The sequence below is a fragment of the Sceloporus undulatus genome, chromosome 5 (genome assembly GCF_019175285.1).
Source record: "Sceloporus undulatus isolate JIND9_A2432 ecotype Alabama chromosome 5, SceUnd_v1.1, whole genome shotgun sequence".
Lineage (NCBI taxonomy): Eukaryota > Metazoa > Chordata > Lepidosauria > Squamata > Phrynosomatidae > Sceloporus > Sceloporus undulatus.
This window is the reverse complement of record NC_056526.1, coordinates 95,345,925-95,463,757: the sequence shown is the minus strand read 5'-3', so window position 1 is coordinate 95,463,757 and position 117,833 is coordinate 95,345,925. Positions and strand designations below refer to the sequence as shown.

General features: G+C 40.7%; 4 protein-coding genes across 6 annotated transcripts; all 4 read right to left on the bottom strand.

Annotated features, from left to right (window-relative positions):
* Positions 1-16,105: 16,105 nt before the first annotated feature.
* FGFBP1 (fibroblast growth factor binding protein 1) lies at positions 16,106-20,535 on the bottom strand. The gene is made up of 2 exons (XM_042470593.1): positions 20,456-20,535; positions 16,106-17,464 (listed from the first exon to the last, which is right to left on the bottom strand). Exon 2 carries the CDS (start codon positions 17,441-17,443, stop codon positions 16,748-16,750), a length of 696 nt encoding a protein of 231 aa, XP_042326527.1. The 5' UTR covers positions 17,444-17,464; positions 20,456-20,535; the 3' UTR covers positions 16,106-16,747.
* An 18,378-nt stretch (positions 20,536-38,913) lies between these two features.
* LOC121932155 (zinc finger CCCH domain-containing protein 11A-like) lies at positions 38,914-43,505 on the bottom strand. The gene is made up of 3 exons (XM_042470596.1): positions 43,398-43,505; positions 41,696-41,776; positions 38,914-39,193 (listed from the first exon to the last, which is right to left on the bottom strand). The coding sequence occupies exons 1-3, from the start codon at positions 43,483-43,485 to the stop codon at positions 39,075-39,077; spliced, it is 288 nt and encodes a 95-aa protein (XP_042326530.1). The 5' UTR covers positions 43,486-43,505; the 3' UTR covers positions 38,914-39,074.
* An 8,565-nt stretch (positions 43,506-52,070) lies between these two features.
* Positions 52,071-54,735, bottom strand: FGFBP2 (fibroblast growth factor binding protein 2). Its single transcript, XM_042470594.1, has 2 exons — positions 53,914-54,735; positions 52,071-52,480 (listed from the first exon to the last, which is right to left on the bottom strand). Exon 1 carries the CDS (start codon positions 54,593-54,595, stop codon positions 53,924-53,926), a length of 672 nt encoding a protein of 223 aa, XP_042326528.1. The 5' UTR covers positions 54,596-54,735; the 3' UTR covers positions 52,071-52,480; positions 53,914-53,923.
* Positions 54,736-59,780: 5,045 nt separating this feature from the next.
* PROM1 (prominin 1) lies at positions 59,781-108,971 on the bottom strand. Of its 3 annotated transcripts, XM_042470577.1 has the most exons (24): positions 108,775-108,971; positions 103,426-103,546; positions 102,050-102,113; positions 100,145-100,234; positions 97,228-97,445; positions 96,517-96,591; positions 94,945-95,008; positions 92,983-92,991; positions 89,858-90,017; positions 89,194-89,346; positions 87,547-87,670; positions 83,806-83,909; positions 81,489-81,573; positions 79,751-79,897; positions 79,127-79,198; positions 77,880-77,972; positions 75,993-76,010; positions 73,607-73,660; positions 72,291-72,371; positions 72,117-72,185; positions 70,985-71,077; positions 68,067-68,182; positions 61,392-61,431; positions 59,781-60,867 (listed from the first exon to the last, which is right to left on the bottom strand). In XM_042470577.1, the coding sequence occupies exons 1-23, from the start codon at positions 108,888-108,890 to the stop codon at positions 61,413-61,415; spliced, it is 2,145 nt and encodes a 714-aa protein (XP_042326511.1). In that variant the 5' UTR covers positions 108,891-108,971; the 3' UTR covers positions 59,781-60,867; positions 61,392-61,412. The 3 variants fall into 3 exon arrangements, with proteins under 3 accessions (XP_042326511.1, XP_042326510.1, XP_042326509.1); XM_042470576.1 differs by lacking the exons at positions 59,781-60,867; positions 61,392-61,431 and adding an exon at positions 64,917-65,412; XM_042470575.1 differs by lacking the exons at positions 59,781-60,867; positions 61,392-61,431 and adding an exon at positions 65,421-65,689.
* Between the last annotated feature and the right edge of the window lie 8,862 nt (positions 108,972-117,833).

Sequence of the window (117,833 nt, the reverse complement as noted above, 5' to 3'; positions counted from 1 at the left end):
AAAACTATTCCAAGGCACTTTGATCCTGTGGAGCTTTTAAACCACATTAAATTGAACGTAGCTACATTTATACTGCACACCTTCCCCATCAGCATGGGGGGTGAGAGAAGAGTAGAAGTAGCCATGCTGTAAAATGTGACCCCATTTTATGCTTAAGGTTTCTATGTAACCCTGACTGAGTATTTCCCAGACACTGATGCAAACTGCTAAGACACAAAGTTGTCACTAGGCAATATCAGTTGTAGTGCCACAGTCAGAAGCTGGAATATGAGGTGATTTTAATGAGCTAATTGACATGTCATTGTACTGTTTAAATTGGCTTAGATGCTTCTATGGAAACAGGAGCTTTAGATGTAGTTATAAAACACTTGTCTGTTTACATATGTGAAGGAGAAAAGAAGATTATACTAACATGAGCTGGAACTGCCTTCACAGGAAGCTTGAAGAGGGATCACACCATAGTGACGTTTCTTGACTAAACACCGCAACAAATTACAAACATACTAGGAAATCTAATGATTTGAATGGGCCCTAATCTTTCTGTAGTTCAATTCTACTAGTCATACCATAACAACAAAACCCAGGGAATGGTTGGGAAGTCCATTATTTTTTTACTAAAACATTTATAAAAGCATTTCCTTTTATAAAAGAATGAATATATTGGCACGAATTACATCAGGAAGGTCAAAGTATGGGCCATGGGCCACATGCAGATTTCCAGGACTGAAGGGTCCCCTATTGCCCCAGATAATTTTATCTTAAAATGCTCCCTCACTTCTACTTCACTTTTTGAGTTTAAAAAGGCTTCTATTGGCCCTAACATAGTCCAGGGAGAAGGATCATGGTGACATTTCCCCCCCACCCCACCAGAGGGCAGAAAATGCATTCTCAGTTTTAAACTTTTCCCAAAAATGAAATAAAGTGGGAGGGAGTTCAAAAGAGGCAGGTGTGTGACCCCCTGAAAGCCTATGGGGCGATGGGACACCCCAACCATTGGCAGTTGCCCATCTACCCTTGGCAGTTGTCCAGATAACATGGACAATAAATTGATATTCATAATAGGAATTTGGAGTGATTTGATGAGCAAAGATTAGCTATTGTGCGAGATGTCGGATGCAATTGTGGTGTAGTGGGGAACACTTTCTTTTAAAGGAGAATTGTTATTCCTGTAAATTATAGGAACACCAGTTTTTTTGGCTCAAATTTCCAATTGAGAAGGGTCTTGTAGCATCCCAGAGCCTGCAAAAATGACTAATGGTGCATGTGACCCATGGATTCTATGGGCCTGTGCAGACCGGCCATTAAGGCTGATCTGGGGGTGGAGTCGGGGCATGGCATCCGCACAATACATACCCTGGCTCCGCCCCCATGTCGGTGTGATGCCGCACACTCCACCACATCTCACACAGCATCACAGTGCTCATCTGGTGCTGCATTTAGATAACGCAGCACCAAAGGAGCACTGTAAAGCCATGACATGAAGGCTACGGTGCCTTTTCTAGAGCGCAAAAAAGAGCCACTTTTTGCAGCTCCTTTTTGTGCCCTTGAAAGGCCAGGTCGGGGCCACAGCATGCAGTTGCTGCGGCCCCGATCTGGTGAAGATGAATGATACCTACGATGTATGGATGCTGCATGTCACTTATGCCAAGGCCTATGTTGGGGTAGAGAGCAAAAACATCTTTGCAGAAAAGCAAGGCAGAATGTAAAAATGAATAACAGATATTTTCTTTTTGATTAGGTCTGATCCAAAACTAAATAGGGTCTTAAATCCTACATCATTCTTGTGGAGCATAATGCTCCACATGTCTTCTTTCCCTGCATCCAGATGTCACCGAACTACAACTCCAGAATTCCTTGTTATCGGCTGTGCTGGCTACGGCAGCTAGAACAGGGAGTCTAACAACATCTGGAGGACCACATGGTCCTACCCTCTTCTTGCTCTCTTTTTAATGGCTTTTTCATGTTACTGCAAAATTTCTCTCCTCCTCCTACTTCCCTCGTTTATTTCTATCTTTTTTCAGTTGCTGAAAATTGATTTCAAAGTGAAAAGGTAGTTTGCATTCAAATAACTCAGTGGGAGGCAGAATCTTGTCATTCCCTGTAAGGTGACGTAAAAGTAAACTGCTGAAGCCTCTTATAACTTGTTTGTTCTTCCTTACTCAAGACATTTTGCTATTTTGACCACACATTGATTTTCCTTGGCCACATGTGTCCCAGTTTTTATCTGTGAAATGTTGGGGATAAGCAGTCTGCTCAGAACTCCTCCCATGCCAGTTTGCAATTAGAGTTGGAAACTTTATGTTCCTATTGAGTTGCATGCTCTTTTAAGCACTACATAAACAAAAACAATCAGTATGAAAGACCAAGTTAAAGCAGAGACTCCTGACTTTGCTGCTATCTTTTTGCCAGCTATAAACTCAAGTAACACATTCATACCAGGGTTATATTGTAGGGGTTTGCTGGTGCTCCCAACATGGACAGCAAAGTCCTGCTGATGTGGCCAACTTCTGACGTTATGGTGGGCTCTCAAACAATTTGAAAAACTAGAACAATATCATTTGTCATAACTAGTGAGAGATAGTGTGTGATCAAAGGCTGTGCTAAGTCAAAAGCAGTGAGGTGGCATTAGCCTTATGAACTCTGTCTTGTAACTTTCATACCTTTTAATAACTTCCAAGTTTCAAACAGCGCAGGATACTAGGAAGGAGATAAACCAAGCCTTGGGATAAGATCAAAACATTTGCTATCACCAACGGAGCTTCTGCTGCATCCTATTGCTTCCAATGGGGTGGGAATGGGGGGGGGGTAGTCATGCAACAACCCAGATGTTGTTGGACTGCAAGTCCCACCAGCCTAGCCAGCATAGCCAGTTATGTGGAATGCTGGAAGCTGTAATCCCACAACGTTTCATAGTACGTCATTCTACCACTATGATTTCCCTTTAACTGCCATGGTTGCTTCCTATGGAATCCTGGGGTTTGTAGTTTATGATGAGGAAATTATATTTCTCAGGTAGAGAGCTCTAGTGCTTCAGCAAACTACAAACCCTAGGATGTAGCCATGGCATTTAACATGGAATCACAGTGCTATAACTGAGTAGGGTAGAAGGGCCCTTGGAGCCACACAGTTCCCACCTTTGCTTTATAAAAGACCATCATATAGAGATGAAAACCAGCAGAGCTGTGGCCAAGCAACATCAGAGCATGATCAAGATGGCAAAACGTATTAATGGTGGAAAACACACAAACTAGGACTGGCTGCAACAGTTTGCTTTTGCATGAACCTAATGGAAAGGGCCAGATTCCTCTGCTCTCCCCGCTGCTCAGGGGTTATTCACACTGTGAAAATCATCCAAGATAAATCCAGGTTAAATCTCCATTGTTCACACAGATCCTAAATGCACTCAATTAAGTTGGGGGGGGCTGCCAAAAAGCCCCTTAATCCGGGGTAATCAATATCGGGTTTTCCCTAAAGTTTTTTAAAAAAGATCTGCATCATCACTAGTGTGAATAACTGATGCAAATAGATCAGAATAGACTTGGGATAAAACGCTGCATACCAAAAAAAAGGGGGTTCCAAATGGATTGGCATTAATAGCTCTATCTTTATTCGAATGCTTGGACGTGTGAACAACCAAACTTGCAAAGATGCGGATCAATGCGGTTCCATAGTGTGAATAACAACCCTGGAATGCATGAGCGAGATGATTTGCATCATTGCTCTAAAAAAATGGTGTGTGTATGATGTCTCAGTTAATTGAGTGCAAACTACATTTGCCCTTAGAAATCAGTAATTGAAGTAAGCTGAGGGCAGAAGGGGTATGTGGGAGAGGGGTGGAGGAGGAAGAGAAGGAGGAAAATGGGACATTTTAGAAGCAGCTGAAAAAGTGGGACAAAAGAGGATTGATGCATCAGGCTTGTCCCTGTTAAATACAGACAGTTGGAGAATATGAGAAGGCCTGACGGTATGTGAGGAATGAGAACATTATGGAACTAAGAAACCCTACAGTGGGACATAATTATGGATTTTGATAGGACATCAAAGTATTTCTGTCTTGTTTCCCTTTTCCTGACAGTAAGAGCTGTTAATAGTGGAACTTACTCCCTCAGAGATTTGTGGAGTCTCCTTCTTTGGAGGTTTTTAAGCAGAGGCTGGATGGCCATCTATCAGGGTGCTTTGATTTCTCTTCTTTCTCATCACAAAATCATACATTATCCCACCGAAGTCAATTTCTCACAATAAACAAGTTGAATTAGCCATTTTTGCCTCATTATTAAACATTTGCTGCTAAATTTCCTTCAGTTTCTGCCACAGTCATTAGTATTTCAAAAAGATCTTTAGGGTTGTATGATCACTGAAAATTAGTTACAGCATTTCTTTCTCTTTTCTTTTTGAAAATATAATATAAATGGGAATAGTTCAAATTCTTTTCCAGAAGCAGTCATGAAGATTTTTGCTCAGATACCACATTTCCCAGGGACAAGTCACAGAAAGATTTGGGAAGTACTTGTGAAGTACAGTCAGCCCTCGGCATCCGTGGTCTTGCCATTTGTGGATTCAACCATCTGTGGATGGTAAGCCCACATTGTCCCCAATGGTGGCTCATGCACATGGTTGCACCACTATTAGGAATTAGCATACGGCTGCATCGCCACTGGGTACAATGAAGGTTGTGTACACGCTGCCATTTAAGTCCAGAACTTGAGCATCCATAGATTTTGGTATCTCTGTGTGTGTGTGTGGAGCTGGAGGGGGAGTGTCTCATGGATACCAATGGCTGACTGTAGTCTTTAAAAGCTCTTTCCAGTTCCCTAAGCTTTAGTGTTGTATATTTTAGGACTGAACAGAATATTTAAAATATTATTGGTTGCCTTTGCACCTGTGCTTTAATAAACTGATGACATTGTCCAAAGTGCCAAACTGTGACTCTCAGTGGATTAAACAATTAGGCCCAAAACACATTGCAGAAATAATCCAGTTTGAGACTGGCCCTGGGTCAGTGCTAGGAAATCCTGGGAATTGTAGTTTATTGTGGCATCAGAGCTCTCTGACAGAGAAGGCTAAATATCTCACAAAACTACTGTTCCCGGAATGGAAAGAGAGTGGAAGTGCTATGACAGCATGCAGAGAATAGAGTTGCCATATTCCAGTCCCTCATATCCAGCCATGTAATTTGCATTTATTATGCAAATTAGATACATTAATCATTGCAGTTTTTCTATCATTATGCTTCAACCTCTATACTATTATCAAGCTAAGAACTCTTTTTTCCCTTCTTGTCCTACATAACCAGTGGGAGGGAAGTTTCCAAGCAGCCCCAGACAGTAAAAGGACTCCCTTTACTCTTTCAAGGCTGTTTGGAGGCGAAGTGCCACCCTAGGCTCAAGCTGCTGACACAAGCACCACAAAACACAAGGCCATCACTTCTTGCTTCCTTTCCTTTCTCACTTTCTGGACTTGTCAGGGGAAGGGGGGAGGGAATGGAAGAATAAGGTGGCAATGCTATACCTGTGCAGTAGCAACCAGAGCATGTAGGGCAAAATGAGGCTCCTGCCAGTGCCAGTCTTCTTGCATGGTTGCCTGCTTCATTGCCATTGCCACATTTTAACCTACCTATCAGGCTGCAATGAAGGAGAAATCCAAGATTTACTACTTCAACTGGCCCAGCCACTCTTTAAACTGGGATTTTCCAGGTTTTCTGTGACAAATGGCAACCCTAGCAGACAGAAAACCACTACACTCCCACTCCATTTTGGCTTTCTTTTCTCATGCAATAAGGCCTTTAGAAGTGCCCTCTATTTATCCGGTGTCATTGACTCCCAAAGATGTGTGCATGGAATAAACTGCAGGCAGCCTTTCTTATTCCTGGGAATGTTCAACAACAATAGTGGTTTTAATATTTCTTGGTGCTTGGTCATTTAGTTCACTTCTGATTGCTAATTCCTGAGGATGAGCAACTACTTAGGAGCCCTTGTGATCCAATTTTGCCGATCATTCCACAGAGGAACCTGAGCCCCCCAGCCTGGCTTGCAGGAGCTCAGGTATTCTGTTTCCCCCCGTTCTAGGTCCCATGAATGAGAGGATAATCTGGCTATCAGCAAGAAGCAAAATATTTAGGTAAAGCCATATGTTTTGAGAAATGCAGATTCTCAGTCAATTGTTTTGCAAAGTGAAGGTATAATTTAACCAGAGATGGTTAGTGAGTGGGCAGCTTCTATATTGCAGTTGCTTAAGCAAGATGGTATGACTAAAACTTGGGAGGATTATAAAGCAGTACATTCAGCTCTTGTGGTAGGACACTATCTTCTTTTTAAAAATGTATATATGAGGTCTATTACCAAGAGGCAGTGAGCACTCCCCCTACCAACGCCTGACTATTATCACCCAAAGAGTTTCAGTGCTGTCAGTTGCGATGTGGCGTGGATTCTGCCCCTGGCCATCTTCTTTCATCACACACTCCAACTGATCTGAGTGTGTGATTAATCCCCAATCTTCTGTCATCCTACTCTTTTCAGCTGCTTTTAAAATGTGCCCATTTCTCTCTCCTTCTCCCACTTCCCCCCTTTGTCCTAAGCTTATTTCAGTTGATGCAAACTGAATTCAAGGTGCATAGGTTTCCAGTCAATTAACACAACTCAGGGAAAGAAGAGAAAGGGTGGAATCTTGCCTTTCTCAGGCCTCATTCCCACTACCTTTTAAATTGGATCGTGAATCAGTTTGAACCGGTTCACATGACCCTGGTTCCCACTTAATCTGAATCACTGAAGCAATTCCGAGAAGGGGGCCATGCTCTAGACCCATTTAACCCACATCTTTTGGATGCTGATTTTTCCTCTTCTTTTTCTATAAATTGATTTTGTGCAAGTGTGAACCACAAGCGGATCGGAATCGATTCAAATTTCCCCTTCAGCTGGGTGTAACCGAATCATTTTGAATTGATTCGTTGGTTAATGGGAACCACAAGTGGGTTATTTTGGAGGGGAAAAAAATAATCGGGGCAAATGTAGTGTGAACCATGTTCCACTGTCGAATTGATCCATCGATTCAGATTGCACACTGATTTATCTGTAAGTGGGAATGAAGCCCCAGTAGGTTCCGGCAAAACCAAACTGCTGCAACCTCTCCTTATTTATGTATTCTCACTCATTAATACCTTTTGCCATATGGACCATGCTCACATAGCCATATGTGTCTCAGTTTTCTTCTGTGAAATGTTGGAGAGCATATCTCAGTATTTCATGGAGTTCTTCCAGCAAAGGCTATGAAGCATTACTTAGATTACCCAATGCCTATGAGGGGGAAATTGAGAAAGAGTTCTTATGAGGCTTCAATCTACAGATCTAAAAGTGAACATGCAAATGTCTCTTAATCTTTTCCCAGAGATTATATTAAATACTTGGGCCCAGAAACAAAATAACCCTGCTAATTCAAAGGGGAAATAATAATTAGATAAACTTTTGAAAAGTTTTCAGCAATAGCATTGGGTATTTCCCTTGGCTGATCGGCTGTTTCCCTATCAGGTAAAAAGCAAAGCAATCCTATAGATGTCCATCCCCTACATATGGTTAGAATTGCCTCTTCCTTCAAGGCTATGTTTACATATTATATCTATTTAATTCCTGAGCTTCTTACAATAGTGAAGCCACTATATAAATTGCTAGTACCGGTTTGCAACAAGCATTTTAGTGAGCCACAAAAACTTATACCACTACTTCTGTTTTACTGTGCTCTGATCATGTCTTTGCAGTAATGCTGGCATGTGATGCTGGCTGAGGACATCTCTCTTTTTCTCTCATGTGATGCCAGATAGGAAACGGGGTTGCCAGGTTTCAGGATGCCAGGTAAGATCACAGGAAATTGCTGTACTTTGCTGGGTCCCAGGCCATATGGCAAACATGGGGCAAGCAACGCTAGAAGAGGAGAAAAAATGGGGTTTGTGGGTGAGATGGCAATACCCATCTCCACCCGTTCCTAGCTAACTCCAAGGTTCTCTGGCTCACTGTAAAAGGGAGTTGTGCTTGTGCAACACCAGTACACCAAAAAGCCAAAAGCAAGGAAAGAGACAGCATGTATATGCACTTAGGTCCAGCTTGCCATTTGAGACAAAGCAGGGAGTGGAGCATCAGCACCGTGACTCATTAACTTTCTTGTTGTCCAAACCCTGGCAGCGGCAACTACACAGGCCCTGGGAAAAACCTTTCTGGCAATGAGCCTTCCACAATCAGCAGCAACGTAAGGCTAGGAAAAAAATTATAATGTTTCTTGTGTACCATAGATAAGGCATGTGGGGAGACAAACCTGAGTGAGAATGGCAGCAGCAATGGCAGATACATGGCACTTGTCATTGCTTGAACTTCCCTGCTCCCTAAAATAATTTGTGTCTCCCCAGTCCCCTAACCAATAATTGGAAATATTTAACCAAATAACTGCATTTTAACCAAAAGCTGGGTATCCATTTACCCAGACTGCCCAGACATGAGTTTCCATGGAAAGTTGATCAAGATTCTACCAATGCTTGCCTGCCCCACTTCTGTAACATAACAAATACCCACCCTGTGATATCGCAAGGACCTGGCCTTTGGTTTTAAATCTGGCCTGGAATCTCAGGGAATGAGGTTAACGGATCTGGCAGGCCTAAACACAAGAATGACTGGTGTATGCATAGGGCTAGCTAGGACTGGGGAGAGAGGGGGCACTGGACTGGTTTGTCCTGAGACCCCACAAAGTGAGAGTTCCTGTCTGACACCTGCCATATTGTTCTCCAGAATCCTCCACATGAATTGGTCCTTATGGTAGGCAGGGACAAGGCTTCCCATACCATATCTGACCCAGGCCCCATAAACTCCCTGGGCAGTGTGTTTCCTGCAACGCAGACATTCAAGGTGCAAACTGTTAAGGACAATGTTTTGGTCTTGACTTTAGGGATGACAATAGTGGGCAAGGATAGCTGCCAATTAATGTTCAAGCTGACCACAAGCCATTAATTCTTAATAGACGTTAATAGTTTTGAAAAGTATTTCAATTCTGGACAGTGAACTGCCTTGAACATGTTGCAAAGATGGAAGTGGCTAGGATGGGAGCTCACTTACTATAGGATTTTAGCTCTATTTCTGGGGTATGTTTCTGGATTCCTGTCATTCCAATTTGATCTTTAATCTTTGCACATGTTTAAAATCCACTTGTAAATCAGAGGCTGGAACAATTAGTTTTCTGGACTATAACTCCCAGAATCTGCCAGCTAGCATGGCCATGGGGGCTTATTGTCCCAAATCCTAATTTTCCCAAGCCTTACTATAACTTCAGAATCATTTGTATTCTGGGTGAAGTGCACCAGATGCTTTAATAGTTGAAAAACAGAGAGAAAAATAGGTAATCTTCATATTCACAAGGCTGGAAATAATGTTTGCAGCATCGTATGTGAGGAAGAAATTTAGAGATTCTCACAAGTTTGAAGAGATTTTGCGCCCTTTTACTTGGCCTAATAAAGATACTATGCTGTTATGAATCCTAATTGCTTAGTTCTTTACATTATTATTTCTTTATTTGAAATGCTTGTGTATTGTCTGTGAACCAGCCAGGGATCCAGAGAAGATCAATAATAACAATCAATAATACACTGAAAACACCGAACACATAAATAAAAACTTTTAAAAATAGGTTAAAAAAGCCTTTTAAATTTTTTTAAAGACTACAGCCACAGAGGCCACCCTTGGTTTGAAGAATCAAATGTCATATGAAATAATATACTTGTAGCTGCCTGGCAAAAGCTCCAAAGCCTGACCTCCGTTGACTTCTCCAGACAGAGCACTACTACAGAGAAAACTCTGTCACGTGTACCTAGTGACCTAACTTGGTCCTGTGAAGGGACACACAACAGGGCCACCACTAATGATCTAAAATTTTGGGTCGGTTCATATGGGAAGAGGCAGTTTTTGTAAGGCCTCAAGCTGTTTAGGGCTTTTATAGATGAAAACCAGAAGCTTGAACTGAGTTCAAAAGCAAACTGAAAACCAGTGCAGTTCATCTAAGATGGTGCTATATGTTCTGTACATTCCACTAACTAGCTTTTATACAATTTTCAAAGGCAGCTCAAAACAGAAGGGTCATTAGTCATTACAACAGTCTAATTGGGAGGCATTTAAGGTATGAACCACTGTAGCCAGATCCGCCCTCTCTAGGAAAGGTCACACAGCTGGAGCATCAACCAATGCTCAGTAAAAGCACTCTTAGCCACAGCCAGCTACCTGGTCTTCCAGGGGCATTGATGGGTTCAAGAGCCCCCTCCAAGGTCTTTCAGAAGGAATGCAGTCTCATCCAGAACAGTTTGTAATTCCAACCCCATGTTAACTTTCCAACTGACCACCTCCTTTTGAGGTGGAGCACATAAAGAAACATTTACAATCCCTATCACCCAACTGGCCAGTCTTCTGCTGGAAGTTCTAATAATCTAGGATAGACATGGCTTCACAGACAAGTAGTTGACTTTACATCTTCAAGCAAGAGGTCCACAACAACATGTTGAACAAACTGAAACTCAGCCATGAAAACTAGACAGGTATGCATTTCAGTTATCTCCCCTGAGCAAAACCACAAGAGTGTGGTCTGACACATGCGAAGGGCAGGGACGTAGCCAAGGGGGGGGGATTGGGGTCCGGACCCCACCTCCATTAGAAAAATGAATGGTGTGTGCTGCTGTGCCGCTGCGCCCAAGCCCAAGCCCCATTATAATGGTGGCACTTAGTCTGGACCCCCCCTTCCTAAAATCCTGGATACGTCCCTGCGAAGGGGCCGATATTAATTGAGACAGGCTTATGTTTTTTACAAAATAATAATAATAATAATAATAATAATAATAATAATAATAGGATTTATTTATATGCCGCCCAGTCACACGGAATCCGGGAGGCTTACAACAGAGGGAAAAATAGACAGTTCCCTGCCCTCAGGTTTACAATCTAAAAATACACAACACAAAAAGAGAAGGGAATGGTGGTGGGGAAGGGGATCAGGTCCAGCAGTTCGTATCTCCCTCTGAGGCCTGGACCAAGGCAGATGGACTGGAGGGAGGGGTCTTTTTCTTAATCGAGGCCGGGCCCGATGGTGTTGGGCCTGTGTTTTCACTCCATCCCAGGCCAGAAGATGACATTTGGAAGGAGGAGGGAAGGCTCTTCCTCTTCAGGCTCGATGGTGTTGGGCCTGTCTTTTCACTCCCTCCCAGGAGTGAGCAAAAGCCATGAAATCCTGAGCTGGTCCCAATTAATGACCTGAATGAAATATATAGTGATGCACAGCAACATGTCCCTAGAGTGTGAGTGGGAAGTGTTGCAAGCCAAAGCATGTTGCATTTCCTCTTGTTTTAACAGAGTTTCTCAGCACAGAGAGTGATCTATGACCGTATAAGTAAATCAAAGGCATGCCACACTAGGAGATAGCCTGGAGAAAGCAAACAGTTCCACAAACAGTAAGAGGCCAACGGAAGAAGCAGAATATCTGGCAAGTAAGGAGCTGCACTGCTTCAGGCACTGTCAGAAGGGGTTAATGAAGGAGAGGGTGCGGAGCTTGTTATCTGAGCACATAAACTGTTAGTAGGGACGAAGAAGAATGTGTAAAATGGCTACAACAACTGATCACTAAGCTGCCACAATGGTTGGCCAGACCCAGGTGAGGCGATATCAGGAGGTTGTCAGCCATTGGCCCTCAATGCAAAGGGGAGTGAATCTGAGAAAAGAACTGTTGACTCATTCCTTGTATCCCCAGCAGGTTCTTATGCAATAGGATTATGAGATAGGTGTGTAGCTTGTACCAATGCCAGGCAGGTAAATGAATGAAGGAGACAGCGACAGGGATAGAGATGTATACAATGTTTCCATGAGAAAATGAGAAGGGGAAAGAAAACTAGGTGAGTAAGTCAGCAGTATGCAACAATGACCCGAAACTTCTCGGTTTATTTCCATAATCACCAAGCAACTTGTTTACTCATGCATTTTCCCATCTCATGTAAAAAGTAAAAGGACATGTAAGTGAAAGGAAATGAGTTCTCCCTGATGTCTTCATTAAATTTCATGGTCCCACTTTCCTCCTGGTATTGGAACCAGGGTGGGAAAAAAGCTGTAAGGGCAGCAGGTTGAAACAAATCCCTACAACTGGACATTCACCCCACCTGTTGCTTCAAATGTGAGCAAGGTGGACAAATGATTTAATGGCTATGAGTACTTCACATATTAGTTTTTGTCTTCATTGGGTGCCCTCACTGTTTGAGATGCAAAGAACCTTACGTATTCTGTGCCATGACTTACTGTTAGGGTGCTTTCTTTGGCCTGTTACAGACTGCCAAAATAAAGCTGCTTCGGGTCTCTTTGGAGGTATGCTATTTAAATGATGATGCATCCTAAGAATCCGGAAGCTGCACCAAAGCTGCCCTCCAGTGCTTAGGAATGGAGTGTGGCTTTGGCGCGACCTCCGGACTCTTAGGACCCATGCATTATTTAAATAGCATATCTCCAAAGAGACCCAAAGCAGCTTTATTTTGGCAATCTGTAACAGGCCATAAGCAGCAAAATACCAGCATGGGAATGTGTGGGCCGCATCAAAGTCCAAAAGACCCTTTTTTCATCCTTTAGATGAATTGAGCTCGATATTTTTTAAAACACTGCAATTGGTTAACAATTAAAATATCCACCATGACATCCTATTCAAGATTTATCTTACATAAGCATGCCAAGCAAATATATATTAAAAAGATCTAGATGACTGTTGAAGGAGTGGTACAGTATCTCCCAACTATATTACCAAGGTTTTTTGGTATACCCGAAAGTTCACCTTAATAGATGGGAAGGAGGTGTCACTGGAGATTATTGCACTGTTCTTAAATAGTGGAACAGAAACAAGATATTAACTGTAATGGCACCATCCTACTGCACAACCTCATGGCTGGGCAGTAGCTATCATGTAGCCAATCTGTGCTTCTTGCTGCTACTGTTAATGAACAGGAAAATCCTGTGCATAATGGTTAATTACACTGTTTACCCATTATTGAAGTACCTGTGATAGTTCATTCCCAATAATTCAGAGACTGATGATCCCACGTGGTGCGAGTGGGTGTTACTCCCTTCCGTCTTGCTCCCTGTCCCTGAATATCCAGGCATTCTACGTTCAGTGCTGAGAAGAGAAGGAAGTATTGGCTTTTTCTCAAAACAGGCTTCTCCATGCCACCACTCCAGCCTGCCACAGAAGGAACTGTTCTGTACTCATAAGGAGACAGTCATTCCTTCTTTGGCAGGAGGGAGAGAGAAGAAGCAGGGAGGGCAGGGAGATGGGATTAAGGGGGAATGAGGAAAAGAGAGCATGGGGACTTTTGATGGTGCAAAAAGGCCTGCCTTGTTATTGAAGAGAAATGCAGTATTAAAAGTTCCCAAACCGGTATGTTTTGGGGGGTTTTAAGTGCCGTATATACTCGACTTTAAGTCGACCTCATGTATAAGTCAAGGGCAGGTTTTGGGGCCAAAATTATTGATTTTGATATGACCCATGGATAAATCGAGAATAAAATCTAGGGGCATGTAACACAGGAGGTAAAGAATGAATCAAGGGAAAACAATGCCAAAGAATTTACATAATTCCAGCAGGAATAACTGCTTGTGGTCATCCTAAAGGCTGGATGGATGAGAGAATGGGGGGGGGGGGGGGTTAGTGCTTCCAGGATAGATTACACTTTTGCTTTTTAGCAGAGGATAATTCCTTTTGAATATAAGAAGTGCCCTCATTTCTTTCTCCTCCTCCCACTTTCCCCCATTGTCCCCAGTTTACTTAGTTACTACAAACTGAGTTCAAAGTACACAAGTAATTTCCACTTAATTGATCAGGGAATAAAGAAGAGAAAGGAGTGGAGTTTTATCTTTACCAGTAGGCTCATACAAAGCAAACTGCTGCAACCTTTCCTAGTTTGTGTGTTTTCTTCTTCTAAATACCTTTTGCCACCATGATCGCACACTAGTGTTGCTTGACCACACATCACAAATGGTTTTCATTTGTGAAATGTTGGAAAGTATGCCTTCCAGTGCAAGGATTAGATTACTATTTCTATATCCAAAGAGACCCATCATATATTATAAGACTGTGATTCTACTTTAACTGCCACAGCTATATAGTAGAGAATCCTCTAGGAGCTCTCTGGCTGATACTTCCAAAAGCCCCTCACTAAACTCCTAGCATTCCATAGGATAGGATTGTGGCATCCAAATCATATAATTGTGTAATATGAAAGAATACCTGTTAGAATTGAGCATTTGACAGTCAGTACTGTAGGACAATGATCTATTTCCTATGGTATCTGACTATTAGGCCATAATGGGCATATTCTAATGTGAAAATCTTGTTTCAATAGCTGATTTCTGTTTGGGCAAAATTGTATATTGTATAAAATAACCATGGTTCTTTCATATTTGCCTGATGTCTTCTCTATGAGAATAAAGACCATCCCTAAAATGCATTCAAGGCTAAATTATACCTTATATTGTACTATATAGATAAGATACAGAGAGCCAGCATGGCATAGTGGCTTGAGTGTTGGACTATGGCCCGTGGTTGATTCCCAGTTTGGCCATGAAACCCACTGGGTGACCTTGAGGAAGTCACATTTTCTCAGCCTCAGGGAGAGCCACTGATAAACCTCCTCTGAAGAAGTCTTGCCAAAAAAAAACCCTTGACAGGGCCACCTTAGAGTCTCCATATGTTGGAAATGACCTGAAGGTACTCACCACCACCAGATGAGATGCAATTCTTTGCATGATGTTATTGGTTTTGTGTGAACTGAATTAGCTATTAATAGTATGCACATTTAACAATATGCTTCATTTTGAACATTGGCCAAAATCCTGTTAGTGACATCATGCATATAAATGTAACATATGTATGTTTTGATCTGGATCAAGCACAAGATGGTATTGTGGAGCCCTTACTATAACTCCCCCCCTCCCCCCACACACAGAGGTCAACTCCTGGGAGAGGCTCTGTGCTTACAGGTGGGGAGTGTAGAAGGCAAAGAGGCAATTCAACTGATCTAACTCCAGAGGAAAATGATAGGAGAGTGGACATATCCCAGGGACTCCCATTTCCTTCTTGCTCTGAGACAAGACATTTATTAATTGTTTCTTCATCTTCATCCCTCCTTTGTCCCCTTTCTACTGCTAAGCATCCTCCTCCCCTTTGGGGGCTTGATCGTTCTGGGGACAGTGGAAGATCCTTTACACTCTGTCTCAAAAAATGTCTGGGGTGGATACAGAACTACACCAGTGGATCTGTTTCTTGTAGGGTCTCAGCCCAACCATGTTTATTTCTGGCTTAAGCACAATGGTGAATTGTAACTTTAAAAAAAGAATGCTTTTAAAGTATTCATAGTTAATGGGTTCCAAATGTGAAATAACTGCCCCCCCATGCACCATGCACTCAGCATGCATGTCAGGGACACTTATCTCTTCGCTTAAAAAAAAGAAAAGAAAAGCCTATCCATTTTATGTTGATATTATTTTAAAGTATATATTTAAAAAGAAAAAATGCAGTGTTGGATGCAGCTGACCCTTACCTTTCCTACATATCGTATATTAAAATTGAGATCTCATATACTGTTAGTCTGCACTGTAGATGAAGAGTATACACACAGGTAGACACCCCCCCCACCCCTGAGTATTCTTCAAGTGTGATAACAGTGGGAATGCACCGCAGCTCTTAAATATTAGAGATGTTCGGTGGGCAAAAGGAAATATATCTTTCCCTCTATATTCCATTCAAATGTATGATTATGTAATATTGAATATGAATTACAAACAGCCTTTCCCTGCAACACTGGTGCCTGCTGTTCCCATAGAATTTTTCCATAACCAGTGACAACTGAGCTTTTTGGTGGATTTGACTGGTTTGGCTGACCTAGGCGTAAGATTTATTAAACAGAAGAAGTTTTACTTTTGAGTAAACATACTGCAATATTCAAGTCATATTGAACCTAACAGAGAATTTGGAAATGGACTATGGTAGAATGATAGGCATTGTAACCACGATTCTCATGTAGAAATCAGTGTTTAGAACACACCTTAAAAGACGGATACTTTTATTTATTTAAAACCTCTTTAAAGTAAAAAGTATGAAAAAGGACATAGCACTGGAATAATCACTTTGGTTAGAAACATGTGAATTAGGGGGATGGGAGAGAAACGTTCCAGAAGGCAAGATATGTACATTTTTACAGAGAGTTTTGTAACATCCAACGGTAACATCCGAATAACATGCTATGTAAATGCATTTCTCTCTAGGAAAATACAGTGTGTCATATTTGCATCTTTGGTAGGCTGAGGTGATTTCATGAAAAACCAAAACTTTGAGAAGATCTTTACATGGTCATATTGGCCATGCCCTCTGCATACACAAATGATCATACAGAAGTCAGCAGCCAGCAGCCACACAGTCAAATCTACCCTCTTGGATGGTATCATTTAAATCCCTCTCCAAATATTACAAGGAGGTAAGAGGAATCAGGATGAGATTCATGGTTACAGTCATGGGATTTGTCTGAAGTCCATTTTGGGTATAAGAGGGGAATGCCCCTCCTACTCTGTCATCAGACTAACCTTTGAAGGAAACTGTTTGTTGACCAGCTGTAGTGGACAGCTATCTATAATGGATTATCTGTGTACTATCTGATATGGAGCTGTACCACTAGTAAACCAAGGAACTTTGGTCAGCATCCTTACATTTTCTATTTGCACTTTTTATCCTGTATCATTGAAATGAAAAAGTTGCAAAGAGAGAGCCACGTCTCCGAACAGTATTCTTCAGCCACCTTTCTCTGATCAATATAATCGACTTCTTCAACGCAGTCACTAGATGCCTCCCCTGGCTGGTGTCCAGCTGCAACAGGAGTTGCTGGTGCCAAAGAGGTCTCCCTTCCATGGTGAATGGGCTTCTCTTGTTTGGGTTTTTGTGATGCTTGGTTTACTAGTCGAAGGTGAGCAGATGGAGGACCTTTACTACAAATTTTAGATTTTAGGATACCCTTTGGGTCCTCACAGATGTTCTTCTTCTTCTTCAGAGACCTTGTGATTTGCTTCCAGAAATTCTTTTTGTTTTCTGCATATGATGGACAGGTGGAAGGGTTGCCAGAAAATTCACAAGAGAAGGTGCTTTCCTCTTTTTTGCAATCAATGTTTAAGGTCGCTATTTCAGCTTCATCTACTGTCCATGTGCACACAGCTTTCTCCTTGGTGGTAAACTTGCCTTTAAGAGAACCTTTCTGCCCTCGTGTTTTCTGCCCTCTTCCATTCTGGTTATCTGGTTCGCTTGTTTCACTGTTCAGCCTTTCTTTTTTCCTCCCCTTCTGTCTTTCACAGTTGGCTTGCAGCAACTGAGAGAACATAATAAGGGCACAGAGAAGGGCAAAACGTCCGAATTTCATGTTTTCTGCTTTTCTTGAGGCCTGTTTTGGAAATGTAAAAGTAAATTGTGAAAATCAATTCTATTGTGTTTAGAGATATTGAGATCAACATAATTTATCATGAGGTACAAAGAAAGATCTTAGAATTAATTATCAATTTTTCATTTAGGGAAAGGCCCAATAGTGGACTTCTGCAAGGGAAACCGAGGATTCTAGCAGAATTGTGAGGGGATGTATTTATTTATTTATTTATTTATTTATTTATTTATTTCCTATGACCCTTTTCTCCCAGAAAGGGACTCAAGGCAGCTCACACATAAAATTGTTTTAAAATTTACAATATATTTTTTTAAACAATTGAAATCATCTAGCTAAAATTGTATTAAATGACTAGACCACACATCCCATATAAAAGCCTCCCTGACATGATTATATATTGAAAACCTGCTTGAATAAAAATGTTTTTGCCTGCCATCGAAAGGAAAGTAGGGAGAGGGCCAGCCTTGCCTCCCATGGAAGGGAATTCCAGAAGGGAATGCATTGCACTAATCCATGGCTAGCAGGGCAATGTTAGAGTTATCCCATAATGATGTATTTCAAATATAGATTTTAAAAAATTCACAAGATAAATGGTTTGTTTATGAATTATGCATTTAATACCTCAGTGCCTTGAAACAATGTCAACAGCAAAAGAATGTTATGTTTTAGTCTTTGGGATTCCAGATGGAACAAAAATGTGGCAGTTTGAACAGCTCTTTAAATACTTTAATTGTCATGAAGATGACATCAGTTTCTGATCTGCTCCTGGAACTAACTCATGTCTGGATCCATATCTGATAAGGATGTAAATTAAGTATCATTTCCCTCCACTAACAAATCAACAGAAGATACCAGAGATTAGGTGGAGTGATGCTACAGATTACATATTCCCTTTGGGTGGAACATCACTTGCAGCTAAAATGGAAAGTTGTTTGAATGAAAATGCCCCTTTGTTTCACATCCAGCTTCCACCATTCTTTCTTGTTATCCACTTTCTTTCATTTCTTATGAGACGTAAGTCACTGAAGCATCAGCTAAAGAATTCCAAAAAGATGGGAAGTGAAACAGTTCCACTTTTAACTGGCTGCCTGAAAATTATTTTAAATGAAAATAAATAAATGCAGCCCTGAAGCAAACAGTTAAGTCATTCTCAATGTCGTCATCATCATCATCATCATCATCATCTACAGAGGCACCACATTTTCTCTAGGATGATAGATTGTTAGGTGCAGCTTTATGAGAACGCCCCCATTTTAATCCCTGCATGGCTATGAAACTCACTGTCTAAATTACTTAATGAACTATTTAATGGGATTGCTGTGAGATTAAAATAACACAGGAAGGGCAATCAGTCTGTACAGCAGATATGATGCTATAGCATAGAAAGAGCCCTTAAAACTCTCTTTATCCTACCATTTAAAATGGAAAAACTGTCCTGATAAAAGTTGCAGAGCTCGGGATAAGTGTCGTCTGGACTGACAAGGACAGACAGATGTGCTGGACCAGCATCTCTTTGGTTGGTACAAAGTACAGCTCCTATTCCCTCTTCAGAACTCTCTCCTTCACTAGAACTATTTGCTTGATGAGAACAGTCTGCAGGTTTCAACTATTCAAAGATTGAAGCTATTTTAGGAACTATCATGTCCAGCTGAGGTCATACACATTGGTTCTGCTTGTCAAACAATGCCTCCTTCCTAGCACTGAATCATCAAATTATACTTCAAATTCCTCTCCATTAAAATGTGAGAGCACTTCTAGTGTTTAGTTACATACAGAAATGTCCAGCTACTTGCTTGACTCTCTTCAGCATAGACCTCTGAATAACATCAAAAAGCTGCAATTCTATGGATGCAGACTCAGAGGCATGCATGTGACTAAACTACAAGTATGTTAAGCACAAAGATAAACAAGTTAACATGTCCTTTTCTTTGAAAAGTGGAGGTGCACATTTGAAATTTCCTTCCTGTCCATAATTTGTATCATAAACCTGAACCTGTTTGGTGTGCCAGGAAAGATTCAGTAATCAGATAAGGTTGCAGCATTGCTGGTTGCTGCTAAGAATGTTACACCTGGCAATTATTACATGATCTGGAAGTGAAGTTAGTGTAGAATTACGAAAGTGTGTCAAGCACTATTACTGCTATCATGCCCCCTCCATCCAACAGCTGCTTTTCAAACGAGTTAGTGAAAGCATTCTTTCTAGCGAAAAGCCAAGATCTGTTCATTTGCGAGACTCCCTCAGTCAAATCAAAAATAAAGACTGCAAGTGTCTTTCTCCTTCCCGACACTTTGTGCATAGCTGAATATGAAAACCTGACACTCCATCCTTCCGTCCACAGATTTCAAGGGAACTATTCCAGAGAGAAGGATTGAATTATCTGTACACAGTTAGACTGTGTAAACCTGCAGATTTATTTACATCTATTTGAGATTAAGTCACACTGAACTCAACAGGATTACTTCTGAGCAAATATACTGGGCTCCATATGTCCTCAGTGGTCCTTACATTTGTTGACTGCTGTGCACAGGACTGCTATCATGGCATGGTACTAACAGCTTTAATAGTTAGGGCCAAAGTTCACATTACATACATCTGCATATTTTTTCCCCATGATGATTTCTGATAAGCAGCCAAAGAGATTGGAGTCACGAGCAGAAAAAAGTAGCGGTGGATGCTTGACTTTGTTCTGCTTCCTGCCATTTGTCCATTCAAAACTATCCTATGCAAGCTGCTAGGGAAAAGCCACTGTATCTATTCAACTGTGTAAAGACAAGAGCAAGGGGAAAGAGATGAAAAGAAAAGGGCAAATTAGCCCCTGACCTATACCATTACAACGTCTGCTTTTCAGTTAAAAACGTTGGCAGAAAGAAGCACACACTTCAAGTAATGTGTGGTTTGGCCATCAGCAGGCATGCAACAAATCTCTTCTCTCAGCTCTGAAACAATACTTTGCTACTAAAGATATAAAATTGGAAGACAGTTACAACACATACCTCCTGCTGGCTTTTTGAGTCTATCCAAATATAAAATTCAAGGTGTTTTCCGTCTCTTTCAAAGTACTGAAACTTTGTGCTTATTTATACGGTCAGAGACACACCTACATGCCTTCAGAAGGGTATTACTCCACAGTAGCATGCTTCCGTGCCTTATTTGCTAACCAAGGCACACCTTCTGGGAATATGCCAGCTCTGGTTTGTGATAGTTATTTTTTAAAAACACACACACATAGTTACAGCAGTAGATGAATGTCTGAAAAAAGGAAGAGTTGTGTCAACTCCTTTCCCTTTCTTGGCAGACACCGCCTTGATAAATCGGAACAGGGAGGGGCTGGTAAATGAACACCAAAGACATGAATGAATGGGAAAGAAAAGATCATTGTAGTTGTAGTGTGTATTTGGTTGAGAAGCTAAATATTACTCATCATTTCTTTCCCATAGTAATATTTCAAAGCCCCATTTACTACTGTACTGTATTTGAAGAAGATAGTCCTTCTCTCTTAGCATTAGTAGGTTATCAACAGTGGTCAGGAACAGCAGCCTTAAAAGAGATGTAGCATACTCATGCTGTGATACAATCACTCGTCCAATAGATACAAGAAAAACAGATAGTTTCAACTAGTTCAACTGAATGAACAGTATTACCAAGATAATTAGTTTGATCTGTCTTGCTTCATGCTTTGGCTGGGAAGGAAAGATCACTGGCTTCTTGCATCTTCTCCTTCCATTCCAACACCATCCGTCATGTTTCTTCTGTCTCCTGAACATCACTTCTCTCTGTTGAAACTGAAAATGTAAGATCATTGAGGCAGGAGCCTGTCTTTTTGTTATAGCGTTCTGTGAAGTGCTATGCATGTCGACACTATACCAGTCGCTATATCAATAGGTCGTTCTATTAGTCACTGGCAAAGATGTTTCTCTTTAAGCAGGCTTTTAATGTATAAAACAAACAGCTTCCTTTCTATACCTCTTAATACTGAACTAGCAGTGTCTAAGCAGTTTACAAAGTATAAGCTAATTGCCCCCAACCATCTGGGTACTCATTTTTGCGACCTCAAAAGGTGCAGGCCTGAGTCAAGCTTGAGCCCTTTGCAACCTTATGGTTTATTGAGTGAGTGGCTGCAGTACAGGCATTTAACCACTGCTCCACCAGGGCTCCTAAAAAGGGGGAGGCTTTTTATTGGGGATGTTTTATTTACTTATAAATCTTTGGGTTGTTTTAAAAATGATTTTGGCATGCCCTATGGTGTGATTTTAATTGTTTTTAAATTTTATTGTAATTTGTTTATTTCTGGAAGCTGGCTTGGGTCCCACTTTGGAAGAAAGGTGGCATCGGTGGGATACAGACTGCCCAAAAAGGGTGATCTTCTGCCGCCCTAGTTTATTCCGTGAGGGAGCTGCAGTGGGCAAACCGCGTAGCTCCGCTGTGGAACAAAAAGAACCCACAAAAAGCAGGTTCTTCTTGTGGCGCCTTTGTGATGCTGCAAGGTGCCAATGGCACACTTGCGGTGTCACAAAGGCACCGGGACATGCAGACGCTAAGCACATTGCATCAAAATGGCGGCACCCGTGTGTACAGGGTGCCGCCATTTTGACACCCCCGTCACGTGCTAGGGGTGAGGCCAATATGGACGGTGCGTCATTGGCCAACCCCTAGCATGTGATGGGGGTGCCGCAAAGGCCTGTGTAAATCGGGCCATATACATGAAATTAAATGAACAGAATAAATCAGTCAATCACTGAACAGGCTGTTGTGTGTTGCATTCAAAATGGATTTGTTCACAGTGCTTCTTTCTTTGATTCCCTCCCCTAATTCCTCAAGGGTGATGCAAGTGGTCCCACTCGCCAAGGCAGAAAGTGACCTTCCCATCACACTGGCACCAGTGGTACAACCCCTCCAGAGGAGGAAGAGGAGGAAAGCAATGCAGTGGTGGCCACTGGGCTTCCAAGAACGCAGATATGGTTGTATTCTTCCCTACCCTAGAGGGAGGAGGGGGATGTGGCTGCACCCCAAAGCCCCTGCCTGTGAATTCCTCTGCCCACCAAAATGGTGAGGATGCATTGGCATCCCTGTGATCCCACTCATTTGCCCTACCAACATGAAGAAAATATCTTGGTGATGTCTGTGACAATCACACACACACACACACACACACACACACCGGCAAAGAAAATGTAGAAGGTAAATTAATTAACAACTCAAGCACTTCTGCCAGTACATAGCTGGTTGATTCCTGGCTGTTGTTGCCTATCCCACCACTGCCTTTTTGGGCACAACTGGGGAATTTGCTATCCTCCACACTCTGCTGCCTGAGGCAGCTGCCACAATTAAGATCACGGCACCTAGAGTTGCCACCTAGAGCAGCCATCTTAGATCCAAAGTCTAACAGGAATTTAATTCAATGAACTTTTAACACATAAGAATGACTTTCAGAGCTAACCTGACTAATGCTGCAAGTCTTTCACATTTATATTGTTATGAAATACATAAGCAGAAACTGCCAGGTTTTTCGCAGCTTCGTGTGTGTGTGTGTGTGTGGATAGATAGATAGATAGATAGATAGATAGATAGATAGATAGATAGATAGGATGGAAACCTGATGAACCCTGACTATCTTGAGGAAGAACACCATGGTCCTGGACTTATTAGACAACCACCTGACCAGACAGATATCTGAGCCAGGCAGCAGGGGTGCTGACAAAAGATATCACCACCCCTGTGTTCTTGCTTACTCATCAAAGGAATCCAGCAGCGGTGTTCTCTGTGAACAAGTCACAGCAACAGCAAGGGAAAGCCACTGCCACCAAAAAAGGAGACTACCAGCTCTGGCCTACTAAAGCTGCCCTGCCCAAAGCCCACTCAACACACACTCACCCAACAGTACAGATATGAACCCAGAGGTCTGAGCAAGCCTTAAATCCTTGTTCAGGAAAGGGTTCACTGGATGGCCTTGAGCAATTCACTATAATTCATGCTAAGTAATTAGTGTATGCTTTTATTCAGAGGAAGAAATGGAGAAACTCCACCCTGATCCCTCAAGTGTGGGAACTCATGGTATCATCCCCTTTCATTGACCTCTTTCCATACCACACAATACACAGAATTACAGCAGTCCCAAAATTGTGCATCAGTATTTCTCTCTCTCTCTCATATATAGACACCCAATTTTAGGTTCCTCTCCCACCTAGAATTTCCTTGTAATGTAACTGCAAACCTCTGGATATGGACATTATTCAACTGAACACTTCTCAGTCCTGCAGGCACAAGCCCACTTGTCAAGATGCACGGCCCCCAATAGGATTCTGGCCTATATTTATTGTCAATTACACCATATGTGTGCATGCATATACACACAATGTATTGCATTTTTTTTTCTTATTTCAGGACCTCCTAAACATGTATATAAATTTTCTTTGCTTAAAAGAGTTGTTTTCTCTGTTCTTTCTCATTAGTAATTTTGGCCCTCTTATTGGTTGGCCACAGCCTTTCAGCTACACTCCAACGTTGCTCAGCCATATGTCCTGGGTTTGAATCTGCGAAATGTTGTTCACTTTGGATTCATGCAGGATAAGAGCCCTGTTCAGTTGAGTTTGGAGATCCTGTTTTTGTAATAATAATAATAATAATAATAATAATAATTTATTTATATCCAGCCTCTCCCTTTTGAGGATCAAGACAGGTAACAGCAGAGTTAAATACAAATACAGAAAATAATAACAAGAAAACAATCCTCCAACCCCCCCCCCCCAACCCTTCAATACAATCTCTCTCTCTCTCTCTCTCTCTCTCTCTGGCTTTGCTTCATGAATGAAGATTCAGGAAGGACTCATCTGTGCTTTGTACAAGCGCGTTGGTGACTAAAAAGGCCAATCTGGGACAAACAGGTCTGGTTGCAGAAAGCACAGCGGAAAGTTTCCTTGGGTGATGTTTCCGGGTTGTGGTTCTTTCTGCGTTGTCATTTCTCTTCGAGACTCGTTCGCCGTGAGCTTTCGAAAAAGGCTGCAGCATCGTGGATAGTGCGTCTCCATGCCTCCCGATGCCTCCATGCCTCAATACAATATTACAACAATAAAACCCAGGTAACTACTGTACTAAACCAACATCCCTGGAACCCTTGTGATTGGCTACCCACCCAACCCAATATTGTAAATTATTTTCCAGAAATTGGCTCCCCCACTTAGGCAAGGCAAGAGAGTATAGACGAAGTGTATCTAGTTAGAGTTAAATTTATACTGAGGAGTCAAAAAACTAGTTCATAGATTTTAGCCGTATGCTTAAGATGTTTTAGGTATTTAAGGTATAATTCAACAGTCAACAGTTTGAAAATACTGGCATCCTACAGCTATGTCTGGCAGCCTCTGCTTTTACAATGAAATTTTGGCCAGCTTTTCCAGGCACTGTCCAGATGTGGTGGATTACAACTCCCATCATCCTCAGCCACCATGTTTCAGAAATCTTCTCCTGTTTTGATCAAGGAACTCCATCTATGCTCTCATCATTCCCTGCCACCCAAGTTGGTCCACCTTACCTTCACTATTATTTTATCTATTCAAAATGTCTCACAAGCCTTTTTTTATTCCAAAGATAATTTGAATTCCTGCATAACCTCTGGCATAGGAATCTACCTTGTAAGGTGTGCCCACAATGTACATAATTAAACTTTCAAAGTCTCTATTTCCTTGTAAACTGCAGTCTGGAATGAGTGGCTCATGCAAATGCTTGTTCCTATTAAAAACTCAAGTTAAAATTATATGAAACCACAAATTTCTTTCCTAATAACTGTTATTATTTAGTGAATATTTTTCATCTAAGATCTTGAGATGAAACAAATTATTTACAGTTGTTGGATCACTGGTATATATACATTTAATGTGTGGGCATTATAAATGGGTATACCTTTTAATTATGTACCAGAACAATCTGTTTGTGTTTCAATATTGGCAAGTCTTCTGCCAGATTAATTACCAGATATGAAAGAGATGAGAGTACAGAAAATGCCAAATACATTGACAGAAAATCTTGGTCTTCCTAACAATGTGATGGATGGCAGTACCTTGGCGTCTCTTACAAAGTTATGAATGTTATGCCGGCTTATAAAAGCAATTCCTAGTATGGAAATCCCTGAAATTCTGGCATAGTTGCACTGTCATTTGATAAACAAGTCAAGGCAGGATGTTCATTTAATTTTCTACCACTTGATAAAAATTTAGAACTGGTGAAATAACGTGGCTTGAGGGCCACACAAAAGACAAATTGCTGTTTCAGCAGCAAAGTGGCATTAAAACAATCCTATCTTTATTGTCTCCAGCCGTCAGGTCAGACAACCTGGGAATGACTGGAGGTTTTTACAAGTTAATTTCGTTTTGTTGCAGGTAATGTCACCTAATAGCATAAGAAAAAATAAGAGAGCAAAAAAAGACAAAATTGGTTGAATAATTGATCCCAAAAGGAAATAATAAATCTCTCAAGATAGAACAAATGAAGAGGTTAAGAAGGAAGAAGGAGAGGAGGAGGAACCTCCACCACTACTACTACCTTAACACATCTGGAAGGCACCAGGGTGTGGGATGCTCATATAGGGGTGTATGCACCATGTGTACCATTAGATTCCATTCAATGTAATTTAGTTCTTCAAACTGGAAGCCAAGGTACCCAATCTAGCCTCCAGTATTACTCTGAAGTATTTTGCTGCCTGAAATAGACTGGCTACTGCAATACACCTTCCTTTGGAAGCCTCTCATCACTGCAACATTCCCAGACCATTTCTTGCCTTGCTCTATTTGCCATTTTTTTGTTGCTCAAAGCAGCCTGCTTTACCAGGCTAATTGGTAAAGACTATCCTGGAACTGTATCTTTTTGTCTGAACTGTGGTTCACCCTCCCTCCCAGTTCCTACATACAGTCCAGCCACTTCTCTTCCAAACTGAGATTCATGCCAAAGGTCCATTTACAACTCTGGAGGCCTTTAAAAAGTGTTCTTCCTTGTTCAAAATTAGTTTTCCACCAGGGAATTAGGGTTGCCAGGATAGAAATGGGTGAGAGATCCTGTACTTTTCATGGGTGTGTAGAAGAGAGATTTTCACACAACCAGGTAACCAGCAACATCTGCTGAAATTCCCTCTCCAACACAACCTTTAAAGTTATAGGATCCATCTCCAGTTTCAGTCTGGTAACCCTAAGCCTTGACTTCTCAGAAAGGTGGTAAACATGTTACCTTTTGGCTGGACCTATTCAGAAAGCTCACATACTTAAAAGCTCCTGCACTAGAAACCTAGCAGAGCGTGAAATCTCTGGCCTCAGATTTTGCCCTGAAATGCTGGCTTTCTGATGCACAGATAGTATTTTCTATGGAGGAATATTCTAGTGTGTCAGTTTTCACCTGCAATCTAATGTAGTAAACCCCAAACACAAGCCGACTATCTCGGTGACAGTTAAGTCTATAGGGCAACAGGCAAGGGCTGTAGTTTTCCTTTTTGCACAATTACTGCTAAAACTAAGTCAGCAGCTTGGGGACAGACTTCCTGATAAACAAAGCTAGATTAACATAGTTGGGGCCCTAAAGCAATTCCAAAAACAGGGTCTCCTTTGTATAGGTATGCAAATCCTGCTGTTGCAGTGCCAGATTCGTGCTGTGGCAGATCAGGCTTGGCAGTGTTGCCAGGCCAAGAGGAGCCATCCCTAGAGCTACAGCCAATTCCTTTCAGGCCCAAGGGAAGGAGAGGTTCTAGGTCTGCCCCCTGCTTGTGTCCTAGCTGGCATGACTGGAGCCCGGTCTCAGGGGCAGTAACCACAATGTGCCACCCACTGTTTCATTCACTCTGGAGCTGGGGTTGATGATCACTGTTGGCAACCCTTAGGAAGATTTGGAGAAGAGAAAGGGCTACAGCCTCTGTATTCCCAAGAGTATTTCTGTCTTGACAGTACAAGAACTGTCTTGTACTGTCTTGATAATACAAGAAGTCTGTATATGATTGTTACCATAAGCAACATGGTGCCATTAACTAGTGAGGGCCTTGGCACATTTGCTTCAGTAATCCTATAATCCTACCTATAATCCAGCCATGCTTATAAGTAAGCATTTCCCTTTGCTGTTTAGCCAGAGGCAAATTCTAGAGAAGATTTCCAGACAATCCCACTGTTATGGGTCTTCAAGTAGTTTCTGATTTATGCCGATCCTAAGGCAAAACTATCATGGGTTTTTTCTTGGCAAGTTTACATATTACCACCCGTGACATCTTTAAAAAGGCTATCAAGACGGAGCTTTTTCAACAGGCATTCCCTGAATAATCGACTTAGTCACCCCACTGATATGAACCATCCTAGTGACTACCCTATGATGTTGTGTTTCCTGTTTGTGAATATTCTTATTGTTTTAATTATATTTATTATAGTTATTGTTATATTGTAATTATTAGGTTCATTTAGTTTAAGGAGGGAGGGGATAGTGGGATTTACTTTATTGTATTGTATGGATTTAATTGAAGTAAGTCACCTCGATCTTGTTGGAGAGGCAGGATAGAAATAAATATCTGGGTGCATCAGGCCTCGCAACTGATTATCAAATATGGAATTTCATTAGCTGAAATTAATGAACTCCAACTGGAAGCACAGATAAAGTCTATCAAGAACATAATAAGTGAAACATCGATACAAAAAGATCTCCATATTGTTTATCTGTCCTCATGTGCCCACCATACTATAAACTCAAGAGGTTCTGTATTTTTCCAGACTATTTTGTTAGTTTAACATTTGCAAACTTACGGAAAGCTTTTACCGAATTAAGATTAAATATGATGGATACAGCATATAGAGACGGAAGATACAGAGGTATTCCAGCAAAAGAACGTACTTGTGTATATGGTTGTCAAGAGGTAGAGGACCTTGTTCATTACATGTTATTTTGTCCTCTCTACCAAGAACCAAGAGAAAGGTTCATTACACCTATAATAGAAACCAGCCCCAGTCAAAACCCACAGGATATGATCTTTCATCTTTTACTGGACCTGAATAAATATGTAACCTGGAAAGTAGCTTTGTTTGCCTTAGCAGCTAAAAAAATCAGGAATAAGTATATAAAAGGGATAGCCATAAACTGTAAAGGCAATGACTATATTTGATAAAAATTTTAATGTGCATAATGACAATTGTTGTTTGTTTAGAAATTCTGTACCGGATACGAGATACCCGCATTATAGATATAATTATAGATATAATTTACATTTATTTTTATACTGTTATATTGTTATATTGTTAAATGTATTGTTGTATTGTTGTGCTGTGCAATGACCTTTGGTCAAAAGCAATAAAATTTGATTGATTAAAATAAATATTATTATTATTATTATTATTATTATTATTATTATTATTATTATTATTAAATGTGCCAAGGCCCTCACTGGTTAATGGCACCATGCTGCTTCTGGAACTTTAAAGATAATACCTTGTTTATACCTTTATATCTTGTTTTGAAACTCCCCTGCCAGTTCCAACTTGTCTCTGTTGATAGTGGCTTCTCAGGACCAAACAGATGCAGGTAAATTCTGTGAATACAACCTTGGCTGGAGAGGGGAGGATGGGCAACAGAAAGATGGGGAGGGAACCTGTAAAATGTCTGTGAACTTTTTACGGGTCCGGAAAGGCAATGCCATAATCACACAAAGTCAACATGGGTTTCAGAGAAACAAGTCATGCCAGACAAATCTGATCTCTCTTTTTTAAAATAAAATTACCAACTTGATAGATAAAGGGAATTCCATATAGTATACCTTGATTTCAGTAAGGCCTTTGACAAGGTTCCCCATGACATTCTTGCAAACAAGCTTGTAAAATGTGGGCTAGACAAGGTATCTTTTACATGGATTTGTAATTGGTTGACCGGCCAAACCCAAAGGGTGCTCAACAACAGCTCCTTTTCATCCTAGAGATAAGTGACCAGTGGGGTCCCACAGGGATCTGTTCTGGGCCCAGTGCTATTCAACATCTTTATCAATGACTTGGATGACAGAATTGGGGGCATACTTATCAAATTTGCAGATGACACCAAATTAGGAGAAGAGAAGATTAAGAGGTGACATGATAGCTCTGTTTAAATATTTGAAGGGATGTCACATTGAGGAGGGAGCCAGCTTGTTTTCTTCTGCTCCAGAGACTAGGACCCGGAACAATGGATGCAAGCTCCAGGAAAAGAGATTCCACCTCAACATTAGGAGGAACTTCCTGACAGTAAGGGCTGTTAGATAGTGGAACAATCTTCCTTGGAGTGTAGTGGAGTCTCCTTCCTTAGAGGTTTTTAAGCAGAAGCTGGATGGCCATCTGTTGGGGATGCTTTGACTTCCTGCATGGCAGGGGTTGGACTGGTTGGCCCTTGTAGTCTCATCCAACTCTATGATTCTATGAAAATGGACACCAGATGCTGTAAGATTTCGGGGGGGGGGGAAGCTGTGTAAATGTAGAGATGATGATGATGATGATGATGATGATGATGATGATGATGATGATGATGATACAATGGACTCTTGTTTTACGTTGGGGTTTGGTTCCAAGATCCCCCATGTATAACAAAATCCGTGTATGCTCAAGACCCATTAAATATAATGACATTGCAAAATGGTGTCCCTTATAAAAAACGAAAAATCAAGGTTTGATATTTGAAATTTATACTTTTTGGAACATTTTCAAACCATGGATGTTTGAATCCGTGTATAAAAAATCGGTGTATAAGAAAGGCCAACTGTATTTATTTCTATAGCAACTTTTTCCAAGTATGGGACTCAAAGAAACTTACAACAATAAAAATAAATTGTTAAAAATCCACAAGATACAAAAGTTAAAACACAATTAAACTAACAGGAAAAAACAACATTAAAACCTGAACAGAGAACAGCACAAGAATTAGCAATATCCAGGATCTTATATAATCACTCATCAAATGCCTGTCGGAACAGAAAAACCTTTGCTTATCTGAGAAAAGAAAGTAGGGAGGATGCCATTCTAACTTGTTTGGAAAGGGAGTTCCAGAGCCTGGGGGTAGTCACTGAGAAAGTCATCTCCTGTGTTCCCACCAATATACTTGTGAGGGAGGTGGGATAGAAAGAGGGGCCTCTGCATCTACATTGCACACCACTACATTTGACACCACTTTAACTGTGTGGCTCAATGTATGGAATTCCTGAGTATTGTATTTTTGTGAGGTATTTAGCCTTCTCCGTCAGAGGGCTCTAATGCCACAACTACAAATCCCAGGATTCCATATTTTTGGAAACCACAATGAGGAACAGTTGTTTCTCAAGTGTTGGAAACCACAATCCTGATCTGCACAAAATTTGCACATTTGTGTGTGTGTGTGTGTGTGTGTGTGTGTGTGTAAAAAGCAGCATTTTTTTTGCAAAAGAAATAACATTTACTAATGAAATAAGAGACTATATTTATCCTATGTGCTGAAAATGCTGTTCCTTGTGCAGAAAAAAAAATCCATGTGCAAATTTTGTGCAAAATATTTTCCCAAACTACAGGATTTCATGTATAAGAAATATATAATTTTTGTATTGAAATAGTATTTTATGCACAGGAAATTCTATTTCCTAGGCCAAAAGTTATGGTTTTGTGCAAAAAACTCGCACGTGAATTTCACACAGGATAAATTCCAAACTGTGAATAGTAAGAATTTTTCACATTGAGCAGAAAATTGCTAAAATTACTTGTTGCTTCCTTTAGAAATGAAATTAATGCATAAATGTATCTTCACAATTGCTTCAGAGGACATGCCCTGAACTAATGGGTTCAAATGCAGAAAGGGCGTGGGAAGTTGGTTCAGTATTAGGAACAACTTTCATATGGTTTGAACACAATACACTGGAAACTGGTAATCTTTCCTTAGACACCGTTATGCAGATGTTGCTGGACACCCATCAGAGATATTGCAACAGTAGATTACTTATATGGGCAAAGGATCAGGTGAGCTGACCTTTGAGATTCTTGCCACTTGTATAATTCTATGAAAAATAAACCTCCTTAGTTTTAAGAGAAATCATTCAGATTCATGGAATTAGGCCTGTGTTTAGCTTAGCTCACATTCAATCTGCACAACAAACAAACATCCTTGCCAATGTAAAAGGGCAAAACAATTCCTTTAAAATCAGTGGTGTTACATGCAATGAGGAATGCTTTAGGCAGGGATGTAGCCAGGATTTTGGGAAGGGGGGGCAGACTAAGTGCCACCATTATAATGGGGCTTGGCTGTGACGGCGCGCCAGCACGCACCATTCATTTTATTTAACGGAAGGAGGGGTCCGGACCCCAAGAAACCCCCCCCCCCCTACGTCCCTGCTTTAGGAGTTTATCACATGTACTTTTTAACCCAGTCCGGGCACAGGACGAGTTTGGGCTGAAACAGGGGAAAACAGATTTTATTGCACAGAAAAGTGCTTCTGTGCTGCTGTCTAACCATCACCTGTCCCCCAACTGTGCTTCTCCTGGTGATTTTGCTTCCATGGAAGCTTTCGGTAACACCAAAATTGGCTGGCAGAACATGGCTGGGAGACAGGTGATGGTCAGGCGGTAGCACAGCAGCAATTTTGTGTGTGATACAACCTGTTTCCCCCCATTCCAGCCTGATCCCATCCTGTGCCCGGATCAGGATGAAAAGTGCATGCAATGAACTCTTTAGATAGCTTGCATTAATGCTAACCTGTTGTCTCAATACTACAGAAAATATTTTGGTGCTTACACCAAGATCTGTTGGTGCACTGGAGCCAAGCTGTCTATCAGAGATCCAGTGGTGACTACTTTAGGGACAATTAATGATTTGGATTAGATTGTTTTGAAGGACCTTTAGACAAGTGAAAAGAGCAAAATGGAGATACATGCCATTTTGGAAGGACTGGTGCTGGAAGACGAAATGAATTGTTTGGGTAATTTAATTTAGATAATGTATTAAGATAATGTATCTAACTGGCTTTTAAATGGTGGTAGAATCAAAGGTGAAGTTCATATTGGCTGAACCCATTCCCCCCCAAAAAGATATAGCTTTTACTCTGTTTTCAAATGATCCATGCTAAGGGGCATTTGCCCCGGAACAGGTGTGCAAAACTTAAATTTGCTTGTGAGAAGGCCATGAGGGGACTGCCTCACTATCCCAGTCTCCTTGCTGGCATTTTGTTGATGAACTGTAAGGCACTTTCCTTATCAGTGTAATATTTAGGAAGCATGTTCCAAGAAACTCTAAATCAGAGCTCCAAGGCAGGTCCCAATAGGCTCAACACTTTTCTTAACTCATATTCCACACTCTCCTGCAAAAAGGAAAAAGAAAGAAAGAAAAATGCCTCCCAATACCTTCTAGGGCAACGGTCCCCAAACTGTGCTCTTTAGCCGATTTTGGATTTCAGCTCCCAGAATCCCAGACTATTGACCAACATGGCTGAGGTTTCTGGGAGCTGAAGTCCAAAATCTCTTAAATGGTATAGTTTGGAGACCACTGCTCTAAGGAGTAGGGAGTCATTTTCACCATATTTTCCAAGCCTTCCTAGGCCATTTTAGGTTTTTCCTAGGTCTAAATGGGTGGCTGGGTGCAAAATGTGGTGGAAGTGTACCCTCTACCCCCAATGGACATTTAAAAAAAATTAATCCCATGCTTGCTAAAGAATCGGAATTGGAAGGGGCCCTAGAGTCCAACTTCTCATTCAGCGCAGGAGCTCTAGCAAAGATATCCCCAGCAGGTAGCTCTCCAGTCTCTTTGAGGAGATTTCCACAGGAAGAGATTCCTTCATGGTAGGTCTTCTGTTCCAATGCTGGCATAACAGGACATGAGCGATAGGTCCAACTAACTGCCAATAGCCGGGAAAGGGATACCCATTACTGACCATCTTAACTGGAGATAAGACACCATCCCATCACCAACCGCATGTTTTCCTTCCAGATAAATCCACTTCATTTCTTTCATCTGAACTGTACATATGGGGAGGAATTTAGGGAGGGAAACGGCCATCTCTTGCTATATGACCTATCAAATGGGGGGACTCTTTTTTATTTAGTTCTAGTGTAAAGATTACATTGCCTCAGTGGTCATTTTTCTACTTTAAATACTTGTTTTGCAAGTATTTAAACAAGCACCATGTATGTCAGGTGCTTGCATAAATATTTATGAAAGATTTGGGGGAGGGAACACTGATTTTTTTTATGTTTAATAATTTTTTTAATTACCTCAAAACTTGTTTTGGAAGAAAATACAACTGTCACTCCCCAAAAATCTGTAACTGACAAGTTGTGGTGAGGGGTCTGGCCTACATTTTAGTACATTTATTTTCTTGCTTGTGTCTAGCTTCCTGGGGGGGGGGGGGGGGGGGGAATAATTATATAAATATTATGCAAAAATATATACTTTTCTTTAAATCAGAAACAGATATTTTCAAATCAGCCATATGTATTTTGTTTAAAGGAAACTAAGCTGTCAGTTATGTAACTGCTGTGGAATGTAGTCACATGGCTGGCAGTTGAAACTGTCAAAGTCAAAGTCCAGTCAGCTTCCTTTCTCTGAACAGCCATCTTTGTACTAAAGTCAATTGTGTTATACAGAAATGTTTTTTATATAAATTATGTTGACATGGCTGGTTTGCTTAAAGCATAAGTGTTTCTTGTGCATACATTTTTTAATCTAAATTAGAGTTGGGAAGGGGTTTTTTTTCCGTTTCCGTTTCAGTGATAAAAAAAAAACACCTTCCGCAGTCGACTGGCTTAAATGATTAAGGAACCATCACATGTTTGGCCAAAATAAGAGTGTTTTTGATAAAAGACATAAAACCCCAATCTGTAGATTCTTGTATGCGCATGTATGCCAAACAGATGGCCAGCATTTTATGGTTGCATGAGTGGAACTGATCACCTGTTTCATGGCTAGAGAGGAAAAGTGAATCCCCCTCTCCTCGCCAGATAGCAGTGTGAAAGGATAGACTACACACACCATTTGTTGGGGAAAAGACAACCCCAAATCTAGCATGTACTCCCCACCCCCAGTAGACCAAAGGTGGAGTTTGGTTGCCCCATGCAGCATGCTTTTGTGTGCATCTGGATAACATCCAAGTAAGGTGATCCACATAAAAGAGCACATGTTTGTGGCCTACCTTGGCTAAATGGGGATAGATTGCAATTTCTGTGAAACGTACCATAAGTGATGGAATTATCTTTGCAGCCAACAAGTGTGAACATGGCAGGGCGGGGGCGGGTGGGAACAATTCGTGCCATGCCAGACAGGAAATGACTTCATATCCTGTGATGTGTGTTACTTTGTTGTTGTTTTTATAAAAAAAGCACCCTGGACATAATTTTGCATCCAGTTCTTAATAGGACTTAGTAGGAATTTATTTTTTTGTTGTTGTTAAATTGGTACCAAAGACATTACCTGATTTCCTGTGTGTCATGGAGAATATCCATTTTTTAGAAGCTAGACTTGTTTAATTGGTTCTTTTTATTGAGTTGCACAGGGATTTGATTTAATTTTTCAAAAATTTTGTGCAATAAGTTTGAAGACGCTATTATTTTTATGAAAAAGGAACAAGTCCAGAAGGAAAATAAATCTAATTGTAATTTTAGCCATGGGCAAATAGGAACCAAATATATATACATCAATCACAAATGTTTAAATAACCATAGGCATTTCTGCATGTTTCACATACCTCTTGGAGAGCAATACATACCACTATTGTCAATGGGTTCAGTCTTGAGTCCACTGAAGACCTCTTTCAATGGCCCATGTATTAAGGAAAAGAAATAGAGGATCTGTGTCTGATCCATTGCATTCTTCCCAGGTTTGCCTAGTTCAGTGTTTATTTTCTAGTCCTCTTTGCCTTTTCATGGGATTGAGGCAAACAGTTGCAATGGCTGCAAGTCTAATAAAGAGGAGGGTATGTTGATTGTGACTTCCACATATGCCCTGGAAGTCTTTCATTAATAACTTTCTGCTCTTCCCATCTACTCAGGAGGTCACATCTCAAGGTCTCTTCTTCCTCAGGAGAGCATCTTGATGAAAGGTCAAACTATCTCCACCAACAAAGACAGAATCCCTCTTTAGGACAGCTTCACTTTTGCAGTCACTAACAATGTAGCTTGTGCTCCTGCTCACTGTATCCACACTCTTTGGGTTGTGCTTTGTGGTGATAATACTCCTACTAGCCAAATACAAATGAGCCCTATTTGCAAATTCATCTCCTCTTTAGAGAACCCATGGCTAATACTACTTCTTTGGGGGTTTTTCCTGCCCATAAATAAATATATATACAGTATTAAAATAAATATTTGTGTGTATATTTATATAAATTTAAAAGCTTTTAAAAAAATGCATGCATATAAAAATTTTTTCCCCTTTTTGCAGTAACTAGTATAATACACTCTGGTATTTTTGTATTAAAAAAAGAAAAAAAGACATTTACCCACTGGTGGCGCAGTGGGTAAATGCCTGTACTGCAGCCATTCACTCAAAACCACAAGGTTGCGAGTTCAAGACCAGCAAAAGGGCCCAAGCTCGACTCAGGCTTGCATCCTTCCGAGGTCGCTAAAATGAGTACCCAGACTGTTGGGGGGCAAATTAGCTTACTTGCTAATTAGCTTACTTGCTGTTCACCGCTATGACCTTTGGAATAGCGGTATATAAATAAAACAAATTATTATTATTATTATTATTATTAATTAAAACAAAAGGATGAATATTATGTGGTATGCATGACATTTTAAAAATGGTGATTTCAAAGCAATATGTACCCCTGGTGTGTTTGCCATATTCTAGAGTCCAGCTTAAAGTGCACCTGATCTGTAATTGCATTTTGATATTATTTAATCTATGTGTACAATGTTTCGCATGTATTTATATGGGTCTTGGAAAGATTTCTTTTGTTTGGGGAAGGGATAAGAAGAGAGGTAGGGTTGGAATAAATACAATGAGCCTCTTCCCAAACATTTGAAACTCCAAGCATAGATAATACTCTGAATGGAAACAGGAGGGGGAAATCAAAATGAATTTTTTAAAGGTGCAACAATAGGGGGAAAGGATACTGTTTTGAACTAATAAAGCTTTTTTAAAATTTTGCTGTTAAGCAGAAACAGTGCGCGAGTGCGTTGAGAGAATAAACTGTGCCCGCTTGTAATTGTGATGTCTTCAATATGTGTCCCACCAGTCTTATGAAGTCACTGATCATCTACTGATGCTGAGATATAGGATACTCTAAAGGAATGTAAAGGTTTAGCTTGGAACCAAATCATAGTGTGAAATCTGTTTTCAACATTCAGTGTGGATAGGTGGACGAAAACCTATGTCCCACTTCTGCCAGCTTTGCACAAGGCCCAAAAAGAGCTACCAAATACTAGCCAAAGGCAAATGCTTTCATAGAGGATAGGCAGCAAACTGTTCATATTGAAAATTAAAAGAATTTTAAAATCACTGACCAGCAGAAGTAGAAAAATAACACGTCCTTTCTCTCTGAAAATAAACCATGCATTGGTTTTTATTTCTAACCTTTTAAATTATTTCCTCAAAAGCCCAGTGGTTAAGATTGTGCAGTTTAGTTATCACCACAAATTTTTGATTTCAGTAGGTGAACAAAGTATAATACTGACTGCTCAAGGCTAGTTCATGTAGTCTCATATGAACACTGGTTTCAGAGGCTGAGCATGGCTCTCTCTCTGACAGCGCCAGAAGTAGACATGTGCATTTACCACATTATGGCCAGCATTTCTGCCTGTGCAGTTCTGCATTTCCATTACTGCCACAAAAGCCTTCCTCCTAGAGGACCAGCCCTCCCTTCAGCCGCCACCTGGGAGAGAGAGGCGGGCGAGCTCCAACTGCCTTCCTCGAAGAGGACCAGCCCTCCCTTCAGCTGCCACCTGGGAGGAGGCAGCGAGAGCTCCAACTGCCTTCTCGAAGAGGACCAGCCCTCCCTTCAGCGCCACCTGGGGAGAGAGAGGCGGGCGAGCTCCAACTGCCTTCCTCGTAGAGGACCAGCCCTCCCTTCAGCCGCCATCTGGGGGAGAGAGAGGCGGGTGAGCTCCAACTGCCTTCCTCGAAGAGGACCAGCCCTCCCTTCAGCCGCCACCTGGGAGAGAGAGGCAGGCGAGCTCCAACTGCCTTCCTCGAAGAGGACCAGCCCTCCCTTCAGCCGCCACCTGGGAGAGAGAGGCAGGCGAGCTCCACCAGTCCTGCCTGGAAGAAGCAGAGCCCTCCCTCTGGTCCATCTGCCTTGGTCCAGGCCTCAGAGGGAGAGAAGAATGCTGGACCTAATATTCTAAAACAAAGGGAACAAGAGAAAGAACCTGTAAAACAATACATGGTGGATTGGACATGGCACTTTGGAAGAACAATTCCGTTAGAAGCTTGGGAAATGGCATGGAAGAGAACAAATGCTTTTACAAGATGTTTAGAATATAAAGAAAATTTTGTTAAGGTTAGCCATAGGTGGTATTATACCCCGGCAAGGCTTAAAAAGATGCTTAAGCTTGACAATGATAAATGCTGGAGATGTCAAAAAGAAAAAGGGTCCATGGTACATATGTGGTGGTGTTGTGAAAAAGTTAAACCCTTTTGGGACAATGTACATACCATAATTCAACAAGTCTTCAATATTAGTTATAAAAAAAAACCCCGAAATATATTTACTTAACATGACACATTTTATTAATAGGGAAGATGAAAAAAACATTGGAAAATAATATCATATTTAATAACATTAGCAAGGTTAACTATTGCTAAACACTGGAAAGATACAGATGAAATACAAATTGAGGAATGGTTATTAAAGCTAAATAACGTTAAACAACTTCACTTGATATCATACGGAATCCAAGAGGAAAGAAAAGAAAAAATGCAAATGGAATGGGGGGAAATTAATGCTGTTTTTGCAAAAAAGATGGGGTTTGGAGGATAGACTGGTCGAATGGTTACTATAAACATTGGGATGTGAAAATATAAGTATCTAAAAAACATGGAAAAAGCAGTATTTGTGACCAGTGAGAGTAAGAAATCTTCTCTTTCTTTGTTTCCAATTTTTTTTTTTACAAAGTTGCAACTGCTAAAACATGTTGGGAGAATGTTTAAAATTAATGCAACACACTGTTTTTTCTCCTCTCTTTTATGTAATTACAAATGTATAAGGATCTTGGAGGTTGCATATGAATTGAAGCAAGGTTGTATGAACAGTTTGAGTAATATATAAAGAAGACTTAAAAAGCCAGGAGGTGAATGGTACAAATATGTAGTTAAAATAATAGTATGAATATGTTAGAAATGCGTGAACAAATTGTTTACATGTATGAATAAGTTTGTATTGATTTTGGAAAATTTAAATTCAATAAAATTATTTATTTTAAAAAAACAATAAATATTAATACATATCTCAATACATAGCAATAGCATTAACAATACATATCTCAAAACAGCACAAAACAATAAAAATACATCAATTCACAACACGCTAGCCGGGGCACAACTCAGTGCCTGCTCCCCTGACAGGACAAAATGACTGCTTAACTGCACACTAAATTTAAATAATTTACCTTTAACTCTTTGTTCCACAGATTGGGATAAAACACTTCATTCTAATCGCAACCTCTTTGCTCGGATCCCATCAGTTTTCTCTTTCTAAGTAGACGGTTTTTCCCTATTTTCACAGGAGATGCAGGATTTGCTGTCACGAGGGCTTTTGCTTCTCCCATTTCTTCCCGAGCAGATGCAACAACCACTTGCTCCTGCTGTGTTTTCTTGTGGATGGGAGGGGGGGAGGAGAAAGAGGTAAAGAGTGGAGAGAGTGGCTTGTCTACACATGGCGTTAGCCCAATCTACTGCTGGCCTCAGTCCTGCCCACAGTCAATGAGTACTTCATGACAGACTACATCCAAAGCAATGCAACTGTTGCCATAAAAAGGCTGCCTAGACTTGCAGTAGAGACTCAGTAAAAGAAAACAGGCCTAACAAACATCAAGAGCACAGAAAAAAAAATCCAACTTGAAGCATTAAACATGGAGGGAGATCCTTTATACTCTCAAATGGAAAAGCCTCAGTCTTCTCAGAAAAGGCAACCTGAGGATAATGGAGCAGAGGACAGAATAGGGGAATTTCAGCACAGAATAAGTAAAGAGATAGTAGAGGAACACCTTGTTAATCTAAATGAATTTAAGTCTCCGGGACCAGATGAACTACATCCAAGGGTACTAAAAGAACTGGCAAATGTAATATCAGAGCCATTAACAATCATATTTGAAAACTCCTGGAAAACAGGAGAAATCTCAGCAGACTGGAGGAGGGCAAATGTTGTCCCCATCTTCAAAAAGAGGATCTCAACAATTATCGTCCAGTTAGTCTGACATCAATACCAGGAAAGATTCTGGAGCAGATCATTAAACAGAGAGTCTGTGAACATTTAGAAGGCAATGCCATAATCACAAAAAGTCAACACGAGTTTCAGAGAAACAAGTCATGCCAGACAAATCTGATCTCTTTCTTTGATAAAATTACCAGCTTGGTAGATGAAGGGAATGCTGTGGATATAGTATATCTTAATCTCAGTAAGGCCTTTGACAAGGTTTCCCAAGATATTCTTGTAAAATGTGGGCTAGACAAAGTAACTGTTAAATGGATCTGTAATTGGTTGAATGGCCGAACCCAAAGGGTGCTCAACAACGGCTCTTTTTCAGCCTGGAGAGAAGTGACCAGTGAGGTCCCATAGGGCTCTGTCCTGGGCCCAGTGTTATCCAACATCTTTATCAATGACCTGGATGACAGAATTGGGAGCATACTTCTCAAATTTGCAGATGACACCAAATTAGCAGGAATAGCTAATACTCCAGAGGACAGGATCAAGATTCAAAATGACCTGAATAGACTAGAAAGCTGGGCCAAAGCGATCAAAATGAAATTCAACGCAGAGAAATGTAAGGTACTGCACTTAGGGCAGAAAAATGAAATGCACAGATATAGGATGGGGGACACCTGGCTGAATGAAACTACATGTGAAAGGGATCTGGGAGTCCAAGTAGACCACAAGTTGAACATGAGTCAACAGTGCGATGCGGCAGCTAAAAAGGCCAATGCAATTTTAGGCTGCATCAATAAAAGTATAGTGTCTAGATCAAGAGAAGTAATAGTGCCACTGTATTCTGCTCTGGTCAGGCCCCACCTGGAATATTGTGTCCAGTTCTGGGCACCACAGTTCAAAAAGGACATTGAGAAACTGGAGCGTGTCCAAAGGAGGGCGACTAAAATGGTGAAAGGTCTGGAAACCTTGCCCTATGAGGAACGACTCAGGGAGCTGGGGATGTTTAGCCTGGAGAAGAGAAGGTGAAGAGGTGATATGATAGCCCTGTTTAAATATTTGAAAGGATGTCATATTGAGGAGGGAGCAAGCTTGTTTTCTGTTGCTCCAGAGAACAGGACCCAGAACAATGGATGCAAGCTACAGGAAAAGAGATTCCACCTCAACATTAGGAAGAACTTCCTGACAGTAAGGGCTGTTCGACAGAGGAACACACTCCCTCAGAGTGTAGTGGATTCTCCTTCCTTGGAGGTCTTAAAGCAGAGGCTGGATGGCCATCTGTTGGGGATGCTTTGATTTGGACTTCCTGCATGGCAGGGGGTTGGACTGGATGGCCTGTGCGGTCTCTTCCAACTCTATGATTCTATGATTCTATGATTCTAATCTGTCATTATACCAGTACACCAGCAGTTCATTACTGTGACACTAATAATAGCCTTCTTATGAACAAAGCAACATACTCTCATAACTACCAAAAGAATCAAGCTTTTCAAACAAGGCCTCATTAAGTATCCTCCAAACTACTAGAGCAGGGGTAGGCAACCTGCGGCCCACGGGCCGGATGCGGCCCGGCGAGGCCTTGGGACCGGCCCCAGCCCGGTCCTGCCGCCGATTGCCGCCGGGGCCTTTGGCGTCTCACACGAGGGGCATGGTGGGGCAATTGTCTATAGAAGCCTCAGAAACATGCATTTATCTTAACATTTTTTAAAAAATCAGCAATTTTTTTTGCGTGTCCTCCATTTTTTATAAAAAAAGTGCCCTCCATTTGAAAATTTTGTCCTACATTTGTCCCGGTTTATTTATTTATTTATTTATTTTTAAAAAAATTATTTAATTATTTATTTTTTGGCTTCGGCCCCCCAGTTGTCTGAGGGACAGCAACCCGGCCCCCGGCTCAAAAGGGTTGCCTACCCCTGTACTAGAGACACAGTGAGGAAAAATGTGAACTTACCAGCTTGCTGCGTTGATTTTTCTTTCATTTTCTTTGATTTGATCTCCTCAAGGCTTTTGATCCCAAAATTCAAACCACCATCTGAAAAATATAGAAATTGAACTGATAAATGTGAGATCAGAGGTCACAAACTTTATGGTTCATTTCAAACATTATATGGGTGGGGGAAACCCAAGCATAAAGCTAGTTATGAGATACTGACCTCTCTTCACTTTAGCAGTGCAACCCAGAATAAACTAGTTTGCTCCCACTTTCCACAAAAAAACCCCAGTGAATGCAGGAATTAGTGAGTGCTGGGGAGGGGACGCCCAACCTCAGGCAACAGTGCACCACTGCAAGCTACCTCCCTGCCCTTCCTCACCTTCTTGTGTCTAACTCCTGGCAAAAGGCTTCTTGGAAGGGAGGAAGGAAGAACAAAGCATGGCAGCCCTGCCCACCACCCTCAACACCCTCACCTACCTTGGTTACCCCCTCCTCTGCCTCTTGACAGTTTCTTCTGCTGAGTCTGGCCTCCTTACTTTCTGGCCAAAGGTGCCACCCCCTTCAGGAGACCAGCAGGAGGCAGAGGAGGCAATCACCAAGGCATGAGTGGTGAGGGCAACGACGGTGGCGGGCAGAGCAGTCATTATCTTTCCTTCCACGGAGCCCTCTGCTGGGAGTGGGATTCAAAATGTCACCGCCAGTAGAGAGCAAGGAGGAGCAGGGATGTAGCTTCCAGGGCACACTGTCGCCCAGACAGGAGAACAGAGGTCGGGCCTCCCTCTCTCTGGACTCACTACTGCCCTCCCATCAACCACTGGAAGTCCTACATTGGCTGCTCTCCATACAGCCAACCCACCCATCCCTTTGTCTCCAATGGCGGCACACCCTCATGCATGTGCCGCCACTGGGAAGAAGGAAACGTGGGCATTTGCAGATTTTGATATCTGTGGCAGGGGAGGCGGTCTGAAAGGGATCCCACGTGGATACCTAGGGCCAGCTGTATGGCCTTCTGGTTTAATATACCAGAATGCCTGATTTACAGCTCTTGATTTTTAAGTTTCATTCATAAGAACTTCAGTTAAATTTAATTTATGGCCCTGTCCAGATGGGCCTATAGGGCATCCTCATCACGTGCTAGGGGTTGGCCGAGGGCGCACCGCCCATACGTGCCTCACCCCTAGCATGTGACGAGGATGTCAAAATGGCAGCACCCTGTACACATGGGTGCTGCCATTTTGATGCGACGGACGCTTAGCGTCCGCACGTCACGCCCCCATAATGACATTGCAAGTGCACCATTGTCACACTGCGGCATCATCATGGCACCACAGAAAGAACCCACTTTTTGCAGGTTCTTTTTGCTGCACGAGGGAGCTGCGCAGTTTGTCCACTGCAGCTTCCTTGCGCAGCAAAACAAGGCGCAGGTAGACCGCCCCTTTTGGGCAGTCTGTACCCCACCTAACTTAAATTTTGTACTCAGATGAACAAGCAACAAAATCCAGTGTTGGCTCTCTGGAGGACCAACTCCTCCAATTTTTATTTGTTAAAAGAATATACTGGTTCATGTGAGGGCCTCCACTAAAACAAGAGGTTCTCCTTTTTAGACATTTACTTTTAACTTGAAAAAGCCCAGTACCAAAAGGGTTTGAACAAAAAAACAAGGTTAATGCTTTGTTAAAGGACCATTCAGATTTTTTCTCTCAATTACATTAGTTCTTACCTTTATCTTGCTTTGTGCTAACCACAGATTTTCCAGTAGAAACTACTCGCAATCTATTAGAGACCTCTGAAGATTGCTGAACAGGCATTTTAGATTCATCACCTTCTTCAGACGACTGATCTGAAAGAAGCAAAATTGTTTGTTTGATCCTATCTGTTCATTCAGAAGCAAGGTCCATTTATTCAGGGGAATATAATCCCAAGTATGCATACTCTAGTTAAACAGATCTGCATACACAGACATATGGATGTTTGCTGAATCATGACATAATTTTAAAAGGAAACAAGTATTTTAAAGTATCTATAATCTGACATTAATAACAGCCTTTCTGTTTAAGGATAATTTACCCACAATGGTCCATGCACTGGTAACTTACTCATTAAACTACTGCAATGCAAGGGCTGCCCTAGAAGATGCAGCAGCTAGTACAAAATGCAACAGGTAGACTGCTAACTGGAACACTAATCAGAAACTACATCATATTGTTTTTGAAGAAACGGCATTGGTTGCCAGTACACTTCTACTCTGAATTCACGACGCAGCCTGAGAAGTGATGTCTGTTTCAGCAGTCTTTCTGTGTTCCAGTGGTGGGGGAAATACCTTGTGGGATATGGAAGAAACCTTCTCTACTGTGGCATCCTGGTAATGGAACGCCTATCACTTATAATGATGCCTAAACTGGTGTCAGTCAAGCACCAAATGAAAACATCACTTTTTAAATTAAAGCCTGGGGGGGCTTAACTGATATTCATATGAGCCTTATGATTTAAATTATTTTAAATGGTTAACAAGTTTTGAATTGTCTTAAGTATTAATAATAATAATAATAATAATAATAATAATAATAATAATAAATTTTATTTATAGACCGCTATTCCGCAATGATCATAGCGGTGTACAGTAAAATTGCAATACAATACAAAAAATTGCAAGGCCTCTCTCCCCCTCAAGATGGTGGTTGGAGGAGGGCTCTTTGTCTTCCAGGCCTGGCCTCTCTCCCCCTCAAGATGGTGGTTGGAGGAGGGCTCTTTGTCTTCCAGCCAGGCCTCTCTCCCCCTCAGAGGTGTGTTGAGGAGGGCTCTTTGTCTTCCAGGCAGGCCTCTCTCCCCCTCAAGATGCGGCTGAGGAGGGCTCTTTGTCTTCCGAGGCCAGGCCTCTCTCCCCTCAGATGGCGGCGGGAGGAGGGCTCTTTGTCTTCCAGGCCAGTCTCTCTCCCCCTCAAGATGGTGGCTGGAGGAGGGCTCCTTTGTCTTCCAGGCCAGGCCTCTCCCCCCTCAAGATGGTGGTTGGAGGAGGGCTCTTTGCTTCCAGGCCAGGCCTCTCTCCCCCTCAAGATGGCGGCTGGAGGAGGGCTTTTGTCTCCAGGCCAGGCCTCTCCCCCCTCAAGATGGCGACTGGAGGAGGGCTCTTTGTCGTCCAGGCCAGGCCTCTCTCCCCTCAAATGGCGGCTGAGGAGGGCTCTTTGTCTTCCAGGCCAGGCCTCTCCCCCCCTCAAGATGGCGCGGGAGGAGGCCTGTGTCTTCCAGGCCAGGCCTCTCCCCCCCTCAAGATGGCGCGGGAGGAGGGCTCGCTTTGTCTTCCAGGCCAGGCCTCTCCCCCCCTCAAGATGGCGCTGGAGGAGGCTCTTTGTCTTCCAGGCCTGGCCTCCCCCCCCTCCAAGATGCGGGAGGAGGGCTCTTTGTCTTCCAGGCCGGCCTCTCCCCCCCTCAAGATGGCGGCTGGAGGAAGGGCCTTTGTCTTCCAGGCCAGGCCTCTCCCCCCCTCAAGATGGGGGTGGAGGAGGGCTCTTGTCTTCCAGGCTGGCCTCTCTCCCCCTCAAGATGGGGTGGAGGAGGGCTCTTGTCTTCCAGGCCTGGCCTCTCTCCCCCCAAGTAGTGGCTGGAGGAGGGCTCTTTGTCTTCCAGGCCTGGCCTCCTCCCCCCCCTCAAGATGGCGGCTGGAGGAGGGCTCTTGTCTTCCAGTCCAGGCCTCTCTCCCTCAAGATGGCGGCTGGAGGAGGGCTCTTTGCTTCCAGGCCAGGCCTCTCCCCCCTCAAGATGGGCGGCTGGAGGAGGGCTCTTTGTCTCCAGGCCAGCGCCTCTCCCCCCTCAAGAGGCGGCGGGAGGAGGGCTCTTTGTCTTCCAGGCCAGGCCCTCCCCCCCCAAGATGGCGGCGGGAGGAGGGCTCTTTGTCTTCCAGGCCAGGCTCTCCCCCCCTCAAGATGGCGGGCGGGAGGAGGCTCTTGTCTTCCAGGCCAGCCTCTCTCCCCCTCAAGATGGCGGCTGGAGGAGGGCTCTTTGTCTTCCAGGCCAGGCCTCTCTCCCCCCAAGATGGCGGCTGGAGGAGGGCTCTTGTTCTTCCTGGCCAGGCCTCTCTCCCCCCAAAGATGGCGGGGAGAGGGCTTTTCTTCCAGGCCAGCCTCTCCCCCCTCAAGATGGCGGCGGGAGGAGGCTCTTTGTCTTCCAGGCCAGGCCTCTCTCCCCTCAAGAGGCGGGGCGGGAGGAGGGCTCTTTGTCTTCCAGGCCAGGCTCTCCCCCCCAAGATGGCGGCGGGGAGGAGGGCTCTTTGTCTTCCAGGCCAGCCTCTCCCCCCCCAGATGGCGGCGGAGAGAGGGCTCTTTGTCTTCCAGGCCAGGCCTCTCCCCCCCTCAAGATGGGCGGCGGGAGGAGGGCTCTTTGTCTTCCAGCCAGGCCTCCCCCCCTCAAGATGGCGGCGGGAGGAGGGCTCTTGTCTTCCAGGCCAGGCCTCTCCCCCCCTCAAGATGGCGGCTGGAGGGGGCTCTTGTCTTCCAGGCCGGCCTCTCCCCCCCTCAAGATGGCGGCTGGAGGAGGGCTCCTTGTCTTCCAGGCCAGGCCTCTCCCCCCTCAAGATGGCGGTTGGAGGAGGGCTCTTTGCTCCGGCCTGGCCTCTCCCCCCTCAAGATGGGGCTGGAGGAGGGCTCTTGTCTTCCAGGCCTGGCCTCTCTCCCCTCAAGTGGCGGCTGGACGAGGGCTCTTTGTCTTCCAGGCCAGGCCTCTTCCCCCCAAGATGGTGGTTGAGGAGGGCTCTTTGTCTTCAGGCCAGGCCTCTCTCCCCCTCAAGATGGCGGTTGGAGGAGGGCTCTATGTCTTCAGGCCAGGCCTCTCTCCCCCTCAAGATGGCGGCTGGAGGAGGGCTCTTGTCTTCCAGGCCTGGCCCTCTCCCCCTCAAGATGGCGGTGGAGGAGGGCTCTTTGTCTTCCAGGCCAGGCCTCTCCCCCCTCAAGATGGGGTTGGAGGAGGGCTCTTGGCTTCCAGGCCAGGCCTCTCTCCCCCTCAAGATGGTTGTTGGAGCAGGGCTCTTTGTCTTCCAGGCCAGGCCTCTCTCCCCCTCAAGATGGTGGCTGGAGGAGGGCTCTTTGTCTTCCAGGCCTGGCCTCTCTCCCCCTCAAGATATATGGATGCAAGCTGCAGGAAAAGAGATTCCACCTCAACATTAGGAGGAACTTCCTGACAGTAAGGGCTGTTCGACAGTGGAACAAACTCCCTTGGAGTGTAGTGGAGTCTCCCTCCTTGGAGGTCTTCAAACGGAGGCTGGATGGCCATCTGTTGTGGATGCTTTGATTTGGATTTCCTGCATGGCAGTGGGTTGGACTTCATGGCCCTTGCGGTCTCTTCCAACTCTATTATTCTATGATTCTTATTTTGACTCAAATATATTGGCATTAGGAGAGAAACACCTGTAAACAGGCTCCCTTTCCAGGCAAATTCAAGGAGAATTTGGTCATGAAGTCCTTGACTGGCTAACTGTAATCTTCAATCAAATGACTATCAAATAAAATGTCACCACTCAGACAGCAGGACTGGGCAGGATACAAATTTTGTCCCTAGGGAAGGGGATAACATGTAAACAGGGCCACGGTGGTGGTTTGAGTGTTGGACTACAACTCTGGATTCAAATCCTCATTCAGCCATGGACACCCACTGAGTTACCTTGGGCAAGTGACACTCTCAGCCTCAGAGGGAGGCAAAGAGAAACCCCCACAGCAAATCTTGCCAACAAACCTCTGTGATAAGTTAGCCTTAAGGTTACCATAAGTCAGAAATGATTTGAAGGCACGCAAGAACAACGACATATAAACAGCCTGAAGATTGTCCTTGTGAGACTGTGACTTTCCAGCCAGATGTAGTATCAACTAGTGAACAAGCAATTATTTTGCCAGGAACACGATCACCTAACTTCCCAAATGCACACATCATACAAAAGGGCACTTACTAGGTTTCAAAACAGCCATTATGCCACATGGAGCAACGAGGCTAGGCTGATATTTGAGTTATGGCCAGCCCCCAGTTGAATGTCATGAAACGTGTTAGAAAACCCTTTTGGCTAGCTAATCGATCCGCAGGCTGTATTTTTCTTGCTGTTTCTTTTTAAAAGCCCTACAGTGATTTCAGTCAAGAACATAGACCCTTTCTTTTCCAAACTAGCTGTCTGGCAAACTTAACTATCTGAAAAATGCTTTCAAAAATATCTGAAAGTAATTGCTCCCTATGCCTCCATTTCTACATGGCCTGCTATTCCTTGTTTCACATAAACAGGGTTGAGATTAGATTTACCTTAAGAATTCTTCTTCCCAAAGCAGATGAACAAGCCCCATCACTCATTACAAAAAGTATGGATGCTTTGTAGTCACCGAAAAAAAGGTTAGTGAGAAGCAGCATCTGCTCTTCCCATATGATAGTGAACAGAAGGCTGTCCTGTTTCTACCGCTGATCATCAAGCAAACAACTATTGTCGAGAGCTTGTTTCCTCCTCCATAAAGAGAAAGGTCAGGTCCCATAGGGTAGGAAGAACAACCTGTGGGGAATGTTTTACCTCCAGCAGTGGTCCAAGTTCTCCTGCTGGCTGAGTAAGGGAGATGTCCCACCCCTGGCCATCCATCTTTGCATTTACACTTCCCTCTTCCTTCTTCTCATTGCCGCCCCATTTCATAGCTAGCTGCTTAAAAAAGTGCTTTTAAGACATGCATTTTGAATGGCCAGGGATTCTTTTCATACAGGAAGGGTGGGCAGGCAACAGTGGCAGAAGTCAGCAAGCACATGACCAGGAGGAGCATGGGCATGGTAAGAATATGGAGCATGGAGGAGGGAGACACAAAGCCTCCTTGACGAAGAAGTAGCCCCATTCATTGCTTTCGTTGTCACACTGTTTGGGGCTACTCCGCTCTACGGCAATATTGATAGAACTGGCCCTGCTTTCCACATCCATTCCAAGGGCAAATCATCTTGGTTGAAATAGGTCAAACTAATCTCCTTTCCTTGCTTTTTATTCCCATGCTGCTGGCTTCTATATTTTGTCTTCTTGGGTGTTTATCTTCATTGTAAAGATTAAAATATGTTCATCTTCATTTCAAAGAAGCTTTTTTCATGGCGCAATAAGCAGCTATAAGGTCCTGGCACCTAATGGTGTGAAGTAGGGGTGTGCCAAGGGTGTGGATGTGGGTTCACCCTGAGTGCAGGTAATAGGGAGGGGCACCTAGGTATGCCACTGCTTCAGTGGCTCTCCATTCACCAACTATGTGCTCCTCTCCTGATACCTGGTCTGTCATCGGGATGTAAGGGGAGAGAGAGCATGCAATCAAAATCACTTGTGTGTCCACACAACGCTTATACTCTCTCAGCAACCCTAATAAAGGAGCATTTTTTTTGCTCCTCAGGTTTTAGAAGTGTCCATGGCTTAACCCTTTCCTTTCATTCCTCCAACTCCGTTTTGGAAGGAAAAATGGAATCTAAAAGTAGCAGTGTTTGGAGGCTTGGTGACCTCTTTAAATGTATTTTGGGCTGATCCCTGTCTGCTGATTATAGCGTTTAAGTTTTTTTTAAAAACGGAAGCTAATTGACTTTTGTGCAACTCAATTATACACATCTTGATTATTCAACACAGTCCCATTGGTGCTTACTATTAGGTTAATGTGCCCTAGAATTGGTGAGCTTAAAAATTCAGAGTAAAAAAACTTTATTCAAAAGCTAGCAAGATTAGCTGTTCTGTCGTCATCATCATTGTTTTAACCAACAGCAATACTGTTATTGTGAATATTAGAGTAAGGCAGTTCTAGTGAAATTAAGAAGGTCTATCACTGTGGTGCTGGACTAGGACTCTAGAAAACCAGGATTTGAACCACCAGGCATACAGTATCTCTTTGGAACCAAGATGGACATATGACCCTCCATATGTTCAGGCCTACATCTCCCATAAGCCCCAGCCAGCATACAATACTAGTAGAATCCCATTCTTTTCGAAGCAACCCTACATAGGACTGCACATGAACCTGTAATGCTTTTAAAAATAGCATTTAAGCTCCAACTAAGCCTGTTCAGATTTCAAGACAGTTGAAACTTACATTTCTTTACATACCTAGGTAGCATTAAATCTGAGTTCAGGGGAAATTACTTCTAAGTAATTACTTGGAAGTAAGTTTCCCAGTGTACCACAGGGCATGGTGTTACTTTTGTTCCATGTAGCTGACTCCCAAGGAAGTGTTCATACAGCCTAGTGCTGCAATCCTAACTGTAATGGTCAGTAAATTAACTGCACCCTGATTTAAAACTCACTAACTTTATTGGCCATGCTGGCTGGGGGATTCTGTTGTAGTCTTTTTCCAAACTGATTGCATCTAGACATATAAGACTTCTTTTCAATAAACATGATCAGCCTATATGTCCTATCCATGGTTCCAAACCAGATAATGAAACAAGCATAAAACTCCCCTTCACAAGTGTTTGAATTTTTTTTAAACTACCGACCCAACATTTCCCCTAGCAGTCAATAGTGGCTTGGTTTATATGTGTGTGTATGAACTTTACAACTTGGAAAACAATGGCCCAAAACAGATGGGCAAAAGGCGGCAGCTTCCAGCTGCTCTGGGGGCATGGTATTTATATGATGCATGTCCCCAGAAGGTGCCCTGGGGTGGCCTAAAACCGGCCCCAAAAGGAGTTGCTTTTTTCTGCTCCTTGCCACAGTCCATTTGGGACCCCGGCATGAGGCAGTCTTGGGACGCAGCGTGTTCACTGCAGCTCCAAGGCGATCAGACTGGGAACGGCTTCTGGCCACTTCCTCTTGCCTGTCTATTTCACCCCATAATGAAGCTAATTGTTAATAATGGAAAGGAACCAGCCAGCATAGTGGGAGACACCCAGAATATTGGGAGTGCCCTCTGATGCTCAAAGTTTATGTTTCCAACCTATTGAGATTACAGCCACCTCCATTTCTTCTGAGTTTGCTGACTGACCGATGGACATTACCCCTCCCACAATGGTGTTAAAATGATCTGTTTTGGATGTCGAATGTACTAGGTATGCCATTGGTGTGAAGACTTGATGTATTTGCAGTCTACACATTAGGCGCGTTTACTTAATGAACACATTGGTTTCTGTAGTACAGTGAGAATTACGAGTACATATGGTCCATAGCTTTTCCATAGAATACGTTGGCCAGTCAAATTTCTCAATGTGCTTTGTTTTACTTTTGCAGAAATATATATTTAATCTATGGAGCAATCTCACGATTCCTTTGACTTGCTTTCTGTTCCTAAATCTTGTCTTTAATAATGTCTTTTTCGATTGTACGCCTGAGGGCAGGGAAATGTCTAAATAGCTAACTGTAAGCTGCTCTGAGAGCCTTTCTGGCTGAAGAGCAGGATATAAATACAAGAAATAAATAAATCTGTGGCAGCAAAATAAATGCTTTGTTAAGAAGGCAGTAGATGTCATGTACAGGACAACAGGGAAACTATGTATGTACCCAGAGCTTCTCATACCTTGGAAGTACATTTGTGTGTGCAAGGCCTGAACAAGCTCTTGAGGAAAATGTCTTTTATAAATCTTTTGTGCTTATTCTTCCATTCAAGAATATAACAATGAGTGAAGCTCTGTGTTTGAAAGGTGGACGGGGCAGGATTGTGCCATGATTTCATCTAGTGCTGTTGTTGATTCAATAATTTATGGCAGATTTTTATCTACAAATTTTTCTTTTGGCACACAGATAAACAAGAAAGAATGAAAACATTTATACAATGATCCATGACCAAGGAACAGAATTCTGGAAACTGTAGGATTACAGGAAATTTATATGGCTGTGCAAAATATTTCATATGTTAATCACCGCCATCTGGCCAAAAGACATGTTAGCATCTTGAAGTATAGCTGGGCAAAGTCTAGCCCACTAGATGTTGTACTGCAAACCTCCTCAGCCCTAGCCAGTATAGCTTTTTGTGAGGAATCCTAGAAGTTTCAGTCCAGGGACATCTGAAAAGTGGCATTTTGTCTCATCCTGTCCTATCTTAAAGGATTAAATGTTACAATTGCAGCTTTTGCAGCCAGAATTGGTACTTCTTCTCTCATACCAAGTTCATTTTTAAGAAGCAATTTATGCTTGCATTTCTTCCAAAAACCTCATGTAGACACAAGTTCCATTTATCACATGTTGTGTGATGATCTTCTTCAAAGCTCAAGGTTGGCTTCCAAAGAGTAATAGTGACATGGGGCACAGCCATGGTGTTACTTCTGCCCATGTAACTTCACCCAACCATTGCAGCACAAAAAGGAGCTGCATGACAGCAGCTGCTTAAAAGTTGATACCTTCAATAGAAGCACTTATTATCCCCATTAATATAGATACATTTCCTTCAGTTTATTGCAGCAGCAACAGTATTAGTCTAGTTATACCAGAACTTATACCAGACCTCCATCTTTTTGCAGCCTGTTACAAACTACATGTCTGATATTGCTTAACACTTCTGCTAACAAATTCGTCTGAAATGGGAATTTGGTTGGCCTATATTACATATAATTTCAGGAAACACAAATGCATGTTTCATAATTTTAATTCATTGTACAAAAGGAAGCAATAACACTCATTTTGCTTTTTCAGGCAATATGCTGGCACAATATGATTCCAAGTACAGTGTGGTTAAACTATCATGACAGACGTAACATATGGCTGTTATCACTTGCTATGCTGATTCAAGGGTTGAGAATCTTTTGGATTACTGTGTAAAAATAGTAAGAAAGGCCAAGCTGGCAGATACATAAACCCAGGTGAGAATGTACACTGATGAGAACTGTTCAACTGTTAAGACTTTTGCCCTGCAAAGCAAGAAACAAACAAATTAACAAAGCTGCAAATTTGAAACACAATTTGGATATTCAGTACCAGCATACCATGATTTAACTTCACATACTTCTTATACTATAAACATTTATTATGAATGCTACTTATCATTTGGTTGCAGCAGAGTGAGCATTCTTAAAAGGTGAGTTTACTACACATTTGTAACTTTAGCTAGCATTCTACAATCACAAACCCACATTTGTGGCTGTGAGAATTGCAGGCATTGAACAACTTACAGAGCCCACACCATTTCTGTATGTATCCACCCCACCACCATCACCACCCTGGTGCTGGCCTATTTTACGAGGTTGACATCTGTATGCTCAATTTTGATTGCCAGGACATAGCCATGTTTAATGCTTCGAGTCACTAGCAACCACTGAGCTTATACAGTGGACCCTTGTTATACGTTGGGGTTTGGTTCCAAGATCCCCCGTGGATAACAAAATCTGTGGATGCTCAAGTCCCATTAAATATAATGGCATTGCAAAATGGTGTCTCTTATAAAAAATGGAAAATCAAGGTTCGATATTTGAAATTTATACCTTTTTGAACATTTTCAAACTGTGGATGCTTGGATCCGTGTATAAAAAATCTGTGTATAAAAATCCATGTATAAGAAACGCTGACTGTACTTACATGTTTCCACATTCTTGGTAAAATGGAAATACACAGGCACATCTGTGTGTGTATGGGTGTGCATGCGCGCACACACACACACACACACACAACAAGTTATTACTACTTTGGGGCACCCATTTTATTTAGAAAACTAGCCTTTTTACTGGGAAAGGACACATTTTCCCTGAACAAAAAAGCTGAAGTCCAAAATCCCTTAAAGAGCACAGTTTGGGGACCACTGATTTAGAGATTGCATCTTTCATAAGTCTTACAACTGTAACTATCAAGTGATTAAGCAAATTTTAAATTATTAATAATCTATGTTGGTGAAAGAGTAAATTCAGAATAGATATGCATGTCACCTCAAAATCTGTATGGATTCTTGTCAGTATGTTGAATGATGTTTAAGTAGTTAAGAAAAGAAGTACTCCTGTTAAAAGGAAATCCCACCTCTATTTTTTCATTCCTTATTGCACACCAAAACTGAAGCAGCATCAACAATCAGCATAATGTTCAAACTCTCATAGCTACCAAAAATTTTTTATAAAACCAACTCATCACCCAAATGTTAAGTTTTCCCAAAGCACTAGACATCTTATGATGCTGTAAGCAGTGCTTGAAAAAATATAGGACCACTGTCAACACTATTCTATTAGTTTGATTATGTGAACTCAGCTGTAATTGTAACAAGAAAAACCTGCAAGCCTTGTTCAAATTATATACTTGGGAAGAAGACTTCAAAGTACTCCTGCTAGAGCTACAACATGATAAAAAGAGACAGATTTACCTTTTCTTCCTCAGCCTTTAAAAATACTGATGATATAAGAACAGATGTTATGCAGGGATTCCCAGCAATGCTTGCGTGCTAACTTCATGGCTTCAGAATCATTTCCAGATACTTGACCTTGTTGGTAGTTGTTGGTAGTTACCACAGGTAAAGAAGATGGTTTTGGTTTCCCTGGTTTTTTAATGGAACCCTTTGCTGCTTGGCTTTCTTTAACATGCTTTGTAAAAAGGGGAGGTTTCTGAACCATCTTTACATGGTTGACAGCATCTACTTGTTGGACAGGGTTTGTCTTTGCCCTTATGCTGGAACCCACCTGCTTCATGTGAGCTTCAGAAATCCTCTGACACACTCTTGGCTTCAGAACCAGATTAGAGTAGCAGGCATTGTTCCGTTTCCTTAGTTCCATGGCAATTTGATTCCAGTAAGTCCTTGGATTGTTATTAAAAGGATGACAAAGGTATGGTTTTGCAGTATATTCACACCAGTAAGCCTTTCCTCGATTCCTACATTCTATTCTTAGCTTTGCTTCACCATTTCCAGTTATACTCATTGTGCAGGCATCTTTAACTTTAGTCTGAAAATAAATCTCTTTACCATTCATCTTTTCCCTTGCTCTTGGGTTTTGTTCTAAACCTTCCATAAAACTGATAAAAAGGATTAAAAGGACGATGGCTCCCTTCATAGTGAAATACGGAGACAGATCCTTGGAGTCCTGTCCTTAACAAATGAGAGGAAATCAAACCGGGCTTCTTTAACTGACTGGCATACAATGAAGTCTCTCTTTTAGGTTGGGTTGCATGTGTGAGTTTTCCACCTCTGCCTCCTTTTAAATAAACTCCCTTGGTGTATACATATGGTCATAATTTATAGCTCAATGGAATGCCAAATAACCTGTGAATATTCCAGAAAGAAACAAGACAAATCTTGCTGCTGTAACACAGCTGAAAGAAATATTTCTGCCAAATATACACAATTCGTCTGGATCTTTAGCGCATGGCATCTTCTGTTTTCTAGTTTTCTTATATACTGCCTTTTCTGGCCATGTTGAAGTAGCAAAAAGTTAAAGTCAAGCTCAAAAATAATTAAAGTATCAGGGATGCCAGCCTGGCTTTTAATGGAAATAGAGAATGAAAACCAAGGTACTAATCTCCCAATGAGTCCACCAGGATACTGAGTGATTTGAAGGCTGGGTAAGCAGATCAGTTGTGGTCCATAAAGATTACACCCCTCTGCTCAGATAACCTGTCCACAGACTACCAATTTTGGGTATCTATACCTGGGATTGGTAATTTGAGAAAAGAATAAGATGTACTTTCCACCCTGATGCCTAAAACTCATTGCGAACAATCATGTTGAGAAGCCCAAGGAGTTTTTGTCAATTCAACATATACACTGAGACCACTTTGTCTAGAGTAACTCAAGATTTCATTACCTCCCTGACAACCACGGGCATCTTCAAATTACATGGAGCCCAGTACACGTGATAAGGCATACTCCACAGCAATACTACTCAAAGTGGTGGTGAGGACAGATATAGTTGCAATGTTGTCACTTCCTGACACACCAAGGAGGGAAAGAAAACACCACTGGTCCCCCACATCGGATAGTTTAAGAATCACTGTTCTAGAGGGGAATGTTCATTACTCAGGTAGTGAAAGGTGATCGGTGAGTGAGGGAAGCCATCATGAATCTACTGTCACAGTTAGATGATTATCTCATTTGGTTTGGTTTTTATGCTGCAGTTACAGAGATAGAAGTCAATTTTAACTCAGGTTAATGGCTTCGGGTGTCCTTTGCCAAGTTCCTTGTATTTTAGCCAGCAGTTCAGACAAGGCCTAATTTCTACTTGGAGTTAGATCCCAATCTTATTGATACGCATGCCTCCAAATGTTAGTGTACCTATGCATTCTCAAGGCTGAGGACAATGAAATGATTGGGTCAACAACAGGAGTGCAAGTGTCAGCGGATTCAATACATATGACTAAGCACAGCATCTAGAATCTAGAGGCTGCTTTAGATCCCCATCAATGGCAGTACTGACAACAAAGAAAAAGAAATACTTTCCTGCTACCATTGTACCTGCACTTTTGAGTGGGCTTCCTTCAAGTGGGCTTAGAGTATGACAAGGTAGAAGCTTCTATGACCAATTTGCCCCATATTTTGCAAACAACACCTCTCACAATTATCAGATACAACCAGGACATGGTTAAGCTATGTTATTATGGCTACTTTTAGCTTGCATGGCCCAAAGATGTGGTGGCAGACCACTTTCTTTCTTTTTTATTCTTTCCCTTCCTAGTCATTACAATCAGCTGGGCCTAGGCTTCCCATTTAGACTTTAGAGATGGTTAATACCTCTTCAAGAGAAGGAGCATTTCGTACTGTCCTGAAGATGACATGTTTCAACCAGATTAAAACACGCATATCCAGTTTGAACTTTAATTCAAATCATTTTCATCATTAGTTTTTTTTTTAGTAAACTACTGGGTAAAACAAAACTGTGGGAAAATTCACACAGAGATAGATACTTCTCTTAAGTGTGAATTTTCCCTATTATTGTCATTAGTTGTAGAGAAGAGGAAGATCAGCACCTTCACTGTGCTACTTCATTTTAAACCACTGCAGCAATTCATACTGCATCTTGTGTGACTCTGCCCAGTTATGGGTTAAGAAAGGCCACTAGGAGGAAGGGAGGATCACAAAGATATCTTCCATTTCAAACCAATGTTGCCCCACTTCTGTGTCTTTTTAAAAAATATATAGCAAAGAATGGTAACACTAAGAACCTTTTCTTGCAGCTGTAGAGATACCCATATTTTTGTTTACTTAAAGGTACATTAGTATTACATGTTGCGAACACCTGATTAATCCTGAATGGGTGTGGCCTTCTTGACAACCTTTGAATTTTTGCATCAAAGTGTGTCTTCTCTGTAGTAATTATGGTGTGCAAACACAGTCAGCTTGGAATCGATATAATACCTTTCACGCTCCCTATAAGGGGAAAATACCAGGTGGGGATGGAGAGAGGAAAAGAAAGGAATATAGATTTGTTGATGGCTTGATCCAGTTTCCGACCAGGGAATTAGTTTACAAGGGCTCCCTCCAACCATGGTGCTTGAGAATGAATTGCATTTTGATTCGTGCCATTATTTTCCATTGGTCTTTGCCAATTCTTAGGGAAAGACATACTGAAAAGAGCTGGTGGTGAACTGCTACTTAATGTGTTATTTTTTGGTGGCTTGTGCAATTTAATCTTTTCATATTCCAATCCAGGCTATATTTTTCCCTAAAACCCATCCCAAACCAGAAAAATATTTTTAAAAATGTCTTTGCATAAAAATCCAATCCCCTTGCATCCCAGTATGTTTCTTCTCCCTTGAGTTCACTACTGTTAGTTGAGTTTCCTCCTGCCTCCGTTAGGATAGACGTATTTTATTTTAAATGTAGTATTTTTTCAAAGAGCATCTGTGCATAAGAAAATATAGCAATCTATGGCACGTTACACACCGCCATAAGGGACGTCCTTAGGACGTCCCATTTTGAAAAAGGGGCATCTCTTCCAGACGTCCCTTACCCTGTTACGGACAGAGTCTGTAACAAATGGCGGCAGCCGTTCCACACGTCCGCCGCCATTTTGACATAACAGACGCTCTGCGTCCGCATGTCGCGGCCCGGAAGTGACACCGCGAATGTGTGCTTTGGCACTTGCGGCGTCTCTTCCAGGTTGCCAGAAGGAGCACGATTTTTGCGCTCCTTCTTTGCAGCGCGGAGGAGTCACATGGTTTGGCTGCTGCGACTCCTCCGCGCTGCAACCGGCAGCGGCCCGAGACCACCCCTTTTGGGCGGTCTGTAATGGGCCCATATGTCTTAGGATTTGTTCTCTGGGTGTTCATATGTGTATGGCCGCTCCCTCGGAGTGCAGTGGAGTCTCTTTCCTTGGAGGTCTTTAAGCAGAGGCTAGATGGCCAACTGTCGGGGATGCTTTAATTTGGATTTCCTGCATGGCAGGGGGTTGGACTGGATGGCCCTTGTGGTCTCTTCCAACTCTACAATTCTATGATTCTATATTTGTGACTGTCATAAACACATGTACATTTTCTAGTGCATACTATCCTTCTTCTTTAAATTCAGTGCCTCCATAGTACAATTCACATCATCCCCAGCCACTAGGCATGTTGTTGTGCATTGATGGGAGTGGTGATACAAAACCTCTGGAGCGCACCAGGTTGGGGAAGGCAGATGTACATTTTAATGTTTTATCCATTCTGTCTATGAACCAGGAGTGTAGCAAAGTCAAGTCTCAAACACAGCTTTTACAGGGGCAGAGTGGCTGGGGGAATCAGCTTAGAATTGTCGTTTGGTGTCGTTTGCTTTTTTAAACTTGGAGGAAATTTAAGTTTGCCTTTAGAAAGGTTGGAAAAAGTCATACCATACACGGAAAGCCACATATACGTATCTCATTATATGTTATCATCCGTATGGATATAAGACCTCTTTTCAGGTTTTGAGACAAAATATATATACTTCAGTTCCTTAATGAAACCAACGAGATTTAACTGTCAGCCAAAATCAAATCAGTCTAAATCAGTGGTTTCCAACCTGTGGGTCGGGACTCCTTTGGGGGTCGAATGACCGTTTCATGGGGGTCGCCTAAGACCATTGGAAAACACCTATTTAATTACAGTTATGAAGCAGCAACAAAAATAATTTCATGGGTTTGGGTCACCACAACATGAGGAACTGTATTAAAGGGTCGTGGCATTAGGAAGGTTGGGAACCACTGGTCTAAATATTATAAAGAGGCATTAATTCATACTGCCTGGATTCTGGACCAAAGTTTTAACCAAACATAGCAGCCTCTGCCATTAAAAACATACATCAACATTAATCAAGCTTTCACTTTATTTAAATGATTTTAGGACATTATCAAATTTAAAATAGGAACTTATTAAAATCTACAATTTTGAATTCCTCTCTCTCTCTCTCTGTCATACACACACACATGCGCACACACGCACACATATGTATTCTGTACATTGGATAGTAGGAATAATCAATTTTCCCTATTAGTGAAAAAAAAAACCTTGTTATAGCCCAATGTAATACGTTTCTGCTGAGTTTGAGGGCTGCTTCATATGTAGCATTTCCCCAACACTGAGGGAAAAACCACTTCCACTAGATGAACCACGACACAAATTAACTTTCTTGCAAGTGGTCAGAATGGGCAACCAATGTGCAAACATCATGTAGATAAGCAGCCATGGGATTATTCTTGGTAGAAATTCTTCTTTAGTCAAGCTGCAAAAATCAGTAGTCTTAATGTACGTTGGAAGATCCATCTGACTCGCCAGTACAGACTGTTGTTTTAAGGTAGGAAAGTACTTCCAACATTATTGGCATTAGAACAGTCCCCGCCAATTAAGGGAAAGACATTATATTTACTCACAATGCTTTGAGTGTTCTTTTGGAATCAGTTGTACAAATTAATTCTGTTCACAACTCTTACACCCAGATTCAAGGACAATGGAGTGCAACAGTTCTTCAGATGTTTCTGCAGTCTCCTTTCGCAATTTACAACATATAGGCAATACTTTTTCCAAAATGAAGTTTATAAGTTACACATAAAGAGGTCATGACAGAAGGACAGTGTATATTAATTTGGGTCCGAGTCTCACATATTTGGCAAACTAAGGCCTGTTACAGACTGCCAAAATAAAGCTGCTTTGGGTCTCTTTGGAGGTATGCTGTTTAAATGATGCATGCATCCTAAGAATCCGGAAGCTGCGCCAAAGCTGCACTCCAGTGCTTAGGAATGGAATGTGGCTTTGGCGCAACCTCCGGACTCTTAGGACCCATGCATCATTTAAACAGCATACCTCCAAAGAGACCCGAAGCAGCTTTATTTTGGCAGTCTGTAACAGGCCTAAATGAACTAAGTGGGCATGGAATTATGTGTCACTTCCACCTGATGTTCACCCTTGGTTGTAACATCTAGATGAGATAAACAGATATTCATGCATCTCTATGCATGTATCCCAAATCCAGTTCCTTTCATACACATGCAAATGATGTATATGAGAAAAAAGATTAAGCCTGCTGGGCATACATAACTAGGCATTTATGAGGTTCCTGACATTTGGTCATTACATCAAGTGACAGCAATGAGTGTGCTGTCTTCCACGCACTGTGCACACAAAATATACTATTTGCTGAAGTCCTGAATGGGTCCTTTTGAGATATCTTGCCTTAGTATATTTATTCAGGTTCCAAGGAAGACAATGTGTTATTATACTTCCTTTTCATGTTTGTTCAGAATGTTTAAGCAAAATATAATTTTGGTCTTAGTCACATGGCATATTGAATAATAATTCAGAACGAAGGAACAACAGCCTTTCAATTACATTAAATTTTATGGTGGTCAGGTGGGGAGACTGAAGGATTTCCATTTTTTAAAAAACAGTCAATTATGGCCATCTGACAGCACCAAAGGAACACTGATCACGCTGAACAGGTTGCTTATGAAGTATATAACAAATAGTATTAAAAATCTGCTGTAAGACAGCTGTAAAAAACACAGATACAAAAGTGTCTGTACAGAGAATGTATTCTTCATGTAAACACATTTATATATACTGTATTGTATTAACCTCTCCAGGTATTATAAGAAAAGCTGAGCAATTCTGAATGGTCAGGTAATCTGAACCAAAAGAAACAAAATAGTTAACACAAAACCCACCCAGCCCTGGTTATTTAAATTACTGTGATCATGAGAAATCCCAATGGAAAGATGGTACAGGAAAGCAAGAATGGAAACCACTTATTCCAAGTTTCAATGGTACTGAATAGCAAATAATTGAAAATAATTCACAGTACAGGCCTCAAACAAGAAGGATGAAGATTCAGAGTTCAACACTAATTGGAAAGATGGTATTTTCCCAGAGAAGAATCCAGAGGCTGAAAATGAAGACAAAAGAGAAAATTCAGAATATTTTCCTAACTACCACATAACAAGGAAGCTAAAATAAAACAATGTATCTTCATATCATTATGGCCCAAGCCATGATAGCATAAGGCAGCACAAAAACAGGGTACTGACAGGCTTGTGACAAGATAGCCCAGAGAGGTAGAGACAATTTGAGGATGGGTGACATAGGCCTGTTACAGACTGCCAAAATAAAGCTGCTTCGGGTCTCTTTGGAGGTATGCTGTTTAAATGATGCATGCATCCTAAGAATCTGGAAGCTGCACCAAAGCTGCACTCCAGTGCTTAGGAATGGAATGTGGCTTTGGCGCAACCTCCGGACTCTTAGGACCCATGCATCATTTAAATAACATACCTTCAAAGAGACCCAAAGCAGCTTTATTTTGGCAGTCTGTAACAGGCCTTAATGTGGACCTAGTATATATCCTAATTCAACTGAGCCAACCTGCCCAATTGTTTAAAGGGCCAACATTTGTCATCAAACCATGCAACTTACCCTTGACATTTCCAGTATGTGCTACCACTGTTCCACAGAGCTACAAGATAGAACACAGAAACATTAATTGTTTTGGGGGCATGGTTTGTTTGTATCTATTATCAAGCAAGACATTCTTCAGTATAATATAGCCATTAAAAGAAGAACTAATGCTGGCGTGATGACACTTAAAACCAAATTAATAATTTCCTGTATTTCAAAGCATTTGCAGATAGGTTTCTCTTCTTCTATATCAAAAATGCAGAGCCTCTTATATAGTATTAAAAGCAGTAGTGAAGAATGGAAAACCAGAAAAGCTAGGGAGAACATGACTAAGGAAACTACAAGCTGCCACAAGGAGCAAGGAAAAGCAATTAAGAAATAGTTTTTCAAACTCTGTCTCAGGTACCACAGTTATTAAAAGAAAGCAGTTAATTTAGAGAGGGGAAAAAAAGATAATGTGCTTGTTTGTCAATTAAAAATGCTTTAGATACATGTTTTCACTAGATTTTTTTTGTATTAATATCTTTATTTTAAACTTGTTCTATTCTTTATTATTCTTTCAAAAGCTTCTGCATTAGCAGGTTTTGGAATTGGGGAGCTCAGCTCAGAATTTCCCCAGTTCAGAAACATATCTCTTCACAGACTGGCTCAAGTCCTTATGAGCTCAAATTCATTCCAAACACTACTGTGCTGGTCTTTTCTCTCCCTCCTTGTGAACTTACTCTTGTGAAGGGATATTAAAACTGGCAGTTTTTGGAGATCATTTTTCATTTGTATCAGGAGACGAGGGGGAAAACTATATATCCAATGAAATCCAGGAGAGGCAACACTTTTGAAATTGCACGTAACTGAGTGAGGGGGACACCTTAAAGGCTTGCACCTTCATCAGGATGGACCCCCACCCCTTCCACAAACAGACAGTCTTCACAGTGAAAAGAGGTGCAGTAAAGGCTGAGAAAAGTAACCTTTCCAGTTGATTTTTGTGAGATCCCTTGGGAAGACACAAAGTTTTTAAAAGGAAAAAGGAAAAAAGAGAGTGTGTGTTTTCCCAAGTGAGGAGGAGAATTACTTTTAAATACAAGGTTTGAAATAACGGACAGGAAGCAGAACACTGTAGATGGTGTTTCTCCTGTTGCCCTATCACCTTCTTGTAGTAGCATCCTGGACCCACCGAAGGGTTGGAAGCAGACCACATGAGAAACAAGATCATAGGCAGGAGTATCTGCCATTTTCACATACATTGGATAGAACTATTTGCAATGAAATATTACAGAATATCGATTTCTGCAGCCTCAAAATAAATTTACAATGCTATATAAATAAAGGTTAATAATAATAATAATAATAATAATAATAATAAAGTCTGGTCCAGAAGATATAGAAAACAAATACTGTTCCACATGTTTGTGGGACATAATATGACATGAAACTGGTTACCTTTTAGCTCCCTGGTCTTCTGCATGAATTGGATTATCTGGATCCACTGGATCTGATTTTATGTCTGGTTTTCAACTGGAAACTGACTTGGTTGACCTGGTACATAACCTGCTCCAGAAGATGGACAGGGAGAATGCTACCCTGATGGTTGGGCTGGAACTTTCTGTAGTTTTAAATGCCACTGACTCGGACATTTTTTGGACCATGTTGTTGAGATGGGTACCCACAATACTACAATTCTACAGTCAGATTCCTATCTGGAAGCCAAAAAGCAAAAGATGGTGCTTGGAAGCTGATGTTCTGTCCCATGGCCTCTGGCTTGTGGACTACCATAATGTTTCACCTTGGTCTGCATACTTTTTAATAACTACACGAAACTGTTGGGTGAGGTCATTCAGAGGTATGGGCTCCTCTGGGGTTAAGTTTCAACTTGTTATCTCCCATTCCTTTTGATCAATTCATCACTTCCTAGTATCCCTGGGACTGAATGATGGGAATGAAAGGTAGAATCATATGTAATGTGCATACTTTGAATGCAGTATGGGGAATAATGCATTTTAGTTAAGTAATTGGATTCTCTATACTGCATGCATGGGAAACCACTTTGTTGTTTGTTGTTGTGCACCTTCAAGTCATTTCTGAGTTATGGTAACCCTAAGGCAAACCTATCATGGGGTTTTCTTGGCAAGATTTATTCAGAGAACGTTTGCCATTGCCTTCTCCTGAGGGTGAGAGCATGTGTCTTGCCCAAAGTCACCCAGTAGGTTTCATGCCTGAGCTGGGAGTAAAACTCTGGTCTCTAGAGTTTTAGGGCCTGTACTGACTGGCACTTGTGCCGGCCTGGACCCGAACTAGGGTTGCATGAGGGCTGAACACTTACATGTTCTGAAACCCTACTGTGTGCCTTGGGCGCCATCTTGGTGCGTGCCCATACAGACTGCGCACACCATGACATCCTTCATGCGCAGCGCCAAAACAGCGTTGCGCATGAGAGGCATTATAAGGCTGTGTCATGGCCCTTATGGCGCCCCTGTAGCACTGAAAATAGGAGCTTTGTTTCATTGCTCCTTTTTCCAGCGGGCTGGGCCATGGCATCCGGTTGCTGTTTCCCCAACCCAGAGTTTCCAGGGGAGGCACAGAGCCATCCCTGTCGGGCTGTCTGTCGAGCCCCTTAGTCCAACATTCAAACCACTACTCAACACTGGCTCTCTAAACCACTTTGGAGCCACATATAAGCCACTCTGTATGTTAAGAGCACAGGGAAGATTAAAAATATTTTTTTAAAAGCCTCTAAAATGGTGGATAAAGATATTATGTGAATCTAAAGATTTGCTTTAGGTACATATATAATGTGCTTGTTGTGTATGACCAAAACAGGGTCCTATATCATTTGCGGAATGCATGCTGTGCATGCTAAAGATTGTGCAGCCTCAAAGCCTGGCTTCTCCAGTTTTAAAGGAAGTCAGATTGCAGAGCTGAGAGAGATCTTTGTCTGAGATCCTAGAGTACCATTTGAATATAAACAGGACTGGTCTAAATGGCGTGACTCAGTGTTAACAGTTTTAAAGGATATGCTCAATCAATTATTCAACTGTTTGTACAGCACTGATGACATCTTTCAACAGCAAAATATAGGACTAATTTGAGCATCATTCCAGAGTAATGTGAATAACTGAAGCTTTGTTTCACAGTACATAATTTTGGTTCAACCTACAATATTTCTCAGTTTAAAAGGGCTGTAAATATTTATATAAAAAACAGTTGTGATAGTAATTATATTTATACATTCTGAGCAAAATATTGATAGACTTACAGAGAGAAACCTATGCAATTCCATTGTTTAAAGTTCTAGTATCTATTACTAAACAGAGCATATGTTGATTTTTTAAAAAAAGACAGCACTAAGAGTGAAAAGTCATGCAAAATGAAAAGGATTTGTCTTTAAAATGTGAAAAAAATTAAAAATACTAATTAAAAATATATTAAGAATGCTTATAAAGTTTCAAACCTGGTTTACCTTGTCATAATTGGATTGTGTATACCATATAAATGCTCTTTATGATAACCATTATTACCATTTTCCAAACTGTAATAAAATAAATATACCAAGAAAGGACTGTGTTAATGACAAGATGCAACTAGTTACATACCATGGTTTACAAAAATGATAATTAAAAAAAAATGTTTATTTTAAGTGCTATCAGGTGCCTTCCCAAAAATCTTTGCTTAAAGCAACTAATAACAATGAATAAAAAGAAAATGTAAAGACAACTAAGATACCTCGGTATATAAAACAGTGTAACTAACTCAGCACGCCCTTAACCAGGACTGTACATTAAGTCATGTACATAATATATTAATTATACAGAACTTTCTATTTCAATAAGCTCTGCATGTAACTATTTGCAATAATTATGTAAACATCGCAGAGCAATATGCTAAAAATGTACAAAAGAAATGTGGCCTGACCAAATATGCAATGTTTTATGAATAAAAAACCCCCACAATCTCCATTTAAAAAAAAATACCAAAAATCCCTCCCATATTGCAAGCCAAAATATCAATTAAATTCTCTTACTTTTTCATGGGCATAGTTTCAACACTACAAAATATAAAAAAAGAAGTAGTTATCTAGTGTGTAAAAATGTAACTGTATGTGAGAACATTTGGCTTCACAGTATTTAACCAGCTTTCCCTCCCCACTTACGTTTTAGAAAAACTATAATGCAAAAATGGGCTATATAAATAAAGAAGAAATCAAGAAAGGCACTAGACAGACAGACAGGAAAATGGTTGATAAATTAAAAAGTGAAGACAAGTGAAAAATAAGTAAAAATAGCTATCATAAAGTAAAATGCCAAGTCCCTGAGACAGAGGAACTGCAATTGGAAGAACAGAATACTGGTTAGGGAGTGCAGGAGAATTACATAAGACAAAAGCAAAGCGTTCTTGCAAGAATAATCTAAAAGCAAACACAGCATAATATGTATCATATTTCTGTCATATCTCAGACCATATTTTGTCATACTTGTCATCAAAATGATTCTATTGCCCCTACACTATGTCTTAACTACAGGCTATTTTATGAACATCCAATCCTACAATATTCTTTATGAGACATTTCCATCTCCAACTGTCCCGAGAGCTGGGACAATTACTGTTTGAATGGAGGGATGTAAATGTTCACAGAGGCCTGTTACAGACTGCCAAATTAAAGCTGCTTGGGGTCTCTTTGGAGGTATGCTGTTTAAATGATGCCTGCATCCTAAGAATCCGGAAGCTGCACCAAAGCTGCACTCCAGTGCTTAGGAATGGAGTGTGGCTTTGGCACAACCTCTGGACTCTTAGGACCCATGCATTATTTAAACAGCATACCTCCAAAGAGATCCGAAGCAGCTTTATTTTGGCAGTCTGTAACAGGCCTTAGTTCATTCTCACACATGAAAACAACTAAAAAAACAAAAACCATTCAGTATGCAAAGGGATCTTGTCGCACCTTTGAGACTAACTTTTTCCTTTTGCATACCGATTTCCTGACTAAAACAGCTTTGCATTCTTAAAAAAATAAACATTAAAATCTATTCCTGCATACTGTTTGAAGATCTTTCATATTTTTGAACCTTTTGGTGAACTTTTATTTGTGCAAAAACCTTTTTGAGCATAAAAATACAATGTAGTGGGGTGCATTTTGCACAAATATATTTCTGTAAAAATATGCTGTAATTGGCAGCAAAAGGTGTTTTTTTACACAAGAATTTATTGCAAAAAAAGTTCACAAAATGCAAAGGATCTTTGGAAAATATGCAAAAATCCATACTCACACAACATACTGAGAATATTGCAAATATTCTTTAAATCCCTCTTCCAGAGTTTTCGGGCTACGTAAACCACAATTTATATGTATTTGTACCTGTACAGGTTGAGAATCCCTTATTCAAAATGCTTGGGGCCAGAAGGTTTTTTGATTTCAGATTTTTTAGGTTATGGAATATTTGCCTATGCATAATGAGAGATTGACCCAGGTCTAAATATTTTTATTTTGTATACACCTTACACCAGTGGTTCCCAACCTGTGGGTCGGGACCCCTTTGGGGGTCGAATGACCCTTTCATGGGGTTCGCCTAAGACCACTGGAAAACACCTATTTAATTACAGTTATGAAGTAGCAACTAAAATAATTTCATGGGTTTGGGTCACCACAACATGAGGAACTGTATTAAAGGGTCGTGGCATTAGGAAGGTTGGGAACCACTGCCTTACACAAAAAGCCTGAAACATAGAACCATCAGAAAGCAAAGGTTTCACTATCTCAGCCACCCATGTGGACAGTTTTGGATTTTGGAGTATTTCAGATTTCAGAATTCCAGCTAAAGAATACTCAACTTATATTAGCCACAACTTAAACAGATATCTACTAGAGCTGTATAAAACCTTTGCGTTTTTTTTCCTTAAAAAATAACCTCCACCCCCTTGATATTCTAAACAATGCCCTGGGAATTGTAGTGTGGTGTGTGAGAGGTATCTCTCCAGTTTCCCATAACTTTGAACAAACTACAATCCTCAGGATTCTCTGGAGTCAGCTGTTTAAATAGGTAAACATGAATCCAACTGTTAGTCCCAATTAGAATGGCCCCATTGAACCAACAGAAACATAAGCAATACTTGCAATTTAATCAGTTCCACTGATTAAATTAATATACTCTATTTGGAAACAGTGGGTCTGAACAGACTGGCCAAAATAAAGCAGCTTCGGGCCACTTTGGAGGTGTGCTGTTGAAATGATGCATGCATCCTTAGAGGCCAGAAGCCATGCCAAAACTGTGTTCTGGTCCTTAGGACTGAAGCGCAGTTTTAGTGCAATTTCCGGCCTCTTAGGATGCATACATCATTTAAACAGCACACCTTCAAAGTGGCCTGAAGCTGCTTTATGGCCTGTCTGTTTGGGCCCACTAATTGGTTTTAGGCAACAAAATGCACAAATGTTTTATGCAGCTACATCTCTCTAGGAAGACCATTCTTCTTTCTGCTCACACATTTGCCTTCCCATTATTTCTCACCTAGTGTCATTTTTTTTCTCTTATAAAAATGTATAACATTCAATGTATATTTACGGGTACTGTATAAACAATCAATTCCACTGAGGGCCATCTGAGACATTCCATTTGCAAACCTTGCAAACATCTTTTCTTTAAAGAACAACATATTTAACATAATGTGCTTTGCTGCATTTAGTGTTTGCATTTTTGGCTTACTTACTCATCATAGACATCTTCTGTATCCATCCTACGATAGAATTTGGCTAGTTTTACAGCACAAATGATGGCAGGGATTAGAAACACTGAACAGCCTCCTAAACCAAACCAGAAGGCATTCTAGGCCAAAGAAAGAAAGAAAGAAAGAAAGAAAGAAAGAAAGAATTTTTTTAATGTTCAAAAGAAGAAGAAAATAGGAACAATTGTGGTGCTAATGCTAGTTGTTTTTAAAGTGCACTTAAGGAACTAGGAAACAATCTTGGGAAAGTGTGCTTCCCTTCCTATACCCTCTATGTCTTTAATCCATTCCTGCATGAACCACAATGTATTTGCTACTTATTAAACATGGTTAATTTTCATCCAGATTTGAGACCAATGTCCAACTGGTTTAAGATTCTAGTTAACCAGACACCACAGCTACTTGTCTTTATTAGCTCCAGACTCTGTCACGACAAATGGGAACCAAAGGCGATTTCTACCCATGCTGCAGTTGCCAACCTGGCCTACTGGATGCAGTGCCAAATGGAAGTTCTGCTTGAAGAAGTTGGATAAGAATATGCTCAGCACATGCTTTTAAATGTCAGAACCCCTTCATTCATTTATTCATTCGGGGTTCTGTCATGATGATATAATGTCATCTAAGTTAGTAATTAGTAACATGCACATTGATGATAGGTACATACAACCTTCACCTTGTTGTATGACGTGTTGGAATGTTTGAAGGCAGACTAGTTAAAGCTGCTGATCATATTTAGTAGTGAACTATATATATATATATATATATATATGCACACACACACACACATATATATATTCTTATATATAAATATAGATCTTAGTGTCCTAGCAATATATATATATATATGGATTAAATATAAGTATGTATCTGTAGGACTCAATTGAATAAGCATTGTGGGAAATGCCCATCTGCGGCCATGATTTGTAATCGAATGTGTCACGTAAGCAAAACATAGGCTAACAGGACAAAGAATCTTTCACACCCTGAGAAAGATTTACAACTGAGAGAGGTTCCACAGATACAAGTCATCAATTAAGCATCAATAGCTTTCCCAAGACAGAGGATGTCCGGAGACCAAATGATGCTTGCATTGGGTTGCTTTGATGTAGGGATCCAAGCGTCCGCTGAGAGGGGGGGGTGATTTGGGGAGGACATCTGAGAGGGAAAGGAAAAAAAGGGGGGGCACAGGTCGTTTTAAATTAAGGCTTCCCCTTTGTGTGCCTCAGATTCTTCAATGACGTGACCAGGAATGTTTCTACCTTATCTTTTTCAATAAACTTTCTGATTTACCTGAAGTTTGTCGTAGGTCAGAACAATCCCAAGTCTCACAGTAGAACACCCCCCCCTTATAATGACCCTCATGATTTGTGACTCAAGTTGAATGTAGCTCTTCAAACCCTGCATTGTTGCCTGCCTGGTGTTTGACAGCCTTCCTGGTAGTCAATTTTTTTGCTGTGCTTGAGTGGCTATAAAAACAAGTGATTTATCAAGCACTTGGTAGAGTGCCACACATGGTAGCTGTGCTACATTCGGCTTGGTGGGTCTTGAAGTATACAAAGCTACTATACAGAGAGAGAATTTACTCCATTGTGCTGAAGTAAATGGAATGAGGATACTATCACAAGCTGCAAGCTAACAATTTCTTGGCTTTTACAGAAAATAAATAAACCAGGGAACCACCTCAAACTCCATAATGTAAGTGCTCAAACCAAAATATAAGCCTCAGCCAAGCTAAACACAGCCCTCACAAGCTAAAGTCAAGTGAGGAGTGTGCTGTCAACCCTAGAGTCTGGATAGAACATTCAATGCACTAAGCGAGACAAGTACAATGAAGAACTCACTGAATAACAGTGCTTCCCCTCAGCCAGCCTAAAGCAAACCAAAAAGGAATGTGTATGCCTCAAAAGATTAATATGCTAGCCAGTCTTTCCTCCTCCACTATAGCTTAACAGAAGCAGCTTTATCCCTGCCTGAAATGGAATTGCCCCTTTGTATGTTAGTGGTATTTTCTGGGTCAGTAGATCCTTACACAAGAGTAATTGAATGATTACACAGATTAGCCTGATCTGCTTCAGCGATTTAAAAAAATGGTTTTATATTTTGGTTGCAATAAGATGTGACACAACGTACACCTATTTACTAAAATATTCAAACCCCTCTCACCTTACGCGAAGGGGTGTGTGTCTTAGTCTGTGGTTCGTTCAGTACCCCCAATTAATAATAAAGGCAAGAAATGTCTGGACTAATTTTACCTGGATCATATTAAGGTCTTTTGCTAAATATTTTCTTCATATAAATACATAACTCCTATACATCTCATGGTGTTTAGGAAAGGGAGATATTGCCATTACAACACTAAGGACCTCAGTGTGTATTGACATCTTGGTAAATACAATCGGCCCTTCTTATACATGGATTTTTTATACATGGATTCAAGCATACACGGTTTGAAAATGTTCCAAAAAAGTACAAATTTCAAATATCAAACCTTGATTTTCCATTTTTTAAAAGGGACATCATTTTGCTATGTCATTACATTTAATGGGACTTGAGCATACACGGATTTTATTATACACGGGGGATCTTGGAACCAAACCCCAGCGTATAACAAGGGTCCACTGTATATCCCAATTTGTCCTCTGTAAATACCCGTAAGGCACCACATCGCATCTGATCTTGAAAGCTAAGCAGGGCAGCCCAGACAAGACAGTAGACAACAGAATAACCCTAACCATATACATAACACCACATTTAAAAGAGCACTCCTTCTCCAGTCTCAACATCATATAAAATTTCCCAGCAGAGACAGGTTACTTCTGAATGTATAAGCAAAATGAAGAAATGCCCCCCCCCCCATTTTCCCTCCTTCCAACTTAGTTTATTAGAGTGCAAAGTATTCTTACCAAAGAATCTGTTATGTAGCTGCACAAAAATATATCTACAGCTGTATCGATCACATTGGCAATAGGCTTACATGTTGCCACTTCCATTGTAATCTACAATAGATCAGAAACAAAACTGAAGTACTAAACATCTGATACTGACATTTTCAAATTAAAAGCTACAATTGTTGTTAACTGCCCTCGAGTCAGCCATGACTCATGGTGACCCTGTGGATGAGACATCTCCAATATCCCTTCCTTCACTACACTGCTTAGTTCCTGCAAATACATGCCCGTGACCTCTCTGATTCAAGTCTATCCATCTAGCATGCATTTCCTCTCTTTCTGCTGTCCTTTACCTTTCTTAGCATTATTGGTTTTTTCTAGTGAATCATGTCTTCTCATGATGTGGCCAAGGTAGAACAGCTTCAATTTGATTATCTTGGCTTCTAAGGAAATGTCTGGCTTTATCTGCTCCAGAACCCATTTGTTTGTCTTTCTGACTATCTATGGTATCCTCAACACTCTTTCCCAGCGCCACATTTCAATTGCATTGATTTTCTGCCCTCTTGACTCTCCAGCTCTCACATCTATATATGGTGATGGGGAATACAATAGTTTGAATGATTCTAACTTTAGTGCTCAGTTGCATATCTCTGCTCTTTAGTATTCTGTCTAGTTCTTTCATAGTTGCCCTTCCTATTTCTAGTCTTCTTATTTCTTGACTACAGTCCCCATTCTGATCAAAGTTTGACCCTAGGTATAGGAACTCTTTAATTATTTCAATTTCTTTGTTGTCCAGATTGAATTTGTGTAGATCCTTTGTAGTCACTCTTTTTGTTTTCTTTGTATTCAGCAGCAAGCCTGCCTTTGCACTTTCTTCCTTGACTATCCTTAGCAACTGCTTCAAGTCTGTGATTTTTCTGCTAGTAATATGGAGTTCTAATGACAGAAATACTAATATAGTTTTCACATTATCCAATCTGACTAAATCTTATTTACAAGGGGAACAGATGCAACATGGTATCATTTCTCTGTTCTCACTTTTGTAAAACTTCAGAAACAGTAATGGCACACTAATATATTATTTTTTAAAAACACATCTGAAATCTATAGATTGCCTGCCCCAGTGGTAAAAAGGTAGCTGTCTTACCGATTCCTTCACCCATTCTGCATATTGCTCAAAGTAACCTATTATAGTATCCATGTACTTCTTTGTTTCCTGAGGATTGGGAAGAAACACAGTGTGAAGGTACACACAAAAATGTCAAGCATAATAGATTATCTAGAGATTTTTTTTAAAATTAAAGCCAAAAAAGAAATTTACCTGGACAATAACAGATGAAGCATTATTGTTTATAAGATGTTGAGCAGTATCAACAGCTCCAATCACATTTTTCACTTTCCCCTGGAAAAAGGGAAAGAGGATGGTGATAGCAACAGATTATCACATTAAGCCAGTTCACTACTTGAGTTACTACTACTACTACTACTACTATAGTCATTATTATTAGGATTTTTAAAAGACAAAAGGCATTACACTTTGGGATGATCCCTGCCTATAAACTCATTGTTTCATGTTACTTCACTGGTATGTTATTCAGTACATTATGTAGGCCAAACAAGTCATGAGGCAGGATATCAGTTTATAATTCCCAATCTCTTTGGCCCCAGGCAGAAGGGTGTGGGTGATGGAATAACTTGCAGCGAGCATTCAAGAAGGGTGAATATTAATCCTTTCACCAGCAAATTTTCCCGGATTCAAATTATGCCCACCTCCAAGCTATAATCAGCCACGGAGAGGGAAAAGACACATATATTTTTTATATTTGTAATTAAGAGTATCTTGGAAGAGGCCCATGGGCAGGGTGGTCCTGTGTATTGTTAACATCCCTGTGTTCCATTACTGAAAGGGCAGGATACAAAATACAGCCAGCCCTCCAGATCCACAGATTATTAGTCCGCAGATTCAACAATCTGCAGCTTGAAAATATTCCAAAATATATAAATTCCAAAAAGCAAACCTTGATTTTGCCATTTTATATAACACAATTTTATTACACCATTGTATATAATGGGACTTGAACATCCAAAGATTTTGGTACCCACGAGGGGTCCTGGAACCGAACCCCAGTGGATACCAAGGGCCCACTGTATATATGTATCTCCCCTAGAGCTTCTTTAATAATGAAGATCTAGTCATAGAGCTTTCATATCATTTTGAATTTAGCCTGAGGAAACAGATAAGGAGGTCATAATCCTCAAGTACTAGCCCGCCAGTCCGCCAGAATCAGAGATTTGTTACAGAATCCACACAGAACTAGATGTGCACCATAGGCATTCTGCAGCATTGTCACCAGCACCATTGTAAACAGTGTCCTCTAATTTTAGCCATTTGCCTTGGACAGCCCCCCCCCCCCCGCAAACCTGGATTGCCATTTTCCTTTTTTCCCCGGGCCAATCCCAGATTGGCGGCTCCACAAAATGTCCCGGCCTGGAATTGCACATACGGGCATGAGAAGTCAACAAGAAAACTGCAAGCAAGATTGGGCTAGATGAAAACTCTACTACTTTTCTATTAAGGCAGTCAAGAAAGAAATTTATTTTTGTAGACTCAACAGCAAAACAAAAAAATTCCCTTACCGAAAGTTCTGATGATATTTTTTGCAGTAATCGTATACTCTGGTTTAAAGTGCTCTGGTTAAAAACATATAAAACAAAGAGATTATATCACATAAATCTCTTAGATCATATTTAACATATTAAGTAGTTTGGTGCAGATACTGTTTACATCACAGCCTAGAAGATATATCTACCTATCATCATCATCCTTCAGTTTATGCTGCCTTTCTCCCAAAGTGGGACCCAAAGCATTTGTTCCAAAACAGATGAATTGAGGTAATCAGAACCTAGAGATACCTGTGATGTTAATAATGTGATGCTATATTTCCAATATATGAAGAGGTTTACAGTGTCTGCTGAGTATTTTCTCAGGTTTTCAAATATAGCATTTCAATGCAATCCCTAAATCCATTTAACAGAAATTGTAAGTACCAAAACAATGGAGACTTCATTCTGCCTTATCTGTATCCCACTATATAAACTGCAAAACTCTAGATCAGTGGTGGTGTACCTATGGCACATGTGTCAGAGGTGGCACTCAGAACCCTCTCTGAAGGCACGCATACTGTTGCCCCAGCAAAGGGTTTGCCATAGTTCTTTACTAGAAAGCCAGAGGGATGCAGCACTTTGCAATAAATAAGTGGGTTTTGGGTTGCAGTTTGGGCACTTGGGTTCTAAAAGGTTCACCATCACTGCTCTAGATGGTCTTGTGATTACATCCATTAATAGGCAGATGTCTATTTGTCACATAAAGGCACCTTCATGCCAAATCTCCATGAAAGGCACCCCAGTATCACTGATGGCACTGAGACCACACCAAGTAAAATCCAGGTGTCCAAGTTCCAGGGCAGAACTATGTATTATAAGAAAACTGGACTGTCTGATATATTAGAGATGTAAAGCTTAGGATTTATTCTGTACAAAATTCTCACTGTTTTTTTGTAATGTAGATAGCATGGTCTGTGCAGAAAACATTATGTTCTTCCCCAAAAATGCTTCTTAAGTTCTACATAAAATTTGCACATTTAAAAAAAAATAGACAATAGCATTTTCTGCACAAGAAACTTTTTCAGTGTATAAAATAGTATTGTGCATAAAAGGCTGTTTTTAGCTGAAAATTATTTGTGAATTTTGCACAGAATCAATCTCAAACTGAAAATATTGTCACTCCAACTTTCTCATTCCGAACACATTTCTCAACCATTTTTTAATTTTTTAAAAAATATTCACTCTATCCCTATGAGCTTTCCCATTCTTTCTAAAATTTGTAGGATGATAATGGTAGTGGTGGTGGTGGGAATGACATTAAGACATGTACATGTACATATTAGGAACAACAGAAGGAGGAAGGAAGGAAGGAAGGAAGGAAGGAAGGAAGGAAGGAGAGGCGAAATTGTCTTGGGCTGAAATTTATGGTCGCAGTCACATATTTCTTGTAACATGTTATTCTGCTTTAGTTAGTTTCATATCACACCATTAGTATGTTAATAGCATGCCAGTTCAATTAAATAGCAGCAAGATGTTACCATGGATAGTATTAAATCTGATCTCTGCATGCATCTCAGATAATATTTTGGAAGTAACCCAAGCAAGGTTTTAAAAAAGAGCAATGCAACTATTGCAAGGCTTCAACAAGCTAGAAATACTAGCAAAAGCATTTAATTATGAAGCCTTTATTTAACCACTTAACCTCCACTCCCATTGAAAAAGAACTGTTTCAGATTGATCTAACCATTAGATTCGAAAGACACATGAGTTCTTGCAATATAGCTCCTTTGGTTGTGCCAGTTATTGTCCCCTCCATGTCTAATCATTCCAAACTTTTGGGTAGCTGTGTGTAGTATTTTCACGGATCTCCACGAAGGCTCTTTCAAAAAATAAAAAACCCTTAAACAACTGGGCCATGATTTGTCGAGGTGGTCCTATAATTTGAAGGACACATTCTCTCCTGACGATTCTTAAATGTCTTCCTTAGAGTTATAGTGATAAAGTGCAAAAGTGCATTTCCACTGATGGGACACTATGTTGTAACTGTAAAAAATAATACATCAATAAATAAACAAGGAGGTGGCGAGAAGGGAACATAATTTTTCTGATAGATTTGTCTCATGAAATTGATAAGAAATATGAGGAGAGGGAAGAAAAGGTTGCTGCTGGTGCCAGGAAATTCCAGAAAATAGTTCAGCACAACAGAAAAGTCATTTGGACATTTTTACTTTAAAAAAAAAAAAAAGAGCTACAGCAAAAAAAAATTACTGCAACCTCCCAGCATGTATTTGTCCGGTCCGGGGGACCCCTTGATCTAACTACATATGTAATACTAAACCTGAGTGGGAAAGACCTGCTGATTTAAAATGGGTCTAAAATTAGTTATTTACTTTCAATGTAAGAAAGGAAAAACACTTACCCTAGCTCTAACATATTTCTTGACAGTCAGTTTTTGGAAAAAGAAGGTTGAAAATGATTAAGAGTTAATTATCAGAAAGTTTTAAGGTAAAAACAAGCAAACAAAAACATAAAATGTCTGCTTTTCAGTAAGGTTATTGCAAAACAAAATTAAACAGCTAGAAGAGTCTGATATATAGCAAAACAGAGCTGTCTTCCGATTCAGCTCAGTACAACTACTCTTTATCTACACAGAACTTTATTACTGAAGATAACTAAGAATTGTGGTTAATTTAAAGAGGGAAACAAACTCTTCAGATCAGCTTGAAAATATGAAAAGGAGAAGAAAAGGAGAGGAAAGCATACATGTCCAAAGCTTACTACTGTTCGTGAATATAAAGCTAAAGCACAGAAAGGAATCTCCAAGTAGTCTAGGGAGCTTTAAATGAAAAGACATTAGACCATCACTCTAGATCAGGTTGGGCAACTCTCAGAAGTGGGGGCTGCATGACCTATGCTGCAGTCAGCAAATGTGAAGGGAATCAGGTGGTTAGAATACAAAAAGCTGTTGAGCATTTAATTCAGTCCAGGTCAGTCACAGAGTATCCAGCAGGATGAAGAGAGAAGCAAGGGGGTGCTCATCAGCCAGTTCAGGAAGTCAGTAGTTTAGATACACTAATGCAGCATTTTAGCCAGTCCAACAAGGTAAAAAGCATGAACACTGGAAAGTACTGCTTTTTACCAAGAAAGGAAGCTTGAAAGCAACAGGCCTCCAGGGACTAGCTGGGACATTTATAAGCAGCTGATTTGAGACCTTGGCCTGTTACAGACGGCCAAAATAATGCTGCTTCGGGTCTCTTTGAAGGTATGCTATTTAAATGATGCATGAGTCCTAAGAGTCCGGAGGTTGCGCCAAAGCCAGACTCCATTCCTAAGCACTGGAGTGCAGCTTTGGTGCAGCTTCTGAATTCTTAGGATGCATGCATCATTTAAATAGCATACCTCCAAAGAGTCCCAAAGCAGCTTTATTTTGGCAGTCTGTAACAAGCCCTTGGTTACCTAATTAGGTCAGCGTCTCCTATTTAATAACCTCTGAGAGTGGCAAAGGCAATCCTCCTTTGCTTGATGAATGATGGCAATGATCTTCAGCCCCTGTAGCCTCCTGATGGGAAGTAATGCCCTTGCCCCAACCCCCAGTTCCTTGCACTCAGATAAAGCCTCATTAAAAGAGAAACAATTTGAAGTTAGAACAATCCATCATATGCCCTAGAGAGCAGGGTGGGAGCAATTTTGCTACTCACCCCCCTCGGTCCCACAAGTGGCATCCATTTAACAAGTGAGTACACCAGAGCTCAACTCAACCCTGGAGTGACAGGGATGTGTGCTCTGAATTCAACAAGGGCTTTTTGTGGGGTTGTTTTGTTTTTGGAGGGGTGGAATGGGGAGTGGAGAATTGCGAGCTCTAGGAGCTACATGCAGCATAGTCCCCACATTCCTCTGTCTTAGATCACAAAAGATGACTGCATCTGGCCCCTAAGCTCTTCTTTGCATCGTCCCAGGACCCTGGACATTTTATTTTAAAAATAGAGCGAAAAAACATCCTTAATTGCTCCTTAAGTGGCAGGTAATCTCTCAAGCGCCCTGACCCACAATTGCTTCTACACAACCCAACCAGAACAGAAAAGTTAGCAACTTCACCTTGGTAGTCACCTTCAACCCACTTTTGGATTACACTTCTGGTTGAACATGTGTCAATGCAGCAAACCAGAGGAGCAAACATTGATCTTGCTGCAGTTGCCCAACATGATCTGCACAACCTTGATTTATAATGCTGAACATTTTTGCAGCTTGCTAAACAACCTCCCTACATCCTATCCTAGTCCAGCAACTTTTAGTTTTGTATTATTACCATTGCTTGTTCCAATGGAACAACTTGTTGTCTGTGTATCATCCGGATATTATTTGCATGCCCTTTCAAGGCGTTTTCCAGTGCTCCTTTGGGCTGAAAGTATAAAATACAAAGGTTAGTTTCCAGATGGTTATTTGAAAAAAAAAATGTGTCAAAGAATGGAACAGGACTACATTTCTCATGAAATAAGAAATTGGAAAATATCAATAAGTCTTTCTCTAATACCTTTCTTCCTTTCATAAGCAACTCCCCTATCATAATTAAATTCATATCTTTCTATTTGCTATAATGGAAAGCATTCAAATCTCAACCTTTTATCAAGAAAATAAATGTTTTCCTTTGCAGGAAAGTCCCGTTTTTCTTTCTGTAAGACTTAAAGGTGCAATGGCGCCCTCCACTGAGATGTTTAATTAAAGACAGATAGAAGGCATGACTTTTGGGGTATAATTTCCTTTTTGGAATGACTGGTGGGGTAGAGATTTAGATGTATCAAATTTTTGTTCCAAGGCTGGGTGCAGCTCAAAGCTGGAATTCCTCATTGTTTCCATTATGCCTGGTATTGCAAACAAAATGAGAAAACGGAATATGTGAAACTGCTGAAGAGTCTTCTCAGACTTGCTATTCAAGACTAGACCTAAGGTTGTGTGTGTGTGTGTGTGTGTATGCAAAGCATATATTCTAACTCAGAGGTTTAATTACTTCCCTAAAAATGTTTTTCAGACACTATTTTACTTGAGAAAGGTTAAACTTAGAACCTTTCAATTTTTCAAGTCCAAATATAACAGTTCAGTTCATCTTTATTACAGTCGTAGACAAGCACAAATATTACTGTGTAAAGAGAGTCTCAGTGTGGCAGACAAACTGTTCAGTGCTTAATTATTGTGAGCATGCAGTACTGGTGCTCTTTTTATTGTACTGTTTGCCAGAGTGAGTAAAAGTCAAGGTGCTACTTTTAAAATCCAATAATGGCTAGCTTCTGTATTCACAAGCAGAAATGCATTTTGCTACTGAATCTGATGACCTACAGATAGTCAAGTGGCTCTATCACAAAGTTGGTACTCTCTTAGTAATAAGGGCTTTAGATTTATGGAAAACAGACACTTAGTGCACATCTAGGACATTAATAATTTTTTTCTATTTACAAACGTATTTCAGTAACAGAGTATTCAGTAAACAGTTGCTCTGGTAGGGAAGAATTTTGATAGCTTACTCTTGCTACTAATTCACTTCATTCAGAGAAAACTTACCAGCTGGTCTGCTCTTGCTTCCAAATCATTAGCGAAGGACAAGAGATCCACTTTGGTAACACTCTTATTGATCTAAAAGACAGAAACACAATTATAGCACTATACTTTTATATGTTGTGCTTTTCACAGCTATTCTGGTATTTGTGCAATCTGCGTTTTCAGGAGGACTGTAATTCCCATCCAGCATAAATTTATGGTAATCCTTATTCCTTGATTTGTTCAATATAATTGGTTTTTACTTGGTCTTTGCTTAATAATTTTCTATTATAGCTTAATGACTACTGTGTCATGATTGGCTAACATGCTTCCCATTTTTCCTTTTCATTTGCTGTACTTGCAGATGCTGTTGTTAGGTAGATGTTACAAAATTCCTATAAATTAAAAGGTGTATTTATAGTTCGGGGTCAGATAGTTGAAAAAGGCATCTGGACCAAGGCTGTATCATTAAATAAACTTCTGTATTCATTTCACTGATGCCTCCATACCTGAACCCAAGTAGGAAAGGGGTCAAGTTTCCCCTACACATATATTCCTAGTATGTACTTAAATTTTATTTTACTGTACTGTATCTTTTAACAAAATTTTATCTAAGATAATAAAAACAGAAGATACCTCAAGTCTTACCTCTATTAAGTACGCTGCAAAGTTTATCTCATTTATTCCTGAAGCACTGAAACTCAAAAGATTCTCCTTTCCAATTTCATCCAGCAAGACTATGTTGCTCAAATTTATATTAATATGCTTGATTTTAAGTGATACATCTTCTGCGTACTATGGGAAGAAAAAAAACAGTTTTCACCCAATTACCATGTGTCACATTAGAACAATCACAATGGAAAGTCATTAAACTTTATTGTTAGTTGCTCACCAAAGACACAAGTCTCTTCTACACATGCAGCACAATTGTGACGAGTCTTTGCAATTTTTTGTTGTCATGAGTTTTACCATTTTCCTCCTAACTGTGAGAAAATCCTTGGAAAGTGTGCAGTTTTAGGGACTATTTGTACTTTAGGATTTATTTTGCAAAAAACACCATCATATGGAGGATTTGCACAGAAAATGTCATGCTTTCTGTCCAGCAATTATGCTTTCTCTGCAGAAAAGTGCTGTTTTCTGCACACACAAAATTATGTGTGCTTTTTATGCAGAACAAATACTCTCAAATCATGGATAATCTTGCCTAAGATTCTCCTCCAACGGATTTCAGACACTCAGAAACCCTGTTTTTCATCTATTATTAAAATATTTTCAAATTCTTTCCATGATGTTGTAAGGCTCTAAACCACAATAAACTGAACACAGAAACAAACCAGCTACCAATGCAGCAACTTCAGAGCCAGCATTAACATTGTTCCCTCTAGCTGGACCAGTCTTTTAGCACCCACATTCTGTGACAGCTGAAACTTCAATGACCTCTTTAAGAACAGCCCCACATACAGCATATTACAATAGTTAAGGAGGAGGTAACTAGACTAGATTACTGCAATGCACTCTGTGCTAGATCCTCAAACATTAACTGGTTCAAAACACGGGAGCCAAATTACTGCCCAGAATGTCAAGACTGGAGTACAGAACTCAAACTTCCATAAAGGTAAAGGTTTTCTCTTGACAAGATTGTCTCATCTGATTGTAGGGGGCAGTGCTCATCTCTGTTACTAAGCCAAAGGAGCCAGCATTGACATAGACAAGTCTATGGCCAGTATGACTGCACAGAATGCTGTTACCCTCCCACTGAAATGGTACCTATTTATCTACTTGCACTTTTACATGCTTTTGAACTGCTGGGTTGGCAGAAACTGGGACTAGTGATTGGAGCTCACCCCATCATGCAATGCTTGGGGCTCAAACGTTTGGGGCTGACCTGCCTACCCTGCAAACATCAGAGTCAGTGTCTTAACTTTGAGTCACCACGTCCACCATCTTCCATAGTTGGTCCTTATATTACTGAGCTCAAGCTGAAGTGCTGCTGTTTAGCTTTCATAACTCTAAATGGCTTGCAGCCAGGTTCTTTTAAGTTACTGCATGTTCTAAGATGAGCCTGCCCACAGGTTATGGCTCCCCTCAAAAAAGCCAAGGCATACAGATTGATGTTTCAACCCAAATTTCACAGAGACAAAATCTTAATCTACATGTTGGCTGTTGGTCGTGGTGTGAGCTTAGGTAATAACCGTCATATCTAGCATCATACTCTTTCACAGCTCTTCAGCCTATTTCAGATGAAATATCAAAACATCAATTTATTTTGTTTTATTTTCTAAATCTCCATTTGAAAGATCATTCAGATAAATAAGTAAAGACTATATAGATGAAGTATCAAAAAACAACAAAACCCCACTCATACCTACAACCTAAATTGACTTACCATGCTAACATTCAGAATGTCGTGTATATTGAAGATGTTTTCTAGGTGAAGTGTAGTATAAATGCCTTTGTTTTCTTTGCAGTCACTACAGACACATGTAAAGTACACATCAACATGGAAATTAATGTTAGTTGGGAACACTGCCATTAAATTTTCATTTGCAATTGATAATCCAAACATTCAGAAGAAACTTTCAGAAACAATAATGGCCTAGATTCAGAGGATTATGCTTTGTATCCTGTCCACCATTCATTCACCAAGATAAGAAAAGAAAGTTCATGGCTATACCTGGAACTCATGATACCTAGACATCATGCAATTTTGTATAGCATACATATATACAGCAACTTAGTAGAAAAGTTGAACTGGTTATAAGGAGCATGCTGAAAGAGATTCACCGTCGGTTTTGTGGGCAGAATTCAATGTGTTGGATAATGACCTATAAAGCCCTATACAGCTTAGACCCAAGCTATCTGAAAGACCGTATCTCTCTATAAAAGCTTACTTGAGTTTTAAGATCTTTAGGGGAAGGCTTTCTCTCAGTCCCACCACCTTCATAGGTATAATTGGTGCAGCTGGGAGAGAGCCTTCTCAGTGGCTGTTCCCAGGCTGTGGAACTCTCTGCCAAATGAGACTCTGGTCCTAAACACACTGCAGAAATGATTTGAGACCAAATTAACTGCCCTGGTTCAATGCTAGGGAATTCTGGGAACTGTAGTTTTGTGAGACCTTTAGCCTTCTCTGTCAGAGAGCTCTGGTGTCACAATAAGCAACTCCCAGGATTCCCTACCACTGAGCCAGGGCAGTTGAATTGGTTTCAAACTGGATTATTTCTACAGTGTGTTTGAGACCTCATTCTCCCTGCTCTCCTTTCATAGGCCGGCCAAGACTTTTCATAGAATCATAGAGTTGGAAGGGCCATCCAGTCCAACCCCTGCCATGTAGTAAATCTCAATCAAAGCATCCCCGACAGATGGCCATCCAGCCTCTGTTTAAAGACCTCTAAGGAAGGAGACTCCACCACACTCTGAGGGAGTGGGTTCCACTGGTGAACAGCCCTTACTGTCAGGAAGTTGCTCCTAATGTTGAGGTGGAATCTCTTTTGCTGTAGCATGCATCCATTGCTCCGGGTCCTAGTCTCTGCAGCAGCAGAAAACAAGCTAGCTCCCTCCTCAATATGACATCCCTTCAAGTACTTAAATAGGGCTATCATATCACCTCTTAACCTTCTCTTCTCCAGGCTAAACATCCCCAGCTCCCTAAGGCGTTCCTCATAGGGCATGGTTTCCAGACCCTTTACCATTTTAGTTGCCCTCCTTTGGACATGCTCCAGTTTCTCCACATCCTTTTTGAATTGTGGTGCCCAGAACTGGACACAATATTCCAGGTGGGGCCTGACCAAAGCAGAATATAGTGGCACTATTACTTCCCTTGATTTAGACACTATACTTCTATTGATGCAGCCTAAAATCACATTGGCCTTGTTAGCTGCCACATTGCACTGTTGACTCATGTTCAATTTGTGGTCTATTTGGACTTCAAGATTCCTTTCAAACGTAGTTTCATTCAGCCAGGTGTCCCCCATCCTATATCTGTGCATTTCATTTTTCCACCCAAATGCAGTCAGTAACTTATATTTCTCCATGTTGAAATTCATTTTGTTAGCTTTGGCCCAGCTTTTTAGTCTATTCAGGTCATTTTGAATTTTGATCCTGTCCTCTGGGGTATTAGCTACTCCTTCTAATGTGGTGTCATCTGCATATTTGATAAGTATGCCCCTTATTCTGTCATCCAAGTCATTGATAAAGATGTTGAATAGCACTGGGCCCAGGACAGAGCCTTATGGGACCCCACTGGCCACCTCTCTCCAGGATGAAAAGGAGCTAATGCTTTTAAATGGTTTGTATTTAATGCTTTTTTAAAAAAAATTAAAATGAGAATGTTTTTGGCTGTATTGTTTTAATTAGGATGTAAACCATTTTATACGGTGTGAACCTTATAGAAGGAAAAATATAAATTAAATAATAAACAAACAAATAGCATGAAGTCCACAAAAAACCTGTCTGTGCCTGTCCGTCTGTCTATGTGTCTGTGGAAGTGGGGGAATAGAGGATGGCTACAATCAGGACCAACAGCAAAAGAAAATTCTCTGCAAATGTTTGTTTCCAATCAGTCGGGTCCACCAGGCTGCATTTGTTTTTACTTTTCATACAACTGAAAATTGTTTTTACTTTTCATACAACTGAAAAAAAGCATATCAGAACTTCAAATAAAACGTTACTTAGTTAGGTTGTATCAGAATATATCAAAGAGTTACCTGTAAACTTTTTCAAATGTCAAGTCAATATTTGGATTTTTTAAAATTATGCCAGATAGATAGTGTTTCCAGTGGCGATTCAACAAGTAGGGAGTGTCCAAAACCTAGAGCATGACAAAATAATGAAAGTATTATTTTTTCACAGGTTAGTTCTGAGAAATTCAAATACACACACACACACACACACACACACACTCATTCATTCATTCATTCTAAACACTAAGGGAACATAACTGCAATGGACCACTGACTTCTTTAGAATTCTTCCCATCTATTCAAGGCTCAGGGTTTGGTACAGATTTAAATCAATGATTTCTAAACTTTGGTCCTCCAGATATTTTGGACTTCAGCTCCCAAAATTCCTGACTTTTGCCCAAGCTGGCTGGGGCTTCTGGGAGTTGAAGTCCAAAATGAAAAAGTTTGGGAATCCCTGATTTAAAGTAAGCCTGAGTCCAGTTTTATTACCTCAGATTACAAACTTATATAAACAAGAAACATCTGTTATAATTCAAAGATATAGTCATACTAGTCTGTAGAATTAGCATGCAGAGAGATATCTTGTTGCACCTTTGAGACTAACTGAAAGATAGAAGTTGGCAACGTAAATCTATAAAAGCTCATGCTGCCAACTGCATTCTTTCAGTTAATCTCAAAGGTGCTACAAGATCTCTCTACAAACATTTGTGACAGTTCAGTCTCTTTACTAGTAACGTCGCTCAGAGTTGAACTAGAATGCATTTTTAGACGAGGTAGTCCCTCAAGTATCTGGTTGTCATAGCATGTGATATATGACAGTAATTGATCTTGCTTTTAGTACGCTTTGTTTTGTGACTGGACCAGAGTGGTGTAGAGGTTTGAGTGTTGGTCTACAATTCTGGAGACCAGGGCTCAATTTCCAGCTTGGCCATGAAACCCACTGGGTGTTCTACATCCTCTTAGCCTCAAGGAAAGGCAATGGCAAACCTCTTCTGAACAAATCTTGCCAAGAAAACCCTGAGATAGGTTTGCCTTAGGGCCATCATAAGTCAGAAATGACTTGAAGGCACACGATAAGAAGTCACAAAAGATTAACATGGCTTGATTTGCAAAAGCATGCATCTCTGAGGAAATCATGTTGTAGGAATGTTAAAGAGAATGCATTCTCTTTAACATCTAGTCTAACTCTCAAGGTAGATTAATTGCAGATCTTGCTGGACAATGAATTTTATTACATTATGAACCTTTATTAAAAATAAAGAAGTTAGTAAGGTTTTGTTATTTCCAAGTGATAGCAAGAATTATTAGTCCGAAACAGAGTTTAAATTTTTGGTTTAAAGAAACTAGAGAAATTGTGGAGAATATTTTGTTTGAGAGGTAAGGAGAATAAAACATAAAGGGAAAGGTTGGAGGAGCTGGACATGTTCACCTTGGTGAAGAAAGACTGAGGGGCGACATGACTGCATGTTTTAAATATAGTGGGCACCCAGTATCTGTGAAGAATCCTTTCTGTCCTGTCCACTCCCCGTGGATACCAAAATCCGTGGATGCTCAAGTCCCATTGCCATTAATGGGAGTCACCCCTTGAGTTACAGTGGGCCTTCCTTATCTGCATACTTGCCATCCACGGATTTGAGCATCTGCAGATGGCAAGCCCGCATTGTCTCCAATGGAGGTGCATGCCTCCCTTCCCCCTTTCCTTACCTCCTTCTTTCCTTCCTTCCTTTTTGTCTCAGCTTGGCTTTGGGGGCAGAGTCTTCCACTCAGTCGGCTAAGGCTAGGGTTTGAGTCGCGGAGCCCCTGTCCCCAGGTCTAGCACCCTGGACAGAGCCTCTGGGCTCTGAGACTTAAGCTCTGGCATCCTCCAGTCAAGGGGTTTCTGAATCAAGCCCCAGAACCCTGTTGGCCAGAGGGAACCAGCGCCAGGGCCGGGGCTTGAGTCTTGGAGCCCAGAGGCTCCGTCCTGGGTGCTAGGCCTGGGGACAGGGGCTCTGAGACTCAAGCCCTGGCGTCAGCTGACTGGGCAGAAGACTCTGCCCCCAAAGTCAAGCAGAGGCAGAGAGGAAAGAACGAGGGAAAGAAAGGGGGAGGGAGGCATTTAACACCATTGGGAACAATATGAGTTTGCCATCTGCAGATGCTTAAATCCATGGATGGCACATATGCGGATAAGGAGGGCTCACTCTACCTCAAAGGGTGACACAGAGAGGAAGGCCCCAGAGAGTAAGACCAGGTCTAATGGTCTGAAGTTACAGAAGAGTAGTTTATGGCTGTAGAAGGAATCTCTTGAGAGTAAGAATGGTTTGCCTGGAGTGGTCATGGGTTTCCTTATCTGGGTATCTTAAAAAAGAGGCTAGAGAGCTATCTGCTGGAAATGTTTTAGCTGGAGATCCTGCACTTAAGAGGGTGTTGGACTCAATGGTCCATGAGGCCCATTCCAACTCTGTGATTCTACAAACTCTGTGATTCTATGGTTGTAGCCAACTTCCCTTAGTCAAACATTTTAAAAACCATCTGCTTCCAAAATTAATAAATTAACTAATGAAGCCTCTTTAGGGGAGGGCTATAAATAATTAGTGCATAACTAATTAAATTTAATGAATTATTTCTACACTCTTGGTGGGATTAACATTAATATTCTGTTTAACATTATTTCACTGTCATTTGACATATAAAGTTTTGAGAGAAGGAAATGTTTCACATTTTTAATTGCCACAAAGGTTGGATTAGTTGAATAAGTCAATTTTTCCTTAGTGCTGATTTGTCCTGAAATTTCAAGAAAAAGCAAAAAGAAATCAGTTTATTCCAAGTGATATTGCACTGGTATGAGCCAAAACCAAGCAAAGGTAAAAGGAGATGGCTCCTCGGAAAAGGTAAGACCCATATGATCTGTGTGGCATGGAGGTGCAGGAAATACAAGCTGATCTTTTAAAAATATCTTGGATATGTTCCAAAACACAGCTCTTCTGAAATGGTATATTAAACCTGACCAATGAAGTTTCTGCTTAGTACCTGAAGATGCAAGCTAACTGTAAGGGGGAAGGGGGGGGATACAGGAAGCAGTCCTATACCAGGCCAGCAGTACATAGTGCTAAATGATTAGGGTCTCACTTCTGTTCACTTGCAGCATGGAGGCAAGAACAATGGGTAAAATGTAATAACATTGTTCTCAAAGTGCCAAGTGGTTTATTTATTCATGCCTAATATGTTTTTGGAACAAAAATTCCTTCTTCAGGAAATGAAAACATAATTTTCATAATGAGAAATCCTTACATGAAAGGATAGCCGAAAAGCTGTTGTTCTGGTGGTGGTTGTGTGCTGTCAAGTTGTTTCCAACTATGGTGATCCTAAAGCGACCCTATGGTGGGGTTTTCTTGGCAACATCTGTTGAGAGGGCAATTTGCATTTGCCTCCCTCTGAGAGAGTATGACTTGACTATTAGGTTTCCATGCCCAACAAGATGCTTGATCTCCATCTTCCAGAGTTGTAATCCAATGCTCAAACCAATACACCACACTAGCTCTTTATTTCAAGCAAAACGTTCCCTTGCACATTTTAAATTTGTACTGCATGTTTACATATAACAGATCTGTTTCAAACTGTAAACAGCATAAATAAATCATTTTGAAATATCTTCATCATCAGCTTGTTGGCAAGGGTATATGAAAACATAAGAATCACACTATAAAGAAGAAAATTTATTTTTCTACTCAGGTGCACATTTTATTATTGATCATTTAATGCAAGTGATATAGACAACCTTACTTTGAATAAAGTCTTGTCTTCAAATGGCTCACAGATAAGCTTTTCCACATTTCCACCCGTAATAAAAGTGACGACTACAATTAGCATCAGAGCCCAAGAGAAGAGGAAACTGAATCCAACTCCACTAGGAGGGGAAAAAAAAAGAAAGAAAATATCTAATTTAAGAGACAACTGCATCAATGGAACAAAAATCTACTTTCTAATATACTTTTGTAAGAACAAACCAGACAATGTTAAGCACTACAAACATAGGTAATATTCAGGGTTAGATCCATGCTGGACTCATAGGCCTGTTACAGACTGCCAAAATAAAGCTGCTTCGGGTCTCTTTGGAGGTATGCTATTTAAATGATGCATGGGTCCTAAGAGTCCGGAGGTTGCGCCAAAGCCACACTCCATTCCTAAGCACTGGAGGGCAGCTTTGGTGCAGCTTCCGGATTCTTAGGATGCAGGCATCGTTTAAACAGCATACCTCCAAAGAGACCCGAAGCAGCTGTATTTTGGCAGTCTGTAACAGGCCATAGTGTATGTACCATAATTTAAAAAATGATATATAGTTATTTTCTAAGCCTCCAGAAATATATGTGTATGTGGGTGTGTACATAAACAGGTATGTCTGATTCTAGGTTGCTGAAGATCTTGGAGTTCAACTATGATGATAACATGTGCAAACAGGAAGATGAGCATAATTCCAGTGCAAGCTTATCTAAGAGTAACAGAAGCCAACCCCACTGTAAAATGGATGGATATCAGTGGCAATCTGCCCTATTCATACATTAGTTAGCAAATTTGGATTCATCAATAAACTGAATCAATCAGCATCTAGCAGTCAATTTGATCTCTGAGAAGCATGCCCGCTATAATGGAAGTATCTGCATACATATGTTGGACATATTTTCATGTTACTTTTTTTGGACAGTAAGAAATCTCATGCATACATCTAAACCCGTGGTGGCAAACCTATGGCTCGCGTGCCAGAGATGGCATGTGAAGCCAGTTTTCATGGCACATGGAGGGCGGGGAAGTGGAGGAACAGGCATGCACCTGTTCCTCTTCTTCCTCCCTCACCTCCCAGGCCTTCAGTTGTCTCTGGAGAGGCAGATGAAGGTCCTGGAGGGTGAGGGGGAGAAGTCCCACCCCAGAAGTCCTGCCCTGAAGGGTGGAGGTCCCGCTTCAGAAGTCCTACCTCTGGCACCAGGTAACACCTGGTGCCAGAAGGCCTTTTAGGTTTGGGCACTCAGTCCCTAAAAGGTTTGCCATCACTGATCTAAACAATATTATGTGCAACACATGTAATTATATCCCATCATTATTACATGTCAATTGAAGATCTTTCACATAAATCTCAAGTCTTAAGGTCATCAATGTGCATAAGGCTCCTTTGATTATCTTAGGAATTACATGAGCTCCTTCAGGACCTATCTGAGCACTGTTAATCACTATTTGATTAAAACACCTCTCTCTCATTTTTTTTCTTCATGTAATGTTCTGCCTGTAGAATTCTGTGGTATTTACAAGATCTTTATTAAATCTTTATTAGTCCCAAGAATAATTTTATTATTGTTGTTGCTCTTCAACAACAATGTAATATAGTCTCACAATGTAATCCTCTTAAGTTGATGAAATTCTGAAGCAACAAGAACTCACGCCATTAAGAAATTTCCTCCAGTGTTCGAGATGCAGCCTCTTGTTGTTGGAGTAGCATTTTTGTCATAACCACAGGTACCACATAACAGTCCCAGATAGTAAAAGACAAGGATCAATATCACCATACAGCAAAGAATTAAGCAACCCAGCCATCTAAGAAAGATCAATTAAAAGAAAATATGATATTAAAATATATGAATGGTAAAACATTGAGATCAGACAACAAAAATCCATAAATCTGACCCACAGATAAGATTAAAGGTATATATAGTATTCCCAACTGAATTTTCCATTGTCAGTTTGATTGTTTTTTTTATCAGCAATACAATGCAACAAAACCACATTTTCATTACATCTCCAATACAATATATTATCATATTTCACTCTCTTTACACTTCTGCTTTACATCAGGGCACAGAATTAAAATATTAAATTCAGTGTTGCACCACTTTGATATTAGCTAAACTACAAAACAGATCTAAAATAATTGTTCTCCAGGTTTTTCTTCAATACACCATGCATTTGCATGGGGCAGATTCAGATTCCATTGTAATATAATATTTTTACATGGGAAGTGGTGGTTTTACATCAGTTAGCTCTTAGAGGAACATACTGTTTTCAAGTATGGCTTTTACATTTCATCATCCAAATGGCAGGCACGTACCTATAGAAATCATATTGCTCCACTAATGGAAAATGATCTTGAACGTATGCTTCACTCTGAGTAAGATATATTGTGAAGTCAGCTAGTACTTTCTGGACAGGAAGCATTTTAGTAAAGGCTGTGATATTTGAACCAATAGCATCCAGTACATTTTTTATATCTGAAAGAAATGAGTGTATTTTTGATTACTCTTATGCAGGCGAGAGAAAACAATTTACTGCATGCTAACAAAAAGATATATTTGATGCAGCTCTATTGGTAGAATAAGGCATAAAAAGAAGTATGAAGCTGAAAGCAAGCCACATATATAAATAAATAAATAAATAAATGTGAGATGGTATTTTAATGCACACTTTCACATATACAAACCTAACTTTGTGCATGCTGATGAAAGACAGAGACTTTTACATTTACGAACTCATTATAATGAAACTGTGGTCTAGTTCATGCCGCATAATGAGAAAGCATGACTCATTAGAAAAGACAATAATGCTAGTAAAGGCAGAAGGCAGTTGATAGAGAGAAGGACCACACGCTAAATGGCTAGATTCAGGGAAGTCATAGGCCTGAATCTACCAGACCTAAGCAGAGCAGTAGAGGATAAGGGGGCTTGGAGATGTCTCATAATGCAGGGTTACCATGGGTGAAGGGCAGTTACCAAAAACAACATGGTCTAGTTCTTACCAGGGAGATAAATCTATGTCCGAATTGTGAAGTCAAAGGCTTCCATGGCCGGCGTCCATGGTTTTTTGTGGGGTTTTCAACCTATGAGGCCATGTTCTAGAAGAATTTATTCCTGATGTTTTGACAGCAGCTGTGCCTGGCATCTTCCAAGAAAGTGCTGGCAAAACATCAGGAATAAACTCTTCTAGAACATGACCTCATAGTCTGAAAAACCCGCAAAAACTATGTCTTAATTATTCAGGTCCAGATTGTTGTTGGGATACACATTATCATTTCTCCTCCATATAAAAAAAATTATACAGATGTTTTTTGTGAGGGAACCAGTCAGTTGTGTGAGTCTCCAACTGCACCTGTACAACCCAGGTTTTTCATTTCCAAAGGGACTAAAGCAAAGGTGTTATGTTTTCTCCAGACTACTCAATTTGTGGTTGCTGTTATTAACCCCGACTCATGGCAACCCTGTGAATGAGACATTGCCAAGCCTCCCTATCCTCCACTGTTCTGCTTAGTTCCTCCAAATCCAAGGCCAATCATTTATGATTGAGTCTATCCATCTGGCATGTGGTCTTCTCTTTCTACTTCCCTAGACCTTTCCTAACTTTATTGTCTTTTCTAATGAGTTGTGCTTTCTCATAATGTGGCCAAATGTAACCAGATAAGAACCTTGCTATTGGAAGTAAGCAGTGAACAATTTGACAGGGAATCATGTCCTAAGCTTTAGCTGACTGTAGTAGTCAGCTAAAGCCTTATGATTCAGTCAATTGTTCACTGCTTACTTCCGATAGCAAGGTCCCTATCTGTTTACATTCCTGGTTTTCCTTAGAATGTGAACGTAACTGTATCATGTTTATTAAAATCCAATACAAACGTTCTCTACCAACTGTCTAAGGACAACAATAAAATAACATTTCAGGCTCTTATAGCCCAGTTTTGTTCTCCACAAAGCAGTAGGTAGGGATATATGAGAGCCTGAGAATTATTATGGGATGAGATTTGTGTTTTTAAAAAGCATGACAAAGGCCAAAGTATGGGCAATGCATGAATAGAACTGAAACATAATGCCTACACAGCTGTAGCAAACATTTTAAAGACATATCTAATTCTACTTTGTGGAGAAATGGGAATTTGCAAAAGAAATATGACACTGCTTGTTAAATTTCCTGGGAGGGAAAGAATGAGCAATCATGACTTTCAATATGCATTAAGTGTAATTTCAATTTCAATTTTTTCTATTTTTAAAAGCTTCAAGCATTTTAACATATGCCCAAATGGACATGTTTTCTCATTTCTGGACATTTGTTAGAATACTAATAGAGAATCTATACTTGAAATTTCAAACTGTTTGTTATAAAATGTTTGTATCCCCTTTATCAAGAAAAGCACTGGTCTCTATAATTAAGAAACAGCATTCAGGTTCCTGGGGTTGCTCTCTCTCTCTCTAAATGATTTTGATGAAATAGCTATAATTATTGAATGCACGTCAATGTGATGGTGAAAACACAGCTATTTAAACAGAAATACAGCAAGTTTTCACTTGCAGGAGGAACCTGGCTTTGCAATGTATGATGGTGCACAGTTACCAATGAATCAAACATTGATTCAGTCATCAAAGTTCAGGCAGAGTGTCTGCCTGGTTAATTTTTTTTAATGCCATATAGGTCTTTATTTAGTGCTTATTCAATACCTTTAACTAAAGAATTGGGAAACTTTTCTGGGTACTGAACTGTATTAACACTATTCACAGCAGCCTATGATAATGCCACAGAATATGCATTTTTAGCATTTGTTATTGCAGAGCAGATGTTTGAATTCATTACAGATTGAATAGAGTACTTCTAAACTGGACACCACTCTTTCTACTGTATATGCCATGTCTGACATTGCTCAGAACTGCACGTTAACTGGCCTGTTACAGACTGCCAAAATAAAGCTGCTTTGGGTCTCTTTGGAGGTATGCTATTTAAATGATGCATGGGTCCTAAGAGTCCGGAGGTCGCGCCAAAGCCACACTCCATTCCTAAGCACTGGAGTGCAGCTTTGGTGTAGCTTCCGGATTCTTAGGATGCATGCATCATTTAAACAGCATACTGTACCTCTAAAGAGATGAAGCAGCTTTATTTTGGCAGTCTGTAACAGCCCTCAGTCCCAAAGAGTTAGTGTGTGCTTAATTGCCTCCATGAAAACAAAACGGCTTCAATAAGCTTAATTGTGAGTGTATCCTATGCTTAATTTTTAACAATTTAGAAAGAAACTGCAACAGTTTAACGCATATTGATAGTTATTGTGAAGAACAATTGATTTTTCACTTAATTGTTCCTAGGTATTTTAACATTATAACATTATAAGGCATTTTAACATAGCTTTAGCATTACAGTTTTGATGAGTCACACAATATGTCATATGTTTATATGCATACTGTGTATTCTTTTTTGCAAACTTACAAGGTACAGCTGTTCATATAGGAAGAACAGGTCCATAATGCAAGAACAAAAATTAAAGAGAGGTTAATAAACATTTTCTAAGTCTGAATACACCAATCACATGCTCATTTTGCAAAAACTGATATATCAGCTACTAGTGCTCAGGGGTTTTCATTCTATACTTATTTTGTGTTGTACAGTTCACAAGATGGAAGATCGGAACCCAAGCCAATTTTATCTGGCCCCTGGCAGTACTACAAACATTTATCCAGGCTCTGGTTAACAAAAGAAGGGAAGAAATGATTTCTAGCAGCAAATAATAAGAGATATTCCATATGTATTTATGTCCTTGCTTCAGATTTCCTGTCCACAGCTAGATGATGACAGATTTATTATACAGCCTGAGTGAGGGCATTCAGAGGACAGAGATAAACAATACGCGTATGATCTCCAGCCTAGAATGGTCTCTGAAAATTGAAAAGTTGGTCACCTTCAGTCTAAAGGATTCACGGTCCATCTACTTTCCCTAAGATGCCTTAGGGACTTAGGCTTTGCAGTCCAGAAGTCAGGATAGTGTCAGTGCCAGTTCACTAATGGCAACAATCAGCTTTTTCCTTCCCAGAAGCTTATGCTCTATGCACAGGCTCTGGCAATGGCAGGAATCACCAGCCGATGGATTTAAAGTATTAGCTGGTGGGCAGGACCAGAGTGAAGCTACTGACCAGCTTTATTCTGGTCAACTGCTGGGGTATACAAGGAGGCCCTTCAGCAACCCAGGCTTAGTTCTCTTTGGATCTTCATCTAATGTGAAGTTGAAGGCTTTCATTCTCTGAAGATGCCAGCCACAGATGCCGGTGAAACATGAGGAATAAACTCTTCTAGAACATGGCTACATAGCCCAAAATACCCACAAAAAACTATTCACTTTGAAAGTGGAAATTGTACTATACGTTTAATTTCTTTTGTCACAATTGTGTAGGCAGTTCACATGGGATCCAGTTCCAGGAAATAGGTATTATTATTAACCTTTATGCAGGTATTAACAAGACTAACAAATGGGACTTTGGGCATGTAGACAGCAAGGATCACACTTAGCTCAGGGAAATGCTGGGTTGCACACCTCCACTAACAGGGAATCCATGCAGCGGCATCCACCCATGTGGAAGCCCAGACTTGTCATCCTGGCAAGTGGACCATGTGTTTGTTTGATCACCAATCAATAGGTGGGTTGGTCAATGCCTAGATCCAGACCCATGTTGGCACCAACCTTAAGTACAGCTGTAATGAATGATGTGGACTTATTTTTCTCCAGTTATGTGACTTGGGTATTTTGTTGGACTGACCCTCCTTGGATCCACAACTGCTAAGTGCTTTTGCTTTTGTAAGCCAAGTGGGAGGGTTGATGAAGATTCATCTCGCTCCAATCATAGATTAAAAAAAAGTAGGACTTCCTAGCCTTGATGCTTTTATCTGAGGAGTTTCGTGCATTTCCTGCCACAATGTTCCAGGCTTCTATATTTCTGGTCCTCTGCTTAGGTCAGCTACTAAGAAACTGTGACTGAACTGTAGTTCCCACGAGAGTCCATCCATTGACTTCCATTCTCATCTCTTTTTCCCTTCTTCCCCTGACATGAACCCTTTTTCTTTATGCCTCTCAACTTACCAATTAATATACATCACTTCTGTTCATTCAAAAAAGGGACAGTATTATGATTAACAGTTACTCAATCAGCAGATACATGTATTTGGCATGTCACTTAAATGGCCCCACTGTTCCCTATGGGATGCGCCACCCCTTCCTCCCTGCGTGGCTTTCAGCGTATGCTGAAAGCCACGTAAAGCACACCTGCATATGATGTGGGCTCACTGTATTTGGTTTTTTTAGGATAAAAACTTTCATGATTAAAAATTCAGGTAATATTGAAACAATATTGAAACAGTTTACTCTAGTAATGCAAATGACTACAGTCAAAGAATTCTTACCTGATAAAATGTTCCTTGTTTGATCAACTACCAAATCTGGAGTATTGTTAAATGCTGCATAACCCTAGAATTAAAAACTCACATGTCGCAACATTGTCTTCACGACAAAAGATCAACATGCTTATTTACAACTTTAAAAGGTCTATACCAAAGATTTATATCACCAGCATATTTTGAAATAAATTATTAAGGAAGCTGGAACATATACTGCAAGCAACCTTTAAGGCAATTTTCTTACCCTGTCTAACTACACACCTGCCTTTTTAGAGGTGCATGATTCAAGCATTCATGTATACTCAATGTTCTCATTACCACATGAAATCATTCAAGGCCTTGGATGTTATGTTATCAGCTCCATCACCTGCATGGTGGTAGAGCTGATTACAGTGAGGACAAGCTGGTCCTCACATAGACAGGCAATTGCACAGAAGTCCATTCTCATATTTGCAAAAGGAGATACATGAGGGCCTTCAGACATCTGATTTATTTACATGAGAAGACCATTACTGAGCAACTTGGAGCTATAATTTCTATTTTTAAAACAGATCTAAATCTATATCTAGCACTCACTCTCATCAGATTTCAACAGAGAAGCCTTCTCAGTGGTGTATATATTGTCATTTCGAAATAGAATTCAAAGGTTTAGTGGGTCCTTAAGATTGTTTGGGGGTCAGTCTCTATCAATACTTGTTCTGTGTTATTTTGGTCTCACACTTGAACACTCAGGTTGCAATGATTTTGCATGTGGATAACTAAATAACTATAAAATAGCCAAATAGCAATATGTTAAAGGCCAACACTAAATGTGGCCAATTTAGCAGCTTTACTCTAAGCAATGTTGATTCACATAAAGCAGCATGAGCCTTTCACATTTTTCTGAACTGCAACTCCCAATTGTTTCTCACCACTGTCTGTGCTGGCTAGGGCTCATTCAAGCTGCAGTTTAACACAGATTGGAAAGCCACATGACTCTCACCCCTGCTGTAACACAACTGTTAGGACACTGCAAGAAATTTGTTCAATAGCTAAAGGCTCCTCTGAGGCCGATTGGAACCTGGCGTTTGCTTCTCTACCCCAGACTGCCAATCTTCTATACACTTGAGCCAGCCAAGCAACAAACTGCCAAGTTACCAGCAGTCAAGGATGTGAAATGGGATGTAATACAACAGAGAGTGTAAGTGCTACACAGCAAGAACTAGGTTTTGAATAAGATGTCTGACTAATGCTATGCACCCAAAGGGTAGGGATGGGGGTGTTAAAGAAACCCTGATGTCATGAGTGTTTTATTAATTTATTAATCAAGCTGCCTTGAGTCTACTTCTGGCTCCAAAGGTGGGAGAGAAATCAAAGAAGTAAAATGTATCCCTCATTTCAATATAAAAGCCAGAGAAAGACTCATGGGAGAAGCTATGGCTCACTCCCTTGTTGCACTTTCTGATATACAGAAGGCCCTTGTGCATCTGCCTGTTGAAACATTTGATATTTTTTTCAAATCCACTTTGTGGTTAGCTGTACACAGACAATGGCATTCTGTTATCATAATATGGAAATCAACATTTTTTATGAACATACCTTTTGAACCAGACTGGAGAGGTCTATTTTAAGGACTTCATTGACTTTGGCAAGCTGAGTGCTAATTTCTGGCAACTAAAGAATAGGAAAACTGAGTTAGTTCTACTCTACATATACATCCATCTGCATCCTGCTCTTACATATAGCTCTAGTATCCACTGACAATTACCTCCAACTATGTTCCAGACTCAGGTGTTCATCTATGGAACCCATGTATGTTTCATCTTAATTGTAATTCCATGTTGTTTAGTGTTCCACAGGATGAATAAAGTGCCTCCCTCCAGATCAATGGTTCCCAACCTGTGGGTCAGGACCCCTTTGGGGGTTGAATGACCCTTTCATGGGGGTCGCCTAAGAACATTGGAAAACACCTATTTAATTACAGTTAATGAAGTAGCAATGAAAATAATTTCATGGGTTTGGGTCACCACAACATGAGGAACTGTATTAAAGGGTCGTGACATTAGGAAGGTTGGGAACCATTGCTCCAGATGTTGCTCAGCTGCAACTCCCATAATCTCTTATTTTGTCTTTGCTAGCTGAATCTGATAGAACTGTAGTTGAATAACATCTGGAGGACGAAAAGGTAACAATTCTTATATGGATGAACACTTAGCCATGAGAGGCGCTACCTTCAGTTTGAAAGACTAATGACCCAATCACTCAAAACGTATTAGGCCATTATGAAGAATGTTTGTTTGTTTAGTTTACCTTGCTGAAGTTGGCATTTATGTCTAGTTGATTTAGTGAATTCCTGATGATATTGCAAGTTGAGGCAGCTTGATCAGCTGTGCAGGCAGAATCATTAAGTGTGTTGGTCAGGTGTCCTTTAACTTCTGTCAGGTTGGTATGCAGCTTCTCAGTGCCCTCCTGCAAGACCTCCACAGAAACACTCACATTCTCCAATGCCTCCTTTGTTTCTCTAATAGCTGCAATAGTTTTAAAAAAAACAAAGTATTTTAATACAATGGCTTAATTAGAGTTCAATAATGTGAACCATCTAGAGAAAAAAAAGCATAACCTGAAAAAACTATTACCAAATAGAAGTGACCATACTGTAAGAAGGCAAAATCTTGAAAGGAAACTCTAGTTGCTCTCACATTATCTATCGCTACTGATCTAGTTAGCAACAGAGTTTCCTAGAAGGCCACTTACCAAAACAACCAAAGAGCTGAAGCGCCAGACTCTCCTCCCACTAAAACTGCCTGCTAGCAAACCTACTGACCAGATCTGCTTCCTCCACAGTCTTCTGCTTCTTGGTTCGCCAGTAGGTAAGGCAAAGAAATTGCATTCAAAGGGTGTGTGTGTGTGTAGAATTGTTCCAGATGGCATATTTACTACAATGTCTATTTCTATTTTTATAGAAGCAGAAATGTCAGAAAGGTTTGCATTTCTCTAACTACAAAGAGCTAATTTGCATAAGCACACATTCAGCTATATTGCCTTGCCCATTCAATTATTTTTGATTGGTGCTGTTCAGCATCATATCTGAATGCCTAAGCTAGGATTAAGGACTGACCGCAAATCTGGACATGAAACCATGCCTTTTTATATAGCAAGTTGACTTCTCTGGCACTTCCAGTTGCAAGGTGACAGTGGTATTTCTGCCTATAAGACTTCTTCTGGTGGCACAGTTTAGCTGAACAAGATTCAGTTTCATTGGACACTGGAATCTATTAGCCAAAGTTAGGCTAACAAAGAATAGTTGACATTTATTGCTTTTAACAGGCACATCTGTTGGGGATATGGGAGTCTTCTCCATTGCTGTTCCCACACAGTGGATCTCCCTCTCACAGGTGGTTTTGTTGACCTCCTCTCCTCTTTCTTTCACCAGCAGGAAAAGACCTTTTTATTTAGGCACACCTTGAGCTCCTAACTCGTGGCAGAATGGTTTATCAGTGTAGTATGCTGTGCAGATATTATTATTGTTGTTGCTGCTGCTATTATTAGTTTTAAACAGGTTTTAATGTTGTGTTTTTTAATATAATTGTTTGTTTTTAACTTTTAGATAATATGATGTTAACTGTATTTTGTTTTAATTTGTTATAAACTGCTTTGGTTCTGTGCTAGGAGAAAGGTGCAATATAAAACAAACAAACAAAAACAAACTGTTGAGTGTTATATCTGCCAAAATTAACCAGGGAAAGAGCCAGCAAAATAAGTCCCTTAAAACTGCTGTATTTACCTTTATTCCCTTTTGCCCAATTTGCTGCCAACAAATATCCAAACAGTCCTTCACAACAGATATAAAATCAGGACCTGGCCTAGAGCAATGGTAAGATTCTCATTGCATGTACATATTCTGCTGTACTGAACTGCGTGGGAATATGTTGCTACTCACAAATAATAAGCACCAAAGCCTCAATGAACAACTGAATAACCAACTGTTTTGTTTATTCCAAAACAGCCCTATTCACTTCAATGCCTCCTTCCAGTAAATAAGTTACAGACTGCAGGCAAAAGTTGGTTAAGCTTTACTTTGAGGTTTCATCCTATTGAGCTAAAACAATTAACTGTGAAATACAAGAGGAAATATGACAACAAAACAAACCACACAGGAGGTTATAAGCAAGAGACGGGAGCACATCACATAATGCATTCAAGATATTTTACCTTTAATGGCCCTTTCCACTTTGACTTCAAGACAAACAGAGAAATAAAGCAAAGAGTGGAGGATGAGAAAATATTTTGGTGAGGTATGCAAACACTTTCAGTTGTCAACACACACTTACTAGGTTTAGCATGGGACATCCCATCTGCCTATATACTACTAGCTACAACACCTTGCACTTGTATTTTCACTTAATCTAGATGAAAGATGGACAGTGTCAGAGCTAATGGGGCCATTCCCACCTTCCCCATTCCCTTGGGTCACATGGCTCTTCCCACCATAAGCAAAATTGACACAACACCCCTCTCCGTTCCTAAAATCAGCTGGAATATAGCCAATTTCTGCTGTGTTTGGGGTGTTAGTGAGACATAAGTGGGTTTTTCCCATTTGGACGCCCTTTTTGAAAACTGGAGGGGTTGGTGCTACAGGGGTCTCCAAGACAACAGGGTGGTACATGCAGTGCCCTCAGGGACTAAATGAAGCCCAGAGGCTGCACTTTCCCTATACTTGATCTAGATTGTGGTTGGAAATATAGGTTTGGCTGAGTCAGGTCTGTTAACCCAAGACTCCAAACAGCTCCAAATTACTATGGCGAGTTCTGCAGTGGGAAGCAGAAAATGGAAGTGAAATCTTTAATTCTTTCTTGCCCTCCCCACCCATAATCTCCTCAGCCAATGTTTTACTTGGCACACTACCACAACCAAATATAAGGAAACAAGTGGAAGATGGGCAGGCAATGGTGTGTGTGTGTAGACAGTTTTAAAGAATTATCTTGTTAGTTGTGTTGTGACTCTTTTACTGAGAAGTGACAAATATATATAGAAACAAATACTTTAATGTACGTTTTAAATTCAAAGATTTACTATTTTGCAGTGAGGTCTTCTGTTCAGGAAATGAAGACTTAAAAGCTCATGAGTATGTGGAATTAGTTGTTCACTCAGCCATATTATAAAAGCCTTGGCAGAAAATTAGGAGAGTAAGCAAGAAGGCTGTCAGTATGAATGAAGTTCCCTTTACCTCCTGCCATAGTTAGGGCTGCATCAAGTGCAGGGCGAACCTCCCTTCCTAGCTGTTCCTGGACTCTCTTTCCAAGTATTGGTCCAACATCTGTTGGAAAAGGCAAAGGCAAAAAATCAAGTCCAAACACACGTTTAGTATAACAGGGCATTTTAAAAATGCTACGCCTTGAATAAGTATATCTTAACAAAAACACCCCCCAAAAATCCCTCACATCTTTAAGCAAAAAATTAAATTCTAGTTTACTGTTATTTTTTTTAAAGCTACTTTGGATATTTCCTTGAAGGCATGCAGTTTTGATATTAATGTAAACCTTCCATTTCAATTCTGTACATATGTGGCAACTTTTATATTTTTCTCCTACTTTGTTGTATGCCTTCAACTCATTTTCAATTTATGGTGACCCTAAGGTAACCTTATCACAGGGCTTTCTTGGCATGGTTTCTTCAGAAGGGAGTTGTCTTTGCTTTTCTGAGGCAGAGAGGGTGTGACTTGCCCAAGGTCACCCAGTGGGTTTCCATAGCTGAGCAGGGATTGGAACCCTGGTTTCCAAAGCCATAGGTCAACAAACAAACCACTACACCATTCTGGCTCACATTTTTTCTCCTACTTCAAGAACACAAGTTGGGGAAGTGTTAGGAATGTTGTCTTTAGAACAGAGAGGATGAACTGTTTCAGTACAGAATTTGGGAGTGTGCATTGATTTGTATCTGATTGATGCCTTCCTGTTGTCTGCCTAGGTGGGAAGACAAAAATTCTTGAAAGCTATTTCTTTCCTCTTCTAAAGGATACAAATATTTCATGAAATACAAAATGTAACCTCTAGAATTATGCTTCTCCAGCTATGTTATCTTATCCAAGTCAGACACCTTATTTGCAAGGTGACAGACATGTTTTTCAACATTATGTTGTACTGGTGTGGATGAGTGGACTGCATGCATGTATCCTCCTCTACTTCTTCTATTTTTTCTCATTTAATCTTCATGATTCCCAAACTGATCATCCCTTTTTATCTGCAATAGGAATGCAAAACATGAGGTGTGATCCAGACTATGAAACTTCGTCCGTTAGCATAATGACATGTGACCAACTGTCAACTTTTAAGTGTCAGATGGAATCATCCTTACTTTCTCATGCTTTTAATAGTTTCTTGTTGTTGTGTGCCTTCGAGTTGTTTCCAGCTTATGAAGACACTAAGGTGAACCTATCACGTGGTTTTCTGGGGCTGAGTGTGTGACACGCCAAAGTCACCCAGTGAGTTTCCATGGCCAAGCAAGTAATCAAACCCTGGTCGCCAGAGTCACAGTCCAATAGTCAAACCACTACACCACGCTTGCTTTCTTTTAATAGTATTCAGATCGTTTAACTGATTTTTGCTCCAGAATGTTGATTGTAAGTCTAATAAAGCCAACAACAAAAGTCAGGCTATGAAATATTATTATGATGAGGATGATGCAACAGAGTGGTGATTTCTGCTTTCTATCTCACATCAAAAATATTCACATGTGCACACAAATACTGAGCTCAAAAAGATGAATTTCATGCCACATGGAACAATTGCCTCTGAAAGGCCTTCTTGGAGAATCCTTGCTTTTAAAAGTAGAGAGCACTTTAGTTTTCTAATAAAATTAAGCATGACATGAGTTAAGCAATCCCAACAAAGTTTCATAAGAACAACAGAAGATTTTCTGTTTTTAACAATCCTATTGATTGCAGTCGGAAGTTTACTTCAGATCTTGGTAATAAGTTCACTTTAGAGCAAAGCCTGCAATTTTGTTGTTTTCATTTTATTTTTACTTAGCAGAGAGAGAGAGATACAGAGAGAGAACACATGTACATTTCAGATGTCAGTACTGTAGGGTATGTCTTACATTCTCAGTAGAAAATCTGCTTGAATAAACTTACTGTTAAGATCAGCAAGTGCTTTCTTCTTGGTAGTGTTATATTGACTAACCAAATAATCAATTTGCTAAAAAAGAAGAAAAGTTTATACTTTATTTAAAGATAAATTACAACAGAAACACTTAAACAAAGAAACAAAAACAAACAAAAAGACCGTCACACTATACTGGCCTAACAGTTAATCAGACACAATTAGAGGATACCCACTGAAGGGGAACTTGATAAATTGCTGTCCCTGTAAGTTTCAATGATTAAATGAGTCAAGACAAATGATCAGATTTAAGCTAAAGCCTGTTTTCTTCACTGGGCCCAAAGTACCTTTGAGTGTGTAATTGGTAGCTATAAACTTGTTACACTAATTGTCTAGTTCATTTTCCATCTGATTTCCAAGCTCATTGCAACAGCATCCCTGGAGGTGGGCAGGTTAACGACAGGGAATATACTGCACTCCTCCACTGCATTCAGTACTATGGTTTATATTGTCTTTCTGAGTAACCTGGCTGAGATGGGGTCAGGAGCATAGTTTTATGGCAGTTTTGGACTTACCTGACCTAATAAAGTCGACAGCAATTTTCAGCATCAACCGTACAAAACCCCAACTGTATGTGTTTTGTGTCTATATTTATAACCTGTTACTGATACAAGTAAAAGGAAGAACTCTCTCTCTCTGAAGAGAAAGTATTTGTTTGCATAAATTCAAATCGGACCTTCATGATATTTCCTAGACTGCTTTTATCATCATTCATCACATTTGCAACTTATCATTTTTCTATGAACCAAAGAATGATTCTTACGTCAATGAGTTGCTAAGTTCAGGGTTACTGGTTTTTTCATCAGGAACTACTGGGCACATTGCTCCTTCTCTTGGAGAGTGGGAAGCCCAGGAGGGAGGGAGCAGCTTGAAAGGGCATATGTATACCCCTACAACCTCCTCCCCTATGCTTTGGCCAGCTTGTCTCAGCCAGCCAAAGCATGGGGAGAGGGAGGCGTGCATGTGCACACCCTTTCTGCCTTCCCCCATGCTTTGGCCAGCTTCCCTCAGCTGGCCAAAGCATGGAGAGAAGAGGAGCACATGCACACACACACACCTCCTGGCTTCCCTCTTGCTTTGGCTGACGGGAGCTTGCCTCAGCCAGCCAAAGCACGGTGGATGATGGGATGGTTATGCATGTGTAGGGGGATGAGGAATGCACACACATACTCCTCCCCCCTCATAGTCACTGTTTTTCCACTTTTGCGGGGTCTTGTGCCCTTAATTCCCACCAATGTGGAGGGCAGACTGTATTGCATATTTGGAAGACAGTAACAGTTGAACTGAGCCTCTCCATTCATACTGTAGGTTCAAATCTCTCTCTCTTAAAAAAAAAGTGTCACTTTACCGCAGGAGTATCATTTAGGAAAGTCCTCAGGTCTTTGAAATTACTGTTCACCAGTTTTTTTGCTCCTCTGACTTGACTTGTGAGGTGTTGGTTAGCAACGTAAGCAAAAAGCACACCAACACTATGGATAAAAGAGGAAGAAAAAGAAAAGAAAGATTTTATTTTACTTTACCAAATATAGTACATTTTTAATTGTGAAAAAATAAACATCGTATTTGTTGCCAGATTAAAATCATCAACATTTACATAAAGAACAAGCTCTGATTCTGTATTTGGAAAATACCTCCATATAACCTTTGAGTCACAACCATTAGGTGGTGCCAGAGAACTAGAAGTAAGGAAAGGGTTAACTTAGCATCCATACCTAGAAGTTGAGAAACATTTGATAAAAACAGTCAAAACAATTTGGACACTTTTTAGTGAGTTTGTGAAGAACTATCCACAACATTATTTCAACACGCACTTATCCAGATGTGTTGTTCAAGAATTAACTTACAAGATGTAGTGTATCATGGTTGGTCAAATTCAGCTTCTTGACTATACAAGACAGTTATTATTTAGGAACAAAATGAGCAAGTAATACAAAATCTTTAGCTAAAGGGAACAGGAATTTCCTATGGGACTTGTAGGGACCAAGTCCAGTGGATGGAGAAGTAATTTTAACCACAGTGTAAACTAAAGCTAGGGATATGGTGGCTTAGTGATTAGGATGCTAATTCTGATGACTGGAAGATGGGAAGGTTGGCAGTTTGAGGCCCAAGTGCCACATGATTGGGTGAGCTCCTGTCACTAGTCCCAGCTTCTGCCAATCTAGCAGTTCAGAAGCATGCAAATGCAAGTAGATAAATAAGTACCACTTCTGTGGGAAAGGAACAGCATTCAGTGCTGTCATGCTGGCCACAAGACCATCAGAGCAGTCCTCGGACAACGCTGGCCCTTCTGCTTAGTAACGAAGATGAGCACCACCCCCTAGATCAGATACAACTAGATATTCATGTCAAGGAACTATCTTTACCCTTTAAAACTAAAGCTAACTGATGAAGATGTGAATGACTCCCACCCCCACACAACTGATCAGCCATGGTGGCTTAGACTTTTATTACTTGATAAATAGAAGTTCCATGTTCAGAAGCGATGTGGCTCTGAATATCAACACTTTTGCTTGGGGACATGTAATGGGAAAGGCAGAAGTTTGTGGAAGTCTAACTTTTAAAAGCTAGATGCAAGTTGACATCAACCAGCAGGGACTCTTCTATAAAAATGTGTTAATCACATGCTGCTACTACAACTGGCAATTTGGCACAAAGCAGAGATTGGATTTAGAAAGGATAAGTGATGGGAGGAGTTCCCTTGCAGTCCTCAATCTTTTCTCTAACAGCTACAAGGGCAGCAATGTTTCTGTGCTTTGCTTTCGATAACAATAAATCCGTGTTTGGCAATTTGCAAAAAGTGAGGCATTTCACAATGGAAAGCAGATAAAAAATGTATTTCTCACTGTCAGGGCTTGAATTACAGCAACAACTTGTTTGTTGGAAGATACTTGTTTCAATCTTTGTGCTCGAAATACAAAAAGCAAGTAACTCAATGTTACCATGGAGGCATTTTTACAAAAACTTCTAATTTGATAATTTCTCATTTTGACAAAGGCTGCTGTCTCAGAAAAGTTACCTTAGTGAACACATTTTTAAAGACTATTAGCTCTATTTCTCTTTCATATTTTATAATTTAAAAACAAACAAACAACAACCCAAAAACAAAAACAAAACTGGAAATAAACATTGATTTCTGCAATGCACTCTACATGGGGCTACTCTCGTGCTTGGTCCATAAACTTCAATTAGATCCTCTGGGAGAAATCTGGTACAGCCTTATAAAACAAGGCTGTCCTCGACTCCCCAGGGGACCTTCTCAGCTATTGCTTTCAGATTGTGGAACAGTCTGCCCAACGAGATCTGTCATATTACCACCCTACATAGCTTTTAAAAAGCTATAAAGACAGATCTCTTCTGGCAGGCCTTTCCTGAATAGTTCCCCAGTCACTAGAAGGAAAATCTAATTGTTGAACTCCAACCTCACCACAGTCACGATTTATTAATTATATTATTTTAAAGTATGTTTTAATTCTTATATTGTTTAATTGTATTTTAAGGGGGGGTTGAGGGATTTGGATTGTATGTTTCTTAATCTTTGTAAGCTGCTCCGATTGCATGTTGTAGAGAACGGGATATAAATAATTTTTATTATTATTTTTATTATTATTATCTGTCACTAATAAGGAGAATATCATAGGCCTTGGTTTCCCAGAAATTAGGATAGTACACTTTTTAAAATATACCTTTGAAAAATCCAATGACCCCTGCTCAATTACAATATATACCATGAAATCATAGAATCATAGAGAATCATTGAGTTCCCTTCCCCCAAAAGTCAGAACGGGATCATATATTACATTTAAAAATATGATGCTTATTCCAAACTAGCTGATTACAGGATTACAGGTCAGAAGACCAGGAAAATATGTCACTCTCTCGTCATCACTGGGATTCACAAGTGAAACATTTATGCTCTTACACATAAAACTCTGGGCAACCCTTGCCTCTCTATATGACACCAAGGAGCTATACTACCACATTTATGTATACACTAAGAAACTACTTCCTGTGCAAAGATTTTAAACCAGTGTAGTGCCCCAATGATATTCTAGCCTGGGCATTCCCCATTTTCGCAAAGAAAGCCTTCCTAGTAGCCCCTGAGCAGATACTCATTTCTTCCCAATCCAAGCCTAGCATTCTAGCTACTAAGTTACACTGGTTATCACTGTAGTTGGGAGTCCTAAATTACAAGTGGGCTGATTCAGCCCTGTGTTTTCTTACTGGGCTCACCTTTTCACCAATGTGATTTCAGCTCACAAAACAGGATGGCACACTCATGACTTCTTAACAAAGCATAACTTACCTGCACTCTATTATTCCATGGTTCTTGCAAACCTCAATCAAGGCCTAGAGCAGTAAATGTTTGCTCGTTTTATTTTTGCGTACAAGAGCAAATGTTTTTCTTTAAAAAAAATCTCCCCATTGTCAAGTTTACTACATTTTGCCTAATACTTTACTTTTTATTTTGCAATTCATGTTTTCTTTACAAAAACAAGGTGAAAAAAAGAAAATTGTTTTGTGCCCCAAAAATCTTTTTTTATTCAGAAACCCTTTTTTTTTTGCACAAGAATGATTTCTCTCAAAGAAATCCTAGAAAGCAAAACATTCATGGAAGCCACTAATAACAAGATAATTTGTAAATATTCTTTATGTCCTTATCAAGGTCCACCCAGTCCAATACTGAGCAGGTTTGCCAGGTGGCCCAAAGTGTCCTATGATATACCAACAAACCACTATCAACCCTTTACTTTTGTTGCTCTTAACAGCTCTTGAGTTGATCCTGACTCATGGCGACCCTGTGGATGAGACATCTCCAAGACTCCCTTCCACTGCTCTGCTTAGGTCCTGTAAATTCATATCCATTACCTCCTTAACAGACTCTATCAATCTAACATATGGTCTTCCTCTCTTTCTACATCCCTCCACCTTTCCTAGCATTATTGTCTTTTCCAATGAGTCATTCCTTCTCATGATGCGACCAAAATACGACAACCTCAATTTTATCATCTTGGCTTCCAGAGAGACTGCAGGCTTGATCTGTTCTAAGATTCATTTGTTTGCCTTTTTGGCTTTCCATGGTATCCTCAGCACTCTTTCCACATCTCAAATTAACTGATTTTCCTCCTGTCCACTTTCCTCATTGTCCAGCTCTTGCAACCCTACATGGTGATAGGGAAAACAATGGCTTGTACCAGCAGCATTCCTACACCGGGTGTCACCCGATGCAGGGGGCAGGACTTCTGGTGGTGAGAGTTCCAGGGGCAGGATTTCTGGTGGTAGGAGTTCTGAGGCTTCCAGTGGGTTTAGGGGGTGGGGTTTCCCTTGGATGGTGTACGCTCCCTGTCCGTACGCTGGAAACGGACGGGACCAGGAAGCAGCAGCATTCCTGTGTCTGTCTCCATCACCCCTTACGCTGCTCTGTGCCCCCATGCATGCTGCTCCATGAGCCATGTGCACTACCCCCATCCCCGGCGCATTAAGAAAAGGACAGGACTACATGTGGGGGACAGAATGCATGAAGGACTTGGAGCTGCACAGGGAGGCATGGAGTAGTGTGTGGGGTGATGATGCGGAGGGGCTGACTGGGTGCCACCTCGCTTCTCGGGTGTCACCAGTGTGGTCTCCACCCTCGCTCCATCCACTGACATTACTGGCCTGTACGATTCTAGCTTTCATGCCCAGTTGTACATCTTTACATTTTAGAATCTTTTCTAATTCTTTAATAGCTGTCCTTCCCATTCTTAGTCTTCTTATTTCTTTGCTGTAGTACCCAGTCTGATCAATGTTTGACCCAAGGTACATGGACTCTTTTACTATTTCAATTTCCTCATTGTCTAGGTTGAAACTGTGTAGATCTTCTGTGGTCATTCTCTACTATTCTCCTTTAAAGACTGGAAATTTAAACCAATGTTTACAGTATCATACTTCGCCATATTATGCATGAAGCGCTATAGACTTCTGTAATTGGTCGAATTTGCAGATCTTTACATCTTTAAAAACAGACATTTGCTACATGTCAAAACCAGTGCACTTCAGCTTAGAAAGAAAAAAGCAAGATAATGTTTTGCTTTGTTCATCATCAAAAGCAAAACAGATAAATTGTAGCTGAAAATGGTAATGGCCCATTGCCAATGAAAGCTGTGAAAGCCAAAATGAAGAATTATGTAAATTTAATAATGGGAAAACACAAACATAAAAAAGTAACAAAAATCTTCTGCACTGAATACAATTTTAAAGAGCTATGGTGCATGATCAGCAGCTTCCCACAACATGTCTTATGTTCCACCACACCACTGCTATAGACTATAGGCTTTAAGTGAAGAACTGAATGTTTCATAAGTTACTCACACAAAAACATAAATTCATCCATGCTAATCCTCTCTTTCTCATACAATGTTGCTAAAAGCACAGAATGGCAGTGTATTTGGGCTATTTCCCCTCCTGCTGTCTGTCTGAAGTGGTACAAGACTGCTGTTCAAATAGCTTTGCTCTGACTGTTCCAGAATAATTTTACATTGAACTGTGGACATAAAATGGAGTGGCTCAGTTACACAGAAAAAGTTTTTCCTGGCTTAGACTGCCTGCACATTACTGTTAGTCTAAGAGAAAAACCCAGTAGAATAATAGATTGGACTTAGCTTACTTTGGCTGTGTAGCAAAGCAAAGTGTACATTGCGCCCGCCCTGGCAATACTTGCCTGATTAATAAAGCAGCAACAAAAAGAACTGTAGCAAAGCAGCCCCGCTGACACTCGGCATTTTTCTTCTGTCTTTGGTGCATTTCCCCACCGCAGTTGTCACAGCAGCGGCACATGCAGAAGCAGAGCCCCACTAGAGGCAGCAATAGAACAAACAGTATTCCCACAGCAGCACAGACTATAAAACCAATTTCATAGTAAACGGCCTGCAGTTTGGACAGAGACAACAGCAAGAGCAGGTGTTATAATTATAACTGAGGTTCACATTACAGGTACAGCTTCTAAACCAAACTAATCCCTTTATGCTAACTTGATAAATCAGGCCACCACACTTGATACATCTACCCCTTTATCTTCAGAGTGGAGAGGCAGCATGCACTATTGATCCCATACTTTCACGGCCAGTTTATGGGATGTGGCACCGCTCTAAGCAAAAGGTTCCCCAGTGCAGCTCACCTTGAAGATAATAAGCCTGGAATATTCCAGGTATAGGCATCACCTCTATTCAAAAAGCACAAGCCCATGGCTAGACCAATTGAGGAGTGGGATGCTGGGAAACAAATTTTAACTGGGATATATAGGAGCTACCAAGAAAATGTATTTTTAAAAGTACATTTCTGGAGCAAACAATGCACTTCCACTTTTACAACTGCAGGGGAAAAAAAGAAAAGTAACCAATTTTCTCTGTAAGAAAAAAGATTCAAATTCATATTTCAGTCAAAGAGTATGCAACCTTTTAAGGTTCTTGGGATTTTAGTCAAAAGGTGGTAGGTTGAATAGTTGATGCCATGGAGTTTGCATTAAGCCACAGTCTTAAAGTGAAATGAGGGGAGAGACTACAGACATCGCATTCAGGCTGTACCAGGTGCTGTGATGGTTTCAGATGGTCCCTAGGATTGCCGCTAAGATTACGAGGATGCAGAGACAAACAGTAGTTGATTCCCTGTTTTAAGTATTGCTAAGTAGGCATTTTACAATATTATACTTTGAAAAGTTGGCCACTTTGGGTGACATTTTAAAGGGGAAACAGTTTGAGAATGACTGGTTTAACACAGCATTTTCCAAAGACAACTACATTTTATTATGGCTGTGGGAAAGGCTGCCAGAAAACATAGACATTTTCCCTTCAGAACATTTTTCACTGATTTTCTTGACTGAATGACTATTAAATAAGGTCTGCACTAGAAAAGATGACTTCTGCAATGCTGGAAATCATACTTTTTGTCTGATTTTGCCTATCTTACATCAAAACTCTATGTGCATTTACCCATGTATAAGCTCAATTGTGTTCAACAGACCTTATTCCTAGGTTCGTGTTCATAGGATTTCAGCCATATTCTATTTCTACATTTGTACCAAGACAATGTGCAGTCTTCATCAGTGACTACTGGAAAGCCTGCTTAGCAATGCTTCTAACAACAAATGCCGTTGTTCCTTTGATACATTGGAATATTCTCTTATTGAAGCCAGTCCTCACTGTGGAGCAAATCCCTGTGAACATTAGCATGGAGTGCTAATTTGCAAACAATATGGGAGCATTTGCTCCACAATGAAAAAGGGCTCCATGCACTCCATGTAGAGAACCATGCGCTATTATGACATACCACCAAGAATTCACAATTGCAACAAACTTCAAACACATCCACTTATTCCTGAATAAGCATAGATGTTGATTCCTGAACTATCATGGAACTAGCCTCTGCAGTTCCCTCTCCCTAATCTATATTAGGATCACCATGAGCGCAGCTACAGAGATATGAAGAGCCACACTAGCACAGCACAGTAAAAGAGCTCTAAGTAGAGCAGAGGTGGACAACTGTTGCCCCCCAGACATTTTCACTCTGCAGTTCCTATAATCCTTACTCCTGTAGCTAGAGCTGATGGGAAGTGTAGTTGAAATATATTTGCCCATTTCTGATATGAAGCGAACAAGATCTCTCACAGTGTCATGGAATGCTATAGTTTAAGGACTAAGAACTAGTATATACCTACAGCAACTATGAGAGAAGATAAGTAGAGTCCCTGCAACAAAACACTAATGTGTAATTCTTGTGCAAATAAGGACAGATAGGAAGAAGTCAAGACCACCCAAGAAATTTGTAGGGAGCCCTGGTGGTGCAGTGGTTAAATGCCTGTACTAACATGGAACTAGCCTCTGCAGTTCCCTCTCCACAACGTTGTGAGTTCTACTGCAGAGGCTCCAAGGTCAACTCAGCCTTGCATCTTTCTGTAGGTTGTTAAAATGAGTACCCAGCTTGTTGGGGTCAATTAGTTTACACATTGTAAACCGCTTAGGGAGTGCTAAGTTTACTGATAAGCAGTATAGAAATGTACTTGCTATTACTATTGCTAAACTTATGGGCAGCAACTTAAGGACAGAAGTGAAAACACTCTCGCTAATGTACAGTTGAGTTATAGAATTTGGCATTACATGGTACAGTGGCAAGGAACAGACTACTGGCTCAGATTGCTTTTAATAAGGGAATTGGAAAAATTCAGGGGCGATGGGTTTATCAGTGACTACAAACCAGTACAGTCAAATAAATCCTTGAAGGCAATTTGCTTATGGCTCAGCAATGAAGAGTAAAAGAACGCAGTTCCTGCTATAGACTTTACGGAAGTACCTGGCTGGGCACAAGTGGAAACAAGGGGCTAGACTAGACAAACTCTTGGGTCTCTTTCACACAGCACAGTTTTATTGTCCTGATACCCACATGAACCACCATGGAATCCTGGAATTTGTAGTTTGAGAGCATGACACAACACTCTGAAGAAATCTAAATAGCACATAAAACTACAAATTCAAAGATACCATAGGATGCAGCCATGGCAATTATAGTAATATCCAATTGCTATAATTGCACAGTGTGAGAGACACCATAGGCTTTCCAGCTGTTAGTTGTTGTCCCACACAAAGAAAGAAACACCTGCAGGGCCAGCGTGAATGCATATGCATATACAGCAACAGTCATTTATGAGAATGCTAAAAAAGCAATGCGATATTTCAATATCTGAACTGCTGGTTATGCATCCCATTGTTCTTTGTCTTTCATGCCTACAGGATTAATTCCTGTAATCTTCTAACTTGAAAAACATTACTTTTATGGATATTCTATATGTTATTTGGCTTTTCTACCACTGCTACTACACATTTAAGAATACCAGCCGATTACCAGGGCAGAGAGAGAATAGCTGTAAGCCATTTTCCTCCAAGGCCAGTTACAAGCCAGTTTCTCACCAGCTACATCTCATCATGCTCTAATTCTGCTCTCAGTGAATCTGCCTCAAAATTCCACCAATTCCTGAATGAAAATAGCTCCAAGTACAAACTACTGCAATACACAAGTCATTTACATCAAGTGACCTAATTACAGTTTCAAGCAAAGTTAAGTATTTTTGTTAGACACAAGGAAATAGGTTTTTCTTTAAAAAAATCACAATGATCTAGTTGTTACAAACTAAACTAATAATTCTGTAAGAAACCCAAATAATTTTTAGAAGGAATCATCACCATATGAAGTCATAATTGGGGTGGGAGGGGGGAAGAAGAAAAGGCAATTGAAGCATGTGGTTATTGGTTAGTTATTACTGCTATCCAAATAGAGTGCATCAGATGCAACAAGAGGTTTTACCTGCAAAGTCAGGACAACATTTTCTGGCTGTGGAAGTCAAGGCAGATGGAAAGTGTGTGTGATACACAGGCAGCATGCATAAAAAGAAGGCAGGTGAGCAATAAACAAAAGCAACCGGTGACAATGTTTATGACACCACAAAACTAAAAACAATTGATAAGGGCAGCAAATAGTTAAGCACATCAAATATTGACAAGACACAGTTCAGTTAGTTTCAGAGGCACCTTGCAATTTAAACTTAAATGCCCTAGGATTTATCTGGCTACTCAGTTTCTATTTTCTGTGTATCTTAGTTCTGACGAGAAAAAAAGAGATCCAACTTGTAGCACAGACTGCATTTCTTAGTTCCCCTATTACTTCTATTTGGACTGCTTAATACAATATTTTCCACTATATCGTTCACTGAAAATCTTAGTAGGTGAGGCAGAATCATCCCAGGTGGAAGTTGTTTATAACTGCGCTTCGTAAGTTTATTTACCAAGTTTAAAGATGCACCCCTCTAGGAAGCTGAGCTCCCTCTGGGATTCAGTTGAAGCAGCTGTGTCAAAAAGAGCCATAAATCAAGCCTCAAGTCCTTGAAAGTGTTATTCATACATGCTCAGATAAAGTGTAGCCTTCACTCCCATGGGGATAGACCTAAATTGTTTATTGCTCTTCCCTACTGTATACTTACTCTTAAGCTACCTAAAAACAAGCCTCTACTTGTTTAGTAAAGATATGGTTCTATTGACAAGAGAAGAAATAAAAAGAAACATTATGGGATTGATGGAGCGATCCATTTTGCAAATTGACACAGGTCACAGTGTTGGTTCAGAATTTACAAATGGCCTTTGTTATAACTCATCTCCTCAGATACAGTGAGGATTCCTTCCTTTTATTATTTGTGCTAAACCAGGCAAGAAGTAGGAAATCATTTCAAACAAGGAAAGGTGGCAAAGAAAAGGCAGAGTGGGATTTTGAAGCAGCAATTATCATCTACACAAGATGTCATGCTTGAATTCTTACAGGCAGAACTGAAGTGGGGAAATCCCACGCTGCACAGCAGCACTTCTTTACTTCTTGTGGTTTCAAGAGCTCCATCAATTGCTAGCTGATTTCCATTCATTGCATTTAGAGGTTTGGGGGCTTTAGAAGTAAGACTGTAGACTCCTCAAATGTTTAAAAGATGCTGCTTTTGTTTTTCTCTAGTTTTTCCTGCCCAAGGTCACAGGCCAATGGTTCTATTCTTCTCAAATCTAGGGTAGGCTATCTATATTTGGTCTAGGACATTCTTGCAAACCTGCCCTGGATCAAGGAATAAATGTGCTGTACATATTCCCCCACAAAAAGCTCACCACGAAAAAGGGAGACAATGGCAGCTGCAAAGTGCTCTAACAATTATGAGATTGGCTTAAGGATCCCTCTTCCCCCTCCTCACAAGAAATCGAAATGTGCTGCCAGTTGGCTCAAGAAAAACAAGCATGTCACCCTTTAGAGGAAGGACATGGATCTCCCCATGGTTAATGACTTGGGAATATAAACAAAATGTAGTAGATGGGGAACGGCCCTTCAAGTCATTGTTATACATAGTGAGCATGCTATTTGTAAGGTTTTATGTGATAATAAAGGACCCAAACAATTTCTGAGCAGAATGCTAAGGCATCTACCTACCTTAAAGGAAGGAATAGAAAGTGTGGGAGTGTGGGAGAAAGAGGCTCCTTGATGGCTTGATCTGAACATGCCAAACCATGGTTTGGTGTTTATCATCCTGAACCTAGTTGCAACCTTTCCTACAGTCTTATTACTTCTTGTAACTAAATGGATTTAACATATTCTGGATAATTAAGAGTACTTGCTTTTATTTTTGGAAAACCTAACAATAATGCCAGTCATTGTCTATACTTTACACAACATTGTTTACACTATACTGATCAGCTATCCCCTACTTGGTACCCTCTAGATATGATAGACTACAATCCCCCTCATGCTATCTGAGAATGGTGGAAGATGTAATCCAACACATTTGGAAGGGACCAGTTGGGGAAGGCTGAAATAGGTTCTTGGCCACATAGCCCAAAAAACCCACAAAAAACTATGGATACCGGCCATGAAAGCCTTCGACTTCAGATTCGACTTCAGATTCTTGGAAGTGTTCAAAAAAATTTATATATAAATGAATACATAATGAAATTGATTTTACCAGCTTGTTTGCAAGAATGTCATGGGAAACCCTGTCGAAGGCCTTCCTGAAATCAAGATATACTATATCCACAGCATTTCCTTCATCTACCAAGCTGGTAATTTTATAAAAAAAAAGAGATTAGATTTCTCTGGCATGACTACTTTCTCTGAAACCCGTGTTGACTTTTTGTGATTACGGTATTGCTTTCTAGATGTTCACAGACTCTCTGTTTAATGATCTGCTCTAGAATCTTTCCTGGTATTGATGTCAGACTAACTGGACGATAATTGTTGAGATCCTCTTTCCCCCCCTTTTTGAAGATGGGGGCAATGTTTGCCCTTCTCCAGTCTGCTGGGACTTCTCCTGTTCTCCAGGAGTTATCAAAGATTATTGCCAATGGTTCCGATATTATATTTGCCAGTTCTTTTAATAACCTTGGATGTAGTTCATCTGGTCCTGGAGACTTATACTCATTTAGATTAACCAGGTATTCCTGTACTATCTCTTTATTCTGTGCTGAAATTCCCCTATTCTGTCCTCTGCTCCATTATCCTCAAGTTGAGCACCCTTTGCCTTTTCTGAGAAGACTGAAGCAAAGAAGGTGTTGAGTAATTCTGCCTTTTCTCTGTCCCCTGTTAGCATTTTGCCATCTTCTCCACACAGTGCCCTACCATTTCCTTCTTCTTTTTGCTGCGGACATATCCAAAAAAGTCCTTTTTGTTGTTCCTAACCTCTCTAGCAAGCCTGAGTTCATTCTGTGCTTTAGCTTTTCTCACTTTACCCCTACATGTGCTCATTATTTGTTTGAATTCCTCTTTGTTGATTTCCCCATTTCTTATACATGTTCCGTTTAAAATTTAGCTCAGTTGAAAGTTCCATAGTCATCTATCCTGGTTTCTTCAGACATCTCCCATTTTGCTTCCGGAACTGTTTGAAACTGTGCCTTCAGTATCTCACTTTTTAAGAAACTTTTATTTCTCCAGTCCTTTTGCCTTCCGGAATACTGTCTCCCTCCCCCACATAACTCAGTTTAAAGCCCTCCTGATCAAATTTTTGAGACTATTGGCAAAAACGTTTCTGCCAATGGGTGTGAGATGCAAGCCATCCCTTGCCAGAAGTCTCTCCTCATGGAACCTCAGACCATAATCAAAAAAATCCAAATCATTCTTGGCAGCACCATCTGCGGAGCCAGTTAGTCACCTCTGCTGTTTTCCTCTCCCTTCCTGGACCATGACCTTCGACTGGGAGAAGGGATGAGATGACAACCTGTGCATCCATCTTTTTCAACTTCCTTCCCAAAGCCTCATAATCCCTTATGATATTCTGAAGGCTGTGGCTTGCAGTATCATTGGTTCCCACATGAACCAAAAGAAAGGGGTAACAGTCAGTAGGTTTGACAAGTCTTGTTAGCCTCTCTATCATATCACGGATCTTTGCTCCAGGGAGGCAGCACACCTCCCAAGACATCTTATCAGGCCCAAAAACCACTGGTTCAGCACCTCTCAGCAAGGAGTCCCCCATGACTACCACATGCCTCCTCTGAGGCTTAGCAGTGGCTGTTGGTGGTACTCTCAGGGTCCCCTGCTCCGTCCCTGAAGTCTGTCCCTGCTTCCTTTCCTCATCATCCTTGATAATAAAGAGAAATTCAAGTAGATTCTGTAGCTGCAAGCTCACAGAACGTTCCCTGGTTTCCCTACCTCTGTGTGTGACATTCCTCCAACTATCTACTTCTGTTGTATGTGAAGTGACCTCCTCCTCCCCAGCAACTTCCTCTGTGGGTTTCCTGTCCAGGACCATCTGGTCCATTCTGGTCAGGAAAACCTCTTGCTCTCTATGATGCTGAAGTGTAGCTACCTGGGCCTCCAGCTGCTGTACTTTCTCTTCTAAGAGGGCTACCAACTTGCACTTAGTGCAGGTGAAGTTCCCTACATCTGTAGGCAAGATGACAAACATCTTACAAGTGTTGCAGGTGATTGAAGCAGGTAACTCAGTGTCTATATTGAGAAGTCTTAAGGAGGCACTGAACAAGACTGTGGGCTTCCCCTGTTAAACACCAGTGTAAAGAACCCCTGTGGGCCAGGCCTTTGTCCCCAAACTCTGTTAGCAAGCTCAATCAACTGGGACTCTAGTTATGTAGAGGGCTCCTGGCTACTAGCTAGTTCCAGAGGCAAGTCTCTGACTTACTTCCTCTGAGCAAGTCCCCACAAGCCCCTTAAGGGAGTTGTGAACAGAAAAGTGTAAAATTGAAGGATATGTCTTCCAGCACTGTGTCCAGGTGACCTTCTCCTCTGTACTCCAAACCCTCCATGACTTTGCAGAACACTTATTTAAAATTTTAAGGAGGAATCTCTATGGTCCAAAACACACTGCAAAAATAATCCAGTTTGAGACCACTTTAACTGCCCTGGCTCAATGCTAGGGAACTGTCATTTTGTGAGACATTTAGCCTTCTCTATCAGAGAGCTCTGGTCCCACAATAAACTACAATTCCCACTGAGCCAGAACAGTCAAAGAGGTCTCAGACAGGATTATTTCTGCAGCGTGTTGGACCTATGATGCAAGTGTCAGGAGCTATTTGTTTGTTTTGGAGGCATGACCATGAGTAAACATTTCTGGTTGTTTTCTGACACCTCAGCAAACAAGTCTCACCTCAGAATTGCAGGAGGACAAAACCATCAAAGCCAAACATATTTTATTTTGGCATGTCCACTTATGCAGTAGCTACAGCCCAGGAAATCTTATGCCAAATAAAATGTGTCAGTCTTTAAGACAGGAGTGTGGATCTTATTTCAGCCTGGGGCTGAATTTACTATCAGAGATGTTATCAGGGGCTGCTTTCCAGTGGTGAACAGGTCCAAAAGAGTGGAACCAATAAATTTTATGTGTTTTAGCTTAAAAGTTTACTGACAGTAACTAAGTCTTAGGAGAAGCAATCTTCTGGGATGGAGGTGGAGAGAGTATACACAGAAGCAGGCAAACTGCAACATGAAAGCATTGTGGGCAAGGGAGAACAGGTAGCCAGAGTTCCCAAACCCTAAGTTCCTGACTCCTGCTTTAAGGTGCTTCTCTAGACTCTGTTACAGACAGCCAAAATAAAGCTGCTTCGAGTCACAGTGGAGGTATGGTATTTTAATGATGCATGCGTCCTAAGAATCCAGAAGCCACACCAAAGCCACGCTCCAATCCTTAGGGCTGGAGCGTGGCTTTGGTGTGACTTCTGGACTCTTAGGACGCATGCATCATTGAAACACCATACCTCCACTGTG

Excerpts from the sequence above, each read along its gene's own strand:
- FGFBP1 (XM_042470593.1), bottom strand. The coding sequence starts at position 17,443 with ATGAAATTCGGACGTTTTGCCCTTCTCTGTGCCCTTATTATGTTCTCT.
- LOC121932155 (XM_042470596.1), bottom strand. The coding sequence starts at position 43,485 with ATGCCTGTTCAGCAATCTTCAGAGGTCTCTAATAGATTGCGAGTAGTT. Across the intron at positions 41,777-43,397 it reads TAGCACAAAGCAAGATAAAG|ATGGTGGTTTGAATTTTGGG; the intron begins GTAAGAACTAAT and ends TATATTTTTCAG. Across the intron at positions 39,194-41,695 it reads AAAATCAACGCAGCAAGCTG|AAAACACAGCAGGAGCAAGT; the intron begins GTAAGTTCACAT and ends CCCATCCACAAG.
- FGFBP2 (XM_042470594.1), bottom strand. The coding sequence starts at position 54,595 with ATGAAGGGAGCCATCGTCCTTTTAATCCTTTTTATCAGTTTTATGGAA.
- PROM1 (XM_042470575.1), bottom strand. The coding sequence starts at position 108,890 with ATGTGCCGCTGCTGTGACAACTGCGGTGGGGAAATGCACCAAAGACAG. Across the intron at positions 79,898-81,488 it reads ACATTCTGAATGTTAGCATG|TACGCAGAAGATGTATCACT; the intron begins GTAAGTCAATTT and ends TTCTTCCCATAG. Across the intron at positions 65,690-68,066 it reads ACAGAAGATGTCTATGATGA|TTCCTCTGTCTCAGGGACTT; the intron begins GTAAGTAAGCCA and ends TTCCAATTGCAG.